We start from the raw sequence: 144179 nt of genomic DNA on the forward strand, positions 1-144179 counted from the left end.
CAAATCATTTGGTATGGAAAACAACACATTAAAGGGTCTGAGACACTGTTGGACTCAGTGAATTGTTAGAAAAGAACAAATCATTTGGTATGGAAAACAACACATTAAAGGGTCTGAGACACTGTTGGACTAAGTGAATTGTTAGGAAAGAACAAATCATTTGGTATGGAAAACAACACATTAAAGGGTCCGAAACACTGTTGGACTAAGTGAATTGTTAGAAAAGAACAAATCATTTGGTATGGAAAACAACACATTAAAGGGTCTGAGACACTGTTGGACTCAGTGAATTGTTAGGAAAAATGAAATATTTTATTTGTGGGATTGTTTGAAATAGCCTAAGCAAGGCAGGTGAAGATGATAATTACAGATTTCATATACCGGTGCATTGTACAATGAATGATGAAATGTATTATTTTTTTTAAAAACACTCATCAGTGAACTGCGAGATTCCTGATTCTGTCACACTAGTTTCATCAGAATGCATTGCTATCTATGACGCATTTTACTACTAGGTAAGTAACTTTATTGATATTTCTCATAATGGAGAATACACAGCATTATTTGTGTCTAGGAAGTATTTGGTACATGAAGGACTGGCTTTCACCCTTTCCTGATGTGTTTCATGTAGTTTTGTTTTGTAGTGGGTATCCATTTCTAGAGTGACTCCCTTAATTTGCCTTTGCTCTTTGATTAACCAACTTCTCAGCTTACACAATCTACATGATCTGTTCTTCTGGCAAAATACCCCTTAACCTACTTGATTTTAATATGCAATTCACTTTTCTAGCTAAATATCCCTTCTGTGCATTCGTCTAGCTAGCTACCCCTTAACCTACTAGATTTATGCTATCCATTCTACCCTTTAACCTACTTGATGTCTGCAATCTGTTCTCTTAATGTTTCTATTTGTGATGTGACGAGCTGTTTATTTTCTCCGGATAACTTAGGAATCTTCTGTTGCAATACTTCTAGTTTATTCATAAGTGGCTGCATCTGTTGTTTCATGCCATCATTGCGAACAGCTCTGTGTAAACGTTCTTTCTCTTGTGCTGGCCCTGTGAGATCAAACAAGTTGTCAGCAATGGCAATCAGAATCAGAATAACTTTATTCATCCCACTACTTAGGGGAAATTACAATGACAATTTACATAGATCAGAACACAAAAATTAAACTGCATAGTACATTACCAAATTTAAAAACGATTGTTTTTTGGCATAGACCCTACACAGTCTATAGTGTTTTTGCATAGGCCCTATGCAGTCTGTGGTTTTTGCTACTGCAGTGTGGCACCGTATTTACTACTGCTAGGAATATGTCGGTTCCAATACTACATTAGTTTTATATCACTATTACGGTACATCCAATTATGGATAAAATGCTCAGTTCCTAACCATGTCCCTTTACTGAGCTAACTTTACAGGTTTGACTAAAATTTAATTTGTGTGGCAGCATGTAATGGGTACAATGTACAGAAACACAAATATTTTCATCACATGGCTTATACTATTATATCTATGGCACCCATTGCACGACATTAAATTTTACATTTCCATTATAAAAGCTTACATTTGCATGGCATTACTTACATTTGCATGGCATTACTTACATTTGCAAGGCATTACTTACATTTGCATGGCATTACTTACATTTGCATGGCATTACTTACATTTGCATGGCATTACTTACATTTGCATGGCATTACTTACATTTGCATGGCATTACTTACATTTGCAAGGCATTACTTACATTTGCATGGCATTACTTACATTTGCATGGCATTACTTATATTTGCATGGCATTACTTACATTTGCATGGCATTACTTACATTTGCATGGCATTACTTACATTTGCATGGCATTACTTACATTTGCAAGGCATTACTTACATTTGCATGGCATTACTTACATTTGCATGGCATTACTTACATTTGCATGGCATTACTTACATTTGCATGGCATTACTTACATTTGCATGGCATTACTTACATTTGCATGGCATTACTTACATTTGCAAGGCATTACTTACATTTGCATGGCATTACTTACATTTGCATGGCATTACTTACATTTGCATGGCATTACTTACATTTGCATGGCATTACTTACATTTGCATGGCATTACTTACATTTGCATGGCATTACTTACATTTGCATGGCATTACTTACATTTGCATGGCATTACTTACATTTGCATGGCATTACTTACATTTGCATGGCATTACTTACATTTGCATGGCATTACTTACATTTGCATGGCATTACTTACATTTGCATGGCATTACTTACATTTGCAAGGCATTACTTACATTTGCATGGCATTACTTACATTTGCATGGCATTACTTACATTTGCATGGCATTACTTACATTTGCATGGCATTACTTACATTTGCATGGCATTACTTACATTTGCATGGCATTACTTACATTTGCAAGGCATTACTTACATTTGCATGGCATTACTTACATTTGCATGGCATTACTTACATTTGCATGGCATTACTTACATTTGCATGGCATTACTTACATTTGCATGGCATTACTTACATTTGCATGGCATTACTTACATTTGCATGGCATTACTTACATTTGCAAGGCATTACTTACATTTGCATGGCATTACTTACATTTGCATGGCATTACTTACATTTGCATGGCATTACTTACATTTGCATGGCATTACTTACATTTGCATGGCATTACTTACATTTGCATGGCATTACTTACATTTGCATGGCATTACTTACATTTGCATGGCATTACTTACATTTGCATGGCATTACTTACATTTGCATGGCATTACTTACATTTGCATGGCATTACTTACATTTGCATGGCATTACTTACATTTGCATGGCATTACTTACATTTGCATGATATAGCTTATATTTGCATAACATAGCTTACACTTGCATGATATAGCTTACATTTGCATAACATAATTTACACTTGCATGACATAACTTACATTTGCGTGGCAGTGTTTTGTGCGCATACTGATGTCCAATTCTTCTTCTCATAAAAGTCTCTTCATTTGGTGCAGGACACTACAAAGACAAGAAATGATCTCATTAATAAAACAGTTTTGAATTATACAAAATAATCCATTTCTTAGCTAGTAAAATTCTTGTATACATCAATTAACCTCAACAGCTGTAGTAATTGAATACAAAATGATTGAATGTTCAACTGGTTTTGTCGCTACAATTAAGTAAAGTTTTCCCTGACTTTTCATGAACGGTTTGATATATCTAATAAGACTTCTTATTAGTGCATGATCTTTGTCTAGTAATGCCAATGCAGTGCACTGAATCACAATAAGATGTTCACTGCAATGTGCAGCACAGCACATTATGATGTAATGCAACAGTACAATGTGATGCAATATTACTTACCCCTCCTTCATCATCTTTGAAATAAACATTGAAATATCTTTTATAATGTAACATTTTTCTCTCTCGGGTTGACGACTTCCCTCCAGTTGTAAGTTCTACATCAATAGCAATCTGTAATAGACAGAGTCACACATGTTCATTGAATGTGACTGCTATATCAAATCAAATCACTAAACAGTGATATCGCTGAATGATTTCACTAATGACAATTCACTTTACAATGAAAACAGTTACACTCTTCTCACTGTGTGACGACATCAATATTGTCATCACATGATTAGAACTAAGTGGGAAGGATGAGCTGTATGATGTAAACAACATTATCATATTCAACATGACTGTGATAAATTGTAGTCTAAGTTTAGGTTTGAACATGTGACCAAAATGTCAGGTGGAGGGGAAAGGAAAGAGTTGACAATTTCCTACACTACTGGATTCTAGGCTAACTTATCCCCTACTATGTGGTGACATACAAGAAATCACATTAAGGTTGCTATCATTGGACCACCACCACCACCACCACCACCACCACCACCACCACCACCACCACCACCACCACCACCACCACCACAAACAACAACAACACAATTTGACTGTCACTAGAGGACATACTGAACAACTTCATTATCACAAGAATATGAGATATAAACAACTTTCTTTACATACAAATTATTTTAGTTTCCCATCTCATGAATGACATAGAAGCTATGTATAGAATTGATGAAAGTAAGATACCTTGGGTAAACATGAATTATGGTCATTTAACTCTATACATTATTTTTCTTAACTAAATTTCTAAAATGTCATCATTCACCATACTTTTTTCCAAATTCTCTCTTTGTGAAACACCAGTAAAATACTAGTGTATCTCTCCTACAACTGCACACTCATATATAGACAGAGACAATAAGAGAGACAGCGAGACAGAGACAGACGGACATTGTGCACATGTCTATGTATACACACATACGATATATGCATACAAGCATGCATTTTTACACATACATGATTGTACATAGACATATATACTCACATGTACATACATACATACATACATACATACATACATACATACATACATACATACATACATACATACATACACACACACACATACATACATACATACATACATACATACATACACACATACATACATACATACATACATACATACATACATACACACATACATACATACATATACACACCTGTCTATTATTGTTTTCTTCTCGTACCAGTTCTAGTTTTTTGAGGTTTTCCTCTATCATTCTTTGATAGGCAAGATTCAGTTGTAAGCAAAATTCAGGGCTGGCTGGAATATCGGTATCAACTGGTACAAAGTCTTTTGATGAATCTGACATTGGAGTGCTTACATCATTGGGTATCTTAATGGTATCCTGCTGTTAATGTTATGCAATACAAAATATCAGAAGTGCAATACGTTATATTTTTTAAGGTGTAAGTTGTGCACGTTGTGGTGGAGGTAATGATATAATCATACCTACAGTCTGTAAGTTTAGGTAGTAATAGCTTATCATGGTGGTGTAGCCTTTTATTGTGGCAGTTGTCCTTGTCATCAGCATTGTCGCTGTCATCAGTGTTGTCGCTGTCATCATCATCATTGTTGTCATCGTCATCATCAGAAAAAGTTAAAGGTAAACAACTCTAGGTATGATCAGTGACTTGTATCACATGGTTACGTCGTTATATCTAAAAATTTACAAACCTCCACTTTAAATCCAGATGATTGTTTAACACCAGAGAGTTGAATATGATCTGTCAACACAAATACACACAATGTCATTAAACAAAGGAATCAAGAAAGAAGACTGCTCTATGTATGGATACATTCATTGCATGGAAATAGGAACAAGCACATGCATGTGTACCGTACATTTTTTTTTTGTGTGTGTGTGTGTGTGTGTGTGTGTGTGTGTGTGTGTGTGTGTGTGTGTGTCATTGTGTGTCATTGTGTGTGCATGTATAAATAATGAAACAGCCCAAGTCCAAGCTTGGAGGATACACTTGTTCCAGGGTTATAAACCATCCGATGAAAACACACCGTTTTAATAGCGGTTTACGGTAGTTGGTGGTTGTTCAGGGGCCGGGCTATGATTTCAACAGAAATCCAACGACCAACAATGGGTGATACGCTCAATAACGCAGATATGTGCAGAAACAGCTTTAAAAGTTAAATTTGATACAGTTTTTTTTTTCAGCAGGGAGTGGATAGTAAGCTGTAATCTTACCGTTTTTCTCTGGGCTACCAATATTGACATTCAATACTTCATCGCGTTCATCTTCCTCCTCGGAATCCGAGTCAAATTCTTCAGATGAACTATCTGCTCCCGCTTTATCTCCTAGCACAAGATTTATCTGTTGGATATCGTCTTTCAGCTTCTGAAGCTCTCCTTCATTACTCTCCTCACCAGCTACTTTCGCCATTTTGACTCAAATAAGATGCAATTTGACAAATAAATTACAATAGTCCAAGACATACACATATCCCGCTGCATTCATCGTCATAACGTTGGGTCAACGTATGGTCAGAGGTCAAGGGTCAAAAGATTTTTTTTTATATCATTGATTATCAAGCTGTTTTTAATAATTGTCAATAGATGGATGCAACCTCCGTGAAATTGTCTGCATTACCAAAGTGTTAACCTACTGATGAAATTTGGAGGGTTGACCGATAGTTTGAATACTCAAGTTACATCGAAGGACTGGGAAAAACTCTAGGTGGCGCACTTGTAAGTCTCATGTTAGCATCCTCGCATATGCATAGCATCGTCGTGGATCGTGTACATGATCTAGAACAAGTGCGCTGCGATATGCATATGATACGATATGCTACGGATTATGGAACAAATAAAGGGGCATTTATTATAAAGAGATAAAGGGTTAATGTGACATGAGTAGGGTAAAGTAGAATAGTTCAGGAGATTGCCACTATTTTCATTTTTCATGCACATATAGGAGGGGAAGGGTCAGTGATTTTTGCGCAAGGTCGACTTAGGGGCGGGTCAGTCATTTCCATGCACTAATTTTCTTTTTAAAAAAAAAATAGATGGATTTATCATTAGTAAGTAGATTCGTACTACTCTTTGCTGATAAAGGTTCAACAACATTTGGAAGAATGTTCACGAAGTTCAGAATGGGTAAGCTTACACAACTCTTCAAAATCCCGACTGGCAGATCTTGAGATCGAGATAGATACTCGGAAGATTTCCTAAACAACTACTGTATTATACTGTATTACAGTTCAAAACACTCATTTATTAGTTTTAAATGGTGAAATCCCATTTGTGGAAATGCTACCAGTATTACCGAGGCTCAAGAGATGATATTCCCAATGAAACTTTGTATAGGTCAACTGAGGACCGTATTGTGTTTTGTTATTTGGATGGGCGGAGATTTCTTCGAATGGAGTGTGGTCTTATAGGCCTTATACGAGTACACAGGAAGAATAGTCTTCAAGAACCAAACAACCATTATAGGAGTTTCACTTTTGAAAAATCTACTTCGGAAACCATTCACGTTTTCTTAATCAGCGACATGTAATACTATTCCTGCTCCGATCTTTCGATATACATTTGTTTGTCTGCAGTATACATTGCAAAGACCTTCATGGTTTCTTTGTCAATGTCATATATGGTCCGACACCTCCAATTGCAAGTTCTCCCTGAGACCACTATATAATGACCTAAATATATGTACGTCTCTGACCACTATAGTGACCTATGGGCCATATATTCAATTAAACAAACAAACAAACAAACAAACAAACAGACAGACAAACAAACAAACAATCAAACAAGATATACAGAAAACGTTTGTTTCACTTTTTTATTCGTTGTATGAAAGCGGTACGTACTATATAATACTGTACGTCATATTCTGTACATTTGTAGACGTCAAGAAAAACCTACAAGACAAGATCGCTATCTTTGAAGTGCGATCACAAAACTGACTAAGTTTTAATAGATCCAATTGTGAAATACATGTACATACAATATAAAGACACCTCTTCATAAACAAGGATCATAAACACATCTTTTCTGTCAAAAAGAGAAAGAAATGAACGAACAAGGTATTAATGAAAGCATCGTTACGAAGCTCACTGACAAATATTTATCAGCAGATATTTGCACATATATGTACCACGTGCCATAATCTAATCTAATCTAATCTCAAGTTATGACTCGCAACTAATTAAAATTATATTCAGACAATATTTTAACTTTTATGATGATGTCATCGCCACGACTACGTCAAGGTCAAGGTCAAAATGGGCTTTGTTATGTAGCAAATGTATTTTGCCTTTCGCGATCAAAATATCAGTGGTATAATCGTACGGGGAGGGATGGGGATGGTTACACTCTTGTCATAACCAAACAGACCTAAATATATCATGTATTTTGAAGTTCGTTTCGTTTGCGTTGTTACACGTTCAGAAGGTAGGCAGTGGAATGTTAGAGATATCGTGAAATCACAATTTCATATAAGTAATGTTACTGTGAAACGATTAGTCACTACTTCCGGCAAACATATATACGTAAACATAGCAGAAATTACGTCAGTTGTATAACGCGGGCTTGGCATCTAGTGTACACATACTGCGTTGATAGGCCGGTTGACTTCTAAAGGTTTAGTCTTTATCGAGAAAGTTTGACCTTGATCTAGTAGGTTTGACCTTGATATTTTGACCTTGTCTATATTTTGTTTAGCTCTATCTATGACCGTCTTACGAACATGTATACTAGTATTGCTGGAAAGGGGTTTCATGGGTTTTGTTTGGATGCCGATAGAACTTCTGTAATCTAAGATATGAGAATGTGTATTGCATTTTTTCCACATACCCTGTTCATATATCTGTGAATAATAGTTGAATATTAGCCTGATCATCAATGTTTTTGTATGAATAGTTGTTGGAGTGGTTTGTCTGTGTGTCAAAATTATGCAAATCAAACAACTTTGAATCCCATGGTGCATTGCTTGAATATACCACGAGCATTATGGGTAAAATGAGCTAATCAATTTTATAGTCCATTTGTGCCATCTAAAAACTTGTACATAGCCAATGATTTAGCAATAAATTCTCTAATAATTATTTTTGTTTTCTTGTACTATATCCGTCAGTCACGATTGTTGATAGATTTTCCTCTTTAGAGTGGAAAAATTTGCCTCTTTCATGTGATGCTTTCCTGTACATGTTCATTTCTGAGTGTCATGTGTAGGTAGGTAGGTAGGTCATAGTTCATTTCAATCCATCCCCTACCAAACACCTACCCTACTCTCTTCACCCCTACCACATTCATTCCCCAAAATACTAACCCTGTGGCCTTTCTGAAAGGTCATCCATATACAACACCAGAGCATACCAGGATATTGGGACATACAGTTTTACAAACTGACAAGTTTGCAGTTGAAAGCTCTCAGCATCTCACATTATGTTGTGTGCATTGGTTAAATTTCTAATTCTCAAAAGTTTTTAAAACTTTGAATGGGCTACCACCACCCAAGAATTCCCAAACTTGGCCAGGAAAAATAAGAATAAGTCCCCTCAACTCCAATTTTCATTTTATCAACAGTCCCCCTAACTCTACCTTAAATATTCTACCTTGAGAGTAATTCCTCCAGGTATTAAACAGTACACACACAATGAAAACTGACAATGTCAACTCATTTCTTTTTTCAATTTCTTGGGGGAAAACTTAGACCTGCCTTATTTTCTTTCTTTTTTATTACAAATATACCATGTATTTTATATACAGTAAAAATGCTTGTGTGAAATAAATAATTTCAACAGTGTTCTTTCATTTTCCTTGCACAACGGTCCAATATCAAAATCAAGTTCTGCAATCTAGTTATGAACAATTAATATCAGTTCATCATAAGATGCATAATTTCAGTTTACTGGTACAAAAAAAATGTTTTCAACAATGTGCATAATTGGCACAAAATTGTGCAACAGGGCAGTCCATTAGCTGCAGAGTCTTTGTTAGCATTATCTGCTCCTTTGTGACTCTTTCCAAATCAACTCATTACACATCTTTTGATTTATCAGTAGCCGTGTCTCAGTGATTCTATACACTTTGTAAATCAGTACTTGAGCATATCATTTTTTAAAGTCTAATTTGACATTACGTTCTCTCAAATGTTGCATTAGCAAGGTTTTGTTGTAAATTCATATTCATTCAATGAGCAAAAAGTCCATTCATTTCTTCCACCAGTGGTGATGCATTCATTCATTCCTTTAAGCAGAGGCTCACTCATTTATCCCCTTAGGGGAGGTCCACTCATTTACTCCTAAGAGAGGTCCAACATTTATTCCATTGGTGGAGAAACATTGATTCATTCCGGTAGTGGAGGACCATTGACTCCGGGATGAAGAAATTGACATTCTTCGCCATAGCGACAACCAGATCCCATAAAGTGATAGCACACGGCTCGGTCACCTGTAGGTGATCACAAGAAATGTACAAAGAATTGATTAATTTTCTACAACTCAATAAACACTATAGGCCATAGGTTCCTACTTTGTTGGTACAACCTTGCCAAATAAGTTATAAGAATGATAAAAGATTTCATGGTTTGGCCACTAGGAGTGCTATTCTCAAGCAACTTGTGACTGGACATAACGACCAGAATAATTGAGTATTGTGGCATATAGATAGCACATACAAAGTTACTACTCATGTTCCTGCTGTACTGTACTATACTACTAACAACTACAAGTAAAGAAAACATGCCTAAACACTACTGTGATAGATTATGTTCCTGAATTCATGCAGCCATACTTTATTCACTGTTTCAAGCAGCAGTCATGAGGGATGACAAAATTTTGCAATTATTTTGCCAAATATGTAGTGCCATCCTGTGATAATTACAAATGAAATAGCCATAACTTTAGTATCTGGAATATGGCATATTGATTCTCTTCAAAAATCTAACTGTATTTTTCAAAGGTTTTTAGATTTAAAGATATAATGTGTCTTTATTTCTCATTACAATGTAGAATTATTTACAATTTCATACAAAATATACTTAGACTGAATGCAAGAAAAGCTTACCTCTACCGCGACCTCTTCCTCTGGGTGGACCCCTCCCCCTGAATATCCCTCTTCCTCTGAATCCCATGTCTCCTCTACCCCTCCCTCTTGGAGGACCTCTTCCTCTGGGACTACCTCTCATGGGACCCATTGGTGGGCCTCCATGAAAGGGACCCTGGTCTGGAAATCCTGGTCCCATATGGGGAGGTGGTGGTCCTGAAAGAGGTGACACAAATAATTGATTAGTAAGCACAACAGGTTTTCACTGGCCACAAAATTTCCATACTGGTGATATTTTTGAGGATAAACTTATCAGTCATTCTTAAGATTTCAAGTGGATTTGAATCAAAACTTGTGCACCCTGTTGTGAAGACTGACAATTTGGCATTCTTGTGGTTTCCATAGTGACCTTTGTGATGACATCTAGGGTCTAGGGGGTTCCCTCTCAGAAGGAGGCCATGGGTAGGAACACCAACTTTTTATCTATGAACCTACTCACAAATATATGGTGAAACAGAGTCATGTTTTGAGGAGCTAATTTAATGAACTTTCGACATTTCAAACTTCTGTAACTTAAGAATGAGCAACTTCTTTGGGAAAACATTTTCAGAAGTTCATAAAAGTAAGCAATACCAGTAAAAAAGAGAGAAATAAAGTACCCGGTATAGCTAGACCTTCTTTTCAGTAAAAATCAATCGAACTAAGAAATAAATATCTTCACAATATTGGTATTTTGTAAGAAATCTATACCTGGAGGGATTGGTAATAATCCAGAACCCTGGTTTGAGCCTGGCATTGGCATTGGCATCCCTGGTGGCATTCCAGGTGGCATCCCAGGTGGCATTGGACCACCAGGTGGCATGGGAGCACCTGGTGGTAGTCCCATTGGGGGCATACCAGGTGGACCCATCATACCATCTGGTGGCATATTACCCTGTGGATCCATAGGTGGCATACCCATATTTGGTTGCTGGTTTGGTGGAACATTTTGACCTGAAAGCAAAGAATTACACTATTTATTTCTCTATTCAAATAATGAGAGTCTGGGTATCCAAGGCAAGCGGTAGCTATGCTTTAAAAGACAAATTTATAGTTTCTGTTTTTCTTTACTGATCTTTGATATCAAGGTTGGAACAAGTGAGAACTGAAAATCATCACAAATCTAAAATTAATATCATTGTGTGGGATCTGTTTGTAAGTTTGAAATATTATATACTGCTAACTAACCTTGCTGCAAGGGGATCTGATTCTTAAAAGGTTCTAGTATCTCCTTCAGTTTATTTGTCATGTCATCTTCTTCTCTCATCTGTTCTTGTGTCATGCGCTGTGTCCCTGCAGTTGAACCCTAAAACAAAGACAACACAGAAGTGTTTTATTCACATCCTTCACAATGTACATGTATGCTTTGAAAGAAAATAGAAATAGCCTGTATATAGTATAACTGATAGTTATGACGGGTCAGTGTCTGTTTAATGAATTGAACAGGACACTTTTGGGGCAAATGTCTGGGTTTTTTTCTCCAAGGTGACAGCAAGTATCACATACAAATATTATTTTGGGTTTCACTGAAGTAAGTTAATTTGTCACACATTTAGTTTTCAGTCGGGTCAGAAACCACACAGAGAACTAACTTACCATTATAGATGATAGTAAATTTTGTACATTCTTGACGGTTGTATTTGGTGAAGGTGGGTCCTTAGATACAGAAGGAGGGACTGCTGGTGACGTTGTCTGGCCTGTAGTTGCAGCCTGACCAATTAATGATGCTAATGCAGGTGGAAGTGATGACATATTTGATCCATCTTGTTGTTGTACTGGAGTTTGTTGAGACTGTTGTTGCTGATTTTGTGGTTGTACATAATGCTGTTGTGGTGACTGGTTAGGCTGGCCTAGCTGTTGCTGCTGATGTTGATGTTGTTGGTGGTGGTGATGAAGCTGTTCCATAGCACCATCATGATAACCTTCATCAGGTCCTGCATCCATAGCATTCTCCTGAAAAATTGTATACAATAGTAATCTGACTTTCATGTTTGTGATAAGTGTTCTGATTTGTCTAGTCTAGCTGCATATCTTCATTGGTTGATTTTGACTATGTCCCCCTCATCAAAATCAATACTCCACATGAACTGGTACATGTGGAGGATGTACATGTATGACTCATTATCCTTGGTATGTAACTTTAGTATTAGACTCACAGCAATAAAGGTACCAGAGTTTTGTAGTGTAATCTGTGAATCTGGTTGCCTTGGTATGTAACTTTAGTCTTAGACTCATAGCAATAAAGGTAGCAGTGTTTTGTAGTGTATTTTATGAAGTTTTTGATACATATGATAAATTATGTCATCAGATCATTACATCTTGAAGCTGATACCAGGTTTGAGTTCAGTTACTTGAAAGTAGTTGGTAAGCAAGCTTCAGTAAGTACAATACTTCAAGTACTTTATTATATAAATATACACTACACCTAAACACATGTCAACTCAGCTTGTAAGCTCTGTCAATGTATCTTTTCATTTCTTTTCGTATGTTTGTCTTTTGTACAAATTTTAGTAATGGTTACATCTCTTGATGATTGGCCTCATTGGCAAATGCAATTTATCATTAATATAAATATTATAAATAATATTAATATATATATCTGATACTGGAGTATAATAATATGTTTTACTTACATCTTCTAGTGGAATAGTTTTTGGTTCTGTTGGTTCTATGGATTCTGGGTCTGGTTCATGAGGACTGTCTGGAAGACTTGCCTTGTCAAAAAATATCTCCTGTAGCACACTTTTTTCTCTTTCTCTCTGCAAAGATGACAATATTATAAACATAGTGTTTTCCCTATTTAAAAAAACTAGGTAATATGATAAGTGCAACCTCTTGTACGTTCTGTGTTCTTTCTGAACAAGGTAGCAGTGACACTGAGCCCTCTTGTACTTTCTGTGTTCTCCCTGAACAAGGTAGCAGTGACACTGAGCCCTCTTGTAATTTCTATGTTCTCCCTGACCTTTGATTGACCCCCAATACAGCAACTGGTCACATAGCTCAGTTTGAAAGCATATGAAATAAAACAGATACTGCAGATGTACATACCTGAATTTCTCTTTCCATACTGTTACTACCTGGTATCCCAACCATTGACTCTGGTAGATCTATTAATATCCTCTTCCACTGTAATCAGGAAATGTAATAAAGTCAAGTAATTGAAACATGTAACAAATTCACATCACTGGATAATGTAACAAATTCAAGTCACTGGGTAGAAAAAAAATGTAATAAATTCAAGTCACTGGATCATGGATAATGTAATAAAATAAAAGTCATTGAATAATGTAATAAATTAAAGTGGCCAATTAATAATATAACATAGCTGGGATAAAAGTGATCAACTCACATGCATGAATTCTGTGTTTTTAGCTTCCTTCTTGTGCTCCTCTTTCATTTTAATTCCTCTCTTGGCTGACTCCATGGTTTCCTTCTCCCTCAACATTTCCATGTGAGCAGCATCCCGGAAATCTCTCACATTATTCACATTAACTGTACATACACAAAAAGAGGAAATTCAGAAAAATGAAAGAGTTAAACCCTGTAGGCGACAGAGGTTCCTACACTGGCAGTACACTTCTTGGTTGAACTGTGAATGATTAGAGTTATGATGGACTAGCAAAGCATCTGCTAGTTGTGGTTTCTAGCCGCCCTGCTCCCACGTTCCTGAATGGCTCAAATCCTTGGTCAAAGTGTGAAAACCAGGCTTCAGACCCAGTCAGCCCTGCTATGTAATTGGGCACCTGGCAGGACAAAGGCTACTATGTGAATGTTTTAATCCTATCCACTCTGAGGCTAAAATGGATGTTACTGTAGTACATGTATGCTCAAAGGGAGCCATTGTAGTTCTGTACCAAGGTTAGTAATTGTAAATGGTACTAATTGTACAGCCATTTCGAGCAGGGGGGGTGGGGGGGGGGGTGAAAGCACCATATAAGAATTTATGTTTTAACAAAACTGCATTGAAATCTTAAGGAAACTGCAAGTTTTATGTTGAATCACTATATTTCCCATTAGTCTTATAGTTCATTGACCTACCTCTTTCTGTTTCATCCATCTCAAAGTAAAAAACGCTGACCAGGTTAGAGTCGTCAACCCATGTCACAGACTTCTTTTTTCTGGATTTCAATGCAAGATAACTTAACCCTTCACTGGATACACCTTCTTCCTTTGTCTCACTATTTTCTTTATCTTTTTGTTCCTCAGTTTGACCAGCATTGTAAAAACGAACTAAAAACAAAACAAAACAAAACAAAAAATCAAAAACTGATTTCTTAGACACACTAAACAACAAGCTGTAACCATGGTAACTATAGGTATATACAGGTAGTAATCCATGGTATCTGGGGATCTAAGCAGGCAGTAACCATGGTCACGGGGGTATAATACTACAGTACCCATGGTAACTGGGGTGTAAGCAGACAGTATCCATGGTGACTAGGCTTGGTGACACTAATCGTCTAGCATAAACTTATGCTCACATCTGAAGTTCTCAGTGCAAAAGAAGAGTATTGTAACAGATTTATATTTGTGCCTTCAGCCTAGATTTTACTTTTCCACACAGTCACAGAACCAAATTGAAAATATACATAATTATGTTGTATACCTTGACACAATGTAGCAAGGAGTTGCAATTTTGCTATCTTAAAGTGTAGAATGTGCAATTTCTTATTCCTTTCTGCATGGTTGTATCAAACAGAACCGGGTGAACACTAAACATGAAACAGACGTATTCTCTTTGACAATGTTCTTATACACTTAATTTCCATATCCATTATTCACAACTTACTTTTAGCTGCTTCTTCCTTGACTTGCTCCTATAAAGACAAAAAGAAAGAAAACATTTCAGTAAGTACCTCATTATCACATGAGAAATTCTGGCTTGATGGGATCACTTATCTGCTCTGACAGTAGAAATGAAAGGGATCGGGAGCACCACTCCAGGAAATAGATGTATTTTCATAAACTTTGGGTTCTTGAGAGTCATTTCATGATTTCACATCACATAAATTTTGCTTCATTGCAAGAAACACCAAACTGAAACTTTCACCTCTGTTGTTTTCACACTGGTCCATTGTTGTCTTATGATACTTCATAGTAGAGTACATGTACACACATATGTATTAGATGCACACTGAATATTCATGACTCCTAAGTGTTCATTGCCTTTATATAACCATGAATATTCAGTGTGCATCTTAATACATATGTGTTTCTGTGAAGTCCCATGATGCAATGGTGGACTAGTATGAGAACAACAGAGGTGAAATAGAGTTACAATTTGGTGTTTCTTGACAATTGTGCACATTGAATGTATGTGATGTGAAATCATGAAATGACTCTCCAGAACCCAAAAGATTATAAAAATCTATCTACATCCTGGGGTGGTATTCCCCTGTAAGAACAGAAGAGAGCACAATACCTCTGGTGTTGGTGTCCCTGGTCTTTGCTCTCCATTACTGTCATCACTGGATTTGCCATTGTTACCATTGTTAGATGGATAGCCTGGAATCTGTAAGTATAGATGAAAATAAGATATATCAATAGATCCCAGTAGAATATTAAAGGACCAGTTTGGATACGGTGTGAAACACAGTTGTCTGGCAAAGCTATAGAAAATGTTGGGCCTGAACAAAAGTAAAATCGTATCTAATACTCACAGCTCCGCAGAAAAAAACTAACACTTTAAAAGGGAGAACCTGGAATTGAATTGTCTTTGAAATCACCCCAATTAAAAGCTGGGCATCACCTTACTATTCTGCACTAGTTGCAACCTTTTTTTATCAGACAACCAACAATATATTCACTGAAATTTGTTAACTGAGAGATACACAAATATGTTTACCGAGAGGTGGCAGGTGTACGATATTATGAGTATGTTATCATACTATACAAATATGTTTACCCACAGGTGGCAGGTGTACGACATTATGAGTACATTATTATTATCTCCAAGAGAAGGGTTTCAAAAACATTTCAGTTGCAGCTACAGTAGCCTTAATACAATTGCTGGAAAAAGATTATTTCCCTGAGCTTTTTTTAAAATGAATTTTGTGATGACAATTGCAGGTAAATTCAAGACTCAATAAGCTATTTTTTATCTCCCTACCTTGGGTGCTGTTGGTGATGTTGGAGTTGATGGTTTAGTGCCTGGTTTCAACTTCACCTTCTTTCTGATTGGAGCTGCTGGTGCATTAAGTGCGTCCATAAAACCAGCACTTTCATGAATGACATGGATAGCTGTAACCAAATTAAACATAGCTGACTGTTAATACTAGACTCTGACTTTCAAACAAACATTTTCACATGAGATTTAAATTTCCTAAACAACAATTCCGAAGGAAATTCTTTGGTACAGCACTCAACAAAGATTTAAACTAATGGCTGCTAACCTAGAGGCTGGATGGTAACCCTGGCAACATTCTGTCCACTACATTTGCACATTTGCAAACTCAGTATGCATACAAGTATACATATTCATGGATATCATGTATTGAAGTTCATTGGTTGAACAAGTCACATGATATACCATGTATAGAAGCTCATTGGTTGAACAAGTCACATGATATCATACTATGTATAGAAGTTCATTGGTTGAACAAGTCACATGATATCATACTATGTATAGAAGCTCATTGGTTGAACAAGTCACATGATATATCATGTTAGATAACAACTTGACAATGAATAACTTCAAATATTGACATGTGATAGCAAATGTTATGCACACACACATGCAGTGGCGGTCAGACAGCAAACAACTAGTAATTTGACTTACGTTTTGGCCTTGCTGGTATAAGTTTAATTTTACTCTCTTTATGTGTATTTGCAGATGAAGTGGATGATGACGACGACGATGTTGTTGTTGTTGTTGTTGCTGTGGTAGTTGCTGTTGATGGAAGAACTGTTTTAGACTTCTTTTCTGGTGGTTGTACCGCTTTACCAAGGTCAGAGCTGTTAAATCAATCAACATGACACAAAAAATTGTCAACACTTCTATAAACTTCTCTGTAAGAGTCCATACCGAGTTGACATCTCAACAATGTATTTAGCATTTGTGTGTGCATGGGTGAAAGATCTTTGAAGTATTGGTAATAGGTAATAATACAGTTAGCAAAAGTCTCAAAAAATAACTCTGGAAAATGTCATCTACATCATATCTGGGGATTCCACTTGCTAACAAACAACCCATTTAATTAACTTCAAGACATGGATACTGGGTACATTTGAACAATTCAATGGAATTTAACAATATACCATACTCACCCTATCCTCTTAGGAATTTTAAGATGAGATGCTTTATCTGAGCCATCAGTGTCATTTTTCTTTTTAATCTTAACTGGTGGAAGTTTTGCATCTAGTTCAAGACCTGTGACATCATAGAAAGAAGTAACATTGTAAACAGCAATGTATGTCACACTTACTATCTGTTACAATCAACTGTTTAAGAACTGCAAGTCATACTTATAGTCAGTGTACCTTCAATGTCTATGCACTACTGACTGACACATGGTGATTTCTTGTGCCGCACCAAACTTCAGTATGCCCCAGTATTTTACTATGTGCCCTCAATGTCTCCTTAAAATGCCAGTGACACATAGCAATGACTTCATGTGATGCACAAAAGCCCCTCTCCTTTACAATGTGGTAATTAGTGTGCCCTCACCGTCACATTTTACTATGAAGTGACCAGTAACCCTCTCAGCCAACTGACATGCCTTTGACATGCAGCAATTTCTTAATACACTCCAAATATAGTGTGTTCCTATCCTAAGACTTACTACACATGTAAGTTGACCAGTGTGCCCTCTCAGCCAACTGACACACAGCAATTTCTTTAAGCAATCCAAAATATGGAGTGCCCCTATCCCTTACTATGTGGTGACTCAAAAGAAAACCCTGTGTATCATTTTGACCTACAATGACGAAAATGTTCCTTCAAGAGAGAGCACCCTGCTTACAATCTGTTTCTATGAAGCTGATGGTGAGAGTAATTTACAGAATGCAGTTGGAGTAAAAAAAGCTGATGGTGCGAGTAAATTATTGAATGCAGTTGGAGAAAAAAATGAGAAGACTGTACTTACCAGTTGACCTAAACTTAGTATGTGCTGGTCCTGTTATTTTGGCAGTTTTCTTCTTTTCAACTTTTTTCTCCGATTCATTTTCTGATTTTGGGCCATTTGAGGATTCATGAGATTTTTTCTTTTTCTTCTTTTTCTCTGGTTTATCTACAGACGGATAAAAAAAATATATATACAGCATAAGACACAGCAGTGGTACCATGAATCACATTGATTGGCTACAGAGTTGTACAATTATATTTTAAGTGATGCTCTAGTATTGGTATTTGTCCATGAGGATTGAACGCTAACAGTATAGATGGGAAAGTGGCTCAAAACATTCACACAATGAATTTCTTTGTCTTACCTGAAGTACCACTTGATGTCTTTACTAGACTCATCCATGTTGTCACCAAACCTGATGCTAGTTTCTTGATTTCTACAAATGAATCAAAAGTTTACAGTGTTCAAGAAGTTTTCCCTTTTCATCAAATTAGGATTTACAAATGGTCACAAACACTATCAAAGAATATACATCTTAGAGTCGTTGTCATCATCATCATTATCATCATCATCATCATCATCATCATCATCATCATCATCATCATCATCATCATCATCATTGTCATCATCATCATCATCATGTCATTGTCTGATCATCTTCGCTGTCATGACTGCAAAATGGACATTCTTATTGTCATCGTTGTCATCGTCATCATGATCATCATCACCACAATTTCCATGTTCCTAAAATATCTTAATTGACACTTTCAAATAATTGTCATTTGCCCATCATCATCATACATATATTGCATCATCAAAATGCAATTCCTTTGTTATCATAATATACCAAGCATACATCTTTTACATCAAATTTCCTCTAGAGACCTTGTATTAAAAAGATTGTTTTTAACTTACTGTCTTCAAATTCTCCTTTGCTTATTTGCCTAATGAGTTTAGCTGTGTTGTTCTGAAAAGAAAAGAAGATACAGAATTTATGTTTTGGCAAATTTTAATCTCAAAAACATGAAAGAAATATTAGCAACACAAATAGTTCTCTTCCCCCGAATCGTTGACTGTGACAAGAACATCCAGGGCGCCCAGACAGAGGTACTCATTACAGGTGAGATTTATTCACCAACCCCAAAAATGTAGATCCAAGTATACAAGATCTAAACCAGCACATCAGTCAATACTATCTCAACTATTTGAGGATCATAAAATCAATTTCAGCCTTAGGAAGTGATAAGTATTAAAGGCTTCATATAGCAACTTCTTTACTACCAAGACCCCTTTATACAGCTAAGTTAACTTAGTAACTTCTATACTACCAAGTCCCCTTTATACAGCTAAGTTAACTTAGTAACTTCTATACTACCAAGTCCCCTTTATACAGCTAAGTTAACTTAGCCATGACTGTTGTTTACACCTTGTCTCAGGTTTTAAGCCATTCAGGAACAAATAGTAGAGGACTAACTTATCTGTACTCACCTGTTTGAGTGTCTCTATAGTCATGGGGAGTTGTTTTAATATATTGATAATTTCTAGAAGCATACAAGCATTGTTGGTTTCCTTGGCTTCCAGTAGCCATGTATTTAGAACATTCCATCCACCAACTTCTACAAACCTTGAAAATTAAAATGTAGGACAAACCAAGTTATTGTCTTTGAACAGAAAATATAGATTTCATACCCAGGTTATTCCACATCACAACTCACATCTACAACACTGGTACTGTGATGCTCAAAACAAGAGTCAAAATGTACCAAATCTATGTCCTGATTTTTCATAAATAATACTGAAAGTATAATATCATTCCCAAATATTTCATTAAGTCAGAAAATACCATAATCCAAGGGTTTTATATGTTCATGTGATGTTATCTTTTTCTGCATATTAAAAGGTACTAACAGTATTGTACAAAAGTGTACTTACTGATGTATACTTCAACACCACTTGGAATTGATTGACCTCAATTGTGGTATTAGAATAGAACTTATAAAACTCAATGACGTAATTTATCATACATGTACAGGGACTCCCTACTATGTAATCAACAGTTCTAAGAATGCCTGAACATACATTGTAATGTCATAGAAGGTATGCATCAAAATTAACATTATGCAAGAATAGTAAATTGATGTTTTTTGTAAGTATGTTCAGGTACGCAAAAAGCTTGTAAACTCAGCTTGTGCCCCTTTAAGAGTCTAATTCTAATGATGTTGATGATGATGTTGGGTTCTTATATAGCGCTTTCCCACACCATGCTCAAAGCGCTTTACAATTATTACCCCTGGCTTGGATCAGAATGGCACAACAGCCCTTTAGTCAACTCAACTCCCCGGGGAGCATACAATCAATTGCAGCCATTTCAGCGCATAGGATTAAAGCCTTCACATTGCAACCTACATCCTACCAGGTCCCCAATTATACAGCTGGGTTGACTGAGGCACCCAGTCGTGGTTCAAATCTTGCCCAAGGACTTTAGCCACTCAGAAACAAACAGCAGGCAGCGACAGGGCTCGAACCTGCAACCTGTAGATTCCAAGCCGGTCACGCTAACCATTCACCCATCATGACTCCACTAATCAAACTTGATGACAATGAAACATAACTTACTTATCAAGTGCTTCTTTATTTTTTGTTGTTTTCAGAATATTACAATATGTACACCTACTGACAAGTTTCTTGGCATCTCGCATCAGACTGCAATAAAGAGTAATAATATGCAGAAAAATGTAGTTAGATCATACTGGGCATTCTTGATAACAGTTTTAATAATATCAGAAATCAGTGATTATACTGTATTGTATTGTTGCAATTAAAATACTGTATTGAAAATGCTGAGGGTACCAAAATAATAAACAGTTTCATTTATCATAGAGTGAACAAGACTGACAGTTTAGTCAAAATCTTTCAGCCCATGTTAAAATTTTAGTACTCATTAAAATGCTGTTAACACATGTATCATGATGATAAATTTGTTTTTGAAATAATTTGGCATGATGGTAATTCATCGCATTTCAACAATACAGTGACATCATACAATGTACACTTCTCTGTATATTAAGTAAGTCATTCCTTTAAATATACAAGTCACACAGACAGTGTCAAAGGTTCTAGTTACATTTGTGTTATTCAAATCATTGACCCTTCACCATGTTCAAATGTATACTTTGTTATTTTTATAGTACTATGTATATTCATTATGGAAGCACTAAGATTCATACACAAGTTCTGTTCTTCCACTTTTGATTGACAAACAGACATGTTTTGAACAAATCACCTGTCCTTCAATTTGACAGCTAAACACCATAAGAGTGAACAAGACTGACAGTTTAGTAGGCATGTTTGACATGTTTGGTCAAAACTTAAATATCTACATTTGAAATAACATTAAATTGAAATTAAATTTTCAAATTCTTATGTTGTAAAAATGATTTGTATTCACCTGACCAGCCTGACTACTTCTTGTGGACTCTTGATATCACCTTGGACACCAAGTAAAGGTGATAAAGCCTTAAGTAATTGTAATGGATCCACTGCGTTGGAACTCTGTAAAACAACAGAAAATAGAGTCACTGGATGCATTGCATTGAAAACAGAAAAAGATCCATAAAATGTTTATGAAATCACTTTAATATCCTATTAAAATATAAACACTATAACATAGGTGTTAAGAATGTTATATACAATTGTAACAAACATTACATGAAATAGACGCACAAGAATCAATTTTCCTCAAAGGATGGACTCAACCTCAGACTGTGTGAACTACTATTACGAAATAAACATGGGTGTAATCCACATCATGCATGTTATTGTATTCTGATATTTCACGTTATCTTTGTAAACTGGGTCCATTTTATCTAATTATTGGAGGTGCAGCAGTTATTTATCTTTCTGTGGTTGCCAAATAAACCTAACTGCAGTCACAATGTCACCGACTTTCATGTTTGTTGATGCAATTGTATAACTTCAGACCTGACTTAGTAATTGAGTCATTAGTTTTAGTCACAAACTGAGTTGCAGCACATATCAATGCTCATAGTTTACTATTTTTTGCTCAATCTGGAATTTCCTTCAGGAAACTGTCAATATTGTTTTAATTCATCATTTCCCAGAATACACATTGCACTAATTTATTGATACCCTACTAAATTGTTACAATGTTGTTGTTGTAGATCACGATTTATTCTAGTCTCATTCTGAAGTATGTTCTACAAACTGCCGTGTAGTGGGAGTTCAATGCGATATACACCCCATCACACATTCAAAACCATTGACAATTTGGACAAAGTGAAGTTAAAAGGACCCCCCCCCCCCACACACACACACACACACTTGCATTGTAATTTTATCTCAGTTGCCATAGAAAAGACATGTTTAGAATTAAATAGATTGATTCTGATCAATGAAATTGTATGCAAGGACGAATTCACCCTTACATCACATAGATGTTTTCAGATTTTAATGCTGAACTTGGGAGCATACAGATGCTGTGATATAAACATTTCCCTTCAGAAAATTAACTACTTTATTCGAATTTAACATACTGTGGAAATTTCAAATATGTCGGTGTTGAAATACGAGCAAAATTTCAGGTGTAATTTTTTTTCATTAGGCCAAACGAATTATTGCACACACTCCACACATTCCATGGCCACTCTCTATCAAAACAATATTTGAAATAAAGACAAACATCGGACATATGTTAATATATATATTTTATTTCTCTGTAAATGTGAAATATATACAAAACTTGTCATGGAGAGAAAATGAAATACATGATAAAACTATAAAAATTGTTAAGTCATTCACAATATATTAGTAAATATATAGTTAATATCTGAGAAAAACTTTTATATCTTATGTTCCAAGCACTGCATGTTGCTGTTATTTGTAAACCTAATGCTTCAGTCAAATTGCATAAAAGTTGCAGGCATGGGGAGGAAAACATATTTGGCATTGTACCTGATTTCAGTATTTCTACATGACCTGCATTCATATTTTCACAACTTCCTTTGTTTTTATTTCAACACTGGCAATATTTTGTTGAAGTAATTCTGAGAACCATGTGCCCCCCCCCCCCCCCCCCATGTATAATAACACCAAGTGACTGTATTAATTAGGTGTTATGTGATCGCAGGTAAATAATTTTTTTCTAAAACATCCAACTACTCTCTAGTAGGTTTTCATTAAAGTGCTAATATACATCTTGGCTTCATGTGTATATCAGTCTAGTTCCTATACGGTGTTGTTACGATTTACACCTCAACTCACATAGTCTAGTTCCTATACATCGTTGTTACCATTTACATCTCCACTCACATAGTCTAGTTCCTATACGGTGTCGTTACCATTTACACCTCCACTCACATAGTCTAGTTCCTATACAGTATCGTTACCATTTACACCTCCACTCACATAGTCTAGTTCCTATACGGTGTTGTTACCATTTACACCTCCACTCACATAGTCTAGTTCCTATACAGTGTTGTTATGATTTACATCTCCACTCACAGTCTAGTTCCTATACAGTATCATTACGATTTACACCTCCACTCACAGTCTAGTTCCTGTACAGTGTTGTTACGATTTACACCTCCACTCACATAGTCTAGTTCCTATACGGTGTCGTTACGATTTACACCTCCACTCGCATAGTCTAGTTCCTATACGGTGTTGTTACGATTTACACCTCCACTCACAGTCTAGTTCCTGTACAGTGTTGTTACGATTTACACCTCCACTCACATAGTCTAGTTCCTATACGGTGTCGTTACGATTTACACCTCCACTCACATAGTCTAGTTCCTATACGGTGTTGTTACGATTTACACCTCCACTCACATAGTCTAGTTCCTATACGGTGTTGTTATGATTTACACCTCCACTCAGTGGTTTAGTTAGAGGACCATGTTTGCATCCAGACTGGCAACTATTCATCACAATGACCATTTTTGTAAAGGAGCATGCCATGGTGGCCAATGTTTTCATTATTTTTGTTTTCTATTGCGGCAGGGAATTACTCCAATTCTCAAATAAGCCAAATGACATCCATCCACTACCCTATGGGGTTGCATTCTGGGATGGCAATGTGAGAAGTCTGCCAGCCACAAATTTTGGGATGATATTCTTGTACAAATACCATATATCATCATATGCAGGCCATAGAAGTTTGATGTTGTTTGTGATGCATGTAGAGCCATTGAAAAATTGACTTTATTTACATAAGATAGCTGTATAACTATAATAACCATTGACGTCACGGTTGCTATACAGTGTATACAGACTTGGAATATTCAAATTATAAAAGTTTTCAAACCTGCGTTGAATTAGTTACTGTAAGACAGTGTACTATTTGTGTTTTAGGTATATACAGCGACAAAGTTTATAGAGCTATATCAGTTGATCTTATTACACTTTATATGTAAATGTGCACTGAAGTCAGAAAAACTTTATTTGTTCAGGACCAGGGATGATACACAGTTTGTAGGTGGTCAACAAATACACCCTTAGGCAATGCGTGGGGCTGGGGTGTACAGGAACATCATGGTAATTTTATGCAATGACTTTGGGCTTTCTTTGTCATGCTATAGAGGGACAATTTTGTAGCTGCACCCGGAGCAATGTCAGTGTCACAACAGTTAAATGTAAATAATCCAAATATAGTTATTTGATGAGGATTTATTGTGATAGTGCTGTGACAAGGATCAGGCAAATATCTCATTATTTTCACATTGCTAAAGGATCAAATACAATGTGAGTTCTGCTGCACAAAGATTGTCAAGTTGTATTCAAATAGGTAGTGACACTTTGTACTGAGAAGCATCCACTGTTGTTTTTGTATGTTATCTTGTTTTTACCTAAAATGGGTTTGTGTGAAGGTTTTCCTTGGCTAACTTCATTCAAGCAACATGTGTTGTGTATGTAAATTATATAGGAATATCACAGGCAACACTTTTTGATGATTCCTCTCATTGCATATTTCATTTTGTCACATTCTCACCATCTGCCACCTTCTTCCCTCCCCCATCCAAGTTTTACAGTATGTAAGAACATTACCTCATGGAAAGGCAGTTGTCAATGAATACATCTGATTGAATTAAATGAGTTGCTTTGTTTGTCACTGTCAATACTTACCTCAGGATGTCAATGAACATACATGTATGTGCAAGTCTTGCTATATCGCATTGTGTCATACATTTGTAGCAAAATGGTGTCTTCTGTACAAAAAACATCTCAATGTAAAGCCATGCTGTAATAACTGCCTGTTTTTCTTTTTTGTCTTTTGTCTTTTTTTGTCTTTTTTTTTTTTTTACATCAGACAAGCAGCATTTTCTTTGCTGCCCTCAGATTTATATAAATCACGTTGTTTAAACTATTTAAGTTTTATTCTTTTTCTTCAGCTGCTAACCTCTATCAACTACATGCAATAGGGCTTCAACTTTGAGAGGCAGAATTTGGGTGTTTATGAAGCCACAACATATTTCTACAAAATACTGCTATGCTAAATATAATTTTTCATCTGCATAGACAGGCCACGATTAAAGGCACATATCCCCCACTCCCCCCTCCCTCCTCAACCAACCCATCTTACCACTCCAAGATAATTTTTCGCAAGAGATAGTATTCTGATCAAGTCTTGTATATCATAGTACGGTATGTAAATAACTATACAAATGTACCCATCTAAACAATTTACTTCGAAGACACAGTGTTGAAATTTCACCACAAAACATGCTACATGGATACCGTCCAGAACATGATGCACTTGTAGCCTTGATATCCATCAGGGTTTTGGGAATCCAAATTCCACAGGAAGACAAAAAGCTCTTCTTTGTGACATGTACCGACACCAAATACAGGATTTGGTGTTTACACCATATCTTCTTCACCTGGCAGGAACAAACTTTGCTGTATTCAGTTGTCATTGCATTATGTAAATATCACAAAAAGAAACGACTAAACAGTTGAGTTATATCACCTTGTCCATTGACATGTTACATCATTTAAGTTTAAAATTGGACCCTTTTAATTACCATTTTGTCGGAAAGTCCCGATAAACAAAAGATTTGAAGGTAAAACTTGATATCTGTACAATAACTGCTCTGTGTGGTTTCACCAATATATATATATATAATTCTTCAATGATAATCTCCTCACTCTTCCCTCTGAAATGCAAACACAAAGAAAGAAAAGAAAAATACAAACAATAGTTAGTTTTGATTTGACCATTTACAAAAGGGAATCAATCAATCCAGATTTGTTAAGTTTTCTAAGTTGTTAAAATTTCACATGAAATGACAACTGCATAGACAATTGACTGTTTCTAGTGCATAGAATGATAGATTCATAATTGTGGGTACGGTTCAAAAGAAAGCCCACAGAAACAAATTTATAGAATAGACAACAAATCTATAGCATACATTGTAGACAACAATTCTATTGCATAGACAATAGACTGCTTCTAGTGCATAGACTGATAGATTCATAATTATGGGTATGGTTTAAAAGAAAGCCTACAAAATCATCTTTTCTTTTGCACTGTTTTTCTACAATAAAATTTGCTATCACAGTACAATACTCTTAACAATTACAATCTATTTAAAATGTACAAATGATACATGGACATACTGTCTGTGAATGTACAAATGATACATGGACATACTGTCTATAAATGTACAAATGATACATGGACATACTGTCTATAAATGTACAAATGATACATGGACATACTGTCTATGAATGTACAAATGATACATGGACATACTGTCTATGAATGTATAAATGATACATGGACAAACTGTCTATGAATGTATAAATGATACATGGACATACTGTCTATGAATGTACAAATGATACATGGACATACTGTCTGTGAATGTACAAATGATACATGGACATACTGTCTATGAATGTATAAATGATACATGGACATACTGTCTATGAATGTACAAATGATACATGGACATACTGTCTATGAATGTACAAATGATACATGGACATACTGTCTATAAATGTATAAATGATACATGGACATACTGTCTATGAATGTACAAATGATACATGGACATACTGTCTGTGAATGTACAAATGATACATGGACAAACTGTCTATGAATGTACAAATGATACATGGACATACTGTCTATGAATGTACAAATGATACATGGACATACTGTTTATGAATGTATAAATGATACATGGACATACTGTCTATGAATGTACAAATGATACATGGACATACTGTCTATGAATGTATAAATGATACATGGACATACTGTCTATGAATGTACAAATGATACATGGACATACACTCTGTGAATGTACAAATGATACATGGACATACTGTCTGTGAATGTACAAATGATACATGGACATACTGTTTATGAATGTATAAATGATACATGGACATACTGTCTATGAATGTACAAATGATACATGGACATACTGTCTATGAATGTACAAATGATACATGGACATACTGTCTATGAATGTACAAATGATACATGGACATACACTCTGTGAATGTACAAATGATACATGGACATACTGTCTGTGAATGTACAAATGATACATGGACATACTGTCTATAAATGTACAAATGATACATGGACATACACTCTGTGAATGTACAAATGATACATGGACATACTGTCTGTGAATGTACAAATGATACATGGACATGCTGTCTATGAATGTATAAATGATACATGGACATACTGTCTATAAATGTACAAATGATACATGGACATACTGTCTATGAATGTACAAATGATACATGGACATACTGTCTGTGAATGTACAAATGATACATGGACATACTGTTTATGAATGTACAAATGATACATGGACATACTGTCTATGAATGTACAAATGATACATGGACATACTGTTCTCAATCATCCAAGGTATCAAGTTATTATCATAATCTATCCTACAAGACTTGCTGTTGATGTAGAAGCAACAGCTCACTACTTGCCATAAACAGGCTCCTAGGATAGCATCATGTGAAACTGTTGCCACTCAAACAATACAAAGTCTGCTGTGAGACATTGTGATTATTTCTTAACAAACTGACATAACATATACAATGTATATCTGAAGAAGTGTATTTAAATTTTGAATATAATTATGTATGACAACAGTGAATCCTATTAGTTCTGGACTGGGTCACTTTCAGCATTTGCCATTACTTGTCTTGGTGTTACTATCTGAAGAAGCTATCTAAACCAAGGTGTAAAGACCTAAATGTACACGAGATACCAAGACAAATCTCTCGGTTATTACAATTTCATTACCAAAGCTATATGATATGGTGGCCCTCACATTTTAACTCTTCAACATGTGGTGTTATTGGCAACAAACAAAGCACAATATCACACACGTGACATTTAATATCTTTTTGTGGATAAAAAATCCAACTATACATGTATACAGATACATCGTAAAGACTGCGATAATTTCATCCATTCTTACATTACCACAGGAGTGCTGTTCAAATATGGCAACACAAATCATGTCAATGTGTTTCAGGTAACTGAAAATCATCCTTCTTTCAAGTTTGAATGGTTTTATTATTTTGAACTGCTGACTATTCTCTTGGTAAAAATAGCAAAATACAGTAAATACAATTGTCATGTACTTTTCTATATAAAACTGACAATGAATAAGAATACCAAGTTAGTACCTAACTTCAGGGACACTGCACTGTTACTGATATCCCTCTTTGTAACTACCTTAGTAATTTAGTATAATAAACAGTATTTTTGCAAAGATTTGGGAACCTCAGGAGTAGAAAGTTGGAATCCGATAAAAATTGCATCTACAGATTTCTGTACCATTGGTTGGAACCCAAGTATAAAACATCAGGGGAACTTAACTTTACTCAAGTAGATTTTACCTATCAACTCTCCTTGGTTAAAACATGCAATGCCTTTGATATCATTTGTACTTTGCTACAACATACAAGCAAGCACTTCAACAGACAAAGACCAGAAATCAGTAAACACATACATGCACATATACATGTAATATGTACACAATAGTTTGCATCTACTTGAACATTGACTGTACTTTACTGTGATAAATCATAAGGCTGGTAAAAGATCAAATGTCATCTTTTTTACTACAGCCCACACTTCTAAAAAAGCCACCCACAGAACACAGCTTGGAAGAGAACTTCATGCATTGAAAGGTACATGTACAATAATACAGTAAACAGTATAATATCAATTCCAAATCAATGTAATTTGAAGAGCATAATATATTTAGATGTTTCACATCCTCTTTCCTTCTAGTTCTGCAATTCCTTATTTCATGGTAACAGCTCCATACAGACAGATAAATACTATATTTTAACTATCTCAAATTTCTCACAAGAAATGACAAGTCACCATCACTCACATGAAAGATTTACATTATTAAAGCCATTTTTGACACTAATATTGGGTCACTGACTGTACAAAAAGTGACAAATGATGTAAACTAGAATGTTTCATGGCTCCAATACAAACTAGCCAACCAAAATTTATTATCAGGTTTGTCAAAATAGTGGAGCAAATAAAAATGTGCACATACACACAGGTCAGGTCATGAATCTCTGATGAGGCTGTTACTAACTGACTATGAAAAGTATAAGTATATGAAACTGATCTAGAACTTGAAATACATCTGACATATTTCTGACACAGTTGCCACAGTGCTGACATTCAACAGATAGCAGAAGATTTAACTTGAAGGTTACTTATTGAGATGGACGGATACATCACACACCAATACCACCTGAGATTAAACAGGTGTACACTCTGCATGATGCAAATACTAGAGATCTCAGTAGAATTCTATGCTACATATTTTTCAAAGAGCAAAGAACGAGAGGTCATTTCTGAGAATATACATCATACAATGTACATTCACCACAATTTGGTACAAATTCTGGCAGTCATTTTCATCTAGTCATATATTAATTAACTATATGTCTTGGCGAATACTTCAACTTTGATTACAGTTTCATACTAATAGAACTGAATCAATATCAAATCAGTTTAACAGTCAGTCTGACTGTTAAGGATACAATAGTACATTTGTACATGTAATTTTGATTTGGAATTTCTAACATGACCTGTTCTGCCATATTACATTTGAAAATTCTGCAGCTGTCAACATTTGTATGTCTACATGTACAATCATATTCATCTTGTACCACCACTATAATGATCAGTGTGCCCTCTAAGCCAATTTGATGTGCCACTGATGCACACAATTTCTAGTGACACACCAAAATTGGTGTTCTCTATCTTTTACTATGTGGTGACTCACAAGAAATCCCATTTTTATCAATTTGACTCAACAAAATTTGGCTGTTATTAGATAGCACACTGCCTATGATGTCCCTGAGCATGTACTGTAAATTATTCCTGTTTATTAAAAAGGTCCTGTTTTATGTTGCACTTTATATCTCCTACTTTATAGTACAAGGTCTGCTTGCATAATGATGGATCAATGACAATTGTAATTTGCATAATAAACATTTATAATATGGATACCTTCAACATTTGAAACATACTCTGACCTGTTTATATTTTAACATATTACACAGCCAGTTCTCTTCATGTTAAAGTATAACTACATTCATCTAAAGCTCAAGGATAGAGAAGACTTCAGAAGCATGGCAGCCTGGGTGGTAAGGAAGATCCTTACACCATGCCTTCTCTATAGTGGGGAGATCACTGTATTTACAGCTGGTAGCCAGAAATACATACCACACTTTGTAAGTATGTCCTCTAATATTAAGACAATTTGATGTGTTACTGACACACAGCAATTTCTTTTGACACACTATAGTATGAAAGTTGTGTTACATTACAACAAAAGTTGATGTTCCTCTACCCTTTACTACTGGATGTATTAACTCACAAGTAAAACTTTCTAACATTTCACCTAACAAAAAATAACAATTTTGTTTTTCATGAAGGCCATGCCGCCGAACCTAGTACCTAACTCATATTGATTTGTACAAGTAATAATTTCAGTGTAGTACAGTAACGGTGACCAATTGCAAGTGTTACATACAAATGTGCCTGGTGTATTTGGTCAAATTTATCTACAAAGTCACTTTTTAAACCTGCATGGTTAATTATATCCATGTATCTATCATATCTAAACAGGTGTGTACAATGTATAGCATGACTCAAATGATTTTATATATCACAAACCAGTGCTCTCAACAAAACAATCACAAGTCTGACTTGGCAAAGTACCTACATTGTATATGTATGCAACATTTTGTCCACATCCTACTCTGGATTGACATGATAAAGCAATGCTGAATTTTAACCTAATGAAGTTATTAGTTGTCATCAGCAATTAAAAATATGGCTGACAGAAAATACCTAATACTGAGAAAACTTCCAAACTTTTACCAAACTTTGCTGAAACATTCTACCTTTTCTTGCAATTATTGGCACATTATAACACACAAGTTACTCTTGATCTATGATAATTTTTTAATACTCTATAAATAGCTACTTCCTACAATACTACATATCAATACTATTATTACAATGAATTTCATTTCCTGTTTGTTCTTATGATTATTTTGTACAGGGTACCATAAAATTAAAAAAACTTTTCTGAATTAACACTGTTCATGGTTAACATGTACTACCTACATGTAGGAGTCAAATGATTTATACCTGATTCCTTTGTTTACCAAACTGGATGACAGCTGTTACATTACACATACAATCAAAGGTAGCCTATGAACATTTAGTTTACACCACAACCAATGTAATATATAACTTCACAAACAGTTTTACATTATTGTTGTAGTTATGCTTTACAAATACTAGTCTAGTTATCCTTCATCTAATCTTTCAGATCTACATTAATCCACACTATACATTTAGATGTTATTCACCACTATTTTTCTTCATTCAGCCAAGAAAAATACAGGTGGCATAAGGGGGGCTCTGTTGCTGGACAAATAATGACAAAACCCTTAGGTCACAAGTATTTTCTGGCTGAATAACGAAAAAATATTGGGGAATAACATAATTATACTACCACCAGTAATATCAAAGAAAAATTGAGAAAAGTAAGCAATTTTGAACGTTTTGACTCAATATTTCAAACAGAGCAGAACCAGTGACATAGACACATGCTGTTGTGATGTAGAATGACCAGGGTATAAATTCCATATTTTTGGCTTATGCATGGTAAAATACAAGTATACAGGGTTTTCTCCACAAAATATTTCTATAAAATAGTATAAGAGTTGCAAGAAATTCACATAAAATATTTCTTCTTAATTCATCATTACCATTTTCAACGAAGCATGGGGTGGAACCAACCTTTCTATAAAGGTCAGACATGAATTCTTGTGTAACACATCCTGTTTGAGGATAATCTTTAACAATCTCATTCTGTTTTCATAAACAAACTATGACAGCACAGTCAGAGTAAAACTACATTGTTATGTATCTTTCTGACTAAGCTGGAAACAGTTTCTTTCCATAACATGAAAGAAAATACAGAGTACTCGATAAATGGGAACTGAAACCGGAATTCAAAATTTGAATAGCATTGTATTTATGTCCTGAGAGTCCAAATGGTACATGTACTATTGTATACAAATTATACTACATGTAAACATGTTTGTATCCCTTCAACACTGTCAATATACATATTACTAGCCAAGAGCCTTGACTATTTGGCTTGCAAACTTTCTTCACAAGAACAGTCTGTGGTACCATGGACAAGTAGGACAGAGGTAATACTATTACAATGAGTATATGTACTATACTGCCAAGGCAGTATATCACATTATAGACTCTATGATCAAAGTTAGATAGGAAAGTTGCTAGGCTAATGTCAATCTAGTCTAGTTCCTATACAGTATCATTATGATTTACACCTTTAGAACCATGTTGGCACCCAGACTATTGTCAATCTGACAATGGCCAAAGTTCTACAACTGAATATAAATACATAATCTGATGGCCCTGAAATTTATCCTTTTAGCACCAACACTGCTCCTAATATGACTAATTAAATATTCAAGCTTTTCAACATACGCATACTTTCCCCCTCATTTTTCCACTTCATTCTGTAGTGAAAGCAATAATAAATAAAGTCTAGATATTCTACTATATAATACAAACAAATGATTATTTTGAACCAAACAGAAAAGGCAACTATCACATCACTTCCAGCATTGTGATTTGCATGTAAAACAATTCTCATTATCGCTGTCAATTACACAATCATGTACATTCGAAAGTGGGTAATAATACAGCAATAGACTATCATTATTTTCATAACACTCCGAGATGGTAGGTGTCACATTGCCCTTTGTGCCGTTATGTAGAAACTATTTCCCTTGGCTTTCAGCCTCAGGAACAGTGTGCCCTCTAAGCCAATTTGACGTGCCACCGACACACACACTTTAAGTGACGCACCAAAATTTGTTCTCCTATCTCTTACTATGTGGTAACTCACAAGAAATACCAGTTTTTATCATTTTAACTCACAACAAAATTTGGCTATCACTAGCGGGCACACTGCTCAGGAAAATGTTGGTGTATAACAACCCTCAAGGTAATAGACATCTACAAGTGTCCAAATAAAGCCAGGCAGTACATGTAAGTGTATAACATCAGTTCATATCATCTTTACTATTATCTGCCCTGGCTACTTTAATTTTAGCAGAATTATCATTGTAACTATGCATAATGATGTCATGAATATATTTCATTCACAGCACAAATACTTCTAGAAATACATCACATGTTCTTATCTTTAATAATTAAACAAAATGGGATTTTAGTCAGAAAGCACAATCTGAATTTTCATGTGGATTAATTCATGTACTATTTCCCCTCTTTGATGGTAGAACATATTATTACATGCAAGTGTAGTATCTTCATGTATAGCATTACAACAGACTTGTAACATCATGCCAAATTTCAGCACTGTCTATGTAATAGTTTTCAAGATATAACTTTTTGACAAAAGTTCACATTTTAAGACACAATTTGCATATTGCTAATGGGGATCATCATCAAGTCCTTAGTAATTCTTCAGATAAAGATTCCAAGAAACATCCCTGAACCTCAGTTCAGTTCTATAGTTGTGCTAAAACTGTCAGGCTAAACATAACTGATATCAGACCACTACCTGATCAATGTTATGCCAGAGATATACATTAATTTACACGACACAAGAATATACTGATATATATTAACTAACTTCTATTGCCTTCAAGCAATCACAGGGTTGAGACCATAACACTGAGAAGTCAGGGGAAAACAACTAATAACAGAAATATGAAATACACATCCTTCTTGTCACATTGCATTGCATGCTAATCTGATAGCTTCTACGAACTATTTGCACTTGTATGAATAAACATAATCATGGCTAAAGTGACGATCGCATTATCACAAACTCAATAAATGAACTTTGTTTGCTTAGGACACCCCTCCCCTTCCCACATGAACATTCACACATGTAACATCGACACATTAAAGTTGTTTATATATGATGTACACCATTATGAAAATTGTAGAGTGGTAAAATCACTATAATTGATTCAATGTAAAAACATGATGGTGAACACATTAAAATACTATTGGAAACCCAGCACCATATCTCACATTAGAAGTAAATTTTAATCAACTTATCAACATCTTAGTAGTAAATACAGAATCTGTTATCACTGAAGGTGTGAAAGTTTTCAGTTTGGTTAAAAGTGTGAAAACGAAGTTCAGCAATCACATTGACGCCAGACCCCCTCCCCTTCTCCAAATGGAATACAGTTCATTTATTGAGCTTGTACCGGTATATATCTACATCATGTAAGAATATGGTAAAGTTACCTTTTTCAATTTGTAAGATGTGCAAATGCTATCCACATGATAATTACAATATCATCAGACTACAGTAAAACAACATTGTGAAGATAAATGCAAATAATTTATACATTTTCAGAAAGTAACAAAAGATGAAGTATCTAAAACTGTAGACTGTCGACGGACAGTCATTCGTGCCTTTTTTTGCTATGTTTTATCTAAAACTAAAGTCGTTGCCTCGCTCCAATCCCGAACAATACTATAACCACATACTGATCAGTGAGTGAGTGCCAGTGGCATGAGGCACTCACAGTTTGTGCCTTCGGCAATCACAGTTCCTATCAGTACACATTAGTATTCAATGCTACGGAGCGAGGCAACTTTTTTAGATGAAACACAGCAAAAAAGGCACGAACGACTGTCGACAGTCTACTAAACCTGGGGCACAATAAGTAGTGTAGTACTTCCACAAACTCACGACTTGGTCACATACCCTACTAGTACATATACTGTCTAACAAACTCCATGAACACATTACTTGTTGGACTGTCTATTTTTCACAAGTTCAAGTATAAAATGCTCCCACTAATTAAAGAACAAAGTCAAAGTAACTGTGCAAGTCATTATGAAACTGGCTACAAACCATGACCTCTATGAGCTACATAGAAATTAGTCTAGATGCCAACATGATTTCAAACTAAACCACTAAACTGTGAGTGGAGGTGTAAATGGTAATGATACCATATAGGAAAGACTGTGAGTGGAGGTCTAAATGGTAACGATAACGTGTAGTAACTAGACTGTGAGTGAAAGTGTAAATCATAACGATACTGCATAGGAACTGTGAGTGGAGGTCACTGGTATAAATCGTAATGATACCAATTTAGGAAATAGACTACATAGAAATACACATATACAATGTATAAGATCACAGAGTCTGACTGTCAAGTTCACATGTGCACAATATGTATTTGAAAACATATTGCTACAGTAGCTATTCTAGTTGCTGATGGAATTTTGACTTTCCTCAAATACAATATTTGTCTAACACTAATAGCTGTCATGTGAGAAATTGTATGGACATGTATCTATCTGGAATAATGGGAATAAAGAAATTACGTGTTGTTACATATGTTTTCTGCAACAGTGTACATTTAACCAGTGCAAATCAACAAAAACTACTAATTAATTGAATCTTTCTAGATCAACAATTTGCTGAAAAGTTTTTTGTTACCAATGGCAATTATGAGCAGTGCCCTAACAATGTTTGCCTCCTGTCTAAATTTCACATGGGATTTCAGATACACATATATGGGACCATCACTTACATTTCACAGAAATGATATCATGGTAATTGATTCAATATTATGGTTAGATTATGACTGAAACTCAAATATGAGTGATAAAGCCAAATGTCTAGCACAAATATCGAAAAAGATTGTCTGCACAAAAGTGAGGCCATCAAATTCTTGTGGATAAGTTAGCACTAGATGCAAGAACACTGGTTCAAACACTGGGGCTTATGTAATGGGATTGCCATGGTTGAAAATTATCACAAAGTTCACCACAATCCACAAAGTTCTGGATTGGATGAGCTCTGGTAAATTGGTCCATTAAGATATGACACACACAGAGAACAAATATTTCCTGGTATTCAGTCTGACTACAAAATTCATCACTTCCAGCAAATATTCTGACAAAAGTTACAGTAAATGAGCAGTGCACTGATCAAGAACTTTTGAATAAATGAAAACTTATCAGCGAATCAATATGCGGGAGCCAGGGACCATCAATAATTCTACATACAAATTATTGCTCACATTATTAACCAGATCTAAATATAGTTCAAAATACTTCTTCATATCAGTTATGAAATTCTCACTTGATTGCATAATGGTGGCAACATTGGTAATGGCACACATATAAATATACAAGTATAAGCAATATATCCACATAAAAAATTGTAATGCATGTACGAAGTCTGTCAGTTTCTTATCAATTACTTTTAGTACAATAATTTTAAATATCCTCTGATGCTTCATATAAGACATCACAACAAATAGACAAGGTGCAAGCCAAGTTGTTCTTGTTCAAACAAATAATATGGGGTTTATACCCTGGTCATTCAACAGTTCAATGTCACGACAGTATCTATGTCACTGCTTATGAATCAGAGTCAGAACATTCTAAATCACCATTATTTTGCCTCCTTTTTCAAAAAAGTACACTTGCACAGATATTATTTTCCACAGGTTTTTCTTCATTCAGCAAGAAAACACTTGTGATTTATAGGTTTCCTGTCAGTGCTTGTTTTTAACTCATAGTGTAAAGGCCCCTCAGTCTCAGGCCATTTTTTTCCGTTGCTGAATGAATATTGGGGAATAATATCTATCATTTCACAGTGAACATGGCACATTATTTATCTTGATATGAAATCAAAATTGGTAGGTTTCAATTTTACATGCTTAGTTTCAAATGTCACTGTTTACAGCACATACAATGCAGCAATGTAAAAACAAACTACTCACAGTGTTTAACATTCACTTCGTTTTATCTAGCTAATTTTCTGTTCAGTAATACAAGTGAGATTGCAACCCTAATACATGTACATCAACACTGAAATTAATTGTCTTAAAATCATACATTTCAATTAAAAAATTCATTTCATATCAGCCATCTTCATTTCTCACACGTTGCACCTCATTTCCACATTGGTGATTGCAAGGGATCCAACAACTCAATAATCACTTCATAGTTGAAAGATTGAAGTAACCAAACATTGGCTAGTTTTTTGTTGCGTGACATGATCCTAACCCTGCCTCTAAACTTTCAAATTCTCACTCATGCAAATGCAAGCTTCTTCTGTAAACAATATTAGTTGATACATTTACATTTGCAGTTCTTTGCAACTACCAAATGAACACTCTGCTGGAATGTTGACAGTCAATTCTACTTCTTTTCGCTAAGTAGTAAATAAAGCACTGTAGGCTGATTTAGTGGTCAATCTTGCATCATAGGTGTGATTTTGAATGGAAAGCTCTTAGTTGCAGCAGCTGTCTGATCCTGCTGTGATGTCACACGACTGCAGGAAATACTAGTAAAACTTGGTGGCGTACCTGATAGTTATAGGTGGCTTGTTGAGGTAAAAAAATAAAATACGAAAGTTTGATGTCATGATATGACATCATTATATTGATGCTGATAGTGAATGATTGGTTCATCGCAGAGCTTTTCCATTTATGTGCTTGCCATGAAAAATGCACCTATGATGCTATATTTACCACATACAATGAAAATATGAACAAGATACAGCCAACAGCTTAACAGGATACCACTACAGATCGTCGAACAGTCTAGTTATTAACAGTATCTGAAAATAAAACATGCAATACAATGTACTATAAGCCCCACCTCTGCAGCACACCAACACAAAACAATATTTCAGGGTGATGAATTGGAGTGCAGAAAAATAAATTACTTCAGATTTATTTTCCTGTCACTCATGTTCATGGGGGGCTTATAGATAGCACAATTTATATTTTAAACATGCAGAAATAGTAGTTTTCATATTCTGCCAGAATATGAAAACTACTAATTTCTGTGGACTAGTTTACTTTCCAGGAATAGCATTTTTGCTGAAAAAAAATTGCGTACATATTTTTTTCATCATGCCCACATATTTTAAATATTTTACAATTTTTTTCAGTGACAAGATACTGGTGAAAACAGCATAACAAATTCCAGAGGAAGTAAATTATTCCACTTTAACTAACAATCATACATCTATCCACAATTTGATGCCTTGTACAATGGAGTGTCTTCTAATTTCAACATTTACAATGTAAACCAAACATATCTCAAAATGTGGGAAAAGCTTAAGCATTGTGTGGTCCTTTTTCCTACATTTCACCTTGATGGCACTCACTCATAAATTTAACTCTTGGATATCAACACTGGTACCTTTACATGGGGGGTGTTTCTCCATAACAGCGAAAAGTTCAGTTTAACACTAAATTGGAATAGGGGTGGTCAAATTCTCAGTGACTGACTAGTTAGGAAATACCATGTACCTCAGAAGTTACATAGGTTTTATTAATATTTAATCTATATCTGCCATCTAGTTCAACTAATCAGTAATTTCAAATTTCATTTGAGTGGTTATATTTGAAGGTTATTGAATTATTTCTTTGCACAGCTTGGCAACTTGAACACCCTTGGAGGACAGATTCTAACAATAGGATTTCTCTGCATGTATTAGAAAAGTAAACTGTTAGAGTGCTATGTAGCTTTGTAGGTGTTCCAGAGTCCCCTAATACATCTTCCCAATTGCACTTCTCAATCATACAAATTTCATTTACTATTTGTTACCAAACCATTATCATGAGGGGAGGGGAGGAGATTACTTTATCACTTATTTTTCTATCGAAGATAGAATTTCAAAATGTTTGGAAATGACCACATGCTGGTCATATGGCAGCTATTTTGTAAATTTGTTTCAAATTTTGATATTTTCATTGAAAATCTTACAGAATAATCCATCGTCTTTTCTGTTAGACAGTGTACCTGACAATACTGGTCTAACGGATATATTCAAAAGATTCAGGAGCAGGTTTAGTATCAATGATGTAATACAATTTCTTTCTCTAATTTAACACAACCACGCTGACGAGAGCCTTGTTTGGAAACTTTGTGACTTCAGTCTACACAACAGCAAAATGTTTTTTTTGTAACAGCACTCATAAAAGACTAGAAATTAGAGAACTGGGGAAAAAAGGTTGCCATTTTGATCATTTCATTTAATTGAATTCTTTAGGGCAGTTTTAATGCTGTTCCCTTTTCAACTCATTTCCACCATAGGCCCTGGAAATCATGCCAGGGGCTATGTTTTAAGAAGACCCCTGACCTTGAAAGTAATTAATGCCAAGGTTACTAGATTTATCATTTGTTTCTCTGAAGCGTATAATTCTACTCAACGAAATCTGCTTGAGGTAGACAGGCAAAGTAAGTCTTGACTTGCATTAAAATCCATGAACCACAAACTGACGCCCATCCCAAATAATAATAATGTTAGTTTTTATATAGCGCTTTCCCACTTTACAATTACACCTGGCTCGGATCTATAGTGGCACACAGGCACTTTATACTTCAACTCCCTGGGGAGCATACAATCCATAGCAGCCTTTATAAGTGCATAGGATTAAAACATTCACATTGCAATCTCTATCCTACCAAATCCCAAATTATACAGTTGGGTTGACAGGCACAGTCATGGTTCAAATCTTGCCCAAGGACTTTAGCCACTCAGAAACAAATGGCAGTGATGGGGCTTGAACCTGCAACCTGCAGATTCCAAGCTGGCCACTCTAACCATTCGCCCGTCATGACTCCACAAAAACCCTCTCCTCCAAGTAGTTTCATTCTAATGTGCAAATGTAACCATTTATGATATTGCAGGGATTTGTGCATCTATTGATTATCTAGGCACTCAAAGATTTGGTGTCATAATGTGGCAGATAGCAATGTTTATCATGGTACAATTTGTGCATTTTAGGACTGCACTTCATTTTATGGAATCTTAGTGAAGTGTCATGAAGCTTCCACTCAAGTAATATGGTATAATTCCTATAAAGTGGCAACTTCCACAAATTCCTTTTCATGCCTTTCAATAACAAATCATCACATTCACTGATCTAAGAACAGATGATCTAAAACCGTCATAAATTTTTCTTATATGACTCAAAACTAAACCGCATTCATTTGTGACAAGACCTATATTTTAATCAAGAAAGTAAAAGCCCCTTTTTCATGCATCTCTACTTCCCTCCTTTCACATTTAGTTGTTTCATATTTTTTATCTTCCTATGCACTCTAGCAAGACTTCACCTTCTCATGTAGGGCATTCTGAAAGACTTTTTTGCTTATGATTTCATCGAACTAAACATGATTTCGTAATTTTAATTTCTGTTCATAGGTAGCAGTATTTTTCAAACCACGCCTCTGGTAGGATTTACCATATGCTGACAAAAGGATAAATAAATTAACTACAATATCACATTACTGTGTGTTTTGAAGTGGTGAAAAAATAACATATTGCTGGGATTTTAAATTGCAAAAATTTGTGATATACTTGTAACAAAAAATTTGCTCACACAAGTGATTTTGGCAGTTTAATAGGAAAGTAAAACAAAATTATCTTTTCTTTTTGTTTTGAAATTCTACATGTACATTGTAAGATTCCCAGTGTATGGTGTTACTATTGCACAGCACATGGCTGCTCTATGACATGAATTCATCTTATTATTATTATTCTGGTGCAGTCCCAAGTTCTAGCCTTCAAAATTACTAAATTCAATTTTTTTTTACACCAACGTTCTTACTATTTGATGCCACTCAGGTCTACAGCTATTCAAGCATATTCACGCCAAGCTTTTCTAGCAGAGTATTGCAAATGACCACTGCACCCAAGCCTTTGTATCTATTAGTGTCACAGTACAGTACATTTTATAGTTGCCAATCTAAAACAATTACTGCTAGTCTAAATTCCATGCCCTTTTCTGTGAATGTACGACATATTGTTACACAATATCATTACACATAGCCCCATCTCATTTCGTTTTTATTTCAGTTCTAAGAATTCCAGTAAATTTTCATGAATTAGACGAACAGGTTGGCTTTATCTCAGCCTTAATATACACTGCCCTCCCTACCACTGTAATCGTTTATACCATGTCCAACAACAATAGCATTAGTATTTGTAGCACACTTGTCTACTAATTAGCATAATACATGACACATAGAAAGCCAACATATATTCATATGCAAATTACGGCGTCGCAACCTTTATCGCAGATTGCCGCTATTTTCAGTAATTAAATGTTCAGATTCATTTTTTCATACAAAATGTACACATATACACTCCATTGTACATTGAATAATATATGATTGATAACATAACAGAAATGAAGAATATAAAGAGAGAAAGATTGCATTTCGACCCATCCAAAATGCCATTTTATCGTCAACGGCGTGGTTGGGTCAAAATTTATGCTCACTTACACTTTATATTAGAGCCTCTGTAATAGTCGACTTCAGCCAATTTTAGACACAACATATAGAGTAAAAGCTTTGAAATATAATATATATTTTCATATGTTGTGTTTATGAAATTTTCATAGCCTTGGATCGATAAATGTGTTGGTAAAAGCCTGGAATTTTTGTTGCCTACATCTCTTCAAAATGGTTGCCACACCCCAGCTCTTCTCTCCCAATTTCACTGGATAAATCACACCATTTTCAGCATCTGGGAACGAAAAAGTGTAGATAAGTATCCTTAAAATCTTCTTGTCAAAGGAGTGCTGTGGATCAACCTACACAAAGGAGCATTTTTCACGAAACGTCTCATATGTTCGGACCTCAGAAAAATTCAACGTAGCTCACCTCGCCAAAAATATGCAGTGACGTCATAAACGTGACGCCAAGGAAACAATAATTTAGCATCCCTAACATACCTATGATAATACCATTCCTCCATCGCTGTAGATTTCTTCCCACTTCTTACAAAATTGCACGCGGATTCTAAACGAACATATATTTTAAGAAAAATTTGGTAACAATGCAAGGATTTTACTTGAAGTCAAGCCCGAAAATGAAGTGACTAAGCAAATCTTGTTTATACAGTTTTTGCAAGCCTTAACTAAGCTAGAGGTACATAAAGATTAGTGTCACATGACAAAGCACCACGCCGTATTTACCCCAAAGTCTATAATATTTACATCAGCAGCTCTTGATACACGTCATCAATTATAAATAAGTATTGTATGAAATACCACATATTAAATATATACTCATAGTTTACTAAAATTGTATTTTATATGTGTTTAATTCATATCTCGTCGTACACGAGATATTGCGAGATGTCAATTAACAACATGGCTGCGCTCATGAGAAAAGTTGCTGTGACTTTCAGTAGACATTATTTAATGTTGTCAATGTCAACCCCAGCGCGAATCGCGGTGTGCCAAACACGCAACAATTTAGATGTAAGTGCTGATTAACGTTGTCTTTTTTCGTATTTTTGTTTAGTTAGACGTACTGCGGTAGGTGACACTGTATTTTGTTGATTCCGACAGACACTGCGAGTAGTCGACTACGAGTACACGTGTGAATATTTCGTGCACAACATGAGAGGCATATCATATAGACATATACATGTATTGAAAGATTTTCGCATTGGACTAAGACTGAGCATGGATGTATTAGATACATGGATTTTGGAGAGAAAAAAATTGTCGCATGACAAAAGTGAGACGAAGAAAATTGCTGACGAACTCAAGACAGAAAAAAAAAACACGAACTAAACTTTATTAAAAACCCCAAAATGTTAAATTCCCAGGTACATACGTACATGTGTCTCTGTCTTAGTACTAATAGTAGTAATAATTTTTACGGAGTGTCTCGTGACCGGCGCCTGTCAGCAGACTCGGTCGCAGTGGACGTGCTGGTGACAGGTTCGGGTTTTACGGAATCAATTTGATGTGTATTGAAAAACACGCTCTGGTTACCTTTGAAAATGATTGCCTTTGTACCCTGAATACACAGAACTTTCAAAACATGTCTTATTCGTGAGCAAGCGTGAAACTTACATGACGGGACTGTGGTTACACTCAGACCACTGTGGCCTGAGGGTTACATAACGTTCGCCGATACGTGTCAACCTATTGTTCCTAAAGCTATTTTGCTCACGCTGACCTTGTATAGTGTTGCTGACTCCCACACACACACAAAAATACACAAAGTAGCACAGTGAGACTGCAGAGTTTGGCGAACTTGGGGTACTCTTGTATTACCACTACAAAACTTACTAACGGAGCTGAGCACACCTGCCCCCTAATTCTACTACTAAAAATACCCCAAACAAAATCTGTAGTTAGTAGGAAGGCAGTAGGTGAGCACATTGTAGTACAGAGTTGACCTTGAAAGGTAAGGGGAGGACCAGATAGCGAAGGTAAGCATCACTTTTCCAGTCACCATCAACTTGATGTCACTGGGGACCTCACACTGAATAGCCCAAGAAGCCCAACCCCGTCACAAACTATGGGAGGAATAAGACTGCACCGGCACACTGAGTTTTTGGAGGTGGCTGCACTGTTTGGATGTAAATTGCTGCGAGTTGAGAGGTCGAAATCCCCCCGTTTTAAGAGGAATGACAAAGGCTGGGCCCTTAGAAGGGGCACCCCTGGAATGGTTGAAAGCCCTAGTGACTGCAGCTACTGGGCAGAGCGGGTGACCTGGAATGCATGGTAGGGGAACTTCCAGCAAACGGTCTCTAGTTTGCAAAGTCTTAGTCCAGCGAATTGTAATAGTTAACCCCCATGGCTGTACCCCAAAGGCAAGGGAGGTTAACCCATCATTACACAGAAATTAATGTAGGACTTCCAGTGGGTAGAGTAAGTACGTTTTGTTGAAGCTGCGAAGGCACTCCCCCTGTATACAGCCTCTTCCCCATCTAACTGTTCCTCCAACTGTTTGACCTCTGGATCTGTGGGGTAAGAAAGCAGGCAGCAGTGTAAGACATGTGCCAAAGGAACCGCTTGAAGGTAACATATGGGGGCACCACCACCCCACCCCCCCTTGCAGGGTGAAGAAGGCTATGAAGTCTGAGGAACTGACCTGGTTGGTGAAGCCATGAAATGGCGTCAGGGATGTCATTACACTTCCCTGGCACATGTATAGCCTTTATGGAGAAGTGGTAGATAGCCGAAAGCCAGAATAAAGACCGTAAGACCTCCATCATAAATGGGTGACGACATGTCCCCTTATTTAAGATACCTTTGGCTGCCATGCTATCAGTATGAATAATGACACAGTGATTAGCCAAACCGGAGCTGCCAGGACTACCACCAGGACTTCCTGAAAGTTTAGCAGCCTGCGGCCAGTCTGTCCAAGGGAAATAAAGCCAGTCCCCCCTGAAGTAAGCTTTCACAGCTGTATTGCTAGCATCTGTATGTACATCTGTGATAGGGTTAGTATTCAGAATGGGGCATTTACCATTGAAGTGTGGTAGATAGGCAATCCACCATTCTAAGTCTGCTTTAAATTCCTGGCCCAGGATACATTTATGACCTATTGTTCCTAAAGCTATTTTGCTCACTCTGACCTTGTATAATTACTCCAAGTGCTGACAGTATAGTGTACCACTTTATTTCAATATTCTGGCCAGTTTCACAGTAATGAATGTTATTGATGCGACAAAAAACTTTAGGTTTTTATAGATTAATTACCTTTACCGGATGCACACTGATGGATCGTGTTCTATGTAAGTCATATACATCATACATGCGGCCATAACAACGTTGTACACATGTGTACGCCCGGTGTTTGCGTTAGAGGAATTGTAGCGTTTGATTCGGGTTAAACGTCGGAACGAAAAAAGGCATAAAAAAGATGAAAAAGCCCTAAAAATCACAGCAAATGCTACAATTATTGCAGCTAGGTAGACGGTGGCAGAGTAGTGACAAACTCATAGCTCAGAATTATTATATCTCCTCAAGCATAATTTATGAAACATGGGGAAAAATAATGGCTATTATCAATAGAAATGTTTTGACCTATATTTCAAGCACTACAGTACCAGTGACGTATATTGTAGACATGGTTTGTCATGATGTAAAATGACCAGAGAATATAATCCATATTTTCTGTTCAAACATAATACCTTGGCTAATGCATGGTATGATACACATTGTCTTGAATCATGGGTGTCTAGAATCATGTGCTATGCAAACAAGGGTAAATATCTCTACCAATCAATAACTGATCACATCAGATCATTTTGTTTTTCATATTGTGTAGGTCATTTTCCACAAAAGATGTCTTTCCCAAACACCAAGGTTATTCATAGAAGACAACCCACTTGAAGATAACTCTAGCAAACTAGTAAATCCTGCAAAACTGAGACATTACAAATATGTTTTCTCAGAAGAAGAGATTGAGGCAGGGTTGAAATACATAGACTCTGAAGGTAAGGATATGACAGTCTCAAGTCTGCAGGATTATTTCCAGAAAACAGAGAGTTGTTGGGAGAGACCCACTGTGGCCACATCATTATCAAATAATAGGATTTCACCTTGGTATAGGTGTTGTATCCATAAAACCAACCCCACATCCGATTTTCAACTAAATATTTAAAGCATATTTTAGACCTTGTGATTTCTAGTAGAACAGGAATATGAATACACAATCAATAATACAATGGATGGTGAGGTATTATCAAAAGTTGATTTGTACACATGCTGCACTTGGGCACTTACCTTGTTGGGCCAATGAAATGTTTTGTATATAGGGATTCAACAAAACATATCCCGTTGTGGACTTACTTTGGACTCTGAATATACATTGCACATTTTAGAATAGACTGTAATGACGTCATCGGTCCAGGATTATCAGCCTGGGGAAAGAGAGGTTTAATTAGACCATGCCATAAATGGCTGATCTGTGACTCTAATTTTAGACAAACAAGCTGAAAAAACCCAACACCACTGTGTATAATCAAATGTGGTAGAAATAACTTTGTTATATTTAATCAAAGCTTTGTGTCCTTTGCCTTAGAATACTTGGAAAAGTATGGAAAAAAACCAGTATGGGCTGGCTACAGAAGGAACCATAAGGGACAAATACCCCCTCAGGTATGTAAGGTTATAGAAAGTGTGTACATCAGATTAATGCACCATATTCCAAAGACCCATCTTGTAGTAACTAGTATTTTTGAAAGTAGAGGAAAAAATAAGGGCTAAAGTCAATTGAAGTACACAAAGTACAAAAAAAATGTAGTCAACAACATGTTACTAAAACAACTCTGTGATCTGAAACAAAGTTTGCATATACTTTGACTGGTTGGAATGTAACCAGTCTTTGCTGTGAAACCCTGGAAAATGATGATATTTTTTGTATGAGACTTTAATACTTAACCATTATGAGTTGAACTGGACAACACCACTTGTTCAAAAGCTCTCTGTGAACAGCGCCTCCAGTGGTGAAAATATAATCTTTTGTCATGTTGATAACTGGAATAATACTAGTATGAGGTAAACCCTCCATTCTCAATTTTGAAGTAGAATTTGGATCAAAAATCCAAATGAGCTACTGTTCGGTGACACTTTAAAATAATAGAAATCCACCACTATCACCAATACGCAAACTAAGAATGACATGATAAAAAGGTAACATGTATGAAAAGTATGAAAAGTGGCTATATGGACTCAGATGAGAAATTTTTATTTATTTTGAATTATCGATTCATTAACCAACTCTGCTATGTTCATCTACCTGAATAATCAATGTTAAAACTGTATAGACTAAAGCTGTGTTTGTAACTCAATTATTGCAAAACAAACATGTAAAAGTTTTCATTCAATGATGATAAGTGATTTGTGAACAAACTGGGTCAAGACAAGTGATTACTATCTCATATTCAGCATTATGTCTGTTACTTGCCTACATATTCAAACTACACCATTATTAATTTGATTTAGATTACTTGCATTTGTTTATGCTTAAAAGTGATTGTATTTACCAAGGTTGTTTATAATTACATTCTGTACATACAAACACAAACTTATTTCTTTTAGTTTTATTCAAGTAATGAGTTACAAAAACACAGACTTCATCAATATTGTTTCAATGTTGTTTTATTTCAATCATATAATAGTAAAGTTTTTTATTCATCAAAAATGCAAAATTAATACCAATTTCTCAGTCACATGGCCACTTTCAAAATAAAAATGATAAAACTGTATACAATGTTCAAAAAGTCGCAGAAAATTTTACCCCTTACTTGTGCCAGTTATTCTCTTTCAAGGTTTCTAAATTAATCTTTAGAATGTACAGTTACATGTATATAACAAATTCTAGCAATTGATCAGAGTTTGCAACTAATTGTCATGGAAATTGTAGATTCAAACTAAACTGTACCGTAAAAATTCGATGTAAAATAAGTATAATCAGTATAGAAAATTTGCAGATGTGCCAAAGCAAGGAAACAAGTGTATATAGCGCCCTCTATTCATCATGATTTAAACCTTTCTTTTTTATGTATAGTTTGTCCTGAGGGGGCGCCCTTCATGATTGCTGCATTGTTTCACCGTGAGATTTAACTGTGTTTTATCTTTTTGTCTTCCAGAAAACAAGAAAAATGTGTATTGTAAGTATTTATGGCAGCATAACTGACAAGTGAAATGTGCACAGTTTGTAAATTTATGGTTGGATAGAAACCTTTGTTTCATATAGAAGGGGGAGATGCACAAAGGTCAAGGGAAGTGTCGATGAACTTTCCTAATACACTCACATATTTTTTGATAATGATTCAACTTTCAAGGTGTAAGAGAACAACAGATGATAGAATATTTGCTGCACACACTTGCATAATGTATGAAATGGTCTTCTGAAACACTAAAGAACATGACAATTGAGTGACATCCAGTCTAGATGGACTCTTTTGAATTGACATCAAGACTTCATCAAAGGGAAAATCTTCTTGTCACACTGAAATCGTGTTGCCACTGACAACAACAAACACAGTGACAGCATAGAACAGAGTAAGACCTTTAATAACATGTATGGGTTGGTGGTGTAAACTTTATTCACTGTTGAGAAATAATGATTTGAACATTTGTTGACTTTAAACTTGACCTTGGCCTTTGTGTCTCTCCCCTTAATATATGTTATTCTAGCTACCTCATTAGAGCCGTGGCATATGTTAGGAAATCTATTTTTAAATGAGTACTACAGTACGACAACATTTGAAACCTTATCTAGCAATTGATACAGCATTGACTACAAATTTTTATATCATATAATTTTTGGACTAATGAATTTGAAAAATTAAAATTGCCTGGATTCTAAACCTCATTATAAATATCTTACCCAACTCAAGCACCTTTTGTTATCTCAAATTTTGTACAAACAAGTTTTTATTTGTGTTGTTTATTTACATGTTGTATACATACATACATACATACATACATACATACATACATACATACATACATACATACACACACACATACATACACACACACACACACACATACATACATACATACATACAATGTACATACATACATACATACATGCATACATACATACATACATACATATATACATACATACGTACGTACGTATGTACATACACACACATGCATGCATACACACACAAACACAAACACAAACACCTGTGTGTAAACACACATACAAGTACACACAAACACATGTACATATACAATCACAAAGACATCCTCACTTTATTATTTGTTAGTTTTAGTCAAAAAGTAAGGCATCTTTCCAACAACTTCCTTGTAATATGAAATTATTGATTTCTCAAATTACAGAGGAAAAATAACTTATGTTCCAATGCTTGCCCAATTTGTCGAGATCAAGAGTTAGTGGTCCATCATAGAGTAAGTAAAATACTCATATCAATTTTATGTCATTTGTTTTTAGCACAACCTAACTGAGATGTGTATGTGATAGGCATATTGAAACATCTGTTTGTCAGTGCAGATTGTGTGTGTGTGTGTGTGTGTGTGTGTGTGTGTGTGTGTGTGTGTGCGTGTGCGTGTGCGTGTGTGTGTGTGTGCGTGTGTGTGTGTGTGTGTGCGTGTGTGTGTGTTTGCAACAGCCAAGTGATGGTGTATATTGTAAAGATAACATGGGCAATCTGCAAGTGAATAAACTTTTATATATAAGCACATGTGCCTAGCAACAAGACCATGCCTATAGCAACAGCCAAATGATGATGTTGAATGCAAAGACAAAAACAAGGTTGGTCATGTAGATACAGTACTCCCAAAAAAGTAAATGCACATATGCCTAACAGTAAGACCATGCCTGTGGAAACAACCATAAATAACAGGGATGGTTCGGCAAGTGGATACAGTTTTTAAAAAAATGAAAAACGGTCACCCAGCAACTAATATACAGCCCTTAGCAACAGTAAAATGATGGTGCATATTGCAAAGATAATAACATGATAGATGGTTAGGCAAGTGGGTACATTTTCAAAAAAATGAAAAAATGGTCTTCCAGCACCTAAGATACATGTACCATCCAAAGCAACAGTAAAATGATGCAAAAATAATAATGTAGATGGTTGTGTAGTAGTTGGGCAAGTGGATAAACATTCAAAAAATGAGATACATGTATGGTCACCCAGCAACTAATGTACAGCCCAAAGTAACAGTAAAATAATGGTGTATATTGCAAAGATAATAACATGGATGTTTAATCATTCTAAAAATTATATACCGTCACCTCGCAACTAATATACTATCACCCAGCAACTAATATACCGTCACCCAGCATCTAATATACCGTCACCCAGCAACTAATATACCGTCACCCAGCAACTAATATACCAATACCGTCACCCAGCAACTAATACACCGTCACCCAGAAACTAATATACCATCCAGTGTTCTCCCCAGGATTTGTTGATAGGATGTCGGCTCATTAGCATAAATTAGCATCAATTTACATATAATTATATTCCCGAAAAATCAAAGTACATCATAATAAAATTAATATCAAACAAGTAGTACATGTACATGTGACCAAAGGAAAGTTGAAGGCCAATTTATTAATTCAAAATATTAGCACCAAAAAGAAACTCATAAAGCAGTGTTATTGATTATTATTGTTAGGAAAGCTGAAATTATTTAAATCTTAATGTCCACAGATAAATTAGACTTTCGAAACACGAAAAGTTTGTGTACAGCAACCGGCAGACATCGTGTTAGTCCGAAATATCGTGATACACGAGACTTACTATACTTCCCTATGGAGGACTTCCAAAACTCGCGATAGTTTGTGACGTCATGACCGCCATATTGGAAAATCCATGCGTAGTCGTACGATGTATCAGTCTACAAATTACAATGTCAAACTACAAACTAAACGTGTTTTCAGGGTAAAATTGAACATGAAGCTGATAATCGGAGATAACATTGCCACTTTATCGAAAGGTACATTAGTCTGTTCAACTCTTTTCACGACATTGAAGAATGCACATGCTCATGCTCTTGGGTTGAGACATACGGTGTTATCACTGTTACTCTGTCAGTGTGTCACTCATAGAAAATTAACTAGACACTGAATGTCAACTTCATGCGTTTGTCGAACTTTTATACTTTATAGCAAAATGGCACGGCATCGTTTGATTTTATAGTTGTCAAAATCTGGCAGTTCCGACATGCTTCTACGGTCGAACCGACGTTACGGATGGGCCGGTTTTGCCTTTGATTTACCGAAAGCTGTTGTACCGAGTGTGAATCACACTACCATTAGCGGGTTTACGCATTTTATTCCTATCGAAAACAATACTGATGGCAAACTTCAATGAAATCTGTCTGGTAATCATTACCATATCATAAACAAGGATGTCGGGCAAGATCTAAAGCGTCACGGCACATTGTCAAGCGTCACGGCCTGCCGTCCAAGCGTCACGGTGCCGTGCCGCTTCAAGGGCCTAGGGAGAACACTGCCATCACCCAGAAACTAATATACCATCACCCAGCAACTAATATACCGTCACCCAGAAACTAATATACCGTCACCCAGCAACTAATATACCCAGAAACTACTAGTAATATACCGTCACCCAGCAACTAACATACCATCACCCAGAAACTAATACACCGTCACCCAGAAACTAATATACCATCACCCAGAAACTAATATACCATCACCCAGCAACTAATATACCGTCACACAGAAACTAATATACCGTCACCCAGCAACTAATATACCCAGAAACTACTAGTAATATACCGTCACCCAGCAACTAACATACCATCACCCAGAAACTAATATACCATCACCCAGCAACTAATATACCATCACCCAGCATCTAATATACCATCACCCAGCAACTAATATACTGTCACCCAGCAACTAATATACTGTCACCCAGCAACTAATATACCATCACCCAGCAACTAATATACCGTCACCCAGCAACAAATATACCGTCACCCAGCAACTAATATACCGTCACCCAGCAACAAATATACCGTCACCCAGCAACTAATATACCGTCACCCAGCAACAAATATACCGTCACCCACCCAGCAACTAAAACACCGTCACCCAGCAACAATTATACCAATACCATCACCCAGCAACAGTACATTTTATGTATATTGCATAGGGGTAACAACAGGACTGGCGCAGCAAGTCGATCAACATTATTTTGAAAAGAAAATTTAAAAAAAACTGTGCAGTTGCACCATTTTGATGCTGTTTTTGGTTTAAAAAAACTCTTGATCTCCAGAACTAATGAGCAGATTTATCTGCAATATGGGGAGGTGTTTCTAGGGGAGATCAGATTAAGAATTGTTTAAGATGAAATGATTGTTGATATTCAAATTAGGCCAAAAAGGTGTGATTTGGGTCGAAAATTATACTTCAATATAGTGTGGCATTTGGTGGAAGTGTTTCTAGAGGTGTGAGTGGATGCAATTTCAAAAAATGAACACCTGCATTCCTATCAACAAGGCCATGCTCATAGCTGCAGCCAAATGGTGGTGTATATTGCAAAAGTGACAACAGGGATGGATAGGCAAGGTGATAGACATTCAAAAAATAAATGCATATATGCCTAGCAATAGGACCAAACCCATAGCAACAGCCAAATGATTGTGTATATAGCAAATATAGCAAAACGAATGGAATGGTAAGTGAAGAAACGTTTACAAATTGGACACATACATATTCAGCAATTCTGATCATGCCTATAGCTACAGCAAAAAAAAAAACTGTGTTTTTTGCTAGATGTAAGATAACAATAATGATAAGTAGTCAAGCATTCTGATATATATACACAAATGTGCATGGCAATTATTGATATACCCATAGTATAGCAACAGTGTCTTTTGCAAAGATAATATCAATGGGTATGAATCAACTTGCTAAGACAGAATGATGTCCTACCAATCACACTCTCTGAAAAATTACATCCGTCCATGTGTCCATGCGTAAATACATCATTTCTTTGAAATGCAATAACCAATTTCAATAAAACCTGGTACAAAAGTGACATATCATATTGGACATATGTACGTCACTTTGTTTTTGTGGCATAGATAAAGTTGACCACATGGCAACCGTCTTAAATATCGTTAAAAAATGTTAAAAACCAACATTTACTGCATAAGTCAAAAACTATAATAGACTCCATTCAAGTGTGTACCCCACATTATTAGGTGCATCTTTCTTTTAAAATTTGACCTTTGACCTTGGTCTCCAGGGTCTGTTATCAAATTGAAACCAGGGTTAGGGTGAATTCTCAAAATTAAGCCATTTCTTGCATATACCAGAAGACACTGTAGCATTTGTGTGTGTGGTCAATATAAATCATGTCATGCCGCCATGCAGTCACATAGAAGTAAAGTACTTGAGGGGTGTGTGTGTTCTATGAAGACTTGTTAAGAAGAAACACTTTCCACAGTACATTTTGAAGTTCCAGTTATTTTAACTTTCTCTCATAGTTGGCGCAACAGCATCAAACAGGATTATCAATAATGTGTGTACATGTATATCCAAACTAAACTAACTGCATAGGACAGAGCCATTAAAGGCTGCAACTAAAGTTTGCTACGCCTGTAGATAAAAAACTAGATTTTATACAGGAGTGGTATGTCAGTGCGAAACTTATACCTACAAGATAGATATTTTAACGTTCTCGAAGACTTGAAACTTCTATTTGCTGCAATTGATATAATCGAATCAAAATTCAATGAAATCGTCTTTCAAATATAAGTAAAAAAATGATTGCATACCTTTATATTTAGTAAAGTGCATTAAGAATGATTGTAATAAAATTAAAGTAATGTAAAACGTTGGAATACATCTGGAAGGTGTTCATTTCATTCAAATACCGATCAATATGGATCATCGACTTTATATGAAAATCAACAAAAGAACCCGATCGGATTTCATGAATCACTTAAATATTGATTCAGTGATAAAAGTCAGGCATGAAGTATTAAAAATGCATTTATTGCCAACATATGCCATCAAAAATGGCACTCTATCAGAATTAAAATACAGCCTTTAAACAGACTATATTGTATAGATTTGGTGCTGTACAGATGATATATTGATGGAAAAAAACCACTGGGGAATAAAAGTAGTGGCTTTATCAAAAAAGTAGAAATTTGCAAACAAAGGTGTTCGCATGATTGATTTCTGGTGAGTGGGTAATTCAAAATGAACAATGAAATGCAGCAAGGCAGCTGTTGAAACAGACCAAGAAATTTATGTAGTATATGAAAAGGGAGGATTATTGCTCAGATGGGTTTTCTATATTTACACACTGGAGGAGGAAATATTAACTGTTGAGAGTGTTATCTGTGTTGAGAGCTTCTTCATTATCAAGCAGGATTGACTTGTAACAAGTGATTGTTGAAAGTAGATTAGGATGGTACAGCTGATCAAATGCAGAAGTGAAGTCATGTTATTCAATGAAATTTATCGTAGAGAGGAGAACTGTATAGATACATCAATAAAATACACTATCTTTATTACTATCTGTTATTCTGTACTTCCTGACAGAAATATTCCTTTTAATTATACTTTGAAAGACTTAACTAATAAATAATAAATAAAAATGTATAGTTTTCTTAAGTTTTTGTGATTGAATTTTTATAGTTGTGTTGAAGTGCAGATGTTGTACATGTTATCAATTTCATTTTTGTTAAAATTGAATACTTGTATTTTTAAGTATTTGTTTTATAGGTTATGATATTAAAATGTGTATTGTGGTGTTTTGCTGCTAAGCATGTTCACTGTTGAAATAGTTAACAAAATCACACAAATGGTTTTCGTTGTAAAGATTTAGAATTAAGGCCTTTTTTGTACACTTTGTCTGATTTTTCACTGTCAATGATCAACAACACTGATAATGACAATGCTGAAAATGGTAGTTTTTTAGGTAGCGCTTTCCCACATAAGCTCAAAGTGTTAGTTTTTTAGATAGCGCTTTACCACATATGCTCAAAGTGTTAGTTTTTTAGATATCGCTTTCCCACATAAGCTCAAAGTGTTAGTTTTTTAGATAGCCCTTTCCCACATATGCTCAAAGTGTTGGTTTTTTAGATAGCGCTTTCCCACATATGCTCAAAGTGTTAGTTTTTTAGATAGTGCTTTCCCACATATACTCAAAGTGTTAGTTTTTTAGATAGCGCTTTACCACATTTGCTCAAAGTGTAAGTTTTTTAGATAGCGCTTTACCACATATGCTCAAAGTGCAAATTACAACATTACCCCTTGCATTGACCAAGACCAACACAGCAGTCCTTAATATTTGAATTATTGGGAGCATACAATCCATTGCAATTTCTGGAAGAGTACAGAATGTATTCCTTTGCACAGCAACCTCTATCCTACCAGGTCCCCAATTGTACAGCCGGGTAGACTGAGGCACAATCATAGTTCAAATCTTGCCCAAGGACTTTAGCCATTCAAAACAAATGGCAGTGGCAAAGCTCAATGAAGTAGATTTTCATAACCCTAAGTCTTTTTAAATAAAATGAAGAGATTTTCATAAGCTTAGCTTATCAGTCTAAGGATAATCCATGATGAAATATATTCAAATCTTCTTTGATACAGATTAATGGATTGTTCTTCACTGATGTTTTATTTATGTTTTATTTATGTTTTATTTTCTGCAAACAGAATGTGAAATTATTACAGCAGTTTGTGTCGCCACACTCAGGACAAATGTACACAGACTTAGCTACAGGTAAGGAAAAACTTACTTTGTGTATAACTACATCATGTATTATAAGGCTGCATCAATTAAATACTTTAATATTATTTTATCTGTCTCTTTCTTTGTGTTTGTATGTTTTTTATATTTTTATGGGACATCTTGGTGGCCTGAATTAAAGAAATAAAAAAAAATAATTTAAATGCCACATTAAATGATCAGGCAAGTATAATTCTGCTAATTATAATTTTGTATTATACATTTTTGTATTATACTGAGTTGCTCTCTTTTAATGACATGTTATTAAATGTGTACACATAGCAATTAATATGATGGCTTTTAGAAGCTGCTTTGATACCATTATCACTCAAGTTGATTTTGTAACAATGTTATTTTCATTTTGTTGAGTGAGTGACCACTGATAGGTTTAAGTACTTTTCATTTTTTGTTTTTTTAGGGGTTTGTCAAAGACAATACCAGCGACTACAAAGAGAAATAGAAGAAGCCAGATACCAGGGTGAGAAGTGAAAACTTTTCAATGAAATCTTCATGATATAGTCAATATGACATATAACTCTTAGATACAGCCATACTTAAAAGGCTGACCTTTGACCCCCCCCCCCCCCCCCATACAATATGCCCTATATTATGACACTGAAGGGCAGACTATTACAATGGGCTCCATTCGTCTGTAACACATTATTTCTCAGACATGCGATATCCAATTTCTTTTGGCAAACCTGGTACAAAGGTGACATGTCATATGGGACATATTCACATCAATTTGTTTCGCGACATATATAAATTTGAACGAACTGTGTTTGTAGTTAAAAATCAATATTTATGGCATAGATCAATAACTGTAATACATAGAGTCACCATTCAAATGTCTACCCCCAAATTATCAGGTACAACCTTTCTTTTGAGACCTTGACCTTTGAACTTGACTTTGATCTTCATGGTCAATTATCAAAATCTAGCCATTTTTTGCCCATCACAGACACTTTGCCATATTTATTTGTTGCCACTTTTTACTGAATGATGGCCATATTTGGAGTAATAGATCAATATATTACTGCATAACTCACAAACTTCAACACATAGACTCCATTCAAGTGTCTAACCCCATATTTGGAGTAATAGATCAATATATTACTACATAACTCACAAACTTCAATACTTAGACTCCATTCAAGTGTCTAACTCCATATTTGGAGTAATAGATCAATATATTACTGCATAACTCACAAACTTCAATACATAGAGAGACTCCATTCAAGTGTCTAACCCCATATTTGGAGTAATAGATCAATATATTACTGCATAACTCACAAACTTCAATACTTAGACTCCATTCAAGTGTCTAACTCCATATTTGGAGTAATAGATCAATATATTACTACATAACTCACAAACTTCAATACTTAGACTCCATTCAAGTGTCTAACTCCATATTTGGAGTAATAGATCAATATATTACTGCATAACTCACAAACTTCAATACTTAGACTCCATTCAAGTGTCTAACTCCATATTTGGAGTAATAGATCAATATATTACTGCATAACTCACAAACTTCAATACTTAGACTCCATTCAAGTGTCTAACCCCATATTTGGAGTAATAGATCAATATATTACTGCATAACTCACAAACTTCAATACTTAGACTCCATTCAAGTGTCTAACCCCATATTTGGAGTAATAGATCAATATATTACTGCATAACTCACAAACTTCAATACATAGAGAGACTCCATTCAAGTGTCTAACCCCATATTTGGAGTAATAGATCAATATATTACTGCATAACTCACAAACTTCAATACTTAGACTCCATTCAAGTGTCTAACCCCATATAATCACATGCAAGCTTTCTTGTAAGAAAGTGTCCTTTGACAATGACCTTTGACATTGACGTTTGACAATGACCTTGCCGTTCTGGGTTAATTATCAAAATGAAGCTATGTTTTGCATATTGCAGACAGTCTGTAGCATTTATGTGTGGCCAATTTCTTTCAAAATGATGTCTGAAAGTAATGCAGAACAAGAGAAGAAAAGAAATATATAATACATGTACATGCATTACTTTTGGTTCTCACATAACTTTTAACTGAATGGTGGTATTATTTGTATGTATATTTCTTGTGAATTATTCTACTCACATGATAATTAGATTAAAATTGGTGCATATGATATATAAAGATCTAATTTTGTGTTTGTCTTTTTTCACAGGGTTATTACCATTTACAAATATATAAAAATCTAATTTTGTGTTTGTTTGTTTGTCTTCTTTCAAAGGGTTATTACCATTTACAGATTATATAAAAATCTAATTTTGTGTTTGTTTGTTTGTTTCTCTTCTTTCACAGGGTTACTACCGTTCACAGTTCCACACATTGAGTATGATTATAGCCAGTATTATGGAGAACAGAGTGAAAAGAATAAAGCCATTCAATAACACATTACACCCAAGATGTTTTCAGAAGATAAAATTAGAATTCCCCACCCACACATGACATTGCGTGTAAACAACTTATGAAACATTGAAGTACATGTGTAGTTTGTGAGATTTAGTAAGTATTTTGGCCTTTTTAACAAGGTTGTGTATACAATGATGTTGGCTATATTTATCCACTGCCCACACGATAGAATGCAAAAACACAGGTACCTGCATTTGTAATCTATTTTGAGATACCATTCACAATTACAGAGGTGTTATTAAAAGTAAAAACAGACCCAGATACCCTCATTTTTCTCTGTTTTACCATTAAAATTAAACACTTTTTTTGGTTATTTTTATGTCAACAACAATTTGACATCAAGATAGATATTAAATAAACTATGTGAGAACCAATAAGAATGGTGTTGTTATTTCGAACAGCAGCTTAGCTGGTGTTTGTGTTTTGCTGATATCAGTAAATTATTGAATTATGCATGCTAAGAATCTGATTTAAATTAATTCAAGGAGAATGGTTTGTACTAGTATTTCATTGCTTTGAAGGTGAACACTGCTCCAGGAAATAGAGGCATTTTCATGAACTTTGGGTTCTGGAGAGTCATTTTGTTGTATATTAAGTGAAATCATAGGGTGAAACCCACTACTCTATAAAGGCCTATGGGGAACCCTGATTATTAGGTGAAGTCATAGGGTGGAACTTACTACTCCATAAAGGCCTGAGTGGAACTCTGAGTAGTAGGTGAAATCACTGTATAAATGCTTGGAAGAGCCCTGATTATTAGGTGAAATCATAGGGTGGAACCTGCTACTCTATGAAGGCCTGGGTGGAACACTCCATAGTTGGTAAAATCATAGTGTGGAACCCATTACTCTTCTATATAAAGGCCAAGGGAGAACCCTGATTATTACTATTAGGTGAAATCATAGGGTGGAAACCGTTACTACACATAAGTACTTGGAAGAGCCTTGACTTAGGTGAAGTAATTCAATAGCTATATCAACATGTCACTGCAGTAGTGTTAATTTGTGTCTATCTTATTTAGGTGAAAGCTCATTTTCTGTTGCCATAGGTGAAAACTCATTTTCAGTTGCCATAGGTGAAAACTCATTTTCTGTGCCATAGGTGAAATCATAGGGTGAGTACTCATTTCTCTATAAAAGCCTGTGAAGACCCTGTCACTCTCAGGTGAAAATAGGTCATTCTCTTGATTATGGGTTTGTAAGATTGTCAATGAAATAAACATTTCATTACAAATTTCTTAAACCTATTGCGATAGACAAAAGGATTTCATATTTTTCACAATAAAAAATATAGCCTTTTTTTCTTGAGTGTAAATTGAAGTTTTAGATTCTAAATTGGATGATACCGTTAAATCTGTCTGTTTGCCTGTCAGTCCAACTGTACAGCTAGGGGTCTGATACTAGTGATAGTTGTTTGTTTTTTGAAGAGAGTTCAAGTAAAGAGTGTAGGTATACATTGAACTAACTTAAGACCTTTCAGTTTTAAGTTTGTATACAGTGCTTCCCACACTGTACTCAAAGCGGTTTAAAGCGGTTTATCCCTGGAACTGACCTAATTGGCACAACAGCACTTTAATACTTCCTCAAATCGACTCTCATTGGGGCATATAATCCATTGCAGGTTCTGTACATACGTGCATATAGTATTAAAGCCCTAACTTGACTATCCATATATGTGCTGTCCTTTGAGGTGTGTTGTCTAGCCCTTTTGATCTAAAATGGGATGTTTTTTTCGAGCTGAATAGTCTAAAATGGGGTCCACACTACATTATTTTCGATTTTGCTTGGCCTAAAAAGTAGTCCATTGTCCTTTACCAAAGCATTAATTGCCCCCAACATGTTGCCCCCTGAAGGAAAAAATACAAGTGTAAAAAAATTCATTTTGTAATCCACCATTTCCTTAATATAGTACTACTAGTACTACAAGTCTATTTTGATCTAAAATTTGAGCTTTTAAAAACTTGTAATGGTCTATAAATTGGGTATTGTTTTTTTCTTAAAATGGGGTCTGGACTCTGGAGTTGGTAATATTGGCTGCACAACCCTACCAGAGCTGACTACTTGTAATGCCGCTAGGATTCAAATATTCACATTGCAACCTTTCGACTGTCCCTGCCTGGAATGTGAATCGGTTGAAAGTCAGTTCCCCTGTCCCCGCATATTTTGTTATGAAGAGTTTGACTGGTACATACCAAAAGAATTATTAAAGATGTTACCAAATGTTCTTAAGTTAGTTAAATGTGTAATCTTAAAAAAATAACAACCATCAGACCCACTAGCATGCAATTCACAAACAACCGCCAGACTCCCTAAGATGGAATACACTAGTACTAGGTCTTCACTCGATGGTAGCTCTCCTTTGTCCTCCCCAACCACTATAGAATACAAACATTTCTGTGTCATAATTTGGCTAATTAAACGCTTCTAGTACTTCCATTGAAGCTGTGCTTGCAGAATACCCATGAATCTATGTCCGTTTTTAGAAAAGGGCTTCATTTTTAGCATGGGGATTGGTAAACCATTGAGGCAGAATGACCAACCACATTTTAGGTGATTCTTAGTCAGATGAAACTCTACTTGAGGAAAAAGGAAATTCGCTGCCTGTGCAGTTTAGTTTGAGATTACATGTACTTTAAATAGTGCAAGGGAAAAGTAAACAATGAAGTGAGTGGCCTAAATGTTTCTATTGTACGAGATAGGAGACTTCGCTCATATCATTTTTGGCAAAAATTATGATGCGCTGTGGCATGGAATATATATATTCCATGGAGTCAGACAAACATGGACTCTCTTTCATACAATCTGTGTCATACTGTTTACAACAACAAATAATCTAGTCTTTGTCACTCAGATCCTTGCAATAAGGCTATTCTTTACTGTACCAGCAGCACCCTACATGTAGATTAGGTATTACTGCAGCTACAAATAATTCTCGACAGTTCTTGTATGTCTGTGCAGGCTCTTTTTGGATTGCAAGTTGACTCAATATTGTCCGGCTGTACGCCCTCTATGAGCTGGCTGTACTCACGTGAGATATGGTCTAGAGGTCATGGGGTCAAAATCTAATCCATACACTCAAGTCATACAAATAAATAGAAGAAATAGAAGATGAATAATTGTATCAATTTGTTTTATTACATAATCCAGACGAGAAATAGACACAAGAACAAGATTTTTGACATCTACGATACATAGATTAAACTACATATGTAACTTATTCAAGACAGAACATTTACTCTGTGTGTCCAGAAGTTCATCATTATCAACCATAACATATGACTTAGACATTTTTTAGGATTTCTCTGGACAGAAATATTTTGCCTTAAAAATATAATATTTATAAAAACAAATTAGCTATGAGTCAATTTTTTAAGTTTAAGAAGTACGGCATATGTCTTAATATTGTTTGAGTACATAATTCAAAACATTGATGTCAAATGTCTTTGTGTTGTCAAATGTCTCCATTTTCTGATAAGTTTGCAACTTCTGAAGATTGTGAACTACGACGGCTTCATATGTAAGTACCTCCAAGAACTATTTAAGATTGGTGTAATAAATACAATTTACAAGCTCCAATCTTTAAAAAAATGAGCAAAATGAGACGTCTAATTTGAAGAAATATTTTCTTGTTACTTTTGACGTAATCCACCGTCGTCATAGATACAAACGTTTCTTTTTGCGTCCATATAAACGCTTGCATGGACGTATTAATATAGAATTTCGCTTCGCCATGCATATGAAAGCGTAGGAATTCGGGGTCCACCATCTTGGAAATCGTCAAACTTATACTTTCGCATGGAGTTTACACTGTGCAGTATTCGAAGGCCATTTTGGATTCTCAGATTGGTAAATTTTAATATTTCTATTCCAAAAAAAATGTATGATGACCCCTGATTTATTTTCTTAAACTGAGATGAGTTTGAGTTTACTTGAATAAAATAGTCGCAAATATTTGAAAGCACTAACTTCCGAGGCGCTACTACATGTAATAAACATACATACCACTTATGTCAAATTTGTACATTTCATAAGTTACATCAATTTGAACGCAACCTTTTGGGAACACATTGTTTTACAGTTCATAGTTTGACTCTTAGTGTCAGCTGATTGAAATGTACCTTTCAAGGTAGCGTTTCAATGGATATTAAATTACTGTTCAGCCACCCTTGTAAAAAATAAATCGAAGAAAGCAAGCAAGATGAATCAAACCGTTAATACAACTTCCTACTGCAAGGTTTTACAACAGGTTTTGTTTTCGCTCTCTTGAATTTCACCATATTATTCTTTGCATTCTGTAGATGTGTGTAGAATTCGGTGAATATGTTAAGTTCTAACATTAAGAACCCAAACAACGGCAGGGTGGAGGAGGGGGGGGCGCTCATGTACACTGGACATAGTTAATTTCTTTATATTATATGATAACCCTGAATTTGGTGGAGAGTCCCAGTAAAACGAGTACATGCATGTATAATCAACAGTTTGAGTTGTATGATGGCATTATGGGATACATTTACAATGGACCAACACAAAATTACATTTATAGTATACTGTGGGCCAACACATTGAATCTATCATTCCTACCAGGGGTCTACCAGCCTATTTACATCTCGATCTGTAATTTTGCAAAAACGGAGATCGCGATATAAACACGCTAAGGGTGTCCTTGTGCTTATTGATAGTTCTGCTGAGTACATCTTATGAGTTGACGCCATAGCAACACTTATATTTACATGGAGGTTCAGCTATGTGTATTCCAGCTGTGGCATTTATTCGTCTATGAACCAAGTTTCTTATGATTTATACGTATCTTGACTAACACAAGCATCACAATAAGCAGTTTCAAGCATTATTTAGATACAATGACTTAGTATCAACCATAATTTTTTTTACAGGGTAAGAGTTTAATAGTCTTGGAAATTCCTCTACCTGCATGGTTTTTCATTATGAGTAAACCCCAAGTGAGTCTCGTGATCACACTTCACGTATTTCAAATTGTTAGCAGACACGTAAATTTACTATATACGTCATATCCGACTCCGAGAACCTACTTACAATACAAGAGTACGCCATTTCCGGGTTCAAATTCACATCACAAAGTTCCTAAATTCATTTTATAATTGTTTACCCAATCACTGGTCGAATACTTATATAACAAAAGCAATTGAAATAAAAAGAGTAAACAAATTTTGTAAACAAAAACAAAACAAAATACACATAAAAATGATATATGCGAGTGCTTTATTCTCGTCGATGACAAAGTTTTGGGCATTTCTAGTACCATGCGAGTTAAGAATGATGTATAAGCATAGTAAATCGCTGCATTGGAATAGCTCAGTGAAAGGGTAATAAGAAGGTGAAAGGGCATTGTATTTGCATAAACTAAAAAACATAGTCCCTTGCACTACTACGTGTATGATATGGCCTACATTGAACCAGTGCTCATTACCACCTCAAAGAATTTGTTTTTAAAAAAAATCTAATTTTTAAAATGAGATAAAATAGAATGTCAGTGTCAAATAAATATATAAATATTATCAAAAAGGCAAGAATCGAATATTTTTACGGTACAGTAAAATAACTTGCATAACATACTTTAAAACATTCAGTGTTTTTTTTTTAATATTGACTATTAACCAATTTTTACATGCTTATAACCGTTTAAAGTTACATTTTGTGAGTGCCATAGATACATGGCTAAAATGATTCCAAAGTGTTCATATTTTCACTGAATATTCATATTTTTATAGGTGCGCCGAAACAAGGCTCTGATCTATGAAAAGGAATCAGAGCGCCCCCTCCACCTGAACACCTCGCCCCCATAGCTTCCTCGAGAATCTGTTGACCATTAGGGTAAAATTTGCAAATTTCTTGTGAAGGGCACATGTCTTGAGATTTGAGATTTGAAACAAAGTGCGCTACACTGTCAAATTCTCCTATAACACTGTCATTTCATTGGTGACAATTAGATGGTATACACGAAACCCATATCCTGGAAATTCAAGTTGTTTACTCCAGTACCAGCACAATTTGAGATGCGCTACGATGGCAACATTTCGAATCAATACTTCAATAGTTCACCACGCATTTGTTTACATGGAAAAGGCAATGAATGACTCATCCAATGAACAACACTCATTCAATCACGTGATCATTTTCCTGACACTGTCATCCCTATGCTATGTACAAACAGATGTTCTGCAACTATAATTTACAAATAGCAACTTGGATTGATTTATTTTAGGGTTAAAACATGCTTAGCTTTTTTTGGCAAGATTTGTGCTTTGTGAGTACAAACATCACTTGAATGATCGTCTTTGTCGCAAGATGTTCTGTTGTATTTGTTAGACTGTTGCCAGGATACATGTGTTTATAAATAGTCTAATACCTATAGCAACGAAGACTTTTGAAGACAGTTTTATCGAATCAATTCCCTGGAAAGTTGCAGTCTCGTTTTCACAGATTAACCACTATTTTCGTTTTCAAAATCTTGGTAAAATTTAATAAATGGAATTGTCTTTCACATGTCTGTTTTGAACATGTCCGAAATGCTCGGCGTTTCTGAGTCGTGTAGAGAGTCTATGTCCATGCCACAACTCACTGGTGGAGATGCTGTCATATCACCCATGGTTCCGCTGCCAGGGGGTGTCACAGCCGTTAAATCCGACATACTGCCAGTTCCCGGTGTGCTATCACTTAGGTCAGTTAGCGTTGTACCTGAGTCCCCTGTAACTGTTGTGTTGTTGTTGTTACCGTCTCCTAACTGTCCTGATGACGGGTCTTTGGATTTTGACAAACTACGTCGATACTTTGCCCGGGCATTTTGAAACCATACCTGCAAAATATTAGATAAAACGTTGTAGTTATAATGGTAATCGTCTGAACTGATACTCTAGACACTTGTAATACAGAATTCATTAAGAAATCGGGGAAAGTAACATCGTTTGAAGTAGCGAGTAGTTCAATTATAGCGTCTCGCGAAGAGTCTTTAATTTAGAAATACATGACAGTTAACACAGACAGACATACATACATACATACATACATACATACAGACAGACAGACAGACAGACAGACAGACAGACAGACAGACAGACAGACAGAAGTACGTACGTACGGATGGATGGGCGGACAAACATACATACATACATACATACATACATACATACATACATACATACATACATACATGTACATACATACATACATACATACATACATACATACATACATACGTACGTACGTACGTACGTACGTACGTACGTACGTACACACGCACACACGCACGCACGCACGCACGCACGCACGCACGCGCGCACGCACGCACGCACGCACGCACACACACACACACACACACACATACATACATACATACATACATACATACATACATACATACATACATACATACATACATACATACATGTACATACAAAATTGGAAATTGATCAAACAAATACATAAGCAAGACAATCCCCATTGTAATCACAGTTACGTGAGATATATATGGAAGTGTATATATTAATTCGATGATTTATATTTATACATGTTAATTTTTTATAACATATTTATGCTTCTCTCCGGTGAGGAGCACCCTTTATTGGTCCAGCGTTAGTGCAGGAGGAAGCTGGAGTACTCGGGGAAAGCCCACGTTGTTCTGTATCTTAGACTGATCGATTGCAAGTTTAGGTACATCTCGCTCCTAACAAGAACAACCTATATTTACCGCTACTATTCACGACTGTTTTGCATTCACCAGTCACCATTTACGTAATATGATAACTTATTATGCCGTTGAACAATCATGAACTATTATACATCAATCAACGATCACGATGCTACACTTTTAGGGATGAAAATATCCCTTCGAACATCCTGGATGTCTAGTCAATTTGACAATATATGTATTCATCATTAGCAATTATACATCTTACTACTGTCCAAATCAAATCTATTTGTAAAGCTTCCCATTGTCTGTTGATATGCTCCAGTCACTTATCAACTCAGTAGGATTGCCAAAACTCAAGAGACATTGATAAAAATTATCCCGATCAACAAACGCAATCCATTTTATCCTGCCTCCTTCGTAGCAGGAGAAAAACTGTAACCCAGGCTAATACTTGTAGACAAAAGTGCCAACTGCTTCAATCTATAACCCTCGAAAAAACACCGGTTCAAGGAAAGACTTCACGCATTAGACAAAATTCGGTGAGAACAACAATACAACTGATACAAAAACAGGGTGCTGTAGGTTCAAGTGACACTTTCATCAGTTTCTTTATATCTACTTATATCAAGTCAAGCAAACGCACTACTGTTTTCTGTCGGGTTGTATTCAACCAGCTACATAATTTTGATGACGAAAAATGACTCTATGACCAATGAATCTAGGTGTCTAAGACTCATTCTGTATACAACGTCACTACATACCTGAAGCACACGTTTAGTAAGACCGGTTTTCTGAGCAAGTTGCTTGAGATCTTTAGCATCTGGGTTGTGGTTGAGTGCGAAGTAAGATTTCATAGTTCGTAACTGGTGGTGTTTAAATGACGTTCTCATCCTCTTTGTTCGCTGCTGTTGATACTGTTCCGCTGTTAAATCCTGGCTGTTTTCACTATCGTTATGAGGGTAACCTGTAACATCAAAAGAATCAAATTATTATCAAAAATATGTCATTCAAATAAAAAAATGAAGGTGAGAACGATGATCTTAGGATATTAATGACAGTTTTGAGTTACCGAACTATCGCTTTAACTTTGACCTTGACCCTGACTCTGACCAGTCCAGGTTTATTATATAGAACATGCTGCCATCTCTGGCCCTGTTCTATCTACCCGTGAGCTAGTGACCAAGAAGATATCTATGTTGTAGTTCATGTAACCCTAACCCGATCTCCAATCTCCAACCTCCAACCTCCATTTGAACAGATATTCAGCACTTTAATTCCCATCCTTTTAATAATTATCAAAGAGATAACGAACAGAAACAATTTACCGTTTTATTTAACAATATTTCCCTATCATTTCAGGAGAAGCAAAACAACCGACAATACAGGATGGACGTGTCTTTCGCAATCCTTCACTGATTGTACTTTCGATAGAACGATAGTAATTTCTCTTCTTTTTTCCTCCTCTGTTATCACCTATCTAATCTGTAGACGGTCCTGGGGCTATTCACCAAATGTTCATAGAGAGAGAATGTAATTTGGGACTCAATTTCAAATTACCCCATATTTCCTCGGTACTACCCGCCCTTCTACTTCGGAAATTAAGTTAATGATTTTGCCACTTGTAAGCTTCCATTATTTCTGCATGAAGTGGTTTTCAAAAAAACCTGTCTCACTGGACCCATTCATGACTCGGTTGTTTGACAGATTTTTGCCCGAGAACTTGCTCCTTTGCAAAGTTTGCAAATACTTCGGTGAAAAAAAGGCGGAAAGGGGCGAACAGGTATCTAAAAAAGGCATAGACGATTTTTCTCTACAAAGTGAGATGACGTCATCTATAGCGTATTATTAAAATTCAGTATATGACAACAGGTGAAAGGTCAAGAAATGGTGGGTGCAATTCGATTTTAAAAATCACTGAAAATGACAAGTCCAATATGTCCATCCAAATTATTTTAGATTTTGGGGAAACATATTGAATGGCAAAATATAAACTCGATATGGAGAATACCTGAAGCCAAACGGATGACGACACAAATACAGACTGAGCGAAATAATGTAATTGTTAGAACGGTGTGACAACAAACTTAGGTGTTTGTGAATCAAAAGAGAACGTATTTGAAGTCGGAATTTCCATCAAAGGACAAACAGTTGTTAGCGACCACGCTGTAGGCGGGAAGATTCTTCATTTTTTAGCGACAACGATAGTGTCCCGAAGGCAAGAAAGATGTGTGACGCCTGACACTATCGGATCAATCTCCAATCTTTGCTCTTACAAAAGGTTAATGGTACAATTACCAGTCAAATACACCTTTAGGGCTTTCACTCTAAAACTCGTTAGTTCAGTCCTCCTCTCCTCTACGCACTCTCGCCAGATATCACATTATGAAGAAAATATTGCACCATTTTCGTCTCTTTCGGTCAAACGTTTGATAATAAGTATTCATGTATTTGTAAATCAAGGGTAGCATTCTCCCAAAGTTCGGAATAATCTTTAATTTGAAACGCGCCAGGGGCGAAAGAAGAACTCTTACGACGGCGAAGTCTACTAGCCTATAGAGTTATATAGAGTCGAGGGGACTACACACGCATGGCCGATCCAATGAGTCGGTGAGGGCACTTGAGATCCTCTCTAACAGATAAAGTTAACACGGATTGATGTCATCAGAAATAAATCTCTGTATCGTAAAGGTACGAATGAACAATAAAAGAACGGCTTAATGGGCCTCCTAGAGACCGATTACAACACTGATAAGACCGGGGAGAATTCACTGTGGACAAACTATACAGGCTCTACACATGTAGCAGTGGATGATAGCTTGGAGCAGTTATCATCCCCGTGGGGCTTTATACAGCTGATATACAATATAGATAAGGAGGAGGATGATATGAAGTTATACCGTACTCAAGACTATACATCTATGTTCTTGTACACATGGAAGTACAAACAACTTCGTAGTTTAGGTAGGCTTATGCCGATCATACGTCAATCTCGTTCTCTTTGTGCAAACTTCTATATCGGAAAGACACTGTACTTCACTACAGATTCTCGAAATGGTGGTGTATCGGGATTACGATGTCCATTGTTTGACATTCGTGTTGTCATGGTCGCAAAATCGCCAATTTAAGTCCAACCATTGATAGATTTTAGGATCAACAAAAAATCAAAACACTAATAAATGCAAGGATCTAGGAATAGCTTTCATTTACAAGATTCCTAAAGAGATATTCACACATTACGTTACAAGACACTGTAATCAAATGTGTGTGTGTTTTTAAGCTGCACTAGATGCTTCTGGGCCATTTTTTAGAAACTGTTTTTGTAGATGTTACTCCGTAATATTTTACGACATGAGGTGTATTGAATCATCTAGCATCGTCGTAAACACAACAGCCTCTTTTACGGTACCGTCCAAAACGCACTGCCAATATACATGATATGATATGTGTTTTATTGTCATATATATATACTGATACATATATAATGAAATGTGCATTGATTTTGCGTGGAAATGAAAAATTTACAAAAACAGTACTCTGTAGAGGACTCCTAACACTTGGATAAAAGCTAAACACTGTGTGATTAGAATATTTCGTTGCTTCAGCAGAATATGTACTCTGTCTTGGGAGAATGCTATAGGTCAACTTGTGTGTAGCTGTACACATAGCATGGTAAGGAAAAGTAAAGTAGTTGTATTTTACCGTGAAGGTATGAACACTACAATCAGTGCTTCCTTTCTCCAGAACAGGTGGCACACAAAACGTGAACATTAATTACGAGACACGCCCGTGAAAATCGCTGTGACTGAAAATGTATGACCTATAGTTTGTGCCTCAAAATTGAATAATTTATTTCATTAGAACACAAACAAGTAAGAAACAGATTACAACTACCATATATAGGCATCAAGGAAAGTAATACTAACACGGTGATGAATTCAAAACAAACATTCGCTAAAGATTTAAATCCGTCACTACTAACACTACCTATGGTCCAAAATAAACCGATATTTACTATGTACAATATCTTGTACGTTAACCCTTTTTAGCGAATAAAGCTGTGACTGCTTTGTGAAAAAATGATCCAGTTACAGCCAGTACATGTTTAAATACCATTATGATCTGACCACTAAAAGGCCAGTATGACAATGCTATATTTTCCCTTCAACTTGCGGGCTAATCACGTCTAAGTTTCGGAATGAAATTTGCGAACCTTCAAGAACCATGTGACTGTATTCATGTAGATAGATATATTCGTAGATGACGTACTTTTAATGCTGACATAGCCATATAAACATCGACTCGTTTGCTCAAAACGTCTGGTCTTAACTTTTACTTCAGGCAGTTCTTACGTTTTCAAACTGCCAATATTTGGTGATGACAGATACATACATGTCAATCAAATTATTTCAAGTTATGACAGAACGCTAAAAAAAATAGTGCTACATAATCAGCACATTAGCACGTCATTATGAGATGACAAGAAGGTGTTATAAAGCTATATATGGACACTAAACAATACATCTACACACCTATGCTGTAACGTATTTTCCCGCGAGTGCCTTTGTTTCCTAACAGTTTACGTCAGTTACCCTATTAAACAGAAGCAACCTAACTAATGGCATCCTACTGTCCATGGGTTCCCCAACACATTCACGGTTTTATTTCATTAATTTGGTGTACGCGTACAACTGAATACAGATATAGCGATAATTACCGAATAAGGCTGACATTAAATGATATGTAGTGTGACATTTTTCACGGGTAAATACTGCTGTGTTTGTCTCTTTTACTGATTCTAAATTTGCACAATGATATCGATAGAGGGCGCCATTTCAACCCGAGCCGTGAGTTAGCACAAATCACACACAGGAAACGCTTAATGAAACAAACCAAACAAACAAATGATTTAAAAAAATATAAAATAATATTTGTGAAATATGATAAACATGTAGAAATCTTCAAGAATCATATTATTTTTGTTTGCTTTAGCAGAATCTACATTGTGGTCAGAAAATACTGTCAGAGGTGACATCACAACATATAAATAGGGAGTCATGATTAAAGCAAATAACTGAGCTAAATCAAAATACAGTTATTGTATGCTTACACTAACAGAGAGCAACCCAATCCATGGGAATTTAAAACAAAATCAACTCTTAAAGTTTTCAAACAAAACACGCATGCTTGCAGGGGTTCCACAGTTTTCTAGTTTAGACCAATGTCTGCTTCGCGGTTATGAAGGTGAAACTATCGAAGGCAAAATACCTCGAAGCTATCATTGTGACTAAATACCATTCGCATTACTCCCCGTTATGCTGATACTAAGTGGCGTCGGAAAGGTGGCAAAGTAAGACCATTTAGGATGAATATAAAAAAATCCTAGTATGGTGAAATTTGTTTACAAATACGATAGTTTACAGTCGGACATGTATACGAAAGTGCTATTAGGAAACGTTATGGTTTCACAAATTGTAAACAACAAAATTACAATTCTAGAAATTTTATTCAAGGTAGGAAGTTTATCTAACGTGATAACGTATTTATGTAGTAATTACAAACTGTGTACAACCTAATTTCGAGTTGTTACATGTATGTAGATTCTGTTTTGCTGTCTTCTTTGTTTAAACAAGTAGTCAAGGGTTCTACAGAGAATATATACATTGAAACGACAAATGAACACGTGCACACCATCTTATTGGTGTCTGGTGTCATTTGTAAAGATAGTCATTATCTTTACGCTTAATAGGTACACTTTTAAAACATTTAATTACCCTTTTACGACAAGCTGTTACATGGTCACTAAGTGTTTTTATGTTAGATTATATTGTTCGATTCCTAGTTCGTTTTTTCCAGTTTAGTTTACTTAAGCTTAGTTTAGCTAAGCTTAGCTTAGTTTAGTTTAGTTTAGTTTAACTTTTTTGTTGAATTTTGCATGTTATTGTTGTTGTTGTTGTTGTTGTTGTCGTTGTCATTGTTGTTGTTGTCGTCGTCGTATCTGACAATGTAAAGTACAATTCCTTAGTTGTGAATGTTTAAGAACAAGAACAAAAACAAGAACAAGAACAAAGTGATTTTCCTCAGGTTGTTTGGCGATTAAGGGGAGCAGCTGGTGTCACGTGCACGTCGTAATCTCTTCTACAGGCGTGAAATTGTATGTTTTTGGTTGTCATTCATCTGATCAGTGGTACGAAGACAACCATAACCAACGAGAGAACCGTCTAGCTGATTGTACTGGTGACAGTTTGATATCACTGAACTCAGCTCCGTTCTATGAATGATTCAGTAGTTACCTTGCTCAGTATATATTTAGCAAGGACACTGTAACTTTTAATAGTTGTTTGCAAAGTACACCGCGTTACTTGACGTCTACCGAACACCCTACAGGGACCGCCATGGATAGGGCCAGAAATAGGTAGAAACGAAACACGTGAAACAACAAAGAACGACGGTCAGAGGGATTCCATGGCTCAGTTTCTCACGCAATCCCCCGACGCATGGCGAGATATTTCAAGGAAGCAATAGTGTAAATGGTTGACATCTGTATTTTCTAAAACAAATATTACTGCGGAGAACCATCTTTCAGATTACTAAGATAGACACAAACTAAAACTATTGTAATTCAGTGTGTGTTAGATTACACAAGTGTGCGATAGTAGTGATAGCTGGTGCCTTGGTTATGTCGATATAATCACCCTGTAAATCAACGTAGTCAACATTGAAAGTCCCCCGAAATGTAAACGGGAAGATCTTGGAAATCTAGAAAAAATAAACGGTGGAAGAAACTCTGCTATTAGAAACACCACCCTACTGTGAGAATAATTACACATAGTAGATTATATCAATATGTTACAACATCTTAGTAATAGCTGAACGCTTAGTTTCCACGGTAGAAATAGGAGGTATAAAATACGTTTACCCAGTCAAAAATAAAGTAAGTATAAAATAATTGATATGTATAAAATTTATGATAATATAAAATGATTCACGTTGCATATATTAAAGTTAGTGGGGTGAGAATTACAGCAAATGTTGTCAATCGCACACAGTGATCTAACTAATGGTAACATTACAGTGATTTGAAAATCACAAATCTTGATTCTGAAGACTCACTTTTTTGTTTCATCTTAGGGTAAGATTTTGGATACTGTGTTAGCCACGTGTGAAGATGTAAATTTTGAAATGTGATTTATTTGACCTCTTAACTGTTATGACCAACTGTAGTAATACAAAACAATACATCAAATACATCATTACTATACACAGATATGCGAATTTATTTAAACGCCCACCTTTCTTTTTCTAGATCGTATATTAGTTTATTTTCCTAAACACGTGACATTTAACGGCAATGAGATTTGATAGCTTTCTGTATTATATTATCATATTTTAAGTATATAGTATTTTTCGACCACCAGCACACAAAATGTCATTATTTTCATTAAATATCAATATATGGATCATTGATATGAAACTATCTATTAGCACAAGACTTAAATGAGTATAAGTTGATTAATACAAATTTATCATCTGGAAGACATAATACATTGAAAATTTAACTTCTCTCTTTTTTTGAGACCTTCACCCCGTCTTGAATTTTATCAATACCATTATACTTAGATAATAGTTTGGAGAATGCCGAGCATTCGAATAATTTTGTGATCTGACCCTGATGACGACAATCATCGGAAAGTATTACCGGTCACTTGCGTAGTATGAAATTGATAGACGTAGATTAGACAGCCTTTTACGGTGGAACTGGGACGGAAACCCGATGAGGAAAACAAACTCATTCGCTATTAGTATGCGTTACAAATCAATGAAGTGGACTGAACCATAAGATTTAATACAGACTGTGAAATAGTTAGTCACCGATAAGAATGTGTCTACAACGTATGTGAATCAGAACTAGCCAAAAAAATTGGCAAATGAATAACAGAGTTTGCATCGTACTAAATTTGTCGTTTCGTGGAGTGGTTTATTTAACACAGTATAGTACTATATACATATGTTCCTACTTATGCCGGGGGATATCTTTTAAAGCAGTGAAGAAACGATTTATACACAGGAATATGGGGTTACATTGAAAAGCATTGACAAATGTATTCTACTTAAAATCGTATTCACAAACGTACAAACATGTCTAATAGTTTATTTTGTATAATGCCGATGATTGAAACACTTGTTCGCGTCCACACTTCATGTACAGCTGACGTTGTGCATCGGGGCGTCGTCGTTGATTAAAAACTACTCGCCAGACAAGCTGGTTGCTTCGAGAGAATACTGCACTCATGTTTTACGCAAGCAGTAGTCACACAGAACGAAGCAAGGCGAATGAATGTGTATGTATGGGTTGGGTGGGGGTTGGATAAATAGATGGATGGACAGATAAACCTATACACAGTACATAAAAGGTCACTACCTAGATAGCTACTATAGCTATGGATGGATGACTGGCTGGATGACTGGGTGGATGGGTGGGTGAGTGAGTGGATGGATGGATTGACGGACGGACGAACAGACTGACGGACGGATGGACGAACAGATGGGTGGCGTGGACGGACGGACTGTCAGGCAGGCAGACAGACATACAGACAGACATACAGACAGACAGACAGACAGACAGACAGACAGACAGACAGACAGACAGATAAATAGTTCGATCGATCGGTGGATAGATTGATGACTAAATTAACCAGATGTATAGATTATTGAAAATGTCTAATTACTTTGAAATTTTCAGCTGCATGAACGTTAAATGACTAAATGGAGAAAAAAAAACACTTATAAACTTGAGCGCGGCTAAAGCAGTAGCTAGAGTACAGTACAGGAGTATTATAATTAATGTGATTCGGTGTGCACAGAGTAGTATTGTCAAGTACGATTTGATATCTAAATATTGCATTTGTTAATAGTTTGCTTGTATTGTAAAAACTACCAATAGACTGTTTATGTCCCACATACAACATGTATTTGGACACTTTGTATTCTTTTATCCAAATGGTCAATTTATTTCACTTTGAGTGGAGGAATGCTAAAGTCAACATTTGTTTGTAAAATGCAGTGATGCACTTCTTTATTTTGTAAAGATGGTACACGAAAAACAAATCAATTGGGCATTGCAGTGTCATCTATTGACTATAACATGTCTAGGTACAACCAATTTTGTATAATAGTAACCGTACTATCCGCTGTGGAACCTGAGGGTCGAACGCTTTTATATTTTCAGTATCAAGTCTGTGGGGGTTAACAATACATAAAATTAATATACCTGTACTATTTCCATCCAGCAGCCCATGTAATTTGATCGAGTAATCCGATCTGTAATTGACTCGCTCGGGCGCGGGGCAGATTCTACTCTACACTCCTCTACTCTTTCACACTGACATGGCGTGTTTTCTTTTCCTTTTCATAGTGTCAGCTGATGTCAATACTGGGGTCTTCTGACGTTTCACGCCTGCGGGCAAACCGGCCACATGAACCAAGCATGTATTCCATTTGTTTTCTCCAACTACTTGACCAGGCTAGCTAAAGAATGGAAGTTATGAACTAGAATAACATCGGTGATAGGCAAATCAAACAGTATCAGTGGACGGAGTGGTTTACTTCGGAAAAACTAGACGACGTCGGAAGAGTGGAGTAGACATCTTATTGCCATTTGGTAGTGAATGAGACGTGCCGAACGCAGCAAGACTTCACTTAAACACTTAAAGCGAATCGGAGTAAATGTAGCGTCGATAATAGTAATGGAAAGTTAAAAACAATTGAGAAATGTAAATTCATTCCACCATCAATTCTATTAACATTTAACCTCGCATTCGACTTCGATGCCGGTAAAATCATTTTAGCTCTGTCCTGCACAATCTTCGTTTCAAACATAGAACAAGAACGTTAAACCCAAATATACGATGTGAAATTATCATTTCGTTTTGAATGAATGAAAACAAAGGACATAGAGTCTTCATGACTTCGATATTTGACTCTTCCCTTTTTTATCGTTACTAAAGACCAACAGAAACAAACATTCATCTATCATTTTCTGTTGTGCACGCACAGGCAAAATCTTCAACTTCAACTTGTTGAATAGTTATGGGAAAAGTTATACGAGAGATAAGCGTATTGGAAAAAACTAGGTGGGGGAGGGGGGGGGGGTAAAATAAACATATGGGAAAAACCATGAGAGAACAGTAGAGGGTGCTATTTTTTTTTTAGAATTCGCAAACTTTAGATGTAGGTTACAATGTGGACCTAAAATTGAACACTAACAAATCAGAACACACATAGTCCTCGCAGGTATAAAACAGAAAGGTAAAAAACAAGTCGAGCGTTTGAAGCCATGGATGACAATTGTGTAATGTCTAGCTGCTTAACGTAACGATTAAATTTGACAGGTGAATAATACAGACAAAGTCCATGAAAAGTGTACACACAATGATTAGGACAATAGATATGGTGTTGAAAATACTATGACTTGTCACTTTCTGTTTTTCAGACACGCTCACTTTGAGATCCAAGTATAACTTAAGGCGAAATTCAAGTAGCCACACGATTCGGACGTAGACGGGTCAATACCACGTTATGACGCGTGTTCCCTGTGAAGAAATCGGAGTTAAAGTACGGCTAAAATTTGTTGTTTAGAGAGCACGGCAGGTGTAACAGCTATGTGACATAGTCCATAGCAAATCAAGCGGAAGGCATTACTACGTAACGGTAACGTTTTCAATTGGAGCCTGGGGATTAAAATCTCGCTGTACAAGAGACTAACGAGAGCTATTCAACTCACGTTATTGTCACATACATACTTTTCTCTCACTTCTCTGTTCCTTGCTGTCCAGTATTGTTCTTACAAAACGTTCAAACTACTAGCTTGGATAACCCGGCACTGTATGTTATCAGTACGTACCAGCAGATTTGAGAACTAACCTAAAATTGGCAGTGTCCTAATTAAAGTAGAGGTTGATATATATAGTATTTGTAGTACAATAACTAGAGGACTGACATTTAGAAATTAACCCTCAACAGACAACTGTTCTATATACCACCACATTATTATTTATATACATAAAAAGTGACCCCACGCGAATCCCATATTGTATTCGGTTTTGGATATTGACCGGAACGTCTTTTTATCAAAATATTATAAATTTTGTCGTAAACATGTGAACTGTACGTACTGAGTTCGACCAGTGGACGATAACATATATTGAAAAAATATGTCTGTATGTATGTATGTATGTATGTATGTATGTATGTATGTATGTATGTATGTATGTATGTATGTATGTATGTATGTATGTCTGTCTGTCTGTCTGTCTAAATAGCTAGCTAGCCATCCAGCCATCTAGCTAGCTAGCTTTTTAACGTAACTATCATAAATTATATATATATCCGAATGCCGAATGCCTAGTCAAGTTCGATAGCTAAGTTAACAGATAAATCGAAGACGCACATCAATGAAACTGAACATGTCTGATAGTTCTATCCACGAAAAAAATGAAATATTATTAGGTATTATCCCGAAAATCTTACAACTTTTACAACCCCAACTTTCTGTTATGCAATGATTTAACTATTCGAAAGAACATGTTTAGATCCGAGGCTAATGAAAGGATAGGTTTGTTTGTTTGTTGAATAATGATATTATTATGAAACATATATATAAATATACCTAAGAGGTGATTAGTATGCACAAAACAAACACATTTTGGTAAAGAATTAATGGCACTTTACATTAATTCAGCTGTGTGTCATACTCGTCGACTGTGCTTATCAACGTGTTTTTGTTCAATTGCCTTGGTATTATTAACTACTCTTGTGGAACTTTTGTGAAATAAAACACACATCCAGATAGCCCGGATGTGAATCAATATGGGCAAATTCTCCGGGATCATATCAGTACCTCCTAGGAGGGCTGTCCAAATACAAACATGACATGCGCATATCACCTTGACCACTAATCTCATCCGCTGTCCGTTTCCATGACAACAGTGATGAAAATGTCATGGGTGGAGAAGTAGGAGGGATTTGTAATAACAAATTAGAAATAGATTGCAGATGTGTTAGCAGAGATGTAAAACAGACATACTTGTAGTGACAGACCAGAAGTGAAAATCCACGGCATTTTGTTGGCAGAGGGCCTACGGAACTGAATGTGGCAGTACCATGTAACTTATATAAACTCTTTATCAGTTCCAACAAATACAGTCATATATTACCATTAAAGAAAGGTATATTTTCATTAAAATGTATTAAACCCGTCAGCATTTGGTAGTTATAAATTGCATTCCGATTTTTAGACACGTTTAGAATACATGTATTAGAGTTGAAAGGTTAGATCTTGTTTTGTGTACAGTATTTATACATGACTTGTATAAATAAGAATTGACGAGTTTTCGCTAATTACATTTCCGACTGTATCTAACAGACACTGTAGGTGAATTCAAGGCAAATACCGGTATCTAACGGACACTGTAGGTGAATTCAAGGCAAATACACAAGAAAGTTATAGAGGTTTAGTTTAACATATGGAAAAAGAACCAATCGTTGTAACAGTATCCCTTCTATCAGTGAAGAATGATAAACACTTGGAAAACAACAACAACAATAACACTAACAATAACGAGTACAGAATAACAGCGTGCCTTTGAAAACAATGTTTTTGAACACAACGTCTTTCAATAATCAGTTGGAATACTTGAATGTCACAAGTCGACTTAGTTGGTCACGTAGTGTTGAGATTATTTAGTTATAGGTACGTGAAGTTTGGCACTTCAAATACGTAAATAGTTTCAACACTGTACACAAAAGACAAAGTTTGTTGTACTGAAAGTTGTCATCCACGCAGTCGTTTCGATTTTTTTTTTACATTTCCACCTCAAGCGTTTATTGTAACAATAACAAAAATTGATGTTGTAAAAGCGTTTGGAGAGAGGAAAACGTCTAACAGGATACAGGCAAATGTGAAATAACAGAGTTCAATATAAACTAAGAAAAGGAGCTTACAGAATGAACACACTTTATATAATATATTGTATATCACAATCGAGAAATACTTCCCCGAGATATTTAACCTTGCCGTATATTGATTACCTTTAAGTGGAGATAGTGTTGTGACGGCAAGGAAATTGAACTCCCGCTGCAAGTGATTTCTTGTTTTAAAGGAGAAACTGTTGCATGTTTAAAGTTCAAACAAACCGTGCATCATGCAACGTCAAATGTCAAGTCTATTAGTTTCTTTTGCCAAAGTTTGCATTGTACCAAATCTCCAAAATGACATATTTTGCATATACGTATTGCACAATAAACAACCTCAGGTGTTAGCAACGTATGTTGTATTCATTCATTCATTCATTCATTCATTCATTCATTCATTCATTCATTCATTCATTCATTCATTCATTCATTCATTCATTCATTCATTCATTCATTCACACTCAGTATATCTGCCATTGAAAAGAGTACATGTAGTTAATTGGTTTGGTAATTCTTTACTTAGGCATAGCCTACTCCGAACTTTTCTCTTTAGAAAAGGTGCAATCTGCATAATGTAACAGATTTTTTATATTTTGCTGACAGAAATGCAACATTTCAAAAAGCTTGTGTAACAATGATAGTTTTGCGTATTTTCACTTGTAAACTGTAAGTTTTTAAAGAGATAACCAAACTTGAAGATTACGATGTAAAATGAAAGCAAATAAAAACCTAGAATACACTCCCAATGTTACAACTGAAATCACGAAACACGAAACAATCGACACTGAAAAAATCTTACCAACATTGCTATATTTTATCGACAATTATACCTGTAGTAGTGTTGGTAAGATTTTTGTTGAGTCAGATCTAGACGATAAAATGTAGCACTGTTGGTAAGATTTGTGGAGTCAGACCGTCGATAATATGTAACAGCGTTAGTAAGATTTTTCTTGGGGCAGACGACGTTTTATTTCAGGTCATGTGATTTTAATTGTAACACATTAGACTAAGGACCCAGGCACCTAAATTGGTTAGAGAAATTTGATTAAATATTCTCTGGTAAATTATATATTTTTAATGTCATTGAGTAGAATCTAGAAACGAACGACAACATTTCCATTTCAAAACTAAAAATCCGTTTTATAGTACAAAATACTTACTAATAGTCACCTCAGACTCACAATGTATTTCTCAACAGTGGCAAGTAAACTCTATTCATGATTAGCTAAACAACTATCCTGAATCGCACAAGAAACAACTGGTTTGCAGATTCATTCTAATTACTTAAAGCATATTTATTGTACGCAAATGTAATTGTTTGATATCAATGTTAACACTATTTGTACCCGTAAATTATTTCCTAATCTAAATACCAGTAACCGAACATTTAAAAATAAACATAACAGATGGATAGATGAATGATACATCAATGTACAGTGACTCCTAAAAAAATATCCATTTTGAAATGTCCAAACACTAAATATCCATAGTATAAACACAGCAGCTGTTTGGGAGTTTTTAAAAGCCATATTTTCCAATTAATTTTCTTCCTACTACCCTTTTGGCAGAGAAAATAAAACCATTATTTTTTTATATTGAAGCTATGTTTGTTTTATTGAACAGGTTTATATTTATATACTCAAATATGACTCGTACAGGAATGGCTAATGCAGTGCAATAAATGGAAAAGGGTATGTATTGACTTCTCCAAATCAATGAAATTGACAATATTAAATATGGAAGGAACGATGATTGATATGCAAATTACATACATATTTTGCTACTTGGTGGCCAAATATGGAGTAATATTTATTGCATTGATCAAGAGTTGAATACGAATCAATGGAAGCTGACTGACTTATTGGATCGGAGTTGAGGAAGGAAATTAAATTTTTTTGTTGGCCCCGTCATCCCTTAGCAATTATTAGCTAATACATTTCTCATTGGGGTTATACTTATTTCCTCTGTCCAGCTATACATGTTTTAGAGAAAGCAAACTGAGTTGGCTCTCAGAATAGTTTGATCAATTTTGAGCACATGGAATAGTAATGCTATTAATGTCAAGGTGAAAGATTTAAAATTGAAAATGTACTAGATATGCGTAGACAGTATTCTTATATTGCATTAAAATATATCAAGTATAATGAACCAGGTTATGATTAAATAGAAGTGCCCACCCTGCTATAAACAATGGCATTGTCTACTCTGCCCATCGTGCTATAAACAATGGCATTGTCTACTCTGCCCACCCTGCTATAAACAATGACATTGTCTACTCTGCCCACCCTGCTATAAACAATGGCATTGTCTACTCTGCCCATCCTGTTATAAACAATGGCATTGTCTACTCTGCCCACCCTGCTATAAACAATGACATTGTCTACTCTGCCCACCCTTCTATAAACAATGACATTGTCTACTCTGCCCACCCTTCTATAAACAATGACATTGTCTACTCTGCCCACTCTGCTATAAACAATGACAGTCTACTGTGCCCACCCTGCTATAAACAATGACATTGTCTACTCTGCCCACCCTGCTATAAACAATGACATTGTCTACTCTGCCCACCCTGCTATAAACAATGACATTGTCTACTCTGCCCACCCTGCTATAAACAATGACATTGTCTATTCTGCCAACCCTGCTATAAACAATAGCATTGTCTACTGTGCCCGCCCTGCTATAAACAATGATATTGTCTACTCTGCCCACCCTGCTACAAATGATGGCATTGTCTACTGTGCCCGCCCTGCTATAAACAATGATATTGTCTACTCTGCCCACCCTGCTACAAATGATGGCATTGTCTACTGTGCCCACCCTGCTATAAACAATGGCATTGTCTACTGTGCCCACCCTGCTATAAACAATGACATTGTCTACTGTGCCCACCCTGCTATAAACAATGACATTGTCTACTGAAAGCATACTTAGTCATCACTTGCAATTGACTGAACTCAAACCTGGCATTATAAGATACAGCATATAAAGAAACCGATGACGTAATTTATCATACGAAAACCATTCTATACAATCAAATGTTCTAACAATGCCAGAAGACAGTTGTAAATGTCAAAAGAGGAATACATCGACTCTAACATCACACTACAATAGTTTAATTGAGGTTCTATGTAAGTATTTTCACTCCAGTAAAAAGCTTATAAACTCAACTTGTGCCATTTTAAAGCCTATTGGAAATTGCTGTCAGTGAGTATTAGGATCAAATTTCACTGATAACTTTTGATGGATGTGGAAGTGAAAACGCGAATATTAGATTGACATTATGATCTCTTTAAAAAGTTTCACAGCTGAGACTAAACTGACGCTTTAGTGACTGTCTGAGCCCCCGTGTCATCTCAAACGTTTCTCTAATAATGACACATGGCATTCATCACTGCTTCTTCGTTAAACATTTTTACATTTCTTGTGAATTATTGACAAATTCACGGTAAGGAAATATTAAATCAGGCACCGATAATGTCAGCTGGATGAATTCTCGACAGACAATACGCTACACTATTGTCAAAAAAGTGAACATTTTTTACAGTTTTAAATTTCATAAAATATGTACAAGCCAAGATATGTCGTCAACCGTTTGACAATTTTTTCCCGCCAGAATATTATATTAAAAGTACAAATATATTAAGATTCACATCGTCTGCTTTCTGTGCATTTTCCGGCGGTCTATAGTGAAAAGCTAACTTCTGTTGTTTATGTTTTTTTAAACTTTTATCGAAGAATACTGAGTTATTTCTCATATGATATCAGATTGTTTGAAAGATTGAGCAAGTTGGTATATCTGTGAATGGATTAGAAATATATTACTTTTTTGCCAGTGTTTGGAACTTTGGATTTTACGATGTAGTCGTAACATACAGAATGCAGAATACAAAAATAGGACAATTTTTGATTGATTTGTTTTCAAATGATAAAACAAGTTAGTCTAAAATAAATCGATGCCAGACTAGTAACAATTCTGCTGCTGAAAGAATAAGAATTGGCGCATGCGCTGCGTCAACACCTCGGTCACTGAGGATATTCGGGAGCACTGCTTAGTTGAAATCGCCTCGGAATTCTGCTGAAAGTTACAACCCCGATGAACGGTTACAAATTAAGTGCTTAATCATGTGTATTAATACTGAAATATGTCAACAAAATCCGAGGTCAGAGGTCATATCAACCAGATGATGATAATAATACGGCAGCAGTCTCTCTTGGCATTTGTAAAGGTCCCTAAGGAGATTGTGGGGTATGCTAGCACACCATGCCGTAAGAGAGTAGAAATAAATAACACTCAACGAATGGATATAAAAGAGGTTTACAGTTTCACTTAACAATATTGGTTTATTAAAAGGCGATAAAATAACTAAAAATTGACTGGTGAGTGCTCCTCAAAAGACAAGTCAATTTAAATGGATTTGCAACGAGGCTCACACTACAGTTATCTACTCGTCGCCTGGTTTACAATGTATGTATTTGACTACACGTTTTCACGGAGCTAGAACTGCATGCACTCGGGTTCCGTTGCTCGCTACAGATTAAACGTTGACGAGTTGCAGGGATTATCACGTACCCCAACTATTCTGACAAGCATTTATGATAAACCCCGCAACACTTACACAAAATATTACAAATTGTATAAATGTTCAGTATGAATGACATAATGTCTAGACGAAACTTGCGAAATTCTGTATCCTTCTCTCTCTATTTCTGTTAAGATTTCTCTTCGTTCAGTTAATAAAATTATTTTTTAATATACACGGTTTTCAAACAAACAAACAAACAAACAATTTCATCAACATACAGTAAAAATAAAAGCGAATTGAACGTATATCAACTGGAATGATAGTGAATATATTGAAAATATAAAGTCCGTACAATGTTTACCCTAAAGAGTCTTCGGTAACATTCAATGTCTAATGGTGCGTGCTTTGTTCGTGCTCTCATCGAACATGCAATGGAAAGTATCGGAAAAGTAGAAATTCTAGCTTGAGGATCTGGAATCTTTATATAGCGTAGTAATTCTCCGGAGAGCTCGATGTTGATCTTAATACCAAGCCAGAGCACCATTTTAATTTCAGAAAAGTAGCAAAAGCGATTTGTCGCTTTACCAGATAAATTAATTCCATTCAAATGAGAGTGAATTTCCATTACATTCTTGATTACTTCGTCGAATTTTATTAAATGGGCTTAGTGTGGTTTTGTTGCCTATATTTACCTAGTTTGGAAACCGTTAGGGAAAGGCGGGCTTAACTTTTTGACGATTGAAAAAACGAATGAATTTTGTCTTTTAGGTTGGCAAGGTGTTGATGAAGTATAAGTAGCGAAGGATTGCCTCGTAAAGCAATCTATAATACTTGTAGTCTATAAACTTATCCTTGGTGTGTATTTTTCTCGATATTTTCATATTTTCTCAATTTCAATGGGGATTGCAATCAACAAAATTCATTTTTTTTATATTCACTTATACGTAACGTTTTATAGAACTTTAATAATACGCCCATGATGAAGAATCGCTTTCGGAATTTGTTTATTCACACATTATATTTACATAGTGTCAAAGGAAACCCTACACACATACACAGGGTTGTATTGCCTTAACAATGACACTTTCGTAGAGTTTTTAAGTTTTTCTAGTCACGTTAGGGTAACGCTTATAAATTAAATTGCATATTTCAAAGAAGGACGTTTTAAAGTAACTATGCAGGACACTGTGGAGCAATGTTTCACCATTGATAACAACATTTAGGAAAGTTTTAGGAAAGTTCTATATGTTCGTAAACATTCGCAGAGAAAACTGGCGTGAAAGCAGATTTCAACCATTTGTTCACAATACAAAGTTTTTGCAAAACGTCGTCCTTGAGTCGAACACTATTGAAGCTATAACAGACTAGAATCCCAAAGAATGTAGAAACACCATTATCTTACACTTTCTATTTAGCCAGCAGCACAAACCATATAGCGTACAACTGATTTCAACCTCAATAAATAGAACAGTCTCCCTCCCGGCGCTACATTACGCAACGGAATCCCAGTCACTGTTGTACGTGCAAAAAGTTAAACTACTCCCGGTGAGGAGTGGTCAAACTCCCGCCTGTGGAAATATTCGATGTTGATAATGACACCAGGGTTGGTCTTTGCACTTTGCAGTCAACTTCCTGTTTCGTATTAACAATGTTTCTGATGTCCGTGTGGGATTTGTACTCAATCTGAAAGAATATTAATTAAAGCTATAGGATACATCTCTCCAGGTATGCCGCAAGTTACAAACGACAATTTATTCCTGCTTGGAAACCTTTACTCTATGGATCGATAGTTTAGGAAATTGGCGGCCAATTTTTAAGTTTTTATTGTAAACACACACATATATTCACCAGATTTGATGGTCATATTTGATATAAAATACAGCACTTTCATTAAAACAGTTAGGCGGACAAGGCACGGTAACTTATTTTAAATTTAACTTGTTCAGTAACAGGTCATTTCTTGATAATAAAAATTTGCATAACATTCTTTCTTTTTTTTCTTGTAGTTCTTGGATATGATAGAAATAATCACAAATATCTGTCAAAGTATTATATTTCTTTGTCGAGTATTTAAAGGACAGAGGTGGTTGATAGTTTCAGTGACTTGGGTAAAAAAGAGACATAGTGTAAAGATGATTGAAATAACTGTATCTTAAAACAATGGTAAGGTGAATGTACAGCAAACCATTTAAATAGTAACTATCGGGCTAAAAGCATTTTTGAGAGTGTTAACAACTACAAACACAATGCAAACAACTATAACCTATGATTAAAGTTCAACTTGTTTAGTTTGAATTTATCTGACAAGATGACCTTCAAAGGACTGACTAAAAAACACATGGCACCCCCTTGTTCAGAAGTTAAACTCTTCGGACAGTTTCAGACCCGCGGCTTATAGTACAGTTACCCTTATTGGCAGAATTTTAGTTAAGTCGAGATAAGATGCATCTCCCTCCCACTGGGAATTTGCATCGACAACGGAAGTGTTTGCGATAAAAAGCGATCTGAGAATTGTCCTACTGAGCCGTGTTGTCGACATGTCTCACGCCAAGACTTTAGTAAAACCTTCCCAGGACGTTTGTAAGTATGTAAAATTGCGATGCAAATGCTGTTTTCTCGATGCATGCATATCCACCTTAAATCCCCTCCCCTTCCCTTGGTTACGTCCTTGCATTGCTACTTGAACCTCATCTTGTACAGCAAGTGACAATAGTTATTTTTAATATGAAGTTGGGATATCAACATACCACATTTATAGATAACGGTTACCATGGTATCCTATGTTCAATAAACACGATTTTACAAAGAAACATATACGATTAAAACAATACACCATAATTACAGTTAAACGTAGAAGTTCATCTAGTGGTCCTGAAGCCAACGTCAACCTGTTTATAGATATTTATAGAAAAGTTTGGACCGTTTGTTTGTCAACATGTTCACAAAAAGCCTGGATAACATCGTAGTTTGGACCGTTTGTTTGTCAACATGTCCACAAAAAGCCTGGATAACATCGTAGTTTGGACCGTTTGTTTGTCAACATGTCCACAAAAAGCCTGGATAACATCGTAGTTTGGACCGTTTGTTTGTCAACATGTCCACAAAAAGCCTACTAGAAAATGTTTCCATTTTACAATCTTCAGCAAGTTCACGAAGACTACCAGACTGGTACATATACAAGAAGGCATTTTAGTCACTAATTTTGTTTGTGGTTTGTTTTCCAGCGAAATAGGTGAAAATAATCTTTAGCGAAGATTTCCAGGTTTACAGTATTATATCTCGTTCATTCAAACAGGAATTCAATTCACAAGTATAACATGAATTAATGAGGTAAACCTAAATTCGACCACTAGCTACATGGAGTCCATCAAACAAAGCATATATGATTATATATATCACATAAGGTATACTGTAATTCATAATGAATGAATACTAGGATGTTTAGTTTAAAACCTAGAAAGTATCATATTCCTACGTTTGTTACCATTTACCAATATAATTTTAACAAAATACATTTAAGTTTGTTACTATCAAACTCGAAGTCCCAGTAATTTATGCATACTTTGAAGTGACGTCATCTATGTGTCTAATTATTCTTAAAATACTTAAATGTACAGTTGTAGTTCTGTTTAAAAGCCTTGTATTAAAATTTAGGTGTAGGCAATGCTGTTTGAGAGCAATAGAAAAATTTGATCAAGAACAAAGGAATGGTAGAATGCATCCCTTATAGTTCCACTGATAAGATGACACTAATGTGAGAACCTGGGATTGAAAGCGTGTCATTATGCATACATTATGTAAAGTAATGTCCATGTTACATTAATTACTAGACTACAGCCTGTCATTATGCATGCATACATTATGTCAAGTAATGTCCATGTTACATTAATTACTAGACTACAGCCTGTCATTATGCATACATTATGTCAAGTAATGTCCATGTTACATTAATTACCAGACTACAGCCTGTCATTATGCATACATTATGTCAAGTAATGTCCATGTTACATTAATTACTAGACTACAGGCTCTCATTATGCATACACTATGTAAAGTAATGTCCATGTTACATTAATTACCAGACTACAGCCTGTCATTATGCATACATTATGTCAAGTAATGTCCATGTTACATTAATTACCAGACTACAGGCTCTCATTATGCACACATTATGTAAAGTAATGTCCATGTTACATTAATTACCAGACTACAGGCTGTCATTATGCATACATTATGTCACATTTACCACCAGTTTATGCTGGACAATGCCAAACCCAATTTACGTCATAAACTACCATTATGTACTGTTTACCTACGTTTAAGCAAAGAGATATTATAATTTTGGATGATTGTAAATCTTACAATATTTTGTTAATTTATTACATTATTCATCTTTCAATCTAACAAAACAACCAATCAATTCGTTATTTGGATACATAGGGTCTTTAAGAACCCATAGAAATATTTTAGTCTGGTTTATATTATAACACATTTGTTTTGTAAAACAATATCTTCCCTTTTCGCGATTTAGATCGGTTTGAGTTTTAAACACTACATAAGTATAGGAGTCACATTTTTGGGGAGAAGAGTGCTCCCTATTTGCCTCGTTAAGATTGGATTGTATTCTGTAAATGAGTGAGCAACCCGTGTCGAAGCAGGCAAAGCAATTCTCATCAGCTTAACTACTGTAAAGTAGCACATGATCTCGTCTAGTAGTGCATTAAAGTTAAAATACTGGAAGGAAACTGGGCATTGTGCGCTAAATGTTTGCTTTCTTCTTGTCAATTACACACCAATTTATTGTATCTTTAAATGTCTGTCAGACATACGTTACGTAACAACTATGGGATAGGGTGGATGACTTGACACTAAGCTATATATTGAGCTATCGTTGAATGGCACTTTGCTCAACGTGCATGTAATGTAATAATAATAATAATGGTAACAATGCAATAATGATAATAATAATAATAAATAATAATAATAATTATTATTATTATTCACATTAAGCGCCTTCATAAACGAACGTCCATATGTCTGTACAGACCTATAGCGGCACAATGGCCCTACTATATAATTTCTCCAATTAACTGGAGAGTATACAATCTATTGCAGCCTCTGTATGTGCATAAGATTACACAACAGCTGACCTATTTAGATTCCTCACTCCCCCCCCTCCCCCCACCGAATTCACTAACTTCCAATTTATCGTAATGTTCTAAAGTTCGAGATAGGTGAAATGTTTGTTATGATTGACTACATATAAAAATGGCTTGCAGGGGTTTGAACCTTCTCCTTTGAAAAAAGCCGCAAATACTTCTGCGTTTCAAAAATAGGTACATTTAATTAGTTAGTTTTTATAAATAAAAGTCCGGGTATATGAAATTTTACAATGGGAATAAATCTAACACGCGATGCATGATAGTACCAGCCTCTCTCTGCATAAACACATAAAGAATTGTCGCTTTCCAATTTAGCCAACCACTAGCTTTTGATAATTATTTCTCTAAAAAATATGGGTATGAAATGTCACGATGTACATAAAGGGCCACACGAAAATAGCAACCTCGAAATTCAAGCACCATCCCCGGTTTTAATTTCTTTAGATAAAAAGAAGTGACCCGTCTGTTTACCAGGGGTATGTGCGGAATAATTACGCCCTCGAAATGAAAGAAACCATACTTCACATAGTAAATATAGGCTTTTTATCACTGCCTTCCACATTCAAGGGTATGCACGTTACCAGTTGCTTTTGCAGTTCTATCATTTGTTTTGTGATAGACGGATATACAAGTATTTGATAAAAATGTCTACAGCGGTGATGATTAGCTAAAATTCCAAAAGGTATAGAATACACAGACACAGACACTGATCGGATTCAGAGATAAGACCCTTCTATTGTTAAAAAGAAAAAAAGGGAAAGAGAGAAAAACACGCCTCTCGTTGACGGTGGTATGGCCCAATTAAATATTTTGAACCTGAGATCAAAATTACACTTATACCCATACAAACATGCCTGAAATAAGAAACATTAATTGCAAATAATTTTCAATATTTCAAAAAGAAACTTGGTCTACATCTGTGAAGTGACACACTTCTGATAATATAGTGACAACCAAGCCTGCAATAGCTGACAATTGGTCAGTTATTTTTTTAAAAGATCAGATATTGTATCTGTTAATTAGTGGTCAGTATTATCTGTAGGTAGTGTAGTGGCAAGAAGTGTGAATCTCGAGCAAAGCTGGGTTTTGCATCTGTCATCATGTGAAAACTGTACTAGTTGTAACTGGAGTATCATTTTTCGATCAGACAACCACAATATATTCACTGATAATTGTTAAAACACTAATATTATAATAATTAGGCATTGTACATGCTAAATAAATGGCCCATTTTACCCATAAGCGGGTTCAAATCGTGATCACTGTTGAGGGCGCTGATTTTTGAGTGCGGATCAAAAAATCAAAACGGGTTAAATAACACAGTATCAACAGCTGATGTGATATTGCTCACGATGTATGATAGTACAAGTAATGTATTGTAACAAATAAAATTTAAAAAAAAAAAACGTTCCAGTTGCAACTAGTTCAGCTTTAAAGTATTTATTTTGCCAAAAAAATATCAGCAACTGGATGGATTGTAATCATGACTAATAAAGAACTAAAGATTCAACTCTACTTAAAATGTTACAAAAAATCACACAGCTGGACTTCAAAGTTTAGCTTGATAGTTTAGGGTGATACATGGTCAAAGAATGTTGATACCCTCACATACAACACGATATAATAAAAAACTTTATATATAGAGAATGTCCTGGAATAGAAAATACACATTACACGACATAAAATGTTAACATCTTGTTGTGTTTTGTTTGTTAAATAACAGAAACTAATACCTTCTAGATAACCATCTTCAAAATCCCACTCTGGGTGAATTTGTGGACAACATCCTGACTATTTCAGTTAGCTATGTGGTGTTACAAAAGGTGGTCGTCGGTCGAATTGTTCATCTACAAGTTGTGCTATCATCTGTTGACCACGCTAAGTATCTGTCTAAAATGAACAATTGTTGGTCGAAACGTCTTATGTTTTTCCCAATGTTTCATATTACTATAGAGTTGAAAAACGGAAAAAGAATGATCATTTTTTAAAATCAAATTATAATATGTTGATTAATTTTAGGAAATCAAATAAAGAGTTGTATCATTATCAACACCATTATCATCACCATCACCACCATCACCACCATCACCACCACCACCACCACCACCACCACCACCATCAACAACAACAACAACAACAACAACAACAACAACAACAACAACAACAACAACACCATCACCACCACCACCATCGTCGTCGTCGTCGTCATTATCATCATCATAATCATCATCATCATCATCATCATCATCATCATCGTATTGTTACTATCATCATTATCTACGACTATACGATACAAATTTACCTGATAACATTACAATTCTTAACCGTATCCTTATTTTACGGCAACCAAGGATGGAGACAAATACTGAGTTCTCCTAGGAAACCCAAGTCAACTTGATCAGTTTCAGTCTATTAATAATACAGATGAGGTACCCATTCAATGTAGAGACTAAAATAACTTAGTCACCGAAGATCATAATTTATACATTGCGTGGTTATTATCAATTTTCCGATTTTGTGTCCTCTGTGATTCACTAAGTGTTGGTGTTATACTCTCCGTATATATGTACATGCAACAGAAGCACGACAACGGTATAATATCCCAGTGAGTCCATACCCGGGGCATTTTTCCTGGAATCATTTTGATACAATAATTACGATAAAATTCGCATTTACATCGAATCAACGTTAGATAACGCAGTAAGGAATATCGTTTTCCTTCTATTGTAAGATCGCTTTATTGAATTTCTAATTTTACGACTATCATAAAGGGTTTCCCAGTTAATATTGGAATTGAATTTTCTGATCATCAATATGCCCTATTGTGCTGGTATAGGGATGCCTGTGTAGCCAATATATTTTTATTTTGTCGTCTTCGTTTTGTTCTATAAGATTGTGCTCACGAAATGAACGATCTAGGCCGCCCTTGAGAACAACGTCTATGAATAGGTGTCTTTATTACAAATAAGATAGCGACCGTGACGAATTGAGCAATTGCGAACTGTGAAATTACTTGTCTCAGAGAGAGAGCATCTACACTCCCTTTCCTCTAGCTTTTGTAAATGTCTTCACATGAGGCCGTCTTTCAAGTATTTCAATAGGGGTACATTTACCCCTAGTCCTGGTTTGTTTCTTTACAAATGTATGAAGACAAAAACAAAAGACAGCGGTGGAAGGAAAATCGGCTCAATATGCGTATGAATGGTGTTTAACGAATGCTAATCCGAGGCAAACCAGAAGAGTTTGTGATGAATGGAGTAAGATCGAAGCTTAGTAATAACAGAACAAACATTGTTCTATTTGATGAGAAAGGGACACAGTTAGAGTAGTTTTGTGTCTTTAAATACGGTTAGTACCGATCTACAACACTGATGATGTTGTGAATTCACGCTTCCCGCTACTAAAATAAATATTCGACCCAACCCGAGCACATGCATGACATATGTATAAACTTATCTGAACGATAGGAGCTTCCAAAACAAAGTGCAGCTGCTTTGGGTGGAGCTTTGAAATCAAAAATGGACTGTATCAGACATGTTTTGTGTTGAAATTGAGTCTTAACGTGAAGTGGCCAGTAGAGATGGCTGTATGGGGAGTAACTCACCATTATATAGAGTTTAATAAAATTAGTAAGTACTAACCGTTTAAATGGGTAAATTGGCCATGTTAGCCAAACGTCTATTAATTTTGATGAATTGGCGGTGACAGTGCATTCTCAGTTGCCAATAATTGGGTAACTATGCCATAACTAAGTGACACTCTGGGAGTTTTTAATCGAATAACTCGTGCTATATACTCCCGCGGAATGTCCACGCACTGCGATGGAATGGGAAGTGATCGGGGTGCGCAAACTACGAGTTGAAGCCAACAGCTTCATGAAACAAATTGTCGGGATGATACGAACAAAAGACTGGTATACAGCCAGAACAAACAAAACGGTGCAACCGATCTCTTCATATTTTGCTTTTCTTTGTGAAAATCCCCTTATTTTACAAAGGCCTTCACCCTGGCCTATGGGGTCATGCTTATACACGCTACGATCTATCATTAAAGAAAAACATGACAAAGTATCAGCGGTGATCTATCCTCCATCATGGTAGAATACTTAATCTATTACATGTACTAATACACCGAGTACACCACGTAATACAAATCAATGAATTTATACATTTTAAGTGTCATAAGTATGTGAGGCTACCAGCAATACTTGTTAATTCTCTACAAAAGCAACGCCGTTTACGTTTGACATTATAAAACTCAATAAATCGAAACCCGCATGGAATATCTTCTTGCATAATTTACACTGTCAGGCATTTGTAGCAATCTTGGTACTTCAACACAGTAACATATTCTTAACTTATCTTAACTCTCCTTATTACATCAGGACACAAGACATGGATTGAAATACAGCACAATTAAAATGTACGAAACCTAAAATACGTGTAAAACTAAAATTGAAAAGGTTTAGTTGTGATCTTGTATTTACACAATTTGGTTCGATGCGGTTTACAAACAATGTTTTGAATAGTGTAAATCAAACAGGGTAATACTAACAAGGCAAACAAGTATACTAAAGAACAAGGAAAGTAACAGTCAAGAGTCCAATATTGTTTAATGATGTGCTTATCCTTGTTAAAACTAAAGTTTGGTTAGGACCTTGTACGGGGAGGGATTTCAGAACAGACAAAACTTCCACGGACAGTAAATTGTAAAGGGGATTTATAAACTAGTCAACGAGAACACTAAAAGGATTAAAACACATTGTTTCTGCTTACCTTGAGAACTGTGATAATCCAAGTCAACGTTTGGACTTTTTCGTTTCCTAGGTCGTCCTTTTTGCACTGCTCCTACCCCGTTATAGTACGGTGTTGGTTGTGGGGACGTACCGGGAATGGGGCTGCTTTGATATGGGCTCAAACCCATGGCATGTTCCGTATGAAGGAGAGTTTCATAATGACAGCGACAGTACACCATGGCGTCTTTCATACCGAAATGATCGCCAGTGGTAAGAGGTTTGTTACAGGTAGCACAAGTAAAACAGCTGAGATGATAGACTAAGTCACGGGCTCGCATAACCATCTCGCTGGCAGAGATCCCAAGATGACACCGGGCACATCGCTTGACTGAAAAACGTCTGTAAGAAAGACAAAATTTAGAATTTGTACAAAACCAAAGATAAGAGTTGACGCAGAAAAATCCCGGTTAATATAAATTTTAAAACCATTGAAAAAAATGGGGATGCCTTGTGTTGTTCATATCAAACATGACGTGTGATGCATAATGTATGTGGGTACGTAGTCTGACTATACACCCATTTGAGACGTCAACATTGTCTGGAAATATTACAATTAAAGTGCGTTTGAAAGTGAACATTTCTATGAAGAGGTGGTCATACTTTATTTTCCATACTTTCACAAAGTCCAGACAACTAAAGTGAACAGAGAATCGTCTGAGGAGATTTGTATTATTGGATTAAAATACTTACATTTAGATGGATTGACGTTTACAGTAATTAATCAAATATTTATCAGGAGTTTATACAATAAAGTACACAATCCTCATGCCAGGGTAATGTGTGATCAAGTTTATTTTCTACAAATCCACAAAAAAATGAGGACAAATCTTGACGAACAAAAATCAGCTCGATACCAAAATTAGTATTTCGTTATAAGGATTTATTACTTCTAATCAGATTAATCTATATCTAGTTGCAATGAGTTCATTGACAAACTTCTGAAATCATCAAATGACTTTCACAAGACATCTATGCTTTCATCGGCACTAACTTATCGGGTTGTTTGTCAAAACTAGAGATAAAATTCTGCTGCCAATGTGAGGTAGCCTCAAATCGAACACTAAGTTTCAATTTATATTAATCCATCCGTCGTTTGTATGCTGTGTTTATAACTAAGGCATTCACGTGTTGTTGGGCAGATATCGCTACACAATAGATATACAAGGACGGATCGATTCAGCGACTCTCCTGCTTGAGTGGGGATTTTATCCATTGCTTTTAACACCCGAAACACGTTCAATTTTTCATGAGGAATTTCAGTGTGGTATTCACAGCACTACGTGTCTTCTAAGTATAACCATGCGACGACCCTACCGGTAGCTTCCAGCGCTTGCCCCGCTATACAAACAATGAATACATGTTAAAGCAAGGTAAATAATGACAAGGTTTGATTTTAAATAAACAACTATTTCACAGATTGGCAACAGCATTATGTGAAGTAGTTCGTTTTGGTTTGTAATTTCCAATAAAGGTGACATGGCAAGGAAACGGGGTGTAGAAATATGGCTTGACGTTCATATTATTTTTCCATGTACGCGAATACTAGTATATTAAAGATAACAATAGGTTTGTTTACTAATATATGTTCTGCTACATCTGGTAGTCCTTTGCCGGCGTATGCCATCTAAAAGGTTTGATCCGTTGCTTTCAATAACGAAGAAAACAATATGTTGTTGTTTTTTGTTTGAAATCGTAACATATTTCGCTTTTCTTTTCGTTCAATTGAACAGGGAATACATTTCAATGAAATCACCAGCATTTGTTTTCATGTTCATGTCCAATGCTGATTGAATGGTCGTCCAAAACTTTCACCAAAGTCTCCACACATTAAATGCACTAATTACAAACGAAGTCTTAATCTACACCCTTTGGAGAGTTGCAAGTCTTTTTACGCATTCTTTTAGTTTAAATCCGTTGGGCGTGTAACATCCAAATAACTTAAAAGACAGAAGATGAATCAAACAATCACACCCAGCCTAAAAATGATTTATTTTACACATGAAAAAAAATTAATGTACGGTTGCAATAATCCCGAACAATGGCATGCAGAGACAATGATGCTTGGTTGAAATTGATCGAAAATTTCATCAAGGCGAATGAAGAAACCAAATTTCATGTTTTGTTTACTTTACGCTTGTGTTTATGCTTTAGGGGATAGGAAGGCGTTAGGCCTGACATAAGAAGCGTAACGGAGATGTCACTCAATAATTGAACTCCGTCAATCGACTGATTTGGCAATAACCTTAATTGACAAGTAGGGTCAACTCAAACCGAACAAGTGACTACCTGTTATATACACTATACTTTCGGATTGGAAATGGCTTGTTTTGAAAGGGTAATTTCCTTCTGTTCTTTGACGTGATTCGGAATTGGTGTTGATGACGAGTCTATGTTTTTGGTAATACACACTGTTCGACATTCGACATTACGCGATTCTCATCATGTGTCGGATATTGTCTAGTGTGAACTACAGCGGAAATACTGTGTTTGGGAACGGAACAATAATTTGTCACAGCAAAGTAGAAAAAGAAATCATTCGTCAAAACATCACCGTCGTTTTGTATGTCTGGGTGTTTTAACATTACCAGGTATTGACAAACAATACACCAATGAAATGACACGAAAGAAAACTCTTGCTGTGAAAATCCAGTCGTGCGAAAGCTCTTAAAACTTTCACATGGAACGGAAAAGACACCAGTAGACAACATATTCCTGTATATGATTCGTTCAGAGAAGCATTGAACTTTATCAACCGTCGCCAGGTGTATGTAGCGGCTACCAATGTCTAATATCACAATGAGGTAGTTAGTAATGGCGAGATCATTGCATTGCAGGACCCTTATCTATTTCAATGTTAAGAGCTTGCTTTATGTAGCAGTGAATTACAGTTGGATACCCTAGCACACATATTTTGTTCAAATAATCTAGTAGTATACGTTTGTGTATTCTCCTAAATGTAACATTTTTTTCAAATTTAACATGAATCGCTGATATTTTAGCGCGTACAACGACATATTATCTACCTGAAAGCCGTTCACAACGTAAGCACCAATTTCAGATTTATCCAAATTTCCGCAAAAACACGAGCACAATATCATTTTGTAATGAGTTGCTAACTCATTCTTTACTCATTATATTCACTACATAAATATATCGGCCATAATTTCCCTACGGTAGATCATAAATGTGAGCAGTCGACACGTCAGGTGACATCAGTAGATTTCATAACCCACCAAAGCCGTTCGGTCTCTTGAACTTACAAGGAGATTTGAAACGTCAGAAATTGTAACTACTCGTCCACCTCTAATGGTCTCTATCCTCGTCAAACCGTGAAACATTAGATGGTCAATTAATTAATTGTCTACCAGTAAAAATTAACGAGTCACTAATTGGTCGACACTCAACTTGATCTGACGAGGTTCAAAGGTGACCTGTGTTGTACGGTATGATTGAAGCAGCTAGCCAAGCATTTAACCCGTTGTAGCGACGGGCTGTCAAGTAATACCGGTACAGTTGACTGAGTCTATTTGATCAGTAGATTTGTACACTGCATTGGTAGTTTGCTGAGGGTTGTAATCCCGTCAATTCTACAGGATTAGGACACTCATTTCGACATGTTTCAACGGCTAGTCGAGTTAATTTATTTACTAGTAAAACAACTACCATTATCATTCAATTCCAAGCCCCGTTAAGTCAACTTAAAAATCACAACACCCTAATATCATCTGTAGCCCCGTCGCGAAACATTCGATCCCTGTTCTTTTCATATTTTCAGTTGGTTAATTTGTTTCTTTCAAAATGTACAAAGTTGTTATGATCGACTCCCCATGAATTACAATACGTGTAAACAAATCGGGTAGACAAGAGTGGAAAATGGTGACAATCTATTCATCGTCCGTGTCCTTGTGTATATTTCCTACATTGGTGATACGAAACATGTTTGTTTCTTGTTGTGGTCGTATCTCACGTCAAGTATATGGCAAAAAACAAACTTGAAATTTCTTCACGAGTGAGGTTAGTGGGTTTTAGTAGTGAACTACACAGACTAGTGTTTTAACTCACATGAGAATGTATTTAATAATAATAATAATAAAAGTTGTGTTGTTACCTGTAATAGTCTTCTTTACAGTAGATACTTCCATCTTTTGCAAAACAAGTTAGTTCTGAGTCCAATCTTAGTTTACATTCACAACATTTTAAGCACTGCATATGCCACTGTTTGTCGACGGCAAGAAGGTAATACCGGTCCTGAATTCGACCTCCGCAGCCAGAACACAGGCATGGCTTATTTTCTCGATTGATGACTGGCATGGTCTGTGTAGAAAGAATTGAAATTAAGTAAATGATCCAAATGTTATGCGAAGTGATATCAACAGAAGATCAATCAGACACGTACTAATTTAGACCTTGCAGTGACAACACATAGGAAAGGCCAAGCTGATACGAATTTGTCAGTAAGCAGCGGGGTCGTTTGGTTGCAATATTTTTTGGGATGTGATGCCGTGTCGGGGGTTGGACCAAGTAGAGGTATTAGCCCTACCCTCTCTATCCCCGTCTTTATGTTGTTTGTCCGTGTTTCTAGTAGCCTCTTTTCCTCGTCGCCCCCCGTGTCCAGCGAATTATCGTTGTTTAGTTTGGGGCTATAGTGGTCGTCTTCCATCCCCATCCAAAACCATTAGGAAACTCATACTACTTGGAGAGGTGCGGTACCGTCAGTTAGTGACTGCTAAAATTGGTCATCTACGCCGAAGAGAAATTCGAAGTACTCGCAAGACTAGTCCCCTAGAACATTGTCCGACTTTGAAGAAGGTCTACTGCTGCATGCAGTTTGAGTACGAATAATGAGAGGGGAGGGTCGGTCGCTTCGCTTGACAATCAATCCTGCGCTTAAACAAGGCGAGGGTTTTGTGAGTTTCCTAGCTCGATTGATCGACAACCATTGACAGGGGTCACCGCTATTTCAATATATAAGCCAACTTCTGATTGGCCGATTTCAACAGCTTACTTTCTCTATCTGAGTTCTACGTAAATTGTAATCAAATTCATTTTGGCCTTACCGATTCAATTCAATCTCGCATTTTACTGAATTTCCTTAATTTTAAATTAAAAGTTCGATCGTATTTTTCTCCTCAGTAGCCTGTGTTTTCACTGAACCAATAGTAGTTGCAGCTGTGCCGTGGCTTCCTTTCATACGATCATAGTGAATGAATAGCAAAAAGGAACAATGGGGGACGATGCTGTAGTGAGGAATATTTTTAACGCAACAAATGGACTGGAAAAAGCTTGAACAACTTTAAACAAATGAGTTTTGTGTAATTTATTCAGACAGCACTAAATACCCCTGCATCGAGTACCTGCCCCTGCGCACAGATGCTTCTGTTGAGCGTGTCAAAAAAAGTTAGAAACGGAGGACAGCTGCACATAGAGGTGGAACTTTACGATTTTTAGCAAACCTTTAAAAATGGTAATGGAAAGCAAAAAAAAAAACATGAAAAGGTTGAAAACCGCCACCACGGTGATATGCCCTAAAAGTGCAATTAGAATCAACTGTTGTGACTATCTTGTTCTTTTATAATTGTTAAACATACCGTGACCAACAGACAACGTCCACTCTGACCTATCGTCCGTTTCAGAAATACAGAACAACTGATAGAAATAAGCAAAATAGCTTTCCCTTAGCATAATGGAGTAAAACACTAAAGACAAGATTTTTATGAAAAGAAAAAATGAGACTTCAAAGTGTAAGACAGTCAATATGACCCACAATGCACTACTGAGATCGCCTTCGTGTCAACAATCATATGGACGTTAATTTTCTCGTGTAAGGCTGTGTGTACCTCTCATTACATGCCCTCTAAGTTATTGTGTATGCTTCGCTGCCTACATTTCGAAGCGGGGCTGAATCGGTCATCTGCTGCTCCTCGAACTTACTAAGCGCGGAAACTAAACTGTTTGGCGGAGTTAGTGTTGCACTGCCCGGGCATTGAGATAAACTCGATGTACATACATGATATGTTCACATGCCTATGTAGTCTGAAAAAAACGTGTTTCAGTATGTGAAATTGTTGAAACACTAGACTGGGATTAGAATTTACGGCAGGAGGGCCTGGGGAGAAATTGGGGGGAGGGGCATGAAAAAAAGGAGGGTTCAAAAGAAGGGCCATGGAAATTTTGATGGTCTGAAAGGGGGCTCGAAATAGTTTGCCCATGTTGAACCAAATTAAACCTCGGGAGCGGTCGTTTACCGAGTAAATTAAAATATTTGCCGCAATTACTTCTACAACCTACATTCAGTGATGAGTTGGGTGACAGCTATGCGAATGCATTTGTGTACGTGTGACTTCCTCTATATGTTTGTCTGTATCTGTGTGTGTGAGAGAGAGTCTCTCTGTCTCTGTCTCTGTCTCTGTCTCTGTCTCTGTCTCTCTCTGTCTCTCTGTCTGTCTGTCTGTCTGTCTGTCTGTCTGTCTGTCTCTCTCTCTCTTTCTCTCTCTCTCTCTCTCTCTCTCTCTCTCTCTCTCTCTCTCTCTCTCTCTCTCTCTCTCTCTCTCTCTCTCTCTCTCGTCTCCGTCTCTCTGTCTCTGTCTCTCGCTCTATCTATCGCTCTCCCTCCCTGGATACTTCAACCCTCAGGAGCAGTCGTTTACCCTGTAATTTGCAAAAGTGTTCACTTCATTTACCCACCATACATTTAATTATGAGGCATTTGGGTATTGAAGACAATTTTCAAGTACTCTATGGCTTCTGATAATGTGCATGAATTTTTTTGTGAGCGCGAAGGGGGCTCCGAAAATATGTTGACCAAAATAATTTCCAACCAGCCCCCCCCCCACCCCCAGCCGTAAATTCTGACCCCAGCCTTATGTTTACGTGCGAGTTTATTTCAACTGCCAGAAAAGTGGGCACCAGCGAAAATATTGACCGAATGGTAGTAGTTCCATAGTATCCACCAATTTGGTGTTTTCTATTCATGATGAATTGTATGTAGCAGTTGCGAGCAATATATCGAGAATTTTACAGGCACCATTGAAAACTGATAAAAAATACCGAACAACATATCAAAGTACGTCGACACGGTCTCAAATAACTGACGCTAGCGGAATAGTGCATTTTGATGAAATTAAGCCTGACACTATGACCAATATCAATGTACATAACTTTGTCACTGTATGACAAGTTGAACAGAAATCTATCAAAATGTGAATAGAAGTATTGTGAGTTGTCAGATAGGAAGCCAAACCAATTGACACGTGTGGAAAGGATCCCCTATCGTACGCTGATAAAGCAGGCCCTAAAGCACGTGGTGATATAGACATGGTAAATGTAGATATCAGCTATTGTACACGTGATCTATCCAGTCAGTAAATACTACAGGATGTTTATGTTAATAACTTTGCAGCAATTACGTACGTAACAGAATCTAACGACCAAAAGAAAAATACCCCAGGTGAAGTTCAACTTATGCTTTTCTTCAAACATACGTTAGCTCAGCGCATATATATATATATATATATATATATATATATATATATATATATATATATATATATATATATATATATATATATATATATATATATATATATATATATATATGCATGCATGCATGCATGCATACATACATACATACATACATACATACATACATACATACATACATACATACATACATACAATACATACATACATACACACACACATACATACATACATACATACATACATACATACATACATACATACATACATACATACATACATACATACATACATACATGTGAGTTCCTGACGAATGAGTGGACTACAAATATAGCATTCATCATCTTTCTCATGTCTAATCAGGTGTTCATGTTACTTAGTTTTAGCCACTTAGAATTCTATCTGACATTTCACAGCAAACCTAGCTAGGTGATGTCCTTCTGCTTGATTACAATCTATGCCTGCAAGTATAGCCGCTAGTGACAAGTCTTACAACCGACCAGGTAGTAACGTTACAACGTTTTCTTACAATCTAACAGGGAGGGAACAGCTTGTGATTCCAACTTCTCCGTTTGTAACCATTTTTCTCTAAGTCTCGGATCAAATTCGAGTGATATATTTTATGTCAATATTAAGCTTATTTCAAGCAACTGACGAAAAGTTTTTGAGCGACCATCTCATCCGTCTTTAATTTGCAGGTATGAGTTTGACATATATGAAGAATGTCTGTGAGTGGTATAAAGAAAGTTTTACGAGGTCAACGCATGCATTTAAGAATAAAATTGTTTTTTTAATGTAGTCGACAGTATTTCTCAACACGCACATATTGCCAGGAAGAAATACGATTAGATATAACGTGGTTTAGCACTAGACCGATGTGAAAAATTTACTATATATATAACACAATATCACTTCGTCAATACTTTTTTGTGGCACCAATTTTTAGAGAAGCTTTCTGTTATATATGACTTCATTGTTCAACCTTTTGGAATGTTGACTCTTGCGAAAGTACATATTTTGTACTAACAGTTTTTAGCGGAATTAAATTTTCATACTTTTTCACTTTATTTTGGCGGAAAAAACTATTTTGACGACACTTTGTAAGCCGATGTATTGATTTACGTTTAGCATTACCTGTAGTTTATCAGAAAAATGAAAGTGGTTCATTTTAACGCTGATTTATTTTGACGTAACAATTGATTTTGAGGTTCAGACTTCATACAAATTTACAACCGTGAACATCCAGTAATGCGTGATAAGACATTTGTGTATTGTGTACACAGCTTTTGACCACATGCAAGTACGAGAATGAAATCCCAACTATCCAAAAAGACGTATTACAATAAGACAATATTTACTTACAACCCCTATTGTGAAATACGTGAAAGATTACAAAATGTGAAATTTGTTCAAAAAATCTTGACTGGAAGGTACTTGCACTCAGTAGCTAAATGAAACAAAAAACAACTTGCGGAACATACCTCACTCATCATTTCAGCAGCCGTGTCGTCACAGAATGGAAATGTACCATACAGACGTCAACAGCACTTTAAGACAACAACAATTTCACTTTTATATATTACCGGGGGTACGGTCAATATAGTTACAGCCTCATGTATTGGGGATGGTAATTGGAGTCACAAATATTGATCACGTGGACAATCTAAATCGAATCAATTGTAAACCTTCAAATAAGTTCCTGTCACCAATGGTTGCAAAGTGAATATGTCCAAATCGAATCACGAACCATCCCCTCTAGGCTTTTAAATTTAACAAGTGAAAAGTAAAACAGATGTGATTCTAGTTTGCGTTTTTTTTGTCCCTTTGCTAATATTTTATCATTTTTCCCCAACAGATGGATGTTAGACAGACAAGAAATCCCCCATGACGTGGTGACTTGATATGTTAGCTACTTTTCTTTGAAAAACCAAAGCAAATATTGAAAATGCGCACCTGTGTTTTTTGTCTCAGTTGAATACAGCATAGTTGTAAATACCGTATCTGAAACGATTCCAAAGTTCCGCTATTTTCATATCTTAAAACTTTGATATGATGGTATTCTGCCAATACTGTTAAAATATCACACTATAGTTTTGTTAATTTTGGCAGGAAACCCCAGCAGACGACATTTCCGTTTTTTAGGAATAAGATTACAAATTTATGGCAAAAGTTGAGGGACTCAGCGGTACCCGGACTATGATTGATTTGGTGTTATTTGGATATATCAATTGAATATGGACACCCACCTGCCCTCAACACGTTACGATAAATATTCTTCCATGGTATAAAACCTTCACCCTACCCTGGATAAGTATAACACAAAATCGATCAAAGCAAGCACACCACCGTGACCGAGAGGATCACTTTAACACGCTGTCTTCTCTTTCTCTCTTTCTCTGTTGATTCCTCTTTAATGGAGAAATTGCCTATAGATGAAAATGATAGATTCTAACAAAAATAATTGATCGGTGAAAAAGTGACTCTGGCCACGTTACTTTGGCTGGATACAATGTTAATGAAATTTCTACCTTTGACGGGTTTGAAATTATTCATAGTGTTTTAACATAAAGAACACTTTGCCAAAACTGATAAGATAGTATTATAACATTACTTTTGTTGATAAGTTCGCGGGAAGACTCAGCAGACGACATTTTCGTTCCCCTAACATAATACTTTTAGTCTTTCTATATTCTCAGTCGTATCATATTGTTTTTTTTTCTGTTAGAATTTATCACGTGGATTCAATTAATGACATGTCGACTTAAACGACTTACATAATTAGACATATCCACCTTTGACGTCATATTTGAAAAGAGAGTTTGATGTGAGATTCTGCAACCAATCCTCCAGCATATGGGTGCAGCGTTCGGTAGCACCAATAAACAAAGCCATGCTGAAGTATGGCGTTCACTCGTTGGTTTCAATTAGTGGTTGATATTGCAATGATACACCATGTACTAATGAGTTAACATTTAACTTGAAAATAACGAAGGTGGAAATCTTTAAGTCTAAGACACTGGACATGAATCCAATGGCAGTTGAGCGTAGAGTCATATAAAGCCAATCATTCCCACCATTGCCGTCGCGTGCTTCCCTCCAAATGACATGCCTGCATTCACCCAGTCATTAAACGAGCCACCACCATCGATATTAGAACATTTAATACTATTGTTTGTTTTTTATGTTTACTTTTTGGCCAAAAGATCGGGCAGAATATTTCATACAGAGTAAAGTCTCTGCAACAATGATTGATGTGTTTGTAAAATATAATTATTAATATATTTATTATATTTAGCATTGATAGCAAACCCAAAAACTGTTATATTTACTATTTTACTATTTTACTATTTTACTATTTTACTATTCATTGTAATTGTTATTTCTGCCGACATCTTGACTGCAAAATAAAACTGAGTCTAGGATTTCGACACACGCAGATTTTATTTTGGAAAGAAACACACTGTAGTTTACGGATGGCTGAATGGCTGGCTGGATGGCTGGTTGTAAAGACCAATTGCAAGCAAATGTTTCTTGAGCCGAGTCGCATTAACAAACGCAGACGGTTTGTACGTGCACGCATTTTGCTTGTACATATTTTGTAAAAGTATGCTTTTGCGATTCAAAGAATGACATTTGTATATACTATAGAAACTTTTGATGTCTGTCTTTCCTCTCATCAAATGTTGTCATGTTTTCCATTCCAAAGATGTGTCTATGTTTAGAACACCCAAACTCCGTCGTTCAATGGAGTGAATCTGTCACCAAAGCATTGATCTGTATATACAAGGAGAAAAACCTCGACTAATGTTGTCTGATAGAATGAGGAAGATTGTGCACCAGATAATGATGATTATTTGAGAATAAATTGTTTCTAATTATTCATTACATTTTATTTACTGATTTATCAAATTTAATTAAATTTCTCAAGCGTTGTCACTCTAAATTTGTGATACACAGAGAAGGTGATCACGAGATTTAAAAAAACCCGGAAGTCTGCCAGTGGAATACACAAGAATTCTTCTCTAATTATCAGGTATATATTTGAAGCTGCTAATCTCTTAGCTTTGAATTCTCGGTTGATTTACGAAATTCGACTGCAAAGTCCCTCCAACCATATTCATCGATTCTGACTTTTTGACCAATTTTCTCATCTTTTGGCGGCACAGCATGGCAGCTGACAGTTATCAGATTGTTCACATCTTCTTCCCAACTCTTTTTCGATTTTTCGCTCGTTTGCTGGGACCTTGTTGATGATAAGACAATAATCCGTGAGAAAATTGGATCGAAACTTTGAACGGGTTCAGAATCAATGTTTTTGAGTGAAGACACGCTAGCAGGCTAGCTGGAGGGTAGACTTTAATGGCGCGCACATATGGGAGCGATGCAGATTCTTGACTAACAATGTTATTTGCTGTGAATCCTAATCTAAAAACACACGACTGATAAATTGTTAATGTGACACGGGGCATCCTTTGGTCTTTCACGATCGAATTGTAATTCACCCAAAATTATAGAAATCTCGTCTCAATCTTTTCAATTTGAATTGAACCTGTGGATATTGCTGGTTTTTGGTTTGTGAAAACCCTAATCCTGGAATTGAAGTTTGAAAATTTACTCAGCTGTTATATTTAATACCATTCCATACAAATCATGTGAGTACAGTGTTAACATTTATTTAACATTCATACACTTAGACTAGACGAATTCAAGTTGTAAAAATGGCTCATTTTACCCTATGACATGAACAGGTTTGTAGGGTTGAATCTCGTCCCAATTATCTTGCGCAAAGGCAGGATATCAACTTGTGATTCTAGGAAAGTGACGTCACATTTCTATGGTAACCGAATGTAGTATTTCGGCGTCATGATTTAGGAATCATTACTGTAAAAGTTAACATAATGAAGAAAGGAACACTTCAGCTGATACGTGTAATCTTCACAGGTAATAAAAGGTCTTTTCCACATTCAAGCTCAAATTTATGATGTTGTTGGCAACAATTCTACTCAAACCAGGAGGAATGGGGAAATACACATTGTTGTAAACTAGGTTTGTTCCATCGAGTTTTTGGTTTCTGTGTCCAGTATATGTCACCACTTACTTATCCACGAGTCGAGTTCAAACGGCCTAGCTGACAGATACATCGATGTTCCTAACTATGTTTTAAACAGCGAGAGAATCATCATACCGTTAACTTGAAAGCCGTCAACAGTTTGAATAGTTGTAGTATATTTGTGTAGCTAGATCGTGTTTCACCAATCATTCACAGACTTTCAGTTTAAATTTATTTTTTGCCTGCTAAACATCTAACAAATAATGATTCTGACAGGTTTCCATGGAAACACAACTTTATACGTAAAACCAACGAAAGCAGAGGTGGGGAAAGGCTCAAAGATAATTTCAGTACACATACAGACACATTTAATATGAAATCGTAACTGGCTTTTATAAAATCATAAATGCAACGGAAGGAATTTCTGAACTTGAAGTTGATTTGATGTTTGCAAATTGATGCCTTCAATGATGAAGACTATGGTAAACATTAATTGGACTAAAGATATCAGATTTACTAGCTTCAAAGCTGAGTTCACTCCACTGGGAGTTTATGTTAAGTCTGACCCATGAGTAGAACTTTGATTGGGTGTCACCACACTGACACGTGGGAGAGACCGCTGACTGGACAGTGATGCAGCGACTTGAAAGTGTATCTTACCGGGTGGTGGGCAACTTTTACGTGTATGTACTCCATACAGAGATTCTGTTCCGTCTCCTTACACAACATGACAATATCTCCCAAGACAGTTAATTGGGAACGTGCCATGTCAAGTTCCAACGAGTCACCATCATAAAACAAAACCACTGTGATCACCGCTCTTGTTTTTGTGCGTTCAAAATTCTTACGATACGAAGGAAAGTCCTTCGTTTGATTTCAGCCAAGATATTCCGTTATGGAATCGCAGTGGGGGATAGAACGCCTCAAAAACAGTCTCAATAGATGTTTTTAGGTGGTTTTGTTGAGTGTCTTTTCAGAGAGTCCAAAGTGACTGTATAGGTCTTAAATTACAAAATCAACGCCTATTCAACCACTAATCATACAAAAGGTTGTACGATACGCTTCACGTCAAAAGGGCCTTGATTCCATTGCAGATTACATTGCCTGTCAATCAGTTAAAACCTAAGTATGCTTTAGGATGGTTTTTGATACCTGTAGTATTTCGTCCAGACTGTATACCTTATTAGCATAATTCATTAGTGCAATTGAAAAGTGAAATGATACTTTTCCTTCATAGCCGAGGCAGTCTTTGTTGTATAATTTGAAAACTGTATCTTTTATACAATGTATTTACTTTTCTTTCAACAGACTTAACTTTTAGTAACATGCCGTGGAGTTTTGTTAATTCGTTGCTAGCTAGTGAACTGCAGATATGCGCGATGTCGATACTATACGAGTATGTGTTCGGTTAAAAGTGTGTTGCGTGAATTTAGCCGCTGGGAATAATTTAGGACCCGAACAAAGCAGACTATGCACACTCGACAATACGGATTGATGACGCTATCTGTCAAGGGCATGAATACAGGAACAAAGGTCACCGAATGCCTGGTGTAAACGTTCGCGAAAACCAACAGATAGAAAATGTTTCACCTAAAGTCACTTTGTCGACTTGTAGGTCAGTAACAAAGTATTAGTTCTATCATTAGAAAGTCTCCCAACACATGACAGTTACATGTACTGCCCACACTGAGTAATCCGTGCATTCTTCTAAACAACAGGACTTCATTAAGAGCTATTGTTGTAACAGATTTTGGAACATCACAAAAGAGAGATAATCTTGACTGCCTCGGTCTGAAAAATGTCAGTGTATCACATGTGACAACATTATTCAATTCAAAGTTGGGCTCAGACAAGGCCGGTTAAAGGCAAGCTTTTGGTTTCTGAAATTTCAAACCAGTATACAAAGTGTCTTTAGTAATAACGTTCAGAAAAACGTAAGTCCACCGTTCAAATCTCGTACAGTAGTTGTTGGCTAGTAACAATGGTACGTCATTTACTCTGTGAAAGATGAACTTTGTGATTAGAGGTTGCCGACACGCCGCACAGGCAACGAAAGCCATAACAAATCAAAAAGAGTTTGTGGTAGTTTCTACAATTTTAGCAATATCGTGACATTTTCACACTGTCGGCACTTTTACTTCTATATGGGCGGGTCACATCGTTTTTATAGGGCTAAACAGAAAGCTTTAAATCGGAAGTGAATAGGGGTTGATAATCGTTCTCATGATGTACTTTCTAGCCTATATACACCTTTCCTTAGAAGTGCCCACTTCTTTATGTACTATTTAATCGCCTTAAAATAAATATTGTCATATCCAGGGTGGTTCACAGTTATATATATTGTTACAGAAACACACACCTTCAACGTTCATTGTTTGTACCTTGTCCATTGTCCGATGTATGGCGTTAGAAAAAGAAGCATAAAACCCGGTACAGATTGAGTACAAACAACAAACTGTACAGAAACGATGGAATGATTTACAACAAATTATACCACACACATACTGAAGGAGCGCACTGCAAAACAATATGCAATCTAAATGTAATATAAAAGAAACAACACTTTGAAACACGACACACTAGAATAAATAGTGCAAGTATGTACACCGTTTGAAATAAACATTGTTGAACCAATACCGCTTGAAATGGACACATTTTACATGCAGACCTGAGAAAACGGTAACAAAACACACTGCGCATGTTGCTTCTGAATGGCCCAACACCAATGAATGAATACTAATCAACCAAGTTGTATAAACAATGTTTATTTTTTGTCTGTTTAGATTCCGTCCGTTCTGTGCCTATTAATACTTTTAGTAAACTTTCAACAAGAGTGAATACATTCAAAATGTATACTTTACTCAAAATTGTCAAGAAGGTTACAAGCATAATGTTGAGGTGAATTTTTCCTGACCCGCGTATGTTATATTAACATTATGTTTACTAGTTAAAACTGTAAATGAACTATCAAAATTACTAGATTTGTTTCTTATATTATATCATCACTTTTCTTCATATAATGGTAAATTCAAAATGAAACTGAACGAATCAAAAGTTTTGCTTTAGGACTTAAGTTTCAAATGTTGTTGATATTATTATCTCCAATATCAAATGCACGCCCTTAACGAGAAAAGATTGCGGACAAACTTTGTGAATGTGTGCAACCTGACTACAATACATACTAATTACAACAGAAATAAAACAATATTCCAGTATAAAGTTAGTATGAATGCATGTCTCTTTACAATTGCCTACTGGCATTCTTAAAACAGTTGATCGGTTGATTGCATAGTAGGGATTTCCTGAACACTTTTTGATACGTATCATAAATTACGTCATCGGATCATTTATGAGTTATATCTTAATACTAGGTTTGAGTTCAGTTAATTGAAATTGGTCATAAAAGCTTGTACCCCTTTAATGTATAGTCATTGCCTAAACACTTATAAACTCAGCTTGTGCCCCTTTAATGTATAGTCATCACCTAAACACTTATAAACTCAGCTTGTGTCCCTTTAATGTATAGTCATTGCCTAAACACTTATAAACTCAGTTTGTGCCCCTTTAATGTATAGTCATCACCTAAACACGTATAAACTCAGCTTGTGCCCCATTAATGTATAGTCATCACCTAAACACTTATAAACTCAGCTTGTGCCCCATTAATGTATAGTCATCACCTAAACACTTATAAACTCAGCTTGTGCCCCTTTAATGTATAGTCATCGCCTAAACACTTATAAACTCAGCTTGTGTCCCTTTAATGTATAGTCATTGCCTAAACACGTATAAACCCAGTTGTGCCCCTTTAACGTATAGTCATCACCTAAAAAACGTATAAACTCAGCTTGTGCCCCTTTATTATATAGTCATTACCTAAAAACGTATAAAATCAGTTTGTGCCCCTTTAATGTATAGTCATTGCCTAAACACTTATAAACTCAGCTTGTGTCCCTTTAATGTATAGTCATCACCTAAACACGTATAAACTCAGCTTGTGCCCCTTTAATGTATAGTCATTGCCTAAACACTTATAAACTCAGCTTGTGCCCCTTTAATGTATAGTCATCACCTAAACACGTATAAACTCAGCTTGTGCCCCTTTAATGTATAGTCATTGCCTAAACACGTATAAACTCAGCTTGTGCCCCTTTAATGTATAGTCATTGCCTAAACACGTATAAACTCAGCTTGTGCCCCTTTAATGTATAGTCATCACCTAAACACGTATAAACTCAGCTTGTGCACCCTTAAACCTGTCCTAATGATGACGCCATTCGACGTTATCTCACTCCGTTTCACTCATTGACCGATAGATGGCACCATATACATTATATCCTAGAGAATGGCTTGTGGCCGTCATCAAACCAACAGTTATTTTCTCAATCGAATCGTTTAGGGCTAGTTTGTTTTTTCAGTGGTCGACAACAAATGGCCGCTTCTAACTCGAAGTCTGTTAATTTAGGAAGTTGCCGTGTATTTGAATAAAAACTCCTCTCTAAAGTGGTGAATAAAAAATATTTTTCATTGCAGACGTCTCGCAGTTGCAGAATAATACCAAACTTTCCCTCTTTATGTAAATTCTAGCCGTAAGTGTTTCATCCAATGCTTGGAAACGTAAAATGAAGGTACAAAAATCATGACATTTTGGCTCTTTTTTTAGTCTTATTGTGAGCATGGCGTGCAGAAAGCCTCAGTTGACATGGGGTTTCTTTCATCGAGTCACGTTCCGAACAAGACATATGTTGCTTGTCTAAAAAGAGAAAAAAAGAAGGTACGCTACACAGTAATGACTGGCCGCCGGCGATCCACTTCGCTTATATTTTGAAAGCTTTTATGCTCGTTCTTAAATGAATTCATATTGCAACAGCATACGGTTTTAAAGTACTTCAAAATTGATGGCACTATGTTCACCCTATGGCGGCTATTTAAACCTCCTTTTCGGGGGAGTCCCGTTATCTTGGTTATGCTAGCGTATTGCTGATTTGGGAGCCTGGAGTTACACCAAGAAACACGTCCTCTCAATTTGCTACCTGAAAAACCCCGTCTGTAAATACAATCGATAGCTCATCTGTGAATTATCTGATTTTCAGTCAAAATTTCGAAATTGATTATCGTAATTTATCGAGCCCTTCACTACAAAAACTAGGTTAACAAACTTTGTGTTTTTTGTTGTTGTTCGATTATTCATTTTTCATATCTGAAATTAGTTTATGACTGCAACGACGATGAAAAGTCATAACGCCTATCAATGATTTGATCTCTATATATTGATAAAAATGATACCTTTACAGAAAATTATAGGAATATAATAAAATGCTTCATCACATGTTATAATATAAAAATAAATAGGAGTTGAACACACTTTGTGCAACGTTCGAAGACAACGCTAAAACATTTGTTATTGGAATATAGAATGGAACGTGTCTCTCGCGACGATTGGATACATGTCTTTATATCTCCCGCGTAGGTTGCCGAAGGCAAAGCCTCGCTATGCACAATGAACGATGGTGATTCGCCGATTTACGAGAAATGGAAGATAGTATACGAATGCACGTGTACACATATATGTCACTTAATCTGTAAAACTACTCAGTGTCAAAGTTCTTTTTTAGTTCTAAATAAGTTCTGTTTACATACATACATACATACATACATACATACATACATACATACATACATACATACATACATACATACACACACACACAGACAGACAGACAGACAGACAGACAGACAGACAGACAGACAGACAGACAGACAGACAGACAGACAGACAGACAGACAGGCAAGCAGGCAGGCAGGCAGGCATGCATGCATACATACATACATACATACATACATACATACATACATACATACATACATACATACATACATACATACATACATACATACATTGACTGAAAGTGAGTGAGTGAGTGAGTGAGTGAGTGAGTGAGTGAGTGAGTGAGTGAGTGAGTGAGTGAGTGAGTGAGTGAGTGAGTGAGTGAGTGAGTGAGTGAGTGAGTGGGTGGGTCGGTGGGTGAGTGAGTGAGTGAGTGGTGGGGGAGGGGGGATGAAGGTGGGGGAGAAGGAGAGGCAAACAGACAGAGACAGACAGAGACAGAAAGGGAGAGAGGTAGAGGAAGAGAGATATGTACAGATAGTGACAGAGGATGAGGGATAAATGAACAATGTCAAACTCCATTATCATGATCATTTTCTGCACTATTTCCAATTTTCCAAATGTTTAGTAATGAATGAAATAACAGAGTCATTTTTTGCTTATTCATAAACCCTTTTCTTATTAGAAGCACAACGAACCTTCAGTTTAAAGTCTCGAAACAACAAAGCCTGTTTTTTTTTTAATCGCAGAATGAGCTATGCATAGGCACACCTTGTCCCTTTCATTAACGTGAATCTTTGCCCAGTGTGAAAGCGCTAACACATACCAGTCAAGTACTGTCACTTTTAATGACACTGTATTATATTATGTACGTTGGTGCTGCCTGAGAAAAAAACTTTCATAACACATTATAATCGTTTTCTTTAATGACATTAAGATGAGTATTAATGTAACCTTGATTCATTTATGAAAGTTGTTGAATATCTATGTTGTTTATGAATCAGATAGTGGATGAATTCATCTCGTCGTCATTATCATAGAGTGTTCTTTGCACCTCTTTCATTACGTTTACTTTTCCGTTGTTAAAAGCACTTATCTTTGCAAAAAAATTGACAGCTCGAATATTTTTTTCATCATGTCAAAAGCTAAAAGTAAAAGAGTGTTAGAATTGTTATGTGTCCGAGGTATGGTTTAGCTAGTGTAAACTTAATCGTATTGCAGGGGCACCATTATACTCTGGTTGACACGTGCCTCACAAAAGAGGGCTGCGATCGCTGACTTTGTGAGGTGTAGACAAGCGATCTTTCGTCTGCTTCGATGTTCTCCACAGAGCCAGTGAAATTTTTAACGAGGAAATCACTTTTGTAAAATTTTGAATGATCCCAACGGGTTAAGCAGTGAGGCGGAAGGAGTTCTTTTGAAAAGGACATCTCGTCTATTTCGTGTCGGCGGAACTGTGACCATGTACATTTCCTTGCACTAGGAAAGTGACATAGGTAAATTGGTACGGAGACAATGAAGTGGCGTGAATTAATGCAGTTGACTAGACTGAAGATAGCATTGGTTTTTATAGCTAAATGAGTCTAACAGCACTTTGTGAACAAAACCAAGCGCATGTATCTAACAAGAAAATACAATTGAAACATATTTTTTAATTTTGTATTCGTCTAAAAAATGTGTACTTGAAAAAACCCGAACATTTTTGTAAGCGGGGGCTTAACAGCGTAAACCGACTCGGAAATGTTAGTCGCTTGGCCTGCAAGCACTAGCTGTTTTCCTTTGTTCGTTTGGTATGCGGAAAGGGAAGGGGTATCGTATAATAGTCACTCGTAGCCAGCAGTAACGTCTTGCATTTCACCCTAATGAGAAAACTATTGCACGAACCTGTCATCCACCTTACAAATGTAATTCGAAGCAAGTTTTTGTACTGTACTCTGAAATCCCATAAACTCCTCTCATCTTCTTGCCGTTAACCGGGAACTAATTAAATACGGAAAGTCTTTAAAGCCTGCCTTACATATGTATTATATTTGACGATGCGATGGCTGCATATCCATTCACATGCCAGGAGGCTAAGCTCTGTTGTGTCGCTAACTTTAGTATTTTGAACGTTTTTATTCTGTCGACGTTCGAAAATTTTCCGCGTTATCCACCGACGTCGTTGCTTGGAGTCATGTGTACTGTGTCCTGAGGTGTTAGTAATTTTGGTGATCAAAGATAACCTAAAAAAATGGACTCGCTGCGAACATCCAATACCAGGTGCAGAATACAGTAGTCAAACTCATCGAATAACTCACGTTGATTATGCGCTTAATTCTTTCTCAGAGTGCAAATCTGAAATGCAACAGCGCAAGAAAAACCTTGCACATACACTCTCTTGTACAACATTTCTCACATGACCATGACCTTGACCATTCAGTGAATGATTTATTTAATCAAACAACATGATTTCTTAATTATTTTTCTCAGATCACCGTTACTATTGATTAAACGTCTGCAGTCAATATCGTACAATTTGTAAGACAAACTACATTAATGGCACTGAAAGGCTATGCTTACTAAAGATATAAAAAAAATTACAAGCGAAAAAAGTGAAAACAAGATGAATACATAAAATGGGTCAACGAGTATTACTAGTACTTTTACAAAACCCAATTTTATTTTAATTTAAACAGATTGTCATTTTTCCATCGGTCCGGGTTGATATGATACAAGTTACATACCATCCTGAAGTTTTGACTTTGACTTCTACTTGAATATTTTGCAGTTCAAATCTAAATCCACCAATTTGATATTTGAGTTGATGATATACACCGTGTCTTTATAATGGCGCTCATTAAAGATTACTTTAATTATTTTTCCACATGTGTACAATTTATTTTTGGTGTAAAATATTTTGAAAAAAAATTAGTTGATACTCTCGATTGATTTCAGAGAAAACATGTAAAATTGATTTTTTAAAAATTAATGTAAAATAATCTCAGGTGATGACCGTTCGCAAGTTATATGTACAGTCAGTAAGAATCACACTTAGCAGAATGTACTAGGCGGGAAATAGCCTGTCGTCTGCCAAACACAGTCTGAACAAATCTCTTCAGCACGCTAGATAATGAAAGTCGGAACACTCATGGGGTAAAATTGAGGAGTTCTGATGCGATAATGGTGATAATACGAAAATTGACGATAATTTGAGTGATTGGTACGCTTGGTCCAATTACGAAACACACAATAAGCAGATGGGGGGAAAAGACACAGGAAATGACCTCGTGCATGATGTTATTCCGTATCAACTAGAAGGTACTATACTTATGACATGTTATTCTCCATGTTGCAACTAAATGGCCAACACCCATTACAACTGACACCGATAACTATGTATTCAGGGAAGACGTCTCCGGATTTTATAATGTAAAGACGGAATAACAAGCCACCCGAGACATTTTCAATTTTCGATAACAGTGTTCGCATACTAGTACAAACGTTTCATAACAGTTTGTTTTTCGTCTACTCACTCTCTCGACATTTTTGTTCTTCAAATTTTAGTCTGTGTTTTTGTTCACAATGCAATTAATGCTACGAAAGGGTAGGATATAACAAAAATGATTTCCTTATCAATATATTATCGTGGATTGGCTTCGTAACATATGTCACAAGTATTATTCAGAGCTCAGAGAGCTTTATATTTCTTAGTGGTTGCTCTCGTTTCATTTTGGAATATAGTATTTGATTCCAACAACTAAAACGTGATGAATTATGACTATCAGCTGTTTGAGATCTTCCAAGTTATTCAGGCACAGGCAATGTACAAAATTTTACATTATGACGTAATTGTCTGGTTACCGAAAAAAATGAGAAACGTTACAGTCCCGGTCTTCTTTGCTCACCTCTAATATGCCTTGTCAATTCTTATTGGCTAATACTAGTCATACGGCTCGGAGCGTGTAGTATTTGCAATTTGTACACTAATTATAACTTTGGCCGAAAACGGCACCCAAGTTGTAGGCATCTCCCTTACAAACATTACTTGTTTAATCTCCTATGATTTCTCCTCATAATTTGGAAGGCATCTCAAGCCAAAACAGCATCTTAAACTTTGGTCAAATAGTAAGAACAGTAAGGATACAACTGACTGTGTTATTTTCTCGGGGGTGATGATTAATAAGAAATATACAGTCGCTGATTACGTCAAATGAATCTAGTAACTCCAGGAAATTATGTTGACGACAAAATAATCTTAGAAAATGGAAAGGTCTCTTTTGATATACATATTCAATAAATACATTCAGAACTCTGTCATGACGAGAAGCGACTGTAGGCGAAATTGTTATTCTCCGATTTGGAATGAATACGCTATAGAGAAAGGAAGTGGAATAATTTCAAAGCTACCATTTCACCTATGGCGTAATAAATGACACATAGCCACTGCCAACTCCAAAACACAAAATTACATGACACTTGCAAATCTGTAACAGTTATTCGTTCAAGATAACGAATAATAGAATTATTGTATTACATAAAGCTTTCGTTCCAAACACAAATGGAGATATTAAATGAATTTTTCGACTGCATACGTCAGTTTTTGTCGACAGATTGACCCAATAATCTGAACACGTGGTCTTTCTGTCTAAACTTTCAGGTGACGAGTTTCATGTTTGTGTTTGGAGCAAAAACTTAATGTAATATATTCAAATTGGATTACCAACACAGATGAATTTCCACTTGAAAGTTATATAATTATGTGTAATGAAAAAATGGAATTGGCTTGGTGATAACTTAAAGATTATAAGCAATTCTAGTGAACTAAACATCAAGGTAAATGTGAATATCTTCCCTGCGTCGATTTCAGCTGACGAAATAAGAAAGGTTTCGAGAATGAGATGTTACTCACCACAAGTATCAATGTACTGATCACTGTTGAATGAAAATACAAGTGATTCTAATGTTATGACAGGCAATCTTTAGTGACATAATCCAAGAATTTAGAAACATAAATTGTGTAATGAAATGCAAGAAAAAAGCAGGATGAGGCAGGGGACGTGCAGAAATCAAATATGCTGTCTTGCTGCATCAACAACATGAAATTGTCCAATTACTCGTCTTTGTTTTGTTCTGATTTCCGACTTCTGATATGATCAACCAAACTGTTTTGAGTATTGTCACGAACCGTTAGCATTTAATTGATCATTAACTAACTGTGATTGGTTTAGTATGGTGGTGAATTTGACAATTGTTTTTTAAGTTGACAACCCCAAATTGTTAGCGGAAGTAGTCACTCGTCACTAGTAACTGATGAAGTATGAAGGTTATGGTGTAACTGAATGTGGAAAATATACTAACTAGCACGTACTTATCTAAACCCATTATTATACTCAGCTTCTAAGTCTAACCTTATTGTTAGTGGTCTGAGGTCTAACATTTAGTATGTCCAACACGCCACTCTGTGTGTTCTTTACCTTTCGATACCCTGCCCTACCATATCGCAACCTTATTTTTAGTCATATGAATATCTGATGAAAGCGCCATCGGTTACTTGACATAGTTCCGCGTGATTTAGTTGGAATCATATAGCAAGGACATCTTAGCATAAAACAAAAATAACAACCAACTTGAAGAACCAATTATTAGATGTATACTTAACACCCACTCCTCCTCCTCCCCCCCCTCCCCCCTCTCTCTCTCTCTCTCTCTCTCTCTCTCTCTCTCTCTCTCTCTCTCTCTCTCTCTCTCTCTCTCTCTCTCTCTCTCTCTCGTGGGTTTGTTGATGCAAAATTGTCGATCAAATGTGTATCTCGATCAAAGAAATTGAAAATGAAAACGTATAAATTCTTCGAAAACAGTAATTTCAGCGGAAAGAAAAGTGGCCTACAGCAAATGTCATAATCTGTATACAATATATTTAAATGTCATATCATTGGTTGCAATATTAAACTTTCTGTATAACGGTAGTATACTGTGTGTGGGAGTCGTCATTATGTTTCATTGGGATCAATCTGACTAAACGCGTGTCAGACTCAAACCTGAAACTGATTGCCAACATAGAGACTGCAATTTAAGTATACATCCATACAAGATAACTTGAAAGCATCAAATTTCAAATTTCAAGAACATTTTTAAGAATTCTTTTTTTTTTGTATTAGCGATATGTTTCGGACTTAAATGACAAACTTTTAGAATTGACAGATGGCTTACGGGTTAGTAGAAGTTATGTTCATGATTTGAACACAAACACAGGACGAGCTCGAATAACTTTTCATATTTTGTGATTGGTTTTTCGTAATGTTTTGTGAATGGTTGAGCTGATCGAACTGAACAGATTTCTTGTCATGGTTTGTGATTGGTCGAAGTGAACGAGTTGACAACCACGCACCAAACGTGTTCATTGTCGTAATCTGTGATTGGTAGAAATGCTTCCACAAGGGGTACACATGGTTATCTGCCCAACGTCAGCGATTTTACTACTTTTCTTAAGGCCTATAGACTTATCTTCTGTAACTTTTGACCTTTGACGGTAGTTGCACACAGCAACAATGTTAAGAAGTTGTGCTCTATCAGATCCTCTGTCGTCATTCAAGTTGAAATACTTGTAAAGTTTTCAAAAGTTCACATGCTCGCTATTGGGTTCGTATACATTTTGTTTGTAAATGGTAGATAGATTATGTTGATTACTATACTCTGTCTTGTATATTAAGCTGTTCTTACTATTTTCACGGTTGCGTTGCGTTGCATTGCGTAGCCTTGCGTTGCGTTGCCTTGCGTTGCGTTGCATTGCGTAGCCTTGCCTTGCCTTGCGTTGCGTTGCTTTGCGTTGTGTTGCGTTGTGTTGCGTTGTGTTGTGTTGTGTTGTGTTGTGTTGTGTTGTGTTGTGTTGTGTTGTGTTGTTCTGTTTGCTCATTGCGTTGCATTGTGTTTTTCTGGTGTCAAACGTGTCATGTATTGGTGTGTTGTATCACGTACATGTATAACGACATGACTTCACAACCATGACACCGGTGTGGTGTATTCATTTTTGTTGTGTAGTGTGCTTAGTGTTATATATTACAACGAGCTGTGAATGTTCTTGTCGCAATGTTTAGTATATTTTACTATGACAGTCTTTCGTATATTGTTAGGACAAATCACGTTTCATTTGCTTCCTTCAATTTTACCGCAGGTCTTTTTAATATAAATTTCGGTCTCTTGTAAATGTTATTCTGTTGTATACTCATTACACTGTAATGCAAAGTCTACAGTTACTGCAGGGTAGTACGAACTGATCTGAGTCTGTCGAACATGATTCAGTTGAGATAAAGATGTACATCAAGGGTATTACAATCCAGTGACCAGTGGCAACGCAACGGCGTTTTCAAAACTACACATCAACGCATCAAATCAACAACGAGGGATAACACAGACAACCAAGGTAGCATGGATGTCCAAACTGAAGGCGCTTGGCATACTCAGCGCGGATTACGAGAATCACTCACACGAAAGAGTTTAATTGGGGTATCTGACAGTCACAGCTCTATAGGAGTGTAGATATCACATTTACGAGAATAAAATTATGACAACATGGGAATCAAATCATGGTATACTAGTAGTACTCCACAAACAACATGTCAATTTATAAACTTAAACATCTTATCCAACCAAAAGTCTAAAATGACAACTTTCATGCTACACCAACAGACAAAGCACTATATTTAAGTTGATCCAAAGCAGCAGACTACATATTAGAAAGCAAAACAGACAATACGGTGGTATACAGTAAATGTTTTCCAACAACATAACTACAGAGTCTGTGTTGGCACATGCGCACTACAGGGCTAAACTCGTGTCAATGTGTTTATAAAATCCAAGTGTTTGTGTTCGATCACTCTAGAAAATACTACAAATGTTAACTTTTACGGCCTTGCCATCTGGAGTTTGTAGTTATTATTTTAACGCCAGAAAATACTGTAATTCTAAAACTTTTTTTTTTAAATCTTGCCGTCTACAGTTTTGTGTATTTTTAACTTTTAAATGTGCAGTCTAGAGTCACAATGATGCCCAAGAAGGCCGTCTATTACGCATATCCTGACATTTGTTGGAGATTGATTGTAATTTTTAAGAATAGATATATCAAAAGTTACTTTTATTATTGAGATATGAGAGAAAGTCGAACGAAGCCCTACATACCTGTAACAGCCTGGGGAATTAATACATATATGTGATATACTAGTAATGCCAATTTTCCATCTTTAATTGTAGATACAATTTGCTGCTGCTATTTTGATTAAATATTTTACATAATAACAGGCTAGATTTCAGCTTACAATACATAACAACTGGCTAGATGTCAGCTTACAATGCATAATAACTGACTAGATTTCAGCTTACAATGCATAATAACTGGCTAGATTTCAGCTTACAATACATAATAACTGGCTAGATTTCAGCTTACAATACATAATAACTGGCTAGATTTCAGCTTACAATACATATTAACTGGCTAGATTTCAGCATAATAACTGACTAGATTTCAGCTTACAATGCATAATAACAGGCTAGATTTCAGCTTACAATACATAATAACTGGCTAGATTTCAGCTTACAATACATATTAACTGGCTAGATTTCAGCATAATAACTGACTAGATTTCAGCTTACAATGCATAATAACTGACTAGATTTCAGCTTACAATACATAATAACTGGCTAGATTTCAGCTTACAATACATAATAACTGGCTAGATTTCAGCTTACAATACATATTAACTGACTAGATGTCAGCTTACAATGCATAATAACTGACTAGATTTCAGCTTACAATGCATAATAACTGGCTAGATTTCAGCATAATAACCGACTAGATTTCAGCTTACAATGCATATTAACTGACTAGATTTCAGCTTACAATACATAATAACTGGCTAGATTTCAGCTTATAATGCATAATAACTGACTAGATTTCAGCTTACAATGCATAATAACTGACTAGATGTCAGCTTACAATGCATAATAACTGGCTAGATTTCAGCTTACAATACATATTAACTGGCTAGATTTCAGCTTACAATGCATAATAACTGGCTAGATTTCAGCTTACAATACATAATAACTGACTAGATGTCAGCTTACAATGCATAATAACTGGCTAGATTTCAGCTTACAATGCATAATAACTGGCTAGATTTCAGCTTACAATACATATTAACTGGCTAGATTTCAGCTTACAATACATAATAACTGGCTAGATGTCAGCTTACAATACATAATAACTGGCTAGATTTCAGCTTACAATACATAACAACTGGCTAGATTTCAGCTTACAATACATATTAACTGGCTAGATTTCAGCTTACAATGCATACTAACTTACTAGATTTCAGCTTACAATACATAATAACTGACTAGATGTCAGCTTACAATACATAATAACTGGCTAGATTTCAGCTTATAATACATAATAACTGACTAGATTTCAGCTTACAATACATATTAACTGACTAGATTTCAGCTTACAATACATATTAACTGGCTAGATGTCAGCTTACAATGCATAATAACTGGCTAGATTTCAGCTTACAATGCATAATAACTGGCTAGATTTCAGCTTACAATACATATTAACTGGCTAGATTTCAGCTTACAATACATAATAACTGGCTAGATGTCAGCTTACAATACATAATAACTGGCTAGATTTCAGTTTACAATACATAATAACTGGCTAGATTTCAGCTTACAATACATATTAACTGGCTAGATTTCAGCTTACAATACATAATAACTGGCTAGATTTCGGCTTACAATACATATTAACTGGCTAGATTTCAGCTTACGATACATATTAACTGGCTAGATTTCGGCTTACAATACATATTAACTGGCTAGATTTCAGCTTACAATACATATTAACTGGCTAGGTTTCAGCTTACAATACATATTAACTGGCTAGATTTCGGCTTACAATACATAATAACTGACTAGATTTCAGCTTACAATACATATTAACTGGCTAGATTTCAGCTTATAATACATAATAACTGGCTAGATTTCAGCTTACAATACATAATAACTGACTAGATGTCAGCTTACAATGCATAATAACTGAATAGATTTCAGCTTACAATGCATAATAACTGAATACATTTCAGCTTACAATGCATAATAACTGAATACATTTCAGCTTACAATACATATTAACTGGCTAGATTTCAGCTTACAATACATATTAACTGGCTAGATTTCGGCTTACAATACATATTAACTGGCTAGATTTCAGCTTACAATACATATTAACTGGCTAGATTTCAGCTTACAATACATATTAACTGGCTAGATTTCGGCTTACAATACATAATAACTGACTAGATTTCAGCTTACAATACATATTAACTGGCTAGATGTCAGCTTACAATGCATAATAACTGAATAGATTTCAGCTTACAATGCATAATAACTGAATACATTTCAGCTTACAATACATATTAACTGGCTAGATTTCAGCTTACAATACATATTAACTGGCTAGATTTCAGCTTACAATGCATATTAACTGGCTAGATTTCAGCTTACAATGCATACTAACTTACTAGATTTCAGCTTACAATACATAATAACTTACTAGATTTCAGCTTACAATGCATAATAACTGGCTAGATTTCAGCTTACAATACATAATAACTGGCTAGATTTCAGCTTACAATGCATAATAACTGGCTAGATTTCAGCTTACAATGCATATTAACTGGCTAGATTTCAGCTTACAATACATAATAACTGGCTAGATTTCAGCATAATAACTGGCTAGATTTCAGCTTATAATGCATAATAACTGACTAGATGTCAGCTTACAATACATATTAACTGGCTAGATTTCAGCTTACAATGCATAATAACTGGCTAGATTTCAGCTTACAATGCATAATAACTGACTAGATTTCGGCTTACAATTCATAATAACTGACTAGATTTCGGCTTACAATACATAATAACTGGCTAGATTTCAGCTTACAATGCATAATAACTGGATAGATCTCAGTTTACAATACATATTAACTGGCTAGATTTCAGCTTACAATACATAATACACATTTCAGCTTACAATACATAATAACTGACTAGATTTCAGCTTACAATACATAATAACTGACTAGATGTCAGCTTACAAGGCATACTAACTTACTAGATTTCAGCTTACAATGCATAATAACTGGCTAGATTTCAGCATAATAACTGGCTAGATTTCAGCTTACAATGCATAATAACTGACTAGATTTCGGCTTACAATTCATAATAACTGACTAGATTTCGGCTTACAATACATAATAACTGGCTAGATTTCAGCATAATTACCGACTAGATTTCAGCTTACAATGCATACTAACTTACTAGATTTCAGCTTACAATACATAATAACTGGCTAGATTTCAGCTTACAATACATAATAACTGGCTAGATTTCAGCTTACAATACATAATAACTGGCTAGATTTCAGCTTACAATACATAATAACTGGCTAGATTTCAGCATAATAACCGACTAGATTTCAGCTTACAATGCATAATAACTGGCTAGATTTCAGCATACAATGCATAATAACTGGCTAGATTTCAGCATAATAACCGACTAGATTTCAGCTTACAATACATAATAACTGGCTAGATTTCAGCATAATAACCGACTAGATTTCAGCTTACAATGCATAATAACTGGCTAGATTTCAGCATAATAACCGACTAGATTTCAGCTTACAATGCATAATAACTGGCTAGATGTCAGCTTACAATACATAATAACTGGCTAGATTTCAGCATAATAACCGACTAGATTTCAGCTTACAATGCATAATAACTGACTAGATTTCAGCTTACAATGCATAATAACTGGCTAGATTTCAGCTTACAATGCATAATAACTGGCTAGATTTCAGCTTACAATGCATAATAACTGGCTAGATTTCAGCATAATAACCGACTAGATTTCAGCTTACAATGCATAATAACTGACTAGATTTCAGCTTACAATACATAATAACTGACTAGATGTCAGCTTACAATGCATAATAACTGTCTAGATTTCAGCTTATAATGCATAATAACTGACTAGATTTCAGCTTATAATGCATAATAACTGACTAGATTTCAGCTTACAATGCATAATAACTGGCTAGATTTCAGCTTACAATACATATTAACTGGCTAGATTTCAGCTTACAATGCATATTAACTGGCTAGATTTCAGCTTACAATACATAATAACTGGCTAGATTTCAGCTTATAATGCATAATAACTGACTAGATTTCAGCTTACAATACATAATAACTGACTAGATTTCAGCTTACAATGCATAATAACTGGCTAGATTTCAGCTTACAATACATAATAACTGACTAGATTTCGGCTTAAGGAATAAAATTATATTGAATATTGAAGGAATAAATACATAAATAAATAAATAAATAAATAAATAAATAAATAAATAAATAAATAAATAAATAAATAAATAAATAGATAAAAGGAATTTTAATCTTACTTTTAATGATTTGTTTTACTATTAAAGTTAGCTTCTTTTCTTTCAATGTGATATTTGTGAACTTAATTCAACCCAATTTTATTTTATTTTATTAGATTAAACATATACTGTGAAATGAATTCTATTAAATCGGAAGTTGTTATTCAATTTCCGATAGTGGTGAAAAGTAAATGGTGCTTAGCTACTGATTAAGGAGAACAACTTTGATACAGAAAGACTGCACTGATATCGAACATAGGCACATACTGTCTTGTTACATACATGAAGATGAACACATACTTTCATGTTGAATACATAAACTTGGACACATTTTAATGTTGAGTTCATGAAATGGACATGTATTTACATGTAAAGTACATGAACATGGACACACACTTTCATGTTGAATACATAAACTTGGACACATTTTAATGTTGAGTTCATGAAATGGACACATACTTTCATGTTGAATACATAGAAATTGACATATTCTTTCGTGTCATACGCAGGAAAGTGGGCACATACATTCATGTTGAATACATAAACTTGGACACATTTTAATGTTGAGTACATGAAATGGACACATACTTTCATGTTGAATACATAAACTTGAACATATACAGTAAAGTTCAATACATGAACAGGGACAAATACTTTCATGGTGACATGAATATGGACACATAATTTGAAGTTGAGTATATGCATGTTGATTCAGAAGGTTACTTTTGAATATTGATGACTGAAGTTGTATCATTTGTAAAATGAAGAATACTTTTTTATTTATCACTAATCTTGTTCTGGTATAAATTTATGCAAAATTCCAGAAACAGTTTAAAACTAATAAAAAATGCAAGGTATTGATAAAACTAGGAATGAGAACTTGTCAGAACACTATGTGTACATCTCAGAAAATTATGTGTACATCTTAGAGAACCATATGTACATCTTAGTTGGTACTACATCTAGCCTACACCTTTTTGCGCTCAGAGTTCTTAAGGGTGAGAATGTATCGAGTCGTACCTCATTAAAATGGTCATATAGATGAGGATTGGGTATTATTTTAAAAGCCAAAATATTGTGTAAAAAGTGTGCTATTGTACGTACAATAACAAACATTTTATACATTTATTAATAATTTGCAATATATTGAGTTACAAACACAGACTTGGTCTATCTTGTTTCACATTCATTTGTCAAGTAGGATAGAATTGTTTTATAAATTAAAAATCCAAAATAAATACCCAATCCTCATCCATATGGCCACTTTAATACTTAGCACGGTGACGTCATATTCATTTCATCATTGTCAATATACAGAGGGTGCCTTCTATTCTATGTAATTACACAGTTTAAGCACAAAATCTGTAGTATTTTGACGTATTCCTTCAGGAACGTTCCAAGTGACTCAATATACATGACATTTATGCTTCAGTTTTAACATTGTTACAATTCTTACCAATGCATAACCCCAAATTTGATCACTCTTGTATACATGTCACATGATATCCTTGGTACAAATTATGTATTATTTACTTAGACGGAGTATCTGATGATTATATTTATTAAACCTCTATCGTTTAACTTTTATTTCTGAGCTTCATATTTCAGGAGGGTTGGAGATTTTGATATGCTTGACTTTATCTAAATGAATGTGATATTTTATTTTATTTTAATGTATTTTAGGGGTGCAACTCATGTTAAGTTAACCACCAAAAAATGGCCAAGTTTTACTCTTTCTATTTATCGCGTGGCGTGGTTGGGACTAGATAGCAGGAGAGGAGATTTATTCCTAGGAGTGAGTTTCGATGTTACTAAATTCATGTTATTTAAAGATACATTTATTTTACATAGTTTAGTAGGTTTTGTATACATTTAATCAAGAAATGCCTCTAATACAAGAATTATTCTATCGGTTGACTATAAACAAATCACCGTGTGGCTCGACAAACCACTTACTAACATTGCTACATTTTATCGTCAGGTTTAAGAAATCTACATTTTATCGTCTGGCATAACAAAAATCGTACCAACATTGCTACATTTTCTTGGAATGAATTACCACATACGTAGAAGATGTCCCCTAATAATATACATTGTAACAATGTATCATTTTTCAGGCCTGATAATGGAGTAAAATTGTACACATCAATCGTACAATTTTTTTGTCATGTCAAACGATAACATGTGTAAGATATTTGTCAGGCCAATAAAATGACAATAAAATGTAGCAATGACAATAAAATGTAGCAATGACAATAAAATGTAGGAATAACAATAAAATGTAGCAATGACATGATTTTGGTCAAGCCCAATAACTATTTTTCGCTACTTTACTAGTAATTAATATGGCAAACCTTAGTATTCGGCAAACGTTAGATAATAAGAGTAAACTTTGTTCTAACTTTACCAAAGACGTGAAACTCAATGTTTCCAGTATGCATGGATGTACTCACATGAATGGTTTCATAGAAAGATGTACTACAGTCACTAGTATCCATGGCAACGGTCCAAAATAATTATCAACGGAAAACTAAGTGAATCAATGAGTGTGACGCTAGTGCTTTTAAACGAATGTTTGTTTTGCAGCCTTTAACCTGTACATATTATCAGCAGACGACAACCATTACAATCACTGACAAGTAAATAATAGGACTCGTCGACTGCATCGTTCAAGTTTAAACTTAACAGTGCTTTCTATATACATATGTGCAATTGTAAATATGGTGTAAGATTGTAAAAGCTAAAAAAATATAAGAGAAATCTATTTCAATTCTCTTTTAATTGTCGGTTTTCTTTTGTATTTCGGTTTTAACAGTTTTGAGATTCAGTAGAAAACATCTTTAGAAAATATCTTGGCGGGCCCTTGAAAATTATAGCGCAAACTTTTACGCTCAAAGGTTTTCTGCTTGTAAATTTGGCTTTCATCGTTTGTAGTATGGCTACAGAATAACTAGCGAACACTGTAGAAAGAGAACTGCTTGCAACATCATTAAAATCTGACTTCCACCGACTCTTCACAGGCAAAGTGGGGTCTCAACCATTAACTTGTATCCACAATAAAAGAGTAGTTATTCACGTCTTTAATTTTATGCGCGGTTTCCCCTGATGCGGTTTTTACTTCTTTTAGAAATGGTTAAAAACGCATGCTAATTTTGTGAACTCCTACTGACTTCCATTCTCATCGATAGCACAAATTTAGTGTCTACACACAATGTAACGCTGAGCGATTAATCGTCGCACTGACAAAGCTCAGTCGGAGCGCAGAGAAGAAAATCCCCGCAGTTTGAGTAAAAGACATGACCAGTGATTGTATTATAGTTATAATTGTTATTAGTGGAATCATAGAAGGCAGTGAGCATACTGGGAAACTCATACGCTACCAATTACCAGCTATAACAAAAGTAGACCATATACGGTTATCTAAAGAAACCCTCCGAGAAAAAGACTAGAAAATTCGGTAACTTCCTCTCTATTAAGTGATCAACTAGTAACTCAAAGAAATCGAGTTTTCCGTCGTCATTTTAAAATTTATTCCGGTCCGGCAAATAGACAAGATGATGATGACTGCTTTAGTCATTCAAAACGCAATCCAGTAAGGAGCGTAGAAATTGCCATCACGCTGCTACACCAATAAGTGACTCCATGTACCCTTAAAGATGTCTTCTACAGTGCATGCTGTTATACGCTAAATTTGTCGCTAATCAGGGACTCAGTGATTTAGATCTTGGCATGAGCGATCTCTCTGTTTGACTGCACAGAATGTCTTCATTCAGTTTGGCCTATGGTAGATGTTACTATGAACACATCTTTTCACTATGACGGTGTTTCAGTTTTGTTGTTCTCTTGACTGACTAGTTTCATAGAATCGTCGTGGAATTTGAGCTCCAAGAAGACCACTCAGCACACTGGTGACACCATTACGATATTTTAACTCCACACAAATTAAGTGTGCAAGTACTTGAAACTCGTAAATGTGTACCTGACTCGAGACTAGCACGTGAACATTTCTAACGTATTCATCATCAAATCAAATCAAGTCAACATTTCAAGCGATCAATTAGTTTGTTATTTTGTTAATTATGTTTTGAAATTACTAGGTAAAGTTACTTTGTTTCAGAATGAAATCAAGAATTGATCACACCGTTGTCATGATTATTGTCCCGACATGATTTTGATAGAAATAGTGATTTCTTTTCAAACATAAATTTTGATTTTTTGGATAGAAATTACGATTTCTTTTTGATAGAAATTGTGATTTTTTAAATAGAAATTTTGCCTTTATAGAAAAATACTTATTTATGAGTTTATGGTGACGTTATTTTACGCCACAAAACTGATAAAAATTCCATTTCAGACTTATGATCATAATAAACACATTCCAAATTTTAGCACAAAAGTGATCATATTTACTATTTTTGGTCTGAATTAAGTCAGCCATATGTTTTATTTACATATTCCTGATTGCAGCGTATTGCAGTACTCTCTATTTAATGACAAAACTATGGATTACGTCTTCTGCAATGAGTAATAATCCTTGTAAAACTACCAACAACGCATTTTAAGATTCCCCCATTAAAAAACCTTCCAATTCCCAGAAAACACCAAAAATTAAGTTTTTAAAGATAGAATTCGACACTATTTTTAAAAAAATTGATAAGAAAGTCACTGTTGTCAATATCATGGCATTGATTCAAAGCAGAGGCATTTGCGATGAATACGATTGAAGTCTGATTTCGCATGCAACAGTTACGTTACCCATTTTCCACATCTTATAACGTGTTAGAACTTGAGCAAATCTCTGTAGATACAACAATCTATACTTCATGCACTGAGAATATTTGCCCAAGGTTGTTAAAGAGGTTTAATTTTTGATGTGTGTCAGTGAACATTTTTATCAATCACAAAGGTAAAGCATGTATATTGGTAGTGGGATCGCTTTTCATTTCTAAAAAAATCTGAATGTCAAGATTAGTCTGTCAATAACATTGGTGCAATATCCGATCTGTTTTTTTTCCTTTCCAATCATAGCTTCACTGATATTGCTCCAGTTTTGCCACAGCTGTAAATCAGTTTCGGTAGCAAAAAAACCCGCTCTTGTTTGAAAGACTGGTGAAACCTATTTAGGTTTATGTTCTGCCACTGACGACTTCATTGTAATGCAAACAAGGTTGGGTGAATAGAGATAGTTTCGCACACTCGCTAACGGATATTAGACAGTAGAGTTCATAATACAGCCCACTTACGCCATATGGGGGCATTTGGTGTCGCATTGTCGATCTCCAACATTGGTCAGTCATGAGCCGTACATTAAAGTTTCTGGAGTAAGCACATTAAAACTAGCTTTTCTCATCGGTTATTCATTAAATAAATGCAATCTTTATTGTGGACCCATCGGATTAAACCATTATGGAAATACAATACGATATTTCGATAGCGCAGCCTGTAATGGTAGGGGCGGGGCGTACTATTGTCACCGTCTTCAACTCGACTTTTTTTGGACGGGTGTCTGATTTCTCTCACAAACACGGGTCAAGATATAGTGATCCGAATAAGCTGAGTCGATCAACTTCCTCGAGCGTACATACAGAGTTGAACTAGTCGTACAACTATCGGGTTACCATCCATTGAGTTTCTTTCAATATGTTTGATGTTTGATTGCTAGCACGTGTTCTACTGTCTTCGATGCGCTTTCCTTTTTAATTTGAAAAAAGTTATTGTATTAAGCTTACAGAATCAGAATTGGAGGCAGTGTACATAACTACCGTTTGAACAGAGGACATGACAAGAGGCGATATTTTTTTCTTGACGGCGGTAAGCTTCAGAATGTTGATACTGTTGAGAAGTATATGAAAATGTTCAGAAGTGATAAAAGCTTATGTCATTTAAGTGTTTGAGATACACACAATCCATGTTTGAGACACACACACCATTTGGGTGTTTGAGACAGAATCCTGGTCATAAGAGTTTAGCATTAATTTTTGTGGATTTTATGCAACAATTTACTCTAAAACACTGAGGACACATCAAAAGATGCGTCATTCTGAGGCAACTTTTTCAAAGCATTCCGTCTTGCTTTTTTTAAGTATTATTCCGTATTGTACACTGTTATAACTTCGTGTGGTGTTTGAAACCACACAACCTTATCGTCAGTCCACTCACTTTGTTTTTGAGTAACTTGTGACGAACATCCAGCACCCTGGTAGTCCTACTTGCAAACTGTATACATGTAATACAGGACGCGATAATGACTATTTTCCTCAACAGAAGGGAGGACAATTGTCAGTATAGTATGGAGTCCCGAATTACTCCATCTGCAAGCAGGACTAGCATGGCGTATTTCAGTGGCAAACATCGATCGACCCAGCGCTCTGGTAGTGTATTTCAGTGACGAACATCCAACCTGATACTGTATTTCAGTGTCGAATATCCAGTCAGATGCGTGCAATTCTTGTGTCTATTATTTAAAACCCAATGTATACCTTACTTTTATATTGGATGCAAGCATGATATAAAACCAGGCTGACTTTAGCCTACCTGTAGACGTGAAAGACTCTACGTACTCTACTACGTACACTATTATGTGTTTATGTTTTTAAATTTCGCTCGTCCTTTCTCGAGGAAGACGAGCCAAAATGCAAAAAATCAAAATGTTAGCGGAATAGTGTAGTAGCGGTAGTCCTTACATCTTCAGGTAGGCTAGGACAACTTGTCAACCAGACCGAAAATTAGCAAGACAGGTGTATGTGGAAAACGATATGATGGTCGGGATGAAGCGGTTTGACAAGATTTGATGCAATTAGAAGAAGAAAGTGGCACAATTCGTGCGACTGTCACAGTACCCTGAGGAATTTTTGTGCAAGTCGCAAAGGAAAATCTTTTATACACGACAATAAAGAACATATGAAGTGTTACCAGTCCGGCATGAGCAGTGAGGACGCATAGGACTTCAGACAAGTGGTCTGAGATAGGACGTAGGACGAAACTGCTCTATGGTCAATAAAAACATTAGTCGCGTACACTGACTGCTCTGTCCATCCATGTTGACGAAACTTTTGATATCTTCTGGTTTAGAGTAAATTGTTGTATAACATTCTCAAATGCTAAGCTCTTACAACCTGGATTAAGTGTTTCTCGAACACCTCAATCCAGGTCATAAGAGCTTAGCATTTGGGGTTTTCTGCAACAATTTACTCTAAAACCGAAGACACCAAAGGTTGCGTCAACGCAAGTCGATAGACTATAAGTGTGTGTGATTTCCAACAGTGTCGCCTCAGACTGACGCATCTTTTGATGTGTCCTGTTTTAGAGTAAATTATTGCATAAAATCCTCAAATGCTAAGCTCTTATGATAAGGATTGTGAATATTTCAAACAAGGATTATGTGTGCCTCAAACACCCAAATGCTAAGCTTTTATGGCAAAGAGTGTAATTTCGATGAAAGTACTACCAAAACTATATATATATATATATATACACACTCATACACATAAACATAATCATCACAATATCTAATTTATGTATCATCTAGTCATTTAATTGAACAAGTGTACGCCAGCATGCTATAAATATTACCTTGATTTAAAACAATCCCCAAACCACCTCCTCCGGAAATCAGAGAAGAAATTATGATTTCACTTCCGACAACGTCAACATACACAGAAAGATTGGACATAAGGGAAGAATTTGAGAACTGTTTTTGAGATAATGGTGATATAATTGCAGTGCACGGAGACAGGGTGGGTTATTCGATCGCAATCCAAGATAAATTGAAACATGTAAGGTTTGATGTCAAGTTTTGTCTTACCATACATAGAAGCAGGCATGCTTGAAACTATTAAGATACATTCGTGCTTGTGCATAGAATTTTAAATGATTATCGTAACGGTTTGGATTCCACAGACGCTCGGTCCTCACGTTCGACAAAGCATAGGATCGCAGCCTTGCAATTATCGATGAATTGAAGTGACGGCAGCACACAGCATAATATCTAGATACGATTTCATTTATTATCACTTTCAAGATATAGCAGTGACACGTGGACAGCTGACCAAGAATATCTACTCTTTCTCTTTTCAAATTTTGATGACAGAATGGATTTCTGTATACCGAACAGTCATTTATACATTTATGATGAGTACATGAATTGTTTTAATATTAAAAGTATTTTGCCGTTTTTAGGGTACAACTTTAATTTTATGGGTTTTTGATGGTTCTGATTTTTCGATTGCCGATTCATCAAGACATATGTATGTAATGATGAAGTGAGACACTGAACTTTGTATTTCAGAAAATTTAAAGGATAACATAAATTTGTTATTTTCAAAATTTTTAAGTGACACAAGCTGTAACTGGCGAGGCCTTATTTTCGACTAGAGTCGCTTTTGACAATGTACTATCCATATATAATACACACTAAATTTATTGAGTATTTAAATTCAGTCAACGCAACGAGAGAGAGAGAGAGAGAGAGAGAGAGAGAGAGAGAGAGAGAGAGAGAGAGAGAGAGAGAGAGAGAGAGAGAGAGAGAGAGAGAGAGAGAGAGAGAGAGAGAGAGAGAGAGAGAGAGAGAGAGAGAGAGAGAGAGAGAGGGGGGGGGGGGGAGGAGGGAGGGAGACAGACAGACAGACAGACAGACAGACAGACAGACAGACAGACAGACAGACAGACAGACAGACAGACAGACAGACAGACAGACAGACAGACAGACAAAGAGAGAGAGAAAGAGAGAGAGATGAATACGCGCAAGAAGGAATTGAAACTGATACTGTATGACGTTTTGCGAATTTATTGGTAACCGAAATATTACGCTATAATGAGCTTTTTATACAATATACAATTCCTAATGGCAGCTCTACCAGTTGCTGGACATAATTCGTTTTAATTGTTGAAATATAAGTGCTCCAAAATGATACAAAGATTACCAGTAAAGACCATACAGTGCATGATGTTGGTGACATTGTTTGGCCAGACTAGACCGAATCGTAATTTTTTGTATGTTTGTAACTCAATCCAAGCATTATCAAATGAATGGTACCTGATAAAAGGGATCTCGAGTTTGTCAGGTTTGTACGGGAGAACATGTGGGCGTTTTCATCGTACAAATGAAAGTGAGGCTTCCCGCTCAACATCAGCCGACAGGAAATCGATGTATGATGGAATAAGATTGCGGGAGTAACAATATCACAACATGGATAGCTGTTTGATGAATCCATAGATTAAAAAGTAGAAAATTAAAAAGCACATGCAGAAGGAGACGACGTCGTGAAAGATCTGCAGAATAAAGAAGACGATCCGATTTATTTTTAATATTATACTTCAGCCCCTAACTAGCTAGCAACATTTCATTATGCGAATTAATATTTGTCAGTAATCTCTTTTATAGGGATTAGGTTCAATAGCGGCGGTTCAGCTCGGCTTGCAAATGCCAGGACATCAAAAGAACTGGCATATAATCGGCTGATTTTCGCTCAAATCCGAGCAGCCAGACGTGAAATCTCCGCCGTAGCATGTACAGTATTAGGATTCTTTAAAAGGCTTTCACTATTGTGAGTTTTAGAGGAGTGGAGACAATGGTAAAACTGAGACTATCAAGCCGATTGTTGCGATCTTTCAGATCATCACAAAATTATTCGATTCGGATGAATTCCTGTTTAAGGTCAAGAGGGCTGAGTTTCATAAGTTTCTACAACGCTGTCTGTAGTCAAGTTTCCTTTCTTTCTTTCAAACTTTTCAATCTTTGCACGGTGATAAATTCATGATTTGAAGTTTTGACAAGACATTATGCAGTGTTTTCATTTGTTTTTAGTCTTGTTGTAGAGTCTACTTTTTGTATTTCATGACACACCCATACATTTTGGGAACACATTAAGGGAACATTTTGATAATATGCCACATCACTAAAAAGTCATTATAGCAGAGATTAACCTTTGAAAACTTCATGGAGATTATAGTGAATATTTTTAGCACGTTCGGTTCCACCTATAAGGCAATTGTGATGACTATCATTGCCCTATTTGTGAAGTTATATATTTTGTGATAGATATCATGTGGTTGGTTTAATTCATATTTCAAGTCTGAAATAAAGATCAAAAGTACCGATAATTTACATAAATCTTGATTTGTTGCATAGTTAATTTTGATGGGAAAATGTTTGTGCCGAAGCGCGTGATTGCTTTGCCACAAATTATCACATAATCATCTTTTGACAAGAGTATACAAACAGAAGACAACAGTTGTTGTTTGTTTGTTTGTTTGTTTGTTTGTTTGTTTGTTAGTACAATTTTTTTTAACGAATAATGCATAAGTACGATCTTGCATTGTATATTTGCCATGGGACGAGAATCCGAGAAAATATTTCCACCACTACGAAAATTGATAATTGACAGATACCATTGATTATAATGCTCCGAGAAGAAAATCATTTTTTACGACACGAATTTGACACACTGAAAATAAAGAAATGATTCAATTAGTAACTTTAATTCGAACAGGTATTCTCCTAAGTGAAGAATTGCGTGTAGACTTTTTATATCAAAAACATTGTGACATTTATTTATATCCCATAATATCAAATTACATACATCATGATTTTATAAATATGACATTAATTATGCTATAATATAATATATTCGATACATAACGGAAATATGAATGCTATTGAAAGTTTCGCAATACTACATTTTTTCAGAAGCAAGACTTAAAAACTCCTGTTAAAGTGTTTAATTTACTGGTCTACGTGTGAAATTAAACTGTCAATAACTAACTAATAAATCAAATTGAAAGATACAATAATCGAAGTACTAATTATATTGGTCGATCAAGCCTTCATCAATCAATCAATCAATCAATCAATCAACCAATCAACCAATCAACCAACCAATCGATCAATCAATCAATCAATCAATCAATCAATCAATCAATCAATCAATCAACCAACCAACCAACCAACCAACCAATCGATCAATCAATTAATCAATCAATCAATCAATCAATCAATCAACCAAGTAAAATTTCTTGAAAATATTGATGAGGTTCTAGTCTACCTTGTTGAAGATTAAATATGAATTGGCAACTGTACATTTCCCGTATCTAGTACTTGCCATGTCATCATTTGACATCACGTGACTCTAATTTAATGAATTAAATAAAAGTGTTGACATGTGGCTTAAGTTTAGAGAAACATAAATGTGTAAATTCATTTACTGCCAAACCAGAGCAGTTTCAATCAGGCAGCAGAATGTTACTACCAAACCAGAGTGACTATAGGGTTCAATCATTCAGCACGGTGTATTTTACTACCAAACCAGAGTGACTAGAGAGTTCAATCAGGCAGCACGGTGTATTTTACTACCAAACCAGGGTGACTATAGAGTTCAATTAGGCAGCATGGTGTATTTTACTACCAAACCAGAGTGACTATAGAGTTTCAATCAGGCAGCACGGTGTATTTTACTACCAAACCAGAGTGACTATAGAGTTCAATCAGGCAGCACAGTGTATTTTACTACCAAACCAGAGTGACTATAGAGTTTCAATCAGGCAGCACGATGTATTTTACGACCAAACCAGGGTGACTATAGAGTTCAATCAGGCAGCACGGTGTATTTTACTACCAAACCAGAGTGACTATAGAGTTCAATCAGGCAGCACTGTGTATTTTACTACCAAACCAGAGTGACTATAGAGTTTCAATTAGGCAGCACAATGTTACTACCAAACCAGAGTGACTATAGAGTTTCAATCAGACAGCACGACGTTTTTTACTACCAAACCAGCGTGACTATAGAGTTTGAATCAGGCAGCACGATGTCTTTTTCGTCTCACACAACAGAGTACATAGAACTAAATACATAATTATACTGATGGCGTGCAGACATATCAAATAATACATTTTATCTCACTGTGCGATAAAAACGTAACGTTTCATGTGCGTGCGCGAACACTATCAGTTTTTTTGTTTGTGTAATTCGTAAAAAAAAAATGTGCGAGACGTCAAAAATACCATGCCGCCTAATTGCAACTCTATAGTCACTCTGGTTTGGTAGTAAATATCATGCCGCCTAATTGCAACTGTAGAGTCACTCTGGTTTGGCAGTATAACTGAATTATAATAAATGAACACTGTTTTGAAGTACCTAGTTATTTGTTAGCAAAACAGTCGGTCATTGATTTATGTTTTAAGGTGACGCTGGTGAATTGAACACGTGCACATTAGTGCAAGTTTTCCAGTTATGGCATTGTCGGTGTTTGAAATAATGAACATTTTGTAAACTGATCACATGATCTATTATAATCATAATGCCGTAATGAGTATACGTTTGGTGGGGCAACGTCACCATCAAATTAATTTTTAACTCTAATCATTTTATGTCACTATTATTTTTGAAAGTAAGTAGACTTGTATTTCTTTGTAATCGTTTTCATGGAGGTTGTCACTCTATCAAAACTCAGGGTTTCACTTAGTCGGCGTATACTCACAATACAGAAACATGGCAGCAGACTTTAAATAAAACTGCAAACGCGGTAATTTTTACTGAGTGGAAACACAAAATTATCGTTCGAATTAAAGAAGAAAAAAGATAGAGAAAAGAAGTATACCTTATGTTTGTAATCCAAATGGAAATATGAAATATTACCTTAAAATGTACATGTGTAATCGATTTTAAGTTTGCCGATTTTATATATTGTTTCCATTGTAATCATTTTTGTTATTCTGTTTTTCGTGGTCACGTTAAATCTTCATATCACGTGACAAAAGTGATATAAATATTGATGATGAATGGATATTTTCTGTTAAAAATTCAGTTGAACTAAAACGTGACTTGAAAATTTAATTAATTCCCCAAAGGAACAGACCGGAATCACTTATCTTCATCTAACGACTTGAAACACAGCAGGATGCTGGAACTTCTTTGTAACCTCTTTCTTTTTTTGGTTCAAAAAAATAAGAATTCAGTTATTTTATATTAATTCGATTTGTTCCATTTTCAACTAGCTGTCGTCAGGTTATGCAATTTAAGTTGTAACATTTTCAACATGTTGTCGTTATGCAATTCAATTTGTTACATTTTCAATAAGTTGTCGTTATGCAATTTAAGTTGTTACATTTTCAATAAATTGTCGTTATTCAATTGAAGTTGTTACATTTTCAATAAGTTGTCTTATGCAATTCAATTTGTTACATTTTCAACAAGTTGTTATAGTAATACAATTTGTTACATTTTCAACAAGTCATCGCTGTGTACAATCACATACACACGTCAAAAACGCGTCTCGGTAAAAAAATCATAATTATTTAAATCTTAAAGTTTTTGCCTGGTTCGTTTGAAAATATACAAGCTCGCCATTTTGTTTTCAAACAAATCGAAAGTTTGGTTCACCATCTTAAATTCTAAAATGGGTTAATTTTTATATCATTTTTACCTCTATTTGAAAAATTTGCATGGTGACCCCTATTTTCAAGTTTTCTGATTTCAACTTAGAATGTGTTTTCAGTTTTCTTTAATAAAGTAACAGAAAAAGTTTATTAAGAAAATGTCAAGAATTTTATTTCTGAGGCGGATACTAACCTTACTGTGGCTATCGTTGAATGCATCGTATACAACACGTACAAGTGCGTAGAACCCGACATTATAAACAGTTCATTTCAAAACTTGGGCACTATTACTTGATTATTTACTGATACTGAGAACTATATCAAAAGTATAGTGAAATTAAAAGACTGCATATCCCTTCAAAATATCGATATGGTGTTTGATTGTTTATCCAGTTAAGTCAATTACGTGAGGTAATTTTGAAAATATCTAGAAGGTCTATGACATGAAATGAAATGAAATGAAAAGAAATGGAATGGAATGGAATGGACTTGAAATGAAATGAAATGAAATGAAAGAAAAATAAAACAAAATGAAATGAAATAAATAAATAAATAAATATAAAAATACAATCGAGCAAAATATAATAAACTGAGTGAACGGATCCATGTAGATAGTTTAGTAATCTCCATTTCATCAAAAGTATGATTGTGTGCATCTCAGTGTTATCATGTTTCATAGATTTCATCATTACATTGTGTATTATCTAGTGAAATCAATTAATAATCTCTATAATTCAAATATTATAATTTTCAACTGGGCCTAAGGCAAATTTACTTTTAGTGAAATGACGCCCTATCAAGATAGTAATATTGTGGCGGATTTCGTCTTTTCATTTATTGATTTGAAAATTTTTGACGAAATACCCAGTAAGGATCTCTTCATGGGTATATTTTTTAAACATTCTCCATGTTCGTTGGATTTGAGAATTTTGTTAAAAACATAACTGCATGCAATGTTTACGTTTATTAACGGCCGTTTCCTTCTCTTTGACTTTGAAATAAACGTACGTGTTCCGTGTGTGTGTGTGTGTGTGTGTGTGTGTGTGTGTGTGTGTGTGACTACCATCCAAGAAGTATACGTTAACAGTATGGTGAAATAAAATACAAGCGCTCTCGTATTTTTTATTCAATTGGTCCTGAAATAATTTATGCGAACTAAAAACTGTTCCATACACACGCCTGTATGACACTTAATTCAATATGTATTTCATATACTTATATTGATCATACAAACTTACTCATCTTTCGGTGGTGCCAATTGCTATTGCGAAAAAAATTTGAATTTTATCAACAACAAAAAAAGAAAACGGATATTCGTTTGACGAGGATATTATTTTGGCCAAAAGCAAATTTCAAATTAATGAAGCAAAGTGGGTGTTTGTGTTCATGGAAACTGTGTATCACCAAGGCTTCGGATCTACAGATTGGGGACATTTCACCCGAAAGAGTTATTCCTCGATCTTCCTTGTCTTTAGTACCTTGATCTTGTCATATTAAACAAGACAAGAGTGAAAACTTTATGACAACCTGTAGACAACTAACGAATCCAACTTGATGTGTGTCTGTAAATATGCATCGATTGACAGTATGACTCGCCCAGACTTCAGTTTTCTGTTGTAACAGAGCATAGCTTGAATTGCCCCATGTCGGTATTTGTAACTTGTCCGAAACAACGATTGGAACTTTGCCAGGGAAAAATCCCTTTCGAAAACTAAATAGCGTAACGTTCTTTGAACTATTAGTATCCTTTGTTTAAAACAGACGGGTCGATTAGAGAACGACCGCAGAGGTTATGTAATAAACGTACGAAGCATAGATTTTAACATGAGGGTCTATGGTTTTAACAAATGAAGACTGCGCAAACCATACGGGTATTTACATCGGAAAAAGACAGACATAAAAAAAACTTGAATGGCAATGAAATTTCAAATTCAAATACAAAATGTAATACAAAGAATTTAATTTGGGGTTAGATAATGACAGGAAATAATTTGGATGTCGAAATAGGAGTAATAAGTTTGCCTCTACTGTGATGGTCGATATTTCACCGGCGCTGTATGGTATGCCCTCTGACGTTCAAACGTGTCACTATTGCAAAGACCAGAACATTCGATTGCTGTGGTGCCTGTTACTGTCCGCTCGTCCGTCCGTCCGTTCGTTCTATCGTTCAAAATACATTCCTCTGGATACATATGTAACGGACAAATAGAGTTGCTGGCCAGACTTCGTAGAACGTAGAAGCTAACGGACAGCAGTCACTTGTGAGATATATGTTTACTCGGACATGATACGAATGTATGGTTTTACAAAGTAGATGCTAAGAAGTGGGTGGACTCCTGTGTCGGTTTGAAGAGAATAAAACCGGAGTTACTATTTATACGAATATTATTTGGTTTAGATAAATTATATTTTAATGAAATAAATAATATTAGAATTCCCGGTTTAGATTTAATTGTTTGCTGAGCTGAACAACTGTCAGTCGCGTAATTTTGAATCGTGGGCTACCGTGTTTCCGCAGTCCAACATTCTGAAGGTTGAGACCAGAAGGGGTATCCTTCCATCCTGTCTCACAAAGGAATTTCCATGGGCCAAATACAAAAGAGAATTGACTCCATTCCCACGAGATGGGGAACAAGGAAGTTTTATTCACATTGAGCAGAAGTTGAAGTGTCAATATTCATATTCAGAAAATCAGAACTTTCCATACCAGATTTGAAATGTGAAACACACTAAGCATAAAATGTCTAAAAGGAAATAAGGTACTAGATGTTTCTACTTTGATGGAAGTTGACCTTGCAGTACTGCTTTAGGTCTTCGAGAAGTTGAGAGTAGCTTATGGCCATATCTACATAATTTGTGTAAAAGAGATATATAAAGTAACGGCCAACTACTGTAGTCAATGCGGGCGGATTAAATGGTCAGTCCGTTTTAATATAAATCACAATAATAGTGCAACATTAAGCAAATAAGAAACAATAGCAGCCGTGTAATAACAATGGTCAACACGTGCTGAAATAGGAATTTAGTGAGTCCTCCAGCTATCACTATATGGACTTTCAATTCTGAATGAAACTTTGAGGTCCTGCTGCGGTAAAGCCGATTTCAAGATTACCTGTGATTCAATTGTGATTTGCTCTCAGTCGGGATAATGAACGAAGTGCGTTTGGCGATTAGTGACATTACTGAAAACTTAAGTTCGTTTTGAGAAGACTAATGGTACCAGAGAAGGCATCGATGATGGAGAAATCATGATACTGTGGCTATCGTTGTATGGCGTAACGGACCATTGGTATTGATGTCTTTATGTAAATATTGAAAAAAAACGTCGCTTAGCTAAAAATATAGTTAGGTATGTCCAGATAAGAAAAATATATCTAATTCACCGAAATTGATGTTGGCGTTGTCAAATACAAATAACTTGTAATCAAAACGGTCCCTGCCTGGTTTATTTCATATGATCGACGTTTGTATTTTTTAAAGACAGTATTAACATTTAGTCGAAACTTTAGAGATGATTATTATGAATAAAACACTTACCTCCTGAGAAAAGATTTCCTCAACTTCTTGAATAAATCCAAAATTATCGATTGTCGTTGAATCGGAATATACTATAAAATTACTTTAACCGTCACTGCCGACTCTACTATGTTGATTTATATAAAAGAGACGCCGTTAGTTATCAACCATACTATCTATAAAATGAGATACGACTTGGCGGGAAGGAATGGTATTCAGCTTGTGTTGCTGACATCGAGTAACCCAGAACGAGACTCGAAATGTTTGATTGACACGTGTAACTTCCGATCATATCGACTATGGGCGGAGTTCATATGCAAATGTCATACGATCAAATGTATATATTTATCCAATCATTATCCCCTATTTTACGAGTAACGACGTGGCCTCTATGTATAATATAAGACAATAAGTCGAAATATCACTTTGTATGTCATCATCAACCAAATATTGGCTCTTATCTTATTTTAAGCTAATAAAATTGCAATATAGTTGTACAAGGCATTTTTTTAAAGAATGAAATGATTCAAGTTATAATGAGCTATTAAATCAAACAGTCTAGTTCTTCAACTATTTCATTTTTCAGTAATGACTTTGAAAAGTCCAGAACCGATTACAAGGAACTATGTCAACAAAAGCCGCTCTAGACTGAACCAGATTCTTTCATTCAAGTCAGTAACAAAAAGTACAATATAGTGATGTGCAACAATATATTTCAAGGGGCACAGTTTGTTGTTTGTCTGTCTGTCTGTCTGTCTGTCTGTCTGTCTGTCTGTCTGTCTGTCTGTCTGTCTGTCTGTCTGTCTGTCTGTCTGTCTGTCTGCATGTCTGTCTGTCTGTCTGTCTGTCTGTCTGCCTGCCTGCCTGTCTGCCTGCCTGTCTGTCTGTCTGTCTGTCTGTCTGTCTGTCTGTCTGTCTTTCTGTCTGTCTGTCTATCTGCCTGTCTGTAGGTTTGTTGTCTGTATGTTTATAGATTTGGGTGGTTAAATCATACCGACTACTACACCACCTTGAATCATATCTAGTAACACATGAAGCTTTCAGCAAGTCATAAGTAAATCTGAATAAAATAATGACACAATTTTCTTGGTTACCAATAAATTCAAAAAATAAACGCCGTAGAATCTGAAAAACGCCACATTCATTACTAAGCCTCTGTACGCATGCCCAAGAACCCCACGCTACTGTCGATACAGTTTTACTTCTAGACAAACTTAGACAAATGACAGTGCGTACGCATACGTATTTTGTTCACCGTCGTCTTAGTTAGAGAGTGTGCCACTTTAATCTTTCAAAGTATTCTGTGTAAGTAAGTAAAAGTAAGTCTCAGCTGATTCTACTAATTAAAATCAATGAAGATTTAAGCTTTTGGCTTCTTCCATTTGACTCTTTCCCTAATATTATAGAGTCGCACAGGATTGTGCATCTCTGAAAAGATGAGAAAACGTGTTCAATTTTCGAATATATGCTTTGAATATGGCAAAAGACAAAATAAACACAGTTTTGACACTAACATCATAATAAACACAGTACAGGAAAACTGCAAAATTTTGTCCCCAGTGTAGAAAATATTCCAACTTTAGTTAGTAATATTTGTAGTGAATCTTCCATTACATGTATTTCAACGTTGACAGTCACTTACTCACTCTACATTCCAACTGTTGGACAATAATTACCATCGTTACGATCGCATTTCGATGATGATTTCACGGTGGTAAACATGACACACACAAAACGTGGAGTTGCTCCAAATCTTCCAGGAATGCATTGTTTAGATGAACGCTCTGAATGATGGTATATGAAAGACAAGACAGAGGAGTTCTCGAAACAAAATAAACTAAACGGGTACAAATTTATTTAACCACACGAACATTTCCTATTTCGGTACCATTGTCAATCTGACACATTCAAATTCTAATTATCATAAGGGACCGGACAGAATTTACGGCAGAGGGGGGGCCTGGGGAGAAATTGGGGGGGCCATGAAAAAAATGGGAGGCTTGAAGGGGGGGCCATGAAAATTCTCATGGTTTGAAAGGGGGGGGGCCGCGAAATATTTTGTCATTGAAAAAAATGAATATGTTAGAAAAGTTAGCATTGCATGAGATAGCACTTGATATCGCCTTTAATATTGAATGTCTACACTTTCATTTATGTATTAAAATGGAAGTGTGTACGTTTGTATGTACATATTTAGTGAAGCATAAAAACACTACTCAAGATTAATTTGATACACCCTGAATTACTCTTATATACTCCAAGTTGTTCACACACACACTTACACACACACATATGTATATATACATACATACATACATACATACATACATACATACATACATACATACATACATACATACATACATACATACATACATACATACATACATTTTAGCACTGTGGAAACAGGTTCAGTGTGTAATTACCATCAAGGATACATATATATATATATATGGTAATATACTAGCATAGGACCTGTAATTTATGTGATTAAAAAGTGACCTTTTGGTGAAAAATGTCAATACAAAAACGTCTGGCCAGATTAATTTAGATAGGTGTTTTATTTCTTTCCTTGACACTATTCTTGAGTTTCACTCTCAGACTCACTAGAGTCTGAAGATGTGAGGCAAGACTTGTCTTTCTTTCTATCTAAAACCAGTGAAATTAAACTATTTCCCTCCTCAGCATCATCAAATGCATCTATCTGTACTAAATATTGTAAAGCATTTAGATGTCTGCGTGGTGTTAAGTGTTTTTTTCATCAGTGACTTTGCACTAACTTTGGTAGTTGCCTTCTGACCGTATTTTCCTACAACCTTATCCACAAGTTGCTCACTAAAAACAGTTAACAACAGTCTTTTTGCTTGACTAATTGTTCTTTTCTCTTTCCATCTTCTTACTTTT

At 35.7% G+C, this 144179-nt stretch overlaps 3 protein-coding genes across 4 annotated transcripts; 1 reads left to right on the plus strand and 2 right to left on the minus strand.

Annotated features, from left to right (window-relative positions):
* Positions 1 to 7292: 7292 nt before the first annotated feature.
* LOC144440547 (serine/threonine-protein phosphatase 1 regulatory subunit 10-like) lies at positions 7293 to 42883 on the minus strand. 2 transcript variants are annotated; one of them, XM_078129926.1, is made up of 23 exons: positions 42847 to 42883; positions 42466 to 42709; positions 26597 to 26728; positions 22003 to 22106; positions 21171 to 21257; positions 20043 to 20178; positions 19470 to 19521; positions 18919 to 18990; positions 18576 to 18719; positions 17758 to 17860; positions 17270 to 17445; positions 16601 to 16731; positions 15914 to 16003; positions 15281 to 15308; positions 14530 to 14721; positions 13841 to 13983; positions 13540 to 13617; positions 13125 to 13250; positions 12088 to 12444; positions 11680 to 11797; positions 11203 to 11445; positions 10474 to 10668; positions 7293 to 9858 (listed from the first exon to the last, which is right to left on the minus strand). In XM_078129926.1, exons 3-23 carry the CDS (start codon positions 26597 to 26599, stop codon positions 9755 to 9757), a joined length of 2682 nt encoding a protein of 893 aa, XP_077986052.1. In that variant the 5' UTR covers positions 26600 to 26728; positions 42466 to 42709; positions 42847 to 42883; the 3' UTR covers positions 7293 to 9754. The 2 variants fall into 2 exon arrangements, with proteins under 2 accessions (XP_077986052.1, XP_077986053.1); XM_078129927.1 differs by lacking the exon at positions 42847 to 42883 and having other exon boundaries at positions 7293 to 9860; positions 10470 to 10668; positions 42466 to 42814.
* A 450-nt stretch (positions 42884 to 43333) lies between these two features.
* Positions 43334 to 58976, plus strand: LOC144441106 (small ribosomal subunit protein mS40-like). The gene is made up of 8 exons (XM_078130636.1): positions 43334 to 43448; positions 46261 to 46429; positions 47017 to 47093; positions 48587 to 48607; positions 49794 to 49862; positions 56137 to 56203; positions 56628 to 56687; positions 58542 to 58976. Exons 1-8 carry the CDS (start codon positions 43338 to 43340, stop codon positions 58628 to 58630), a joined length of 663 nt encoding a protein of 220 aa, XP_077986762.1. The 5' UTR covers positions 43334 to 43337; the 3' UTR covers positions 58631 to 58976.
* Positions 58977 to 65168: 6192 nt separating this feature from the next.
* LOC144441417 (LIM/homeobox protein Lhx9-like) lies at positions 65169 to 98083 on the minus strand. The gene is made up of 4 exons (XM_078130988.1): positions 97881 to 98083; positions 93753 to 94111; positions 67079 to 67281; positions 65169 to 65483 (listed from the first exon to the last, which is right to left on the minus strand). Exons 1-4 carry the CDS (start codon positions 98081 to 98083, stop codon positions 65169 to 65171), a joined length of 1080 nt encoding a protein of 359 aa, XP_077987114.1.
* Positions 98084 to 144179: the final 46096 nt, after the last annotated feature.

Source organism: Glandiceps talaboti, chromosome 10 (genome assembly GCF_964340395.1).
Source record: "Glandiceps talaboti chromosome 10, keGlaTala1.1, whole genome shotgun sequence".
In the NCBI taxonomy this organism is placed as follows: Eukaryota; Metazoa; Hemichordata; class Enteropneusta; family Spengelidae; genus Glandiceps; species Glandiceps talaboti.

What these genes read in the sequence shown, in the direction of transcription:
- LOC144440547 (XM_078129927.1), bottom strand. An exon ending in GAAGTAGTCAGGCTGGTCAG is followed by an intron (nt 21,258 to 22,002) that starts GTGAATACAAAT and finishes TCTTTATTGCAG; the next exon opens with TCTGATGCGAGATGCCAAGA. An exon ending in GTATGGAAAGAGAAATTCAG is followed by an intron (nt 13,251 to 13,539) that starts GTATGTACATCT and finishes TCATCTTTGCAG; the next exon opens with AGAGAAAGAGAAAAAAGTGT.
- LOC144441106 (XM_078130636.1), top strand. Translation starts at nt 43,338, where the DNA reads ATGGCTGCGCTCATGAGAAAAGTTGCTGTGACTTTCAGTAGACATTAT. An exon ending in GAAATACATAGACTCTGAAG is followed by an intron (nt 46,430 to 47,016) that starts GTAAGGATATGA and finishes CCTTTGCCTTAG; the next exon opens with AATACTTGGAAAAGTATGGA. An exon ending in AGGGACAAATACCCCCTCAG is followed by an intron (nt 47,094 to 48,586) that starts GTATGTAAGGTT and finishes TTTGTCTTCCAG; the next exon opens with AAAACAAGAAAAATGTGTAT.
- LOC144441417 (XM_078130988.1), bottom strand. Translation starts at nt 98,083, where the DNA reads ATGCCAGTCATCAATCGAGAAAATAAGCCATGCCTGTGTTCTGGCTGC. An exon ending in TGTAAAGAAGACTATTACAG is followed by an intron (nt 94,112 to 97,880) that starts GTAACAACACAA and finishes TCTTTCTTACAG; the next exon opens with ACGTTTTTCAGTCAAGCGAT. An exon ending in GGATTATCACAGTTCTCAAG is followed by an intron (nt 67,282 to 93,752) that starts GTAAGCAGAAAC and finishes TTGATGTTACAG; the next exon opens with GTTACCCTCATAACGATAGT.